Source organism: Centroberyx gerrardi, chromosome 17 (assembly GCF_048128805.1).
Source record: "Centroberyx gerrardi isolate f3 chromosome 17, fCenGer3.hap1.cur.20231027, whole genome shotgun sequence".
NCBI lineage: Eukaryota > Metazoa > Chordata > Actinopteri > Beryciformes > Berycidae > Centroberyx > Centroberyx gerrardi.
Window position 1 is genome coordinate 19,578,737 of NC_136013.1, and position 144,179 is coordinate 19,722,915.

Consider the following 144,179-nt stretch of genomic DNA (forward strand, 5'->3'; position numbering starts at 1 on the left):
TTCAGCCCTGCATGCTGATTGTAAATGACCTTTCATGTGATATGGGGGAAAGTAGGTAATGGGAAAAATATTGGATTTTGTAGAATTCAGGCCACCAAATCCACTGCTGCAATCCTCACTCCTGTTTATTGACCTTTATCAAACCAGCTTATATCATATTCATCTCTTGGTAAGAAACTATTTCACATACACACACACTCCACTCCCTATATACCACAAACCATCACTATGGAGGCTGTTATCATTTCATTCTCAAACACATGAAATTAGTATTGACGTTCACAGAGCCCAGGTCAAAATGGATGCCCAGAATTTGCAATTAATGAAGGATTATGGGCTGTGAGGAGATCAAAACACAGCCAGTCATACTGTTTCTTCATATTTCAGCGGATTAAACGCTTAGCTCGTCGCTGGGGCAACAAGACCTTCACCTAATGTGCAGGGTGTTGGGCTTTTCCCCTTATTTCATTAGCAAACATGTCATCTAGTACATTATAAAAATCACAAAATATTCCTATAGGGATTTACAGCGTCTGAGGTGCTCAATAGTGACCTTATTGTACTTTGTGGTATTTTTAAAAAATCTCCTATGTGATTATTCTAGGATTTTCTGTTGTATAATTATTTGACCTATAGTTTCCACATGCTATTTTGAAGTTTTCCTGTGATATTTGTATAGTATTCTTCAAAAATGTATAGCAATCCTGACCAAAATCAGGCACCAAAATCACTTACAGCACATTTACATTCATTGGTTATTTGGTTATTGGTTATCTATTGGTGACAATCAAAACAACAGAAGGAACAGAGGGATATGAACATGATAATTCATTATTGATGCAGAGGGGCTTGTCATGTTTCAATTATTGATTTTGATAGCGGTCACCTCGTTGCACGCACACACACACACACACACACACACACACAGAGAGAGAGAGAGAGAGAGCAGCACACACACACACACACACACACACACACACACACACACACATTGGGCTGTTACTAGTGGGGTGAATGAAGAGAGAAGAGGTGATGCTGTACTGTACACACACACACACACACACACACACACACACACACACACACACACACACAGTCAGTCTAAGTTGTACTAGATTTTTATTTAGTTTTAGATGCTTTGGCAAGATGTTCAGATGTAACAGGCAGAGAGGTAGAGAGAGAGAGAGAGAGAGAGAGAGAGAGAGAGAGAGAGAGAGAGAGAGAGAGAGAGAGAGAGAGAGAGAGAGAGAGAGAGAGAGAGAGAGAGGGAGAGAGCGGTAGCTTTAAGAGGGGAGGCGTGGTGCTGCTGTTTTGACCGACTTGTCAGTCCCTTCACTCTCCACTATCACTCAGCTGAATGAACGGGCTCGTGCAACCACCAGCACAGGGCATCGCCTCTCTATTTATTTACCCCCCCTGCGCGGCCGCTCTCGCTCATATTTTTCCTGCTGACAGCGTCAAGGGATTATTATTATCGAGCTACAACCGTTTCTCTGCCATGAAGCCAATCGGTAAGTTTACCATTTCGCTGAAAATTCATCTCCATGGAGCGGTGGCTCGTGATGGTGCTCACCCCGGTTTCCCCCGTGGAAGCAGAGGAAGCCATATCGGCTGGGAATTGTTACATTGAAGCTCAGTTAGAGAAAATAGCATTTAGTATGATGAGGGAACGGTTACATTGACACTTGTGGTGAGTCGTTTAGCGTTTTGGGAATACATTTCAATGGAGAGTATGTTTTGCTGTGCTGCTGTATTTTTCTGAACGACATGCCAATTAATATCCAGCACCTGATTTGAAGCCTGGCTGTCCATTGGATGCTAAAATATTAAAGGAGAAAGATTAATTGACGATTAAATGCGTAAACGGTTCAGATTAAATGACGAATGGCGCCTGTCTTCCATCAAAACTAGCTTGTTGACTGTCATTGCTACATTCACATTTGGCTAAATTCAGATGCAGTTTTGTGCCTGAGAATCTACTTCTAATGTTTTCCATATATTGGTTCTTTTTTAACATTTTTTTTTTGACAATGACATTATCGGTCATTGCTGTCAGTTATTGCTGCCGATATGCTTTATAATGATGGAGTGCATGTAACCTGGCCTGGCTCTGCACATGATGCGCAATGCATTTGACCTCGATATTACTGTACGTTCAGTGGGCTAAACGGACAGACATTTTTATTCCCGTGAAAGCCTATAGAGGGCGCTGTATCACCTCAGCTGCCCTGTCATCTCGGCACAGTGGAAATACAGTGACTGCTGTATCCACACTGCAAAAAATGTCCATCTTAATTAGCCAGTTAGTCTAGTATTGAGTCTTAAAATCTAGTTCTTAAAACAAGTGAAAGATTCTGCCAATGGAGTGAGGTCATCCCACTTGTTTCCAGTGCAGTTTCCCTTCAGGATTTTCTTGAAGCAAGTGTCAATATCTTGAAACAAGGCAGAATAGAGTGTCAAGAAATTGACTTGACACAATTTTTGAAACAAGAATCCATTAGAATGGAACAAAGTGGAATTCTATCACCTCACTGGCAGAATTCTTTCTTGTTTTAAGAAAACTAAGACTCAATACCAGGCTAAATGTAGATGTAAACTGGATATTTTTTGCAGTGGGCAGCAGTTATCCTCTTGTGCTAAATTTGGCTGCTGGACCTTTCAGTTTGTGTTTTACATCCAGACACCAGCATGTCAAAATATTTCTTCTCGGAACAAAAAGCAGGTCTCTGGCCTCACACTCCCTGACCAAACATCAGAAATGAGTCGGACAGGGTTGAATTTTTGCTCAGAGGGGTGTCGGTCTGGAAGTAGTCAAGATCTCCCTCATTGGTTTTCTAAATTGTCATTTTGTTCCAAATAACAATTCCCTGCTTTTTTATTCGGGAGAATGAAGTTAAACGCTTGTGCTCTTGGGGGCATTCATACCTCTTAAAGCCCGCGCTGGGTCTTAGTCAGTTTTATAGGATGGGATGGCATCAAGAGCTATTTAATCTAACTGAACATCTGGCAGCGGTGCAGCGTTGGCTCCTCTTTGCCAGTTGTTGAGGCATTACAAGCACAGCGCCATGCTAAGCACACAATCCTTCCCTCCTCCTCACCCACACAGCTTTGCCCAAGGACTACTTAGCATCTGCTACATTCCTCCCACTGGATCCAGATTGTACTTGGGAGGGTCAAGTAAGCCACAGTGATCCTTAACTTGTTTGGAAGAGATTCAGAAAAATAAGAAAAAGAGGAAAAAATGGTGATTATGGGTGAAAGGATTGGAATGGATTATGACATGGAAATCGCATTTTAATCATGCTGACCCATTGGGAGTAAGTGGTTTGCGGGATTTGTCATTGTAAGGCTGTTGAAGGAATTTGTAACAATGTATAATGCCCATACTTTACAGGCATCAAGAGGCCACCCACAAAACCCCATAGCCCTCTGTTGCTGTACAGGTCAACGATGGATGGATTAATTGAAAAGCCCTGCATTGTAGCTGCGCTGTATATCTCTCAGCAGAACTGCGACCTCATGAAATCCACTGAGCTTTTAATACGCTTTAAGCGTTTTGCAGGTTCGGCTTTGAGCATGTAAAAATTTACACAAAAAGCAGGAGTGTTTGCCTATTTACTCTCCAACTGCTGCAGCTGTCCTACCAATTTGGCTGGAGTATTTTTGGTCCGCTGTTTTGATGATGGCTCATAATCCTGGTCCAGCTACCTGCGTGTTTTAAGAAGAGAGGGAGGGAAGAAAAATAGATCCGACGTCCAAGAGTAACAAGGCGACTGGGCTGAGGTGTTCTCCTTCTGGCTCTGCCCCCGACTACTGCGGACTGCTGACAGAGGCTTTCTGCTTGGGAATACAGAGATGTGTGTGTGTGTGTGTGTGTGTGTGTGTGTGTGTGTGTGTGTGTGTGGTTGGAAGGATGACTGGAGGCCTTTGCTCAGCTCAGGGTGCCTGTGTGCGTGCTACCAGGTACTGGGATGCCCACACATGGCTGTGGTGTGTGCCCAGCCCGAGCTCCTCTGCCCCAGCTATAGCTCCAGCCGCGGGGAGGGGAGGGGAGGGGGGGGGTGGCCAGCCAGGGGAAAGACAGGGCCATTGTTCCCTACCAGCCGCTGAGGCAGAGGTTTACTCGCTCCACCAGGGCCAGATGTTATGCTTGGCAATTGCTACTGCCTGTCGCGGCCGTAAGGTGAGAAGCCGGTGCGGCGGGCTGGATGGGGCGGGAGCTGAGGCGGGCCGGAGGCATGAGCTTAGTGCAGGGAGGGGATGCCGCCCACACCGTGGACTTATTTGTCATTTGGTTGCATCTAGCATCCAACCACCCAACAAAAGGGACTGTTAATGAGCCGATATGCCACAATCAAACACAGTGATCATCTGATAGAAAGCACACTGACCCTCCTTGGTGCAGTTCAGCAGTTCATCAATCAGCCTTACAAGTCGATGGCAGTGTCCCAGTCTCGCCTTGTAAAACTTGTGTTGTCTCAAAAAGTTTGCCAGCAGCTGGCCTTTCTTCTTCTTTACCCTTCGCTCGTCGCTAACGTACTGAGCAGCCGCAGCCGTGCACACATAAGGCCCCGTGCCAGTCTGTGTTCCAGCCCATGCTCTTTCCCTTTGTGCGGCGGACAGGCAGGCAGCACGCCGCCTTACTGTATCGGTGCAGAGTTCCTGGCGCAGAGCAAAAGGAGTCTGGGAGTAATTAGCTGTGAGGGTATAATCCTCCACCAGACACACTGTTGCGTCTGTTAAAAGTGCTCCCCCCCTCCCCTCCCCTCCCCTCCCCTCCCCTCCCCTCCCCTCCCCTCCCCTCCCCTCCTCCCAATCCTCAATCAGGACTAGTGGTTATGCCCCCCCCTCCAACCCCCTCCACAACCCCCCCCCCCACCACCCTCCAATCACTTACTTGCACCCACATTTATGAGTGCATATTGAAAAAGTGAAATTGGTGTGGGTATGGTTCATGGGTTTGTTTCTGCGAACTGGAGGCAAGCATATTTTTACACTGGGTATTATACTGCCGTTACATAGCATGCATAGTTTTTTTAGGACCAAGGGTTTAAAATAGGCCTCTTTCTGTAATGTGACACGAACAGTACATTTCTCTCTGGCTGTCAAACTGCCTGAAATCTGCAATGAGGGACAAATTGCACATGTACACAAGCTCCCTAAAAACTGGGTAAGGATATGTTAGAAGAATATCCGATGCCTGCACATGTGAATGCTCAGACAATATGAAATAACTCAGATCATGACCATGATGAATATATATTGGCTGCATTTTGTTATAATGTTACTCATCCAATGGATTTATCCAATGCATGGAAATGTTTGCATGTTGGACACCATTGATGGATGCATACAGATTGGAAAACGTAACCGTAACCTCTGTCAGGATGCTGCCTCTGATAGACTCTTTTACTGGGGATGCATGCTAGATTAAATATGGATTTTGACTCTTATTGGACATGCATGTTAGATTAAATATGGACTTTGTCTAAAAATGGAAAGACGGTAGATGATGAGATTTTCTTACGTTCGTCTTTTACCTCAGGCGGCGGCCTGGTCTGGTCTTGGCCGCGGGGGCTCAGTGTTCAGAGCTTGCTGATGGGTGGCTGGAACAGGCTCTGGTCTGTTTCTCTCATACAGAAGTGGGGCTGTTCTCTGCTGTGAAGCACCTGAGTTGGAGAGGAACTGCAGCGTGGCAGGAATGTCCCTGTATGCCAAAGACCCGTGGCATCCAATCAGAATGGGGCTTGCCCAACCGTGAAGCAATGCTACGATATGATCTTAATGTACATTTTCTGGCACCTTACCCCCCAATAATCTGTATATCTGCAAGATTTGCTTTCTCTTTTGTGTTCCTTTCTTCACACCACTCTTGCTGCTGTTTGCGTCTTCTTTCCAACAAACTGAACTCCAGTATGTGGACCTTATTCTAATTACTGTGGTGTGTATGTAAAGTTATGTAACTATGACCGTACCAATCCTAGGAAAAAGCCACATTCATGGGCTATATTTTATACCTCTTCCTTGGAGGAGGAAATCTCCTTGTCCAATGGGATCTATTAAACAAAACAGTGGAGGACACTTTGCATTCTTCCTCCACCCCTCCTCCTCCTTTTTCCTCCTCCTCAGTCTGTCCCTATAGTCTTAATTTCCTCTCAGTTCCACCACACACACCCACCCACTCCAAAAGAATAAAAATGAGTTATGCAATCATGTGGTTAATTAAAATCTCATAAACCCCAGATACTTAATTATAGAATAGACACCTCAAGTTCTGTTCTTGCAGTTCCTCTTTGCACAATGTGTCATTGTTATCCAGTCTTGTATGCACTAGCACCATTGTGGCGAGGCTGGCCACATCCAACGGTGTGTTGTTGGAAACAGTAGCTTGCTGCCTTGGCTACCTGATTTGGCTTGCATGTTTCCACCACTGGTTTAAATTAGAGGCAATTTCAGTCTTGGTTTTGCCATGAATTGTTCCGAATCTATGGAGAGGGGCTTGTGGCCACAGTGAAGAGGTTTTATTTTGCATTAAGTGTCCATGATGGCTGGATGATGGGTTCTTCAATCATATCGGAGCTAAACACACGGGGAGCAGGTGCTCGCCTAAGATTGCCTCTTTAATGTCTTTAGGAATTATTTCCCCATCACGGGGAATGATTTAGCACTGGGGGTAATAGGGGTTGAGAATATCCTAATATGTCTTCACTTCCTGACAGCTCCCTCCCCCTTCTGTAATCTTCCCCCCCTACCTCTGCCTCCTTGTTCCCAACCTCCCTCCCCCCCTTTACCCTGTACCCTCCCTCACCCCCAGACCACTAACTCAATGAAATGGTTGTTTCGGTCCCCCGTCTCCTTCGCAGTCACAGGCAATTAGCTCCCGTCAAAATAGGCTGCGGGACGGAGGCTGCGACTGGGGCAACTGAACCCCTCGGTCCTGCCCCCTATGCTTGGCTAATATTACCCTGGGCTACCGAGAAAAGGGCCAGAAAGGTTTTGTCGGTATATGGAAGGGAAAGAAGGGGGAGCGAGGGGGTCCACTCGGGACCTGCGCGCGTGCTGCCTCGCTGAGCACAAAGCAGCTCTTTCACTTGGGATCTGGAGCGCATATGGAATCGTTTATCAAACCCCCAGTGCGTCAGCCCCCCCCCCCCGTATTCTCTCCGCTGCAGGTTTCCCCTCACCTCCACATCTCGGATTCACTTTACCTCTGAAATTACCTTGAAAGGCTGCACCTGGAGACGTTCCTCCCTCGTTCCTTCCTCCTCTGTAGTCCTCAAACCCTGAATCCACCATTACCCTACCACCTCCAGGTCTGCTCATTCACTTAACTGGCTTTTGCCCTAACGGAGGGGAAATTTAAGGAGGCTTAATTTCTCTTTAAGGTTCTAATGAGAGGTTCTGGTTAGACCTTACATGATCTGCGCACACCACCCAGTGGACATGACTGACCGGTGTGACGTTGCTTTTTGACACACAACCCCCTGTCAATCACCTCCCAGATTCTTCTGTGCAGGTAGACCATTTCAATGCAATGAATGCTGAGCTGGTATTCACATTGGGCAGATACTCTCATCACGGGGCATTCGGCATTCATTGCATTTGGCGCTTCATGGAACAATTTCAGGTCAGGTTACTTGTATTTGGGCTTAATTCAAGGTCAGCATTCAGTGAAGTTTGCTTACCTTTCCATAAGTGGATTAGTATCCACACAACACTAGAGGAACGCCAGTGCAACAGTAATACAATGCCAGCGTGACATCATCTCCAAGGCCTGGCCTCTAACTGCACAGCTGGGTGTAGATAACAGAGCAGCTTGGATGTTTATTTTTTCTCCTTCTGCATTCCAGCTTCTTATTTATAATAGCTATGATATCCAGCTCGGGGGGTTACTTCTATAAAAGGAAGTTTGAAGACTTTTGCCGACCCGCTCAAAAGGAGGCTTGCATGCCACAGTTTCTCAAGATGTAACCTTTAGATTTCCAGCAGAAGGACATCAATCACGCTGCAAAAGTAATGGTGAGTTTGGCTTGGGTCAACGACAGTGAGATACATGACTGAACACCAGCTGCAAACTCTGCAGAATCTGAAGGTTGCAACCGTAAAGCCACAAACCGTTCTCAGTAGGGTTCTGCTTTTGTATCATCCAGGTGTATCCAGGGATTTAAGTTCTGACATTTTAGGTTTTCTTTGCAACCCTTTGTGCCAGAGGTCACGCTATGTTTTTGTTGAGAATAGACTCCACACACAGTGAACTGTGGTGAAAGGTGACCTTTGACTTTTGACTTTGTCCAATTGCCTGGTTGGCCCTCCAGGAAATGGATTCTGTTTACGGAGAGCTTGTCATTACGTGCTTTTGATTAAATTATCTTGACAGGTCAGGGTGGGTACCTAAAGGCATTCAATACCTTGTTCTGGAGTCATGTGGCTGTGTTTTGTCCAGCCTCTCACAACACCAAAGTTCAACCAGTTCTCCTTTAACCTGAGAATTTCCTCTACTGGAGAACTGAATAGATTTGGTCCAGATTGTCAAATTGTCGACAACTCATTTGGCCTAGATTGTCAGCTCTTGAGGTTTTAACTTGCATTGTCCGTTTCCCAGGATCAAATCCTCCCTAAATTAACCCTAACCCTAAACTCCTCAACACTAACAATCCAGATGTCCTCAGTGGCCTTACACCCCATTTAATGCCTAGCAGATGGTATTTGTAGTGTTGGATTCTGTTGAAACCAGATTACCTTAATGAGGTCATTTACCAATGAACTGTGTGGGTTTGGCCAAATCATCTGGTGGAGGCCTGCCCCACCCCTTTGGGTGTCTGAAATGAACTCAAGGTTACTTACAGGTTAAACATCCTGGAAGCATGCTGACTCCTTGCTTGAACCACTGAAGATGCAAAGTTTCAGGAAGCCTTTGCAGGACAGTATTTGTCCATACAGTGAATTCACTGTGAGGGGCCTCTTGACAAGAGATATGGGGTAGCATGTAGTTAGCCTTTGGGCTGTTATTGTAGCTTTAGCAGTTCCTCCTCCTTCCCTCCCTCCCTCTCTTTGGTGGACAGGGGTCCTTTTCACTGCCCTGCACGGCTCTGTTTGTTTGTTTGATTGTGGGAAAATTTCTGGACTATCCGTGAGAGTCCCCCGCTCTCTGGACTGGCTTTTCCCTTGGGGTCCTTGGAGCCGCACCACATCTCTGAGGTCCTTCTCCTCCCAGCTACCCCTGCTGATAGCAGTGGAGTTTCACTGGTCTCCAGTGTTGTCAAATCCAAGGATCTCTCCTCCTTGTCCTTCCAGTACCAATCCCCTTGGCCAAGCCATTTGCATCACCAGCCCCCTTCCCTTATTGCCACTCTCTCACGCCACGGAAAAGAGACGAGACAACATAATCTCTTCAAAAGGGGGAGATCCTACTGGCTTTTCAACACAGCGATAAAGACGCCTGGCAAAAAAACACTCCCCACCAATAAATCACTTCAGATTGGGGGCCAAGATCGAGACATGGATCTTGACGCGACACAGGGTTTTGAGAAGGGGCCAGACTGTGGTGGGTTTACTTTGGCTACCCTTGCAGAATATGTCCTGGCTCCGTGGCCGGATATTGAACCTGAGATAGGTAGAGTTTATGGGAGTTGGAGGTTGCAATTTTGTTGATGAGAATTGTTCTAGTTCATATATGTGCCATTTGGCTGTGGGAATTAGCCCATTAAACTAATGCTACAGCTCAGTTTAGACTGTGAATTCCAGTTCTGCCTGTGATATAACTGCCTTTTAGTGCATTTTGTTGCCACTGGCATATTGGATTGCTTCCATTTTCATTTTGATGGTTATACACAGTTTTGCTTTCACATCTGTTGCTAAATGGGATTCCCCTAAGATACAGGTTATGTGTCATTGATCCATAGCGCAAAGTGTCACTGAAGAGCCCCAGACTTTGATTCTCATGCTTGAGTGAATGGCCCTATTGCCCAACCGTTAAGTAGTCTGTAATCCCCTACTAAAGATAAGACTGGCCATCTGATTTCCATGCCTCCCACGCCCATCTTCAATTCAATTTAAGTAAATGTAATTCACTTTACTGGTGTAACGAATGTGTTTTATCAAAGTGATGTAAGGCTTGAGGGCTCTTAACAAGGTTTGAGAAGTACTTCCATGCCGTGCACCCATCTTGTTTTCCCTTCTATACCATCATAATATCCTTTATCCTATCCATATCATATCTTCTGTCCTCACCTGCAGTGTTTGGAAATCAAACCCATAAATTTTCAGTTTCAAGAAAAGAAAAGAAAGAAAAAATACTCTAAACATTTCAAAAGAAACTTCCTCGATGACCTCACTTTGTTCAAAACCAAAGGCCATTACTAAACAGTAAAGCATTTTACAAGTTAAGCACCATCATAATTCTTTCTGTGACTTCTGGATTACTAGATTTGGCGTCTGTATCTTCTCATGCATTTCCTTCCAACCCTGTAATGAGTTTATGGTGGAGTTCAAAGCTCTTAAAAAGAATAGAAAGCTGTGACAGGCATTTTTAATGTGTTATACAGGCTCTCTCCCAGGCCCTAATGCATCATCTGAGCTAACTGCCATCTCATTGTGTTTGAGCTTCGAGATGGATGAGCGAAGGCAGTTAAGGATCCAGGAATGATGACAAGCCGTGGTGCCTTTTCGCTATCGAGTAGCTAAACAGACAGCAGCAGCACCACCCAAACGGTGGAGCGGAGCCATAGATCCTTCATCCCCGGCAAGTTCTTTCAAAAACCCCTTTTCGCCAAGTGACAAACCGCGTGGTTGGCAACAACTAAAGCATTCAGTGGCGCTATGAATAGGGGTCTGTCTCTGGAGAGGCCTGTTGAAATGGGGCCTGTTGCTTTCATCCCTCCGGCGAGGCAGCTTGATCTCGCACAGGTTCGCGCTGGCAGCGCACTTCAAATGGGACTGTTGAAAAGCGAGGCGTTTATTTGCGCTGCCTTATAAATTGTGTCCCCTTTCCCAGATTTGGCATCTGTGGGTGTTCTCTTCCATAGTCCACTCCACCTACCCTATAGTTTTGTTATTGTGACATTCACCTAACTGCAACCTCGCCCCCATCCCTCAATATTACCCTGTAGGTGGCCCGGCCTTCTTGACCCGCAGTTGGTGTTTTCCTTATGCGCACCATTATCGTCAAGAGGTCCTCTTCCTCACATCTGCTCTCCTTGATCAATAGCCTACACTGATGTGAAACACAGATTCTCGTGTAGATTCTGTGTCATCTCTCCATTTCAAGTTTTTGCAGATGGAGAGGAGATGGGGGGGGGGGGGGGAGGAAGCCTGCAAAAACTGTTGACATCCTCCTCTGATATACACTCCATCACTCCCTCCTGGTAAATATCACACGCAGACATCAGGTGACCCCTCAGTGTTGTTCCCTTGGTTACTGGGATGTTGACCCCCACCCCCTCCTCGCCCTCCTCCTCCTCCTCCCCCCTCTTCCTTCCCATCTCGCAGCAACACGCTTGGCTGACATTGAGTTCTCTAAGCCGTGCGCTGTTTTTCTTCTCGTTCCACTCGTATAAACCGGGATAATATCTGCCATCGGCATTCAGGAAGTGTGGAGGTAAACAAACGACAGGAGCCAGCAGGGAGACTCGAATGACCCGACTGCATCCTAGCAACCGCAGAGAGCAGGTTATTTTTGGTGGTTTCGGTATCTGTGTTTATGTGGGGTGGTTTCTGTTTGTTTGTGCATCAGGACAAACTCATTCGTGCGCTTGTGAGATTACATAGATTGACAACAGTGAAATGGAGTTCAGCTTCCTCTCATTTTAAGCACCATCACCAATTGTGCCAGATGGCATATGATGCAAATTCTTTCCACTTCTGCTGTTGACTAATTGGTTATTTATAGCATGTTCTCTCCCATTTATGAAGTTCTTTGCTAGCTTGGTTTTGCAGTTGTTCTGAGTATCTGCAATGTGGTGTCGGCAATGGTTGCGGTGACCAGTGTAGCCATTACTGCTGTGCAGTTGACTTCAGCTTTTTTTTAAGGCAATCGCCAAATGGAAGTGTGCATGTGAGAGAAATACAGATGGAGGAAGGCAAAAGCTCCGTACAGTACGTGTGTGTGTGTGTGTGTGTGTGTGCGCGTGTGTGTTGAAAGGTCCATCCTGTCAGCGATGGAGTGATGGAGAGATAACCCATAAGCCACTGCTCTGTGTGCCAAACCATCTGACTGCTTCAGCCACACACTCAATGCAGGAGTTGGACCGCTTCAGTGACTGGAGACTGATATATTATCTCTCTCTCTCTCTCTCTCTCTCTCTCTCTCTCTCTCTCTCTCTCTCTCTCTCTCTCTCTCTCTCTCTCTCTCTCTCTCTCTCTCTCTCTCTCTCTCTCTCTCTCTCTCTCTCTCTCTCTCTCTCTCTCTCTCTCTCTCAGCAGCTTGGCCTGACTAGCCATTTTCATGCAGTATCAGAGCCGTTTGCCTACAATATTTCTTCAGGTGGGGATCCATCTAGAAAATGGCTTTTTTGAAGTCCAGTCTTCCTCCATCATCACATCCCCGCCCCCCTCTGGCCCCCCCACTGTTAGGGTCTTGTCCAGCAGCCATAGGGATTAGCTCTGCCGTGTAGCGTGAGGAGAGCAAGAGACATTGTGATCAACACAGAGAGAGAGAGAGAGGGAAAAAAAAGGGCAGTGCAGTACTGGTGCTACTGGACTGTAACCATGTAACATGCCCTTGACCACATCTATTGGGAGTGATGATAGTGGTGAGGGGGGTGGATTAGAGGTATTAGGCAGACAGACTGGGCCCCTGATGGAGACATTAATGCCTCAATATCGACCCCCACCCAAACCCCCCACCCTGCTGCGCTGACAAACAAATCCCTTAAATGCACAATTAACTGCCAGAGTGATCCGGGCTATTACAGAAGCTGTGACACAAAAGCCTGCTTTAATATGGATGTGAGGCATATGAAGGAATACATTTTTTATGTACTACTGAAAAAGTTAAATGGTCGTGGCATACCAAGGGCTCAGAGCCAGAGAGGAGCAAGGGACATTTTGGCAAAAAAAATTGTTCTACATATGAAATTTAAGTTCTTAATGAAGTGTATATTGCTGGAATTATGATCCAAGTTCAATTAGACAATAAGACAAATAAGAATTTCCATTGGGCTTGAATAAAGTGGGTAAATGTATTTTGGTCAATTAAATGGCAAAGCACTTTTATGTCCCTCTGGGTCTGGTGTTGAATGTGACCATTCTACAATGCAATGAAAGCACACATGGTATACTACACAATAGCCTCTATATCACTGTATACCTGTTTTCTCAAGTTCAAGTAAGTGGGAGCATATTTGATGCATCTTGAAATATCCCATCTCGATCATTATGCTTCTAAAAAAAAAACGTTTTTGTTCTTCTTTTGATCGAGATCCACTTCAAAGCAATAATAATAAGCCTGTCTCTTTAAAACTGCCTCGCCTCTCTCCCTCTCTCTCTATCTCTCACTCTTTTCTTGCTCGGATCACCAACACTCTTGTGCTGGGCCCTGATTCGCCGCCAGGTTGCCTTGGCGACGGGCTGCAGTACATAAACCGGCCGATGTTTGGGGAGCGCTGCGCCGCGAGGCAGGAAATCTCGCGCATTCTTTATCTCTCACCCCTTGGATGGCGCTCCTGCGGTCCTCGGTGGGGAGCAGAAGCCACAGCAAGCTGCTGGAAGTCGTATTTTTCTATCCTGTCCATTTTCCACCTTTCCAGCCAGGGATAAACAGGGTCTTTGAGGTCCGAACAAACCACCTTTCTTCTGCAAGTATGAGGACTGGAAAGAAAATTAAAGAAAGCAAGAGAGGGAGGCTTTGAGAAAAAGCAGAAATAGCAGCAATAAGACTATAGAGATTATTAATCACAGCAATAATACTACAAAATGAGGCTGTAGTTGGAGTATGATATATTAGAAGGAATTTTCTCAACAAATGGGTGATAATATAAGCCTCGGTTCATCACTTGTCTGGTCAGCTCTCTACCAGCACCCCCTTGATGTTATCTCATAGTGCCATGTAACACACACACACACACACTCCCTCCACTTACAGTATGTATGTATGTATGCATACACTCACGTACAGGACGCAGGAAGTAACACACTCACACACACCCTGCCCGTCATCACCCTGCCTTCCTGACATTCCATCCAAGTGCTGAGGAAGAGGAAAGGGAGCTGATGATCAGAGACCTGGAGTGGAGGCCCGCTGGCCTGGCGCTCGACACTGAATAGGGGGAAGAAGCCCTGCTGAGACCCGTTTGTGTGTAGCATTTATTAGAATGCACACACACACACACACACACACACATCTGAGTACAAAGTCGATGTAGTATTAAAGCAGACGCTGATCATAAATCTGTCTTGTGCTTTGGGCTACCGCTCAGTGGTGTGCAGTACATTTCCCAGACCCATCTTCTCTTCCTTTTTTTTTTTTTCAATATAATTCACTTCTAATAACAATCTTCACATTTAGTTGATATATTAATTGTAGGTACTTATGCTGTAGTGTATTTTTAGCTGTGGTATTGCACCTTGGAAGTGTTTTAACAGTCGTAGACATGCACACCTCGCCAGCTTGGCTCGGTTTCCCCGTTTCACCATTGTCTCCGGTGAAACTGGAATACTTGGCCAAAGCTGAGTAAGCCATTTTGGATCCCAGGAGGAGCAGTGCCACTCAAATAGCCGGCTGTTGACACTGGACGAGGATGAGGCTGCTGTCGAGCCTTTTCTATTATTTCTCCCATTGATCAGATCCCTTCCTCCTCTTACCCTTGTGTTAACAATCAGTGCTGTGAATTCTGTCCAGTCTTGGCCACTGTATGAATGTTTGAAAGAAAGAGATGAAGTTGTGAAACAAGGTCATTGAGTTTTGTCTCATGCCACTCCTGCATCTCAGAGGTCAGAAGGGTTAAGAGTCTGCGTGCACCACAATGACCGTTGTGGTCACAATAATGCCAGCACAATAACTAGAGTCCTGCAGTCTTGGAAAAAAATGGCAGACTCATTGTTCTGCGAAGGAAACCAAGATGCAGGGAGAGGAAAAGCTTTGGGGGGGAAAAATGCTGACCCACATTTTTGGTGCAGCGTGCGACGGGACAACAATTCGAGGCCCAACGCTCAACCTGGCCATTTAACTTAAATAGCATGTAATAGGAACAATGTGTGTTGATTGTACGCAGCCAGAGCAGATGTGATTAACCCAGATTTGTACTGCAAGGGTCAAGGCTTTTGTGGAGCAGGTTTTCGGTCCTGCAGAGCCCAGGCGAATGGGACAACCGCTCATTGTGTGACAACTTTGAACTTTTTTTCGCTTATAACCTGCACTCGGATTTCAGCGCAGCTAATATTTCTGCAACACTGTGCATTTTTGAAGCGCGGGTAAGGAAACATCTGCATTGCATTTAAATAAATTTATAGTGATTCACTAAATGATGCCTATAGTTTTGGCTTCGATCGCCCTCGCTGGATGCTACACATGAGTGCAGTTGGAATGTCCCTGAGGATGCACTGCTCATTCACCTCAGTGGAGGTCATGCTATTGAGTGTTCCCTGGCTGGCAACCATGGTCCATTGCAATCACATGTGTGTGTGTGTGTGTGTGTGTCTGTGTGTACTTGTATTTCTATACTTGTGAGGACCAAATGTCCTCACAAGGATAGAAAGATTCTGTGAATCCTCCAAAGTGAGGACATTTTGTTGGTCCTCTCTTTTTCTATTAGGTTTGGGTTAGGATAATGGTTAAGGATAGGTGTATTTGTATTTGTTAAGGTTATGGTTAGGGGGGTTAGAAAATGAATGTACTCACAAGTATAGTAATGCAAACCTGTACATGTGTGTGTTTACTCGTCTGCATGCAATTTATCCATGTACATATGGTGTAATTTCTATAGAGAGTTGTTTTGCCTATCATTTCACTGAGGGTTAAGGAGGACACAACTGCTTTTTTTCCACCACTTGCTTGTGTTTGTCATAGCAGAGCGCAGAGGAGGCCGGATCCAGCTGACAAGCACTAGTGTTGCTTCACCAAGCGTTCATACTCATGAGGGGAGAGTCTTTGTCAGGCCTCAGCTGGCTTGATTTCATCAAGCATTGTGTGTGTTTGTGTACAGTGATGCTGCAAAATGAAGGTGCGCACGCGTGGCCACACTGGCTGTGTGTTTGTGTGGTGGGGTGTCGGTGTGTATGGTTTTGTGGAAAGTGTCATTGAAGCAGCCAGATGGATTTCAGGGGCGCGTGGTGCTCAGCGTGTGTCTGCCGCTCCGGGAGGCTGCCCCGGGCCCAGCTGGCTTTAATCAACACCACCGTTTACCCCACTCAGGGGTAATCCACACATAATGACCCCCTCAGCAACACTGCACCCCCTCCACCACCACCCCCCCAACACCCCTCCACACATACACATACAGTACGGTGTTATATGTACACTCCTCCTCTCTCTACACACACCGGTACATGGTGAGAAGATACAGATGTTTGCTCACACTCTCACACATTTCTCATATATTCCGCTCACGTTTTCTGTCAATGCCCCATTTACGTAAGCTGACACAGTTATGTGGAGTAGCACAGTAGCGTTGCCTTATGAATGTGTATGAGGGGGATTTGGAGGGAGGCTACATTCATCTGCAGCCATAATATTGCTTTCTGCACCGTGGCATAGAGGAGAAAGAATGGAGTGACAACACAAGAGTGGGCTCTTATCAATATAGCTTAGTTGTAATCTGTGCTTGCTTGGTTTGTGTGCGTGTCGCCTATCAGCGAGGTAACGCTGACCCAACCCTGAAACTATGTATTTCAAGGACCCTTCATCTCAATATGTTCCTCTTAACTGCTGAAGGAACGTCTTGACCCAGCGGACAGTAGCGTGATCCTGCTGACTCGGGACAGCTCTCTCCACGTGACTCTCCACTGTAATGTCAGAGGGGGGGGGAGGGGGGTCACCCTGTCCAGGAAGAATGTAAATTCTAGGGAGCTCCCGTCTCAGCTGGGGGACAGGATGCGGCAACCGGGCTGCTTCACTCGAGGTGCTAATAAATCAGCGTAATAGCCTGTCCGACCCTTCCCACTGTATAAGAGGCAGCTGGACTGGACGGACGGACATTAGGACGAACAAACTCTCCGCCGAGTTGGATGGAGCACAAGGCACGTGTGCTTGAATAATGCTGGAAGGTCAAAGGTCGGTTGTGATTTGGTGTAGCAGCTATTCCTATGTTTTAGTTTTTTGTGTGTGTGTGTGCATTGGATTGGATGAGGCTTCATAGATCCACGGGGAGGAAGGTGGCGTGTTTTGGAAATATCTCTGAATTTACATTATTTTTTCCCCATTACTCTTGGGTGCATAATTTCCTATAGAATTAAAACGAGATAGCCGACGGGTTAGTGTAGGGATGGCCAGTGGCTCTGAACAGACTGTTCTGGCCAGAGAGATAAACAGGAAGTGTTTGTTATTATTCTGTCATCCCTGGAGAGTGCATGGGATAGTTGCTGCGCACTGCAGCACCCTGCTAGGTCGTCACTCTGAGCATTCTATCTACCAAGAAACAGAAGGATAAAGAAAAAATGCTAGAAAATGTGTCATTTTTTTCAGCAGTGTAGCTCAGAGTGAACTGTGGGTTCAGCTGGGTTGGGCTGGACCTATTATGGTCAAGACCAGACCAAAGGGAAAAAATCAGCTGGTGAGGGAACAAAACTGGCGGGATATTTTTAGGCAGTCCACCACTTCCTCCGGTTTGTGATAAAAGTCTTTTGAGAGAAGACAGAACAATTTTTTCATACTGGCTTCAAAGGCTTTTATCAGCTGTTGTCTTTGCTGTGACAGGGTTACGCAAAGGCACAGTGGTGCTGCTGTGTTTGGTTTACCTTGTCAGTGTCTGCACATGATGACATTAGCTTATCATCCTAGCGCCTTCACACACAGCCTATCGTTAGCTTATCAACATTTTGAGTGCATGTTTTCTGTTTTGTCGTAAATATGGGCCTGTAATTTCTGCTCTGGTGAACAGCAAATATGCCCCAACATCCACCAAGTCCAAGGTTATGTGTCCTTGGTGGTGGAGTCTGAGCACAGTGGGCTTTTTAGTCTGTGTCCAGTGGGGATGCCGGGTTCAAAGAGTCCCCCACCCATAACAAGGGGTCAAAGGTCAAGGCAAAGGGTCATAAGGTCATGGCCACAGACGCACACCTGTTCACAGGGGGCCTCCTTTAGCAGAACATATGACTCCCAGATGTTTCTATGGGGATACTGTGACAGGCGTGTGTGTGTGTGGGGAGGTTGGGATGGGTGTGTGTGTGTGTTCTACCCCTACAATTGCACTGTTTTGAATTGGACTGGACGTTCCAATCACAAACCTCCCAGACATGCTCTGCCATAGATGGACAAGTGCAATACTTTTGAGGAATGTAAAAGCCTTGATTTACATTGTTTTGAATGGACTTTCTCGCACATGGAAAAGCTCAGATGGAGGACTGTTTCTTGGGTTCACTCACTGGTCAGCAAAGGAACTCCCTCCAGAAAGTCTCCCCCAGAAAGATTGGTACTATTTGAGCGTGTTCATTTTTAGTGGCGGGAAAAGAAATGGCGATAAATTGTAATGTCTGACGTACAGCTGAAGCTGCACTCTGTGGAGAGAGGCCCCACGTTACCAATATAATAGCAACTGGAATATATAAACCTTGCTTTTGAATGGGCGCATCTGGAAAAAGAGCAACGTCCCCCCTTGCCTCTCAATTTTACCATCAGTCTTTCTTTTTTCCATTAGTCTCTCTCTCTCACTCCGTCTCTACCCTTTTTTCACAATACACACACCTGGATGCATTAGTGGTCAAGAAAGGGGCTATGTGCACTGCAATTTCAGAACAAAAGTATGACTGTGAAGATTTCAGCTGTCTTGGCAGAGTTGGGCATCACCATATTTCAACATGGATTGGAGACTTGCACTATGAGAGTGAAATCGTTCCGACTTATTCAAAACCCTGCACTGATGGCCCCCATGAGCAAAGATCAAGGCTTTACATCATTGGCTAAGATGATGAAGCTGTCATGAGTCAGTCAGCGGAAAGCTAGACCATTGTCCAAACATGACAGCATTTAGCTGGCATATGTCCAGGCAGACAGCGAGAGGTATTGTGGGAGCAGGCAGTTGGGTGACCTCTGACCCTGCCCAGTCTGCCTCTGGGACAAAAGAGCCATTCAGATGCCCAGCACTTTGCAAAACATCCAAAAAAGCAATCGGCCAGTGCAAGTGACTGGTAATCTTGTTCAAACACTTGTTTCCTCTTGGTTGAGGTTGGTGAAAGCAGGTGGGTGGTCACTCCACTGGTGACAGAGGAGTAGAATCAGAGTAGGAATGCACTCTAACAGTCTGGTGTAAATAATGCAGAAGTGAAAAATTGCCACCATAGCCTTGTATGACAGGAACATGGTGACTGGAATTAGATTCATGGTTTATAGCTATACTGTCATTAGCTACTATTCTGTAGAGGCTTTTTAAAGATGGATAGTATAGTGCTTGCCACTATAATGATAATGTATAGCTAACATACAATTAGGCCATGTGTAAAAATGTGCCCCCTTGTTTATGCTGTGTCAAGAATTCAGTCTTTGTGCGCCCTTGCCAAGATTTCTGCTCCAGCCCGAGCGCGCGGCAGTATTTTTCTCATTGGCAGTTTATTTATGTGCGGGCACAAAAGTTAATGGTTGTGTGCGAAGTGCTGTCACCAGGAATTCCTTCCTTAAACAAAACAAACTTAAATAGAGAGCCGTCTGGTCAAAAGAAACCCTCAATAATACATTAAGAAACAACACGTCGTAAAACATGACTGTTTGCCGTGATTCAGCTCTGGCAGCTGCTGGTTTGGAGGGGGGGGGGGGGCTCTTGCCACTTCTCTCTGTTTCCATGCAGCTTCAGTGACGACCCTGGAAAGATTGCCTCAGACGCCGGTTTATATAGTTTTCAACACCCCCCGTTTCTTCTCACCTTATCAAGTTTGACTACTCGCGCCTATAAGGAGAGAAGAGGCTCAGTATGGTTTACGGTCCTGTAGAGACCACCCTGGACGACCCAGTTCTTCTTGTCCAATATTCCATCCACCTTTTGTCCAACTCCCCAGAAAGTGCCAAGTTCCTTTTTACTGGCCCCTTCAACTAAATTTAGCTCTTGTTAGCAGGGGCTGAGATCGTTCCTCCACTGTGGCAGCACACTTACTTCTGTGAGGGATGGCTGCATGGCATGCTCAATGGAGTCTTTCATCCGCTACCTCAGTGGGTACAGGATAGCTTTGACAGCAGCTCAGCGAGCTTCTCCCCGCTGACTGACAAGTGACTGGCAGCTTGTCTGGACCTCTGCGTCATTTCACCGCACACAGACCTGCGGAGAGGAAAGGAACCTACCGAAGTGGCAGACTCCTACTACATACTTTTCCAGCTTGTTTGTCAGTCATGACATTTGCCATCCAGTGCGATTAACTGCGGGTAAACGCCACCCTCACTTACGGCCGGCAGAAGCAGTGGCGCAGACTTACCCAGGGAGCAGTGCAAGTTCACCGAAGCAAAGTCCGTAGAGGCCACCATCTGCGGTTGTTCCCCTGGCATACCGAGTGACAATGTGGAGTTGCAGATGAGGGTGTCTACCCTCTCATTTTCTTTTTTACTGCAAAATGCATGCTGTGATAAAGACGAGTCAAAACAAACACGGCCAAAAAAAGAGCATGGAGAACAGATGGAATTATGGATGATGTTTTTCATTTTTTTGTCAAGATGTTTATCGCAAGCCCGCCCGGCACATTCCATTTGCGTCAATTAGCCAATGTAATTTTCCAGGCTGTGATGGATGATACACGGGTGGTCAAAGTGCACTTAGCTACATTGAAGCATGAGCTTAGGTGATTCCTCTGGGTTTCTTCCCTTGATTTGAGTGTGGAGATATTTCCCCAGAGAGGGCAGAAGCGGTGCGAACCCACCTCGCCGCGATGCTGTGAAGGAGGGGAGAGAGGCGGCGGTGGAACCGGACATCATGGAGATAAGTTGGCTTGGCCTGAGAGCCCGGCTAATGGATGTGTCCCCAGAGCTCGCTCAGGAATGCGCGTAGGCATTATCGCCAGCGAGTCGGTGTCATCTGTCTTCTGTCCCTAGAGAAAGATGACAAATGGCGGTATGACTCCCCCTTCCTCCACTCTTAGGTATATCATTGTGTGTGTGTACGGCACAGTTTCAGCAGGAGTGGATGGAAGTCATTGTGCTTGTTTGGGTGCTGCTCTGTCTGTAGGGTGATATGTGGCAGTGTTATGACTGTACATGTTATGACTGTACATTAAGTTTTTCTTTTATGCCTACTTGCATTAGTATTTTCCTCAATTGCACATGTACATTTGCTTCAGGATGTGAGGATCAAACAAGATAAGGGGAAACTTCCATCATAACTATCCTTTGATACCTTAGTTGTTTTAGTGTTTGCCTCCTATGTCTGTGGTAGATTTGGTCTGCAGCTCATTTTATCTGCTCTGTATGGCTGATTCCAATAGGCTAGTATTGATCAGAAATCACCAGACATCTCGTCACCTTGCCTAACCTCTGAGGCAGACATCTAGTCTAGAAGCAAGATAAGATCCCTCGGTATGAAATCAATTCACATTTGACCCTTGTCTTCAAAGCACTGGACTGTAAAGCTAAGAGTCCATGGCATCCTGGAATGTTCTACTGATCAGTCAGCTTCGGGTTCAAAGGTCGTCAATGATGTCCGAAGGTCTATCTGCTTGACATATGGAGGTTCTTCCAGTGACGCTGATTGCGCGAACATTCTGGGTCAAAAGTGAAATGGTAATGCTGATGCAAAGATTCAACTCCTTACCTCTCCTAGCATAGCTGATGCTGTTTGAATACATTATTAACTTTGTCCTTAACCTTGGCAACCTGATGCTGTGACATTTCAGACTAGATGTGATGAGTTCAGCAGTGCAACACTTAAATATCTTCAAGAGATCCTTATTTGACTCTGTTAACTTACTGATTAGACGGCACAGACAGATGCAGTGGGAGTCTTGAGTATCTGGCACTTTGCACTCTCCAAACGCTCTTATTATCACAGTAAGATAATTGGAACTCCACTCCACTGAGCCTTATGGTGTGACCCCCCCCCCCCCCCCGACACACACACATTACATGTGGGTGAGCTAATGGTGTGAACTTCACAAGACTGACGGAGCTTTGTACAATCGAGCATTCCTGCGAGTCTCACCTTCTTCTTTGTGGAAGCAGTGATTGGACCTCTGGGAATACCTTTTCCTGCTTGTTGCTAGTGGTATTTCCTAATTGAGAAAGCCAGACTCTGCGTGACTTTGTGTGGGTGTGAATGGGCGTGTGTGTGTGTGTACTGGCATTGAGGTGACGGGACAGGAAAAGGGGTTTCCTTGTGGGCGTTGTGTGTGATACCCCCCCATCCATAGCCTTTCTTTTCCGCTTGGATAGGGAATGCATTGGGTGGGGATTGCTGGGGTGGAGGAGGTGGCGGGGGGGTTTAGTAGGAAGCGCCGGGTCATTTCCTTTCATCTCGCCCTCTCCCTTGGCCTCACCCAGCATGCACACGCACACATACACACACATGCTGTACATACATACATATATACTATATGCAGACGGTCCACCACTTTCTCACTGACATGCATGCTGTCATATGCTGGAGCTGGAATCTGGAGAGGGAGGGGTGGGGGGTGAGTGAGCTAGAGACAGATAGAGAGAGAGCGAAATAGAGAGAGAGAGGGAGGGGGGAGGGAGCGGGGACAATGTCAACAGCTCAGCTCCCAGCACAGTCAGCTGAAATCCAGAGCTCGGCTCGCTAGCTCAGAGAGAGGAAGCAGCAACAAACGCAGCCTCGTCCGGGAAACCATCGTCAAACTCGGCAATGCCGCGAAGTTCTACCACGAAGCACGACCTCCAAATGGCGAGAGGACCGAAATAAATAAAAGCCAGAGGACACAGGAATGCTCTAAACTTCAGAACTTTGCTTTGCTGGAAGGGACTCAGGTTTTTTTTTGTTGTTTTGCGACTGCGTGTGACGCGACACTGGGACAATTCATCTCCCAGGGCAGCCTGTCTGAAGTGGGTAAGTAGGAGATACTTGATCTTGACACTGATACCCGTAACCCTCCCCGGTCACTGGGAGTAGTAGCTACACTGTAGTGCTGTTCACCCGGTAGGAGATCGCACGCACAACGGGTCACAGATGTTTGAGTGTAAACCCAGTTTGTCGATGCACTCCAATCCCGCTGCTCGATCCAGTCAGGAATCATAGACTGCTGGTGCCAATAAAATAAACATCAGTCAGTAGGATCAGTAGAAAGCTGAGCATGGAAGGAGCTGGTGGGCAAGGACAGCTACAACTCCCACTAAGATGGTAACGTTTCCACATATTTGTCTTGTTGTGATTGGAGGGAAGGGCAAACGGGTTGTGATTCTAAGACTTTTACAGTATATTTTTTACTACGGTGGCTTTATAGGTCATAAACAGTAGCAGAAGCTGGGTTGTGAAACGTGTGTGTGTTGAAGTTTGTGCTCTTCCTCCCCTGGCGTTGACAGCACGCCTTCCCTTGCCCCATGTGTGGCGGTGCGTTATACGAGTACGGCTCTTGGCATATTGGTTGAAGCTTGGGATTCAGTTTCAACAGGGCTTGTTTGTAGATCCATTTCCCTTTGAAAAGGTGGCATGAAATGTGTTCAAGAACGTGTGTCAAGGAAGGATCGGGGATCGGAATTGGTGAGGGCTGGAGGACTGACTTTAAAGAGATTGATGTCCATGTTTTGTTTAAAAAGAAAACAAAAGTTGTCTTGTGGTGTCTGGGACCCACATAAAGGTCAGGGAAATGTTTGGAATTTCAGGAATTAGGGGAGGATGGGACAGTGTCATATGTAATGGGTACAGGCCTATTTTTGGTCCAAGACGTGGGTTGATCAGTTCATCAATCACAGCCCTGTGGTGTGAGTAATGGCCTGGCAGCCAGACATTCCTTATGCTGTACATCTCCTCCCAGCAACAACTCAACCCTATATGGAACATTTGTATTATCTGTCCTATGACTGAATAGCAGAGCAGACTTCCATTTACCTCTAAATGCAGCCTGCTCTCTAGGGATGTTGGCATCACTTTTTTTCAGAGATTTTTTATAGACTATCCTTCCCAGTGCCACATTTCCCTTGGGGGAAACCAATACTTCTATGGCAGCTCAGACCAACATAAACCCCCTTTCCTAATCTCCCAAGGTTACTCATTTGAAGAAATAGTGAAGCCTCTCTATGCCTCTTTCCCCCAGTGGAAGCGTCTCCTATCCTGGTTGAGAGGACTTCATCTTAGCCGTAAATCCCTCCAGCGCGTCGAAAGCACAGTGATGAAAGTTCATGCACCAGCCCTCCAAATTTCCACCTGTGAAATCGGTTAGAGATGCCTACTTGGGGTTTGCCCAAGCCAGATGGTTTATGGATGGAAAACATTCCAAGAGGATGCCTCAGTGTTTGTGAACATTTTACTAGAGGCGGGGCTTTCAAATGGCTGATGTGGGCGATAGAGGCAATACGGAAGTAATAAGGCGAGCATTGTTCCCGCACCATGACAATCCGAAATAATTCCTCCTTTCAGTGGATTGCTTTTGATGGTTGATGATCCTGAGGCACAACTCTTTTTACACAGTCATGGGGGCATGCATGTCTTCTTTGATGTTGTCTTTTTGCATTGTGAACAAGATAGTATCCATTTCCACCACATTAAAGGCTTACGCTTGAGTCTGCTGGAAATCCTCATACGCTCACGTGAGCCGGGGGGGGCTAGCGGAGCGACACTGCTAAAAGATTCAGTGTGTTGGGAGGGCATTAACGAAAGATGAGGACTCACACATACACACGCAGACACACACATACCCACCCTCTGCTGCAGTCAGCGCTCTCAGAGCTTTTCATATTTTATCGTCCATTACGGATACATGAACTACTCTCAGGATTAGAGGGAGTGCGAGGGAGAGTTAGTGAGCGACGAACTGCTTTTTATCGCTCCGACCCTGCCGCTGACTGGCAGCTCAACGGCCTCCTCATTAGAAAAAGGGAGAGAGAGAATAGAGTTATTTTAGATAAAGCTGCTTAAATCCAAGTATCTGATCTCTCTGTGAGGGATTATTACCGTATTGTATTTACAGTACACTGGTTACAGTTTCTGTGGGGCCAAACTCTGCACAGTCAGGAGGGAGAATAATGGGGAATCGCTGCTGTTCCTCCTTTTCCTTCAGTGGAAGTCCCCACAGTGAGTGTGTGTGTGTCAAAAGGCAGCCATTGTATTTGTGCCAGTGACACACTTTCAGGGGCTTATGATGTGTAAGCATATCTCCTCTTTACAGTGCTTCAATTCAGCGCACAGCATTACTGCAGGCTATTTTAGAAAATGCTGGTCACTTCAGAGGGCTGCCCCTATCTGCGCCGCTATAACTGTCCCAGATGAGCATTCCAGACATTACCCACAAGCCCTCTGTCCTCTATGCTGCAGCTGTTGACCTCTGACCCAGCCAAGATGTGTCACAGATTAACAATGCACAATATAGAGTGTCCCCAATCCATTGATAGACATCAGCAAAGACTATGCCCACTGCCAAAGCTTTGCAAAAAGGACGGAAAGTCTGTTGATGGTTTATGAACCTGTCAGGACAAGCTGACAGACGACATCCACCAAGAATTGCTGAGCTAACCAGTGAGTGTTGTCGTTGGCATTAGTGTGTATGGAAATGTAATTGGTGAATAGCTGTTGAGTCTATGTTTTTGTTTCATTTGAAAGTTCATAGGTTGCTCCTTTCACCGCCCAGAGGAGCTGGATGTTCTCAAGCATCTGTGTCTTTTTGATGACGGCACCGGTGGAAATGACTTATTCCCTCAAAGCAGCGGCGAGACGAGACTCTGGGGTGTTCGCAGAACATCGAGTCTCTGGGAAGTCCAGTGTCCCGTCCCTCTTGAGAGTCATGGTAACCGGCTCCGTGGTTGTGCTCGTGCCAAAAAATGCGTCTTTTTTTTTCCTCCGCGCATATAATAACATGTCTTTAGTTAGACTCGGGGCTCGTGACTCCGGCGCGTTCCTCCCATATGAAATAAGAAAACGATTTGACACGGCAGGGTAGCGCTTTGGGGTCGGACGGAAAGGGATGCCAAGTATCGGGTTTCATGCCGAGCCCTGTTAATATGTGGGAATGTTGGGGCCGTTGGAATGTGGCGTGGCCGACTTTCTTCTCATTCCCAGTATTAATAGCATAGATATCCCAGCGATCTGGTCCGCTTGGTGGAGATGGGACAAGTCGGCCGGTGGAGAAGTGGGTCAACAGTGAGACCTCAGTACTTGTGATGCTGCCGCTCCCCCTTGATACAACCTGCCTCCCAGCCAACATTAACATCTGCATTGTTGGAGTCCCACGCAGCAACTGGTGGACTTTCCCTGCGCAACATGTGGATGAACTTCTAAATACAGCTACTACTGCACACGCTGACATTTAGCAAGGAAAGGCTTGTAGTTGAGCATGGTGGAACAGGCAGGCGCTCGTGCATAAAACATTCAGAAGTTGTCTCACAAAAAAGAGCTTTGTACCCTGGAAGCAAACCAAACAGTTTGTGTCTGCAAACTCTGGCACATCAGTAGTTAACGTAAATCGAGTCGTCTGCTCTCGCACGGTTTCTTATTTCAGCTTTTGTTCATCCAACTCGTGTGTGTGGTTAGTGGCTTCTATGAAGGGGTTTAACATGTTTATAATAATTTGCTTCAAAACGCAACTGTGCAGGGCGGCGTCCCTTGGCCCCCTGCACTACTGCATTTGTTGTGATCAAAGGACGTCGCCATGTTAAAAAGGCAATCCAAAAGGCACAGAGTCGTAACAAAAGCCCTGGCACCTCATGTGGTCTGCGCCGTTATGAATGTTCCTCACATCAGGAAATGGCTTCTTTTTTTTTTTTTTATGAATCAAACTAAATGAAATGGCTATTAATGACATCCCTGGAGGATTGGAAACCCTTCCCTCCCTGTTTTTTCCAGTGGTTTAGTTGAAGTATTTCCTCTTTATGGGTGAGGTGGGTTAGTGTGCCTCACGGCCCCATTTAAACCAACATTGCTTATATGTTTGTTTTGAATGAGGCTAGAAGCCAATAAGGCCTTTGAGAATTCTCAGATGTTGGCTGTGAAGGAGACGGAGAGTTTAAGAGTTTGTCATGTGATACTGAAAGACTGCCACGTATGGATGTTGGAGCTGTGGCTTCTCAGTGTTATTCTAACAAAATGGATTGATCGGTAGGAACGACTAATCAAGATGTGAACATTGTAGTACAGTATGAACAGCCAGCCTGGAATTAACAGTAGTTATGTCCTCAGTGAGAGAATTTACAGTTGATACTTGACAGATGGGAAAAGCATTCAACAAGAATATGCCATTTTTTTTCCTAAGGGCAAACCTGTGAGCTCACTGTGAAGGATCAGCAGGTAAAGCCATTGTGCAAACCTTGGAGTGGCTTGAATATAATTGCACTGCCTCTGTATCGGCTTTCTGCCAAAAGCTGTTTGTAAACACAAGAAAATGAAAAATAGCTCACTCTCCCATTGTGATTGCATTTGCCTTTGGGATAGTCTGGAAGTATTTAAGCGATAGTATTAACCACAAGCTATTAAAGTAATTAATAATAATTGTGGTTGTGGTCAATTTAAATTGAAGTATTTTGACTCATTCATTTCTTCCTTATGTTATGCTTAATACTTGCCCTATGGCAGCTTAATGGAACAGCCTCAACCCCGCCTCCTTAACATTGTTCTGTTGCCATTGTTGATGCTTGTATATACAGTTACTAGAAACTTGAGGCACTTTTTGAAGTTCGCTTGAAGCCCATTGTCGTGTTATTTCAGAAGTATCCATTTCACTCTGAGGTTTCCTGAAGCTTGTTTTGCCTCCGACTCTGAGAACTTGGCCACAGACTTTGACCCGGCGACACGGATGTCGTCTTAAAAGGACGGCTTTGAATCCAACAGCTGAATAGGTTTTCAGCTGCAAAAAAAAAAAAAAAAAAGCAGTCTCATCCTTGCAGCGTCTCTTATCTGATGGCAGGGTGGAGAGGAAGCGATTGAGGGAGAAAGTGAGCAAAGGAATGAGGGATGTTGGGAGGAATGGATGGATAGAGCAGGGGGGGGGGGATGAAGGGTGAAGGGAAGGGCGGGTTTCCGATCTTTAGATCCTGGACTCATCCTGGCTGGCAGATGCACGTACGCACAGACGGCCCTTATCATCAGTCGGCTCCCTCAGGGGGTTTCTGTGGATGGAGGCTAAGTATCATAAGGGTAACTCAGGTTAAGTTAGTCGAAAAATTTGTGTTTCAACTACTGCTCCCGTACGTTACTGACATCTTATAAGCAAACAGTCGGTTTGCATTTCCTTGCAGTCAAAAAGAATAATGAAAAGAAGGCTAATTTTATTTGTGAAATGACTCTCTTCCTGCTCCTGCTCCTTTCGTTTGTTTGCTGTGCCAATCAAAGACGCCAAGAATATTCTAGAGAGAGGCCATGCTGTCACCGCTAAAAATAACTGTCCCACTGCCGATCAGATGCACACCCACTCTAAAGCAGCGGGGAAGAAATTGAATGTTGCACAGGCTGAAAAAAAAACTACCCAGCCCTGCGCTATCTGCAGACCCCATCGGGCCCCACCAGAATTGTCCAACCCAAATCCTCTGGCTCATTGTCCGGGTTCACATGAGAAAGCCACTCTGTATACAAACTCGCATGAAAGCGCTGGCCTTCCAACATGAAATCCCTGGCAGAGTGTGCGCTTTCAGAGCGAGCGCAGGAATGCATCGCATGCAAATGTAGCGTGAAATAATGGCAGCTCCTCCGCTGTGAGCTTTGGTCATTTGTCAGTGGAGGCTGTAACTCGCTACTCGCCACGGAGCCTTGCACTGAAATAGATGGTGATGTCACACCTCAGGAATGTAAGTCACCAGTGTGTGTGTGTGTGTGCGTGCATGTGTTGAACTCGGTGCTATGTGTGTGTGTTTCTAATGTATATTTGTGATGTTTACATTAATGTGACTGTAACTGGATCTTGTCTATTATTCTCCCATCATGTTTATTGGGTTATCGTGCAGTGACTCTAGAGTCATGCATGCTTTGCCAAGTGATAGTAGCTTCTCTGTCATTGACCTAAACTGGATTGTCATAGATGGCTTTTAAAGTCATAGCATATCAATTATCCCATCATTTCCCATCAACAATTCTTCAAATTAATCTTACAACAAATTGGCCACCCATGGTGCTAAACCGCTTTAAATGATGAAGTGATGCATGAATAAAATGATGACCTCATCACTGTGATGGAGGGGTGGGGGTGTCGCCTGCCTGTACGCTACGCTAATGTAACCGATTAGCTCCGCAACGTGGCCTCTGACCCTAACAGGGGAAGAGTGATGTGTGTACAGGGTTTCCCCAAAGGGCCGGACCAGTGACTGTGGGTGGGCCGCACAGAGCCGAGGAGGGGTGGGAGGGTGAGGTGGGGCGGGGTGGGGTGGGGGGGCATGGGAGAATGAGTTTTCAGTGGCCCGATTAGGCCTTGGGTGATTTGGCTGGGAGCCAGTGGCTTTTGGGGGAGAAAAAAAAGAACTGGAGGGTAGGTCCATTAGTCATCGGACAGACAGGCAGACAGTAGGAAGTGGGGGCGGGTCGGGGGGGGAGAGGGCATGTCTGGGGCACCGACATCCAAAGGGTGGCATGGCTCCGACGTGTCCGATGGCTGGCGTGCATAGAGTTATTCCGTGACAAATTAATGACTGTGAGTAGTTCATTTCCAAGTCAAAGGACACACACCTTGGAGCGAGGAAAGAACGTTCACACCCTTCCTTACACACGCTGCACACAGTCGATTATAGATGCAGAATCACTCCTGAAACCCCACACGTCTTCACTAGCTCACTCACTCACTCACACACACTCCCCCCCTCTCACTTGTTCTCACACTCATGCCCACATGTGCCGACACAGCAACATGATGACCTTCATAATACAACCCTTGTTGACCATTAAAGCTGCGCTAGACAACATTTTGGAAGCCAAATGGTAGCGATGGGGAACTGTTTATCAAGAATTTGAACCTCAATACCCAGAAATCAAAGGAAAAAAAAGAGATGACTGCTGTTTAGGAGACAGTTTGGATTTCACTTTAAAGTTTTGATTCGTCACTTCTTGTGGGTGCAGAAGTGTCCATACCTGAAACCAGAATTAATTTGGGCAAATAGGGGGAATCTACAGGATCTCAATTAGTGGGGATGGGATGCTTTTCTCCCCACTTGGCGACTGATGAAGACGGTTATATTTTTACACAAAAATCTTGCCTAGTGCAGCTGTAACATCCAACCGCTGGTGTTCGCTCTCATAGTTGCCCAGATACTCCAACCATGCCAACCCAATGCCAAGTCTTTTAGTCCTGCACTGCATTCGATATCTTGTTCCTGCCTGTGCCAGCGTGGCACTGCTGCTCCATCCCATGGTGCTGGCTGCTTACATAAGCCAGCCTGTACCCTCCTCCTCCTCCTCGGCCCAGCACCCCGGAGGAATGGTCCTCATTTGTGGGACCCAGAAACAATGTGTGTGCAAAAAAAAAAACGTGCGCTGCAGGCTTGCTTCTGATCTTTTATTCAATGCCTCTTTAAAAATCATCTTGCGCTTTTTTTTATTTTTTTTTTTATGTTGCCCTCATCCCTCTTTATTTGTTTTCACCGTTTTCATCGCCGCTCCATGTTTTTACTCTTGCCGTTCCTCTCTTCTTCTCTGCCTTTTTCTTCACTTGTCAGTCAGGCATGCGCACAGACGATGCAAAAAAGAAAGATTCAATTTTTCTTTAATCCATTCATCCGTCCATGTTATTACGAGGAAGAAGGCAAGAGGGGGCACTTCCCTATTATTGCCGGTACAGCACGGGGCAAGTAGAGGTGTAGTCGGGTGTGGAGGAGGATGAAGGAGAAGAGAGTGTGCAGAACACTTTTCATGCACACTGCAGGGGCTGTGGGGCGATGAGAAGGAAGGAGAGAGAGAGAGACAGAGATAGAAATGTGCAGAGGGAGAAAAGAGAGGAGGTGAGAGGCAGCCTGAGAGACAGTGGGCGAGTGATGCAGTCTGTTTTTTTTTTGTTTTTTTTTGCGTATTCAAGAAGGAGAGCAAGTTTGATTTCTATGCGAGTTTTGTGTGTGTGTGTCTGATACTGAGGAAAGCATTGTGTTGTGTGACAGATGTGTTGGAAATGAAAATTATGCAGACACAGATGTTTGAGAGACTGATCTCTGCATAGATATACAACTCTTTTTCTGTCTCTCTCTCTCACTCTCTCTCACATGCACACACACACACACACACACCAGCAGCAGCCCATCTCTCCTCACTGCCGCCCCCGCCTCCTCCTCCTCCTCCACTGACCTACTTCCCTGCGCTGGGGATGAGGCGATGAGGTAGCGGGCTGAATGAGAAGTGGCAGCAGCATCTCCCTCTCCTTCTCTCTCTCTCTCTCTCTCTCTCCCTCTCTCCCTCTCTCTCTCTCTGCTCGGCTGCTCTCCAGAACCCATCAAACATAGAGCAGCCAGCAGGCTCCTCTCTGCTTCGTAGCTCATGGTGTGTAAGTATGCAAGCGTGTTGTATATGTGCATGCTTAGATCTGGAGTCTTGAGTGGGTGTGTCGGTGCGATGTGTGAATGTGTGTGTGTGTGTGTGTTGGGAGGCGGTATCTGAATCTATGCATGTGTTGATGAGTGTTAACGCCACGTGAGACCGTACAGTGTGTGTGTTCCAGCGGCATGTAAGCAGGGAATTCGTCTGGATGTGTTTTCATGCTTCTACAGCCATGTGTGAGTGTGAATGTGTGTGAGTGTGTGTGCAGAATTCCATCTCTGTCATGGCGAGCAGTTAGCAAATGACAAATCTCTGTGTTCCTCTTCCTGCATTCTCCCACTTGGACAAGCCCATCATCACACACACACACACACACACACACACACACACACACACACACAGCCTGTTTTAATTAGCACTAGCCTAGAGAGATCTAGAGTCTTTCACTAGTTCGGTGCTTACTGTAGCTCTCTTTCCCCTGTGACTTAAAATGGCACTGTACATGCATCTGTGTCCCAGTGACTGGCAGGAGGATGTGTGTGTGTGTGTGTGTGTGTGTGTGTGTGTGTGTGTGTGTGTGTGTGTGTGTGTGTGTGTGTGTGTGTGTGTGTGTAAGTGATTCTTCCAGTCATGAGTGTCGGATGTGTGACAAGTCACTGACACGAAAAACACGGAGAGACAGTGACAGGAAAGAAGAGCGGGGATGAAAAACGACACGCGGAGAGAAGTGACGAGAACAAATGCCTACTAAAGAAAGGTGGTAAAATGGAGAAATGAGAAAATGGGGAACGAAAACGGTAGGAGGAGACGTGAGAAGTGGCGAGGAAAAGATGACAGAAGTTATGGACAGAAGGAGGTGAAGGAGAGAAATGTCACTCTGTTCGCTCCTAAAGTGGGAAGTGACAGGAATAATGGGAGATGACAGCGACCTAGAGAGGGAGGGAGGGAGGCAGGGAGAGGGGGATGAAGTGAAAAGCTGGAAAGATAAGAGGGGCTCTCAGGAGGCATATGGTGATGGACGTACTCAATTTGGATTGTGTGTGTGTGTTTGTGTGTGTGTGTGTGTGCGTGTGTGTCACGCCACCATACTGAGAATATTAAAGGTAAACTCCTAGAGCAGAAATGAATGATGCTCTCTCTCTTTTTTCACACGTGCACACACAGCCTTCAGTGTTCTTCCTTCATCGCAGGGCTACAGCTGAGATGTGTATGTATACAGTAGAGTGCGTGTGTGTGTGTGTGTGTGTGTTTGGATCCCTTGGCCTACTTTTCCTGGGCATGGGCTGGAAGCCGGCCAGCAGGACTGGTGTTGAGTGAGGGCCGGCCGCACGTGGGGCTCTGTGGGAGAGTGGAGATAGAAGCCGACACACACACACACACACACACACACACACACACACACACACACTGGACACTGGGACAAGAGGTTTGGGATGTTTTTTTGCTGAATGGATTCAAACCCCTGTAGAGCGGCCTCCTTTTCCATTAGGCTCCACCAGCTGTCCACAGCAACAATAACTTAACTCGCCACCGTAAAGATTTGGCTCTTACTGTATCTTGTAGTCATAAAAACGATGAAAAGCAGAAGCTGTTAACCAACCAGCACCAAGACAGCCTTTTCAAATGTAAAAGTATGAAAAAAAAATTGATGATTTACCTCCCTGAAGTGTGTTTTTTTGATGCTATCAGCCTTGTAGTGCTTCCTTTTTTTTTCCACTGACAACCACATTACACTGCAAGGCGAGCCATAATAGCCAAAGAATGTTTGAATCCTCATCTATTGCCTATACGTCTATACAGTCAACATGCAAGGCCTAGCCACATCTGGTTTGATATAAGTAAAGGCAGCAACTTGTTGAGCACAAAATCCCCTATTCACATCTGACAGTTGTGTTGGATTATTAGCGCTGTGCCTCTGTTGGAAAAAATGTGGATATTGGCTTGAGGTTGATGCTTTATTTTTTGACTGTGCAATGTCAAGCCTGCCGGTACAGACGAGACTCGCTAGGTCGTTTCTATAGGGACAGAGATTATGGGACGCTGTCATACCCTCTGTGCCAGCCTTCAGGGATTGTCACCACGGGTTGTATTTGTACTGCTAACACACACACAGGTGCAGGATCAAATGCAAGCACACACACACACACACAATGCCACCCATGCTATAATCGTCACACAGCACACTGATTCAATAATTTGCAGACAGTCAACACACGGTAATCATGCTGTATTATTTATAGCACCGTATAGAAATGTAGTACAAAAGCATCCCGATGCTCGTACAAGCTTTTTTCAAGTTCAATAAGGCAAGGGAAAAAAAAAAAAACACTCTGGTAGCTTTCCATTTAAAGTAAAGTAGCCTTAAGTTCATTTCCACTAGACACACGGCTCCACTGCCTTGAGAGGGATGGCAGGTTCAAGGAGGCGGAAAAAGCAAATGAGCAAGAAGACGAAGGGGCAAAATGGAAATATGCTGTTTTCTCCTTTCATTTTTTCCCCTTTCAGCTTCTGTCGAGGGCCCAGCGCATTCATAAAGAATTTACCGTCCGTCTATTTTTAGCCGGCGCAGTGAGAACTCCTACGCCGAACCCAATGTGTGAGAGGGCGCGATGGCGGAGAGTCGCACTCCGTCAAGATGTAGTAGATTGTGGCTTCTCGTGGAAACTGGAGCCGTAAACTTTCACCGCCATACTAAACAAACAGGTGCATAGCTTTTCTCAAGGCTTGTCTCGTTTGCAAGGTTATTGGGGTGTGTGTGTCCTCATAAATCTCAATGATGGTTTAAAATTTGAGACTTGGAGGAAGACAGTCTGTTGTATGTCTGTATGTGTGTGTGTGTTTTTTTTCATCTATGCTGTTTTCAGTTCTTTGTTCTTCTTGGCAGCTCCAAGGATTTTTCATGGGAGTTTACATAAATAGCTTCATAATTGATTTCTTGCTCAAATATTTTGGCCTGGTTCGGGTGTCCCTGCTATTAGCATAATGCATTTACGCAGCCGCAAGGGCCATTCATTCACAAATGCAGTAAACTGTTCGCATAAAGAAGACTGGCAACTGTGTGTGTGTGTGTGAGCGGCTGTGGGTGTGTGCCCACATCGTGTACGTGTGTGTGTGCCTGAAAGGACATAATATGGTGTTAAGAGTGTATTATTCATATAGTAGAGACCACCCATATCCCTTTCTCAGCATTGAGGAAGTCCTCCAGGGTGTCTCGGCCCCATTCAATCCTCTGCTCCTGTTGTAGTGGGTGTCATTCACTACTGTCCATACACACACACACACACACACACACATATACACATTGTGTTAGTGCCGCTCCATTGAAGGAGTGAGTGCAGCACCGGGGCAGCTCTCAGTGCAAGTCTACACAGACAATACACATTGCACAGGCACCATTGTACCTCACAGACAAGAGGTTTCTTTGTCAAGGAGCAGCAAATGCCAAGATGAGGATATGATGCCAGTCCCTGCTGCCTCTCTGTCCTCTTGCCCCGCAACACCAACACCAACCAGGCACATGTTCATATGGACGTCCTGAAGGGAATAAACAAGGCTTGGAAAGAGGAAAGACGGACAGAAGGCTGTTGGAAGCAAGTCTAGCACTTGCTGCTTTTGTGAAATGTTGGAGAATGGCTTGAAGTGGTAATCCTCGAGTTCCGCTTTTTTGATTTTGATGACATCTTTGCTGCTAAGCGCTCATTGCTGTGGTGGTTCTTCCCAGAGATCACCTGTCAATCAAACAGTGTGTCCAGTACTGTGACATGACTTGGATTTTCTGTTGATGCAGTTTGAGTTTCTGTAGGTGGCGCTCTTTTCTTTGTCTGTTCAGCCATGGTGGCTGTCACTGCTCATGCTAACGACCCAGTTCAGTTGCATTTTTCCCAGGAAAGAGCTACCAGACACCGGGTGTTTAGAACAGCAAATATAAAAGCTTTCATGAACTGGGTATAGGTTGAATCACTATTGTGTTATATCAGTCAGTGATAGAGAGTAACAAAACATCATTTATGTGTAAATGTTGTGGATTATTCCTTTAAATATGCTATTTTTAGTCACCATAGTCACCATATTGTTAACATGGATTGCATTTCAAATCAGTCTTGCTAGCATTAGGGGGGGAAAAACCAAGGTAGACCACCTACTGCACTGCCTTGAATTTGTCAAATCCTCCTTGTAACCATTTCTCTGTCTCTCATCTCTTCCAGATCATGCCCCCTAGATAGCAGCCTCGTCCTCCTCTCCACTCCCCCCCCTGCCCCTTGGCCCCCACCCCCTCTACCCTCCTGGCCCTAGCACCACTGCTGCCTCCCGTGCCACCGCAGTCACCATGCCCCCCAGGAAGAGGACGCGGCCAGGCCTGGGCTTCCTGTGCTGCTTCGGCAGCAGTGAGCCCCCGGAGATCAACCTGAAGGACAGCGTGCCGCTGCAGCTGCTGGAGTTCAGCGCCCCCATGCCCCCCGCCGAGGAGCTGCACGCACGCTTCTCCGAGCTGGTGGTGAGTACAGATGGGATGTAAGATGTAGGATTGGTGAGATCTCAGTAGCGAAGCAAGCAAATCGTGTATTTTCTTACAACCTTGTGCCAGGCTGAAGCATTCGCCTAATGAGTCGAATCAGTTACTGTATGTCTAGACTTGGGCACAGGTCTTAACACAAACCACTGTTTGACTGCTTGTGTGGTAAAGTGTGTTTGTGTGTCGTTTGGAATCATCACCCCTTCCACTGTTTCAGTGGGGCAGCAGTGTTGCACCCACTTCTCAAGTAGGCGATCTGTGTTTGCTGACTGTGACTGCAATAAAGACCAAGCGTGCTCCCATACTGCATAATGCATAACTTGGTCTTATGTGTCCCACGTGAGCCAACAGCCTGCTAGATTTTTTTCTTTATAGCAGCCAATAATGTAATGCCTTGTTTCTAAAATGAGTGAATAGAAATACACTGAATTCATCAATACCTGATTTCTTTAAGATTAGTGCTTCTATCAACGCATTGTCATTATAGTAAATAAGTGTGGAAAAAGTAGCTGGATGGCCTGCATATCTACCTGTTGCCATCCATTGTAAGTCCTATGAACCTGTTCAACTTGAAATCTGTGCCGTTATGAAATCTGTGCCGTTACGCATGCCACTCCAAGGACCAAGTAAAAACATAAGCTAAATGTATGGAGCGGGCTCAGAACAATACAGTGGTACAATATAAATACAGTGGTACAATATAAATCCAGGAATTTTCCTTTTTCCTAATGGGGAGCAGCCCGAGTCTTTTCCTTTGCATGGCGTTCATTATCCCGGCCCTAAATGGGATTAGGGATAGGAATTGGAAGGGATTTGATCCTGTGGAGGGTGTCTTGATGGTTGGATGAGCCAAACCCCCCCGCCCCCCCGCCCCTCCATCCCACTGACCCTGCCACCCACCCTCTCCACTACACCCGGCCTCACCCTTGCCCTGCTCATCCCATCTCGTGCCCAGATCACGCTTGTTGGCGGAGGTTGCAGGGCCTCCACCAGCGCCAGCCTGGCATGGCTTGGCGCGTACCCACGGTGTGGAGAGGGCTCAGGACACAGCCGTCAGAACGGAGAAGTCTGCTGAAGTCGGGTTTCAGCTGGCATGCAAACCAGTTATGGCTTTGCTGGAAGAACAGGGCTTTGCTGTTTCTGCCTCTCTCCGTTTGTCTGAGTTCCTGTCTTTCGGTCTGTTTCGGTCCTGTCTGTCTCCATCTCTCTGCCTCTGTCGCTCTCCCCCCCCCCCCAACCTCAGATTTCCTGCTTTTCTCTCTCCGTCTCTCTGCTTCTCTCCCTTCCTCCCTCCCTACATTGTGTCCAATAGCATGGCTGCAGGACTGTCTCTCTGGCGCTGTCTAGTCTTAGGGAATGCTAAACTTCACCGCCTGCAGGATATATCACTCTTCCAACTGTCAAAATCAATTTGGGAGATTAAGTGAAATTCCATTTGCGATAGGAAACTTTTCATTGTTATCAAGGCAGATGTTTTCCCAGTGGTTGAGATTTTTCCCAATTTTTCCAGCTAATTGACCTGAATTGACCCCAACTTCGCTGTCTACGGTTCTTTATAATCACTGGCAGTGCACAGACCATTAAACTCCAGTAGCTCCACTGCACTTATTGGCTTGATTAGGGAAAACTAAAAGTTAGCATGATGGTAATCAAGACACTGATTGCAGTATCTCTATACTGAAATGACCTAATGCTCTTTCACCAGTATGTTAGCTGCAGCCTAGTTTAGAAAGACCACTAGGTTGGTATTTGACACACTTAATGGCCTGTGTGGCCTGGAAATGCTTACATGATGCAGGTTGCTGCATATAAAAAGGTTACACGAACGCGAGCGGAGCCGTGTGTTGCCGGGATAAAACAAAAACATGCCCGGCATATGGGAGTGCTTAGCCAAATCACGGCAGCCCTCACGGTTGAGAAGACTGCATGACCCACAGCTTATTTAGGGTAAATATCTGAGCTTAAGATGAAGCTGACACAGATGCAGGGGCTGGGGAAGAAGCAGAGCAGAAGGGATCCTTCCCTGATTTTCAAAAACCTCTTAGCATACAGCTCGTCGAGTCGGGGCGAAGCGAGGATTTGACATTTTCTGATTGGAACGCGGCCTAGGGACTAGATTCTTCTCGAGACGGTTATTGGACGGCTCACATCTGATGGTCTGGTACACAAGCTCAGATGTTGGGTCTTCTGGGTAATGTCAGTTCTCCTCTATGACTGATCTGGTCTTCGCTTTGCTGCGGCTTCCCAGCAGCGAGTTTCTTTCCAAGACACAGACCCCAACTGAACACTTGAAGGTGAAAATCTAGTGCGAGAAAGTTTGGGAGGAAAAATGACACTCTCGCTCGCCATTTCCAGTTAGCTGATCACTCAACCGGTGACAGTTTGACTCATGTCTGCTTTGATTGGAAGAGCGATGCGCAAACCGCTCCTGCCTGACGCTGGTCATCTGGCCAAGCCATCGGCGAGCTGACGTCCCGCCACATCTGCTTTGCTCGTCCTGCGGCCGGCATGCTGACACGTTTGACCGCTCGTCCAAGAATCTGTTCGACCGGACCTCCAGCAGTCACACAGTCTGGACACACCGACCGCTTGTAACGCCGACACCGAGAGTCGATGCAGGGAGGAGAGGAGCTCTGCTACGGGGGGGGGGAGTAAAGAAAAAGGAGAATAACATAACATGGAGTGTTTCCGTGGCAACGGGAGCCAGGGATTATTGTTATGAAAGCCTTTCCTGAGGAGGAGAATGAGACTCAGCGGAGCCTCTAGAGTGGGAGTGACAGATCTGGGCCAAACGGAGGAGTAAACCACCTCCACGTGTCTTCACCTTCATAATGGGGTCTTCCACTGTGTTTAGAGACTGCGCAGTGTCCACTCAGATCTACAGCTAGCTGTGAAGGGGCAGAAAACATTTTCTTAACCGTATTATATGAAGAATGGTTAGCTAGATAATCTGTACAGTAGTGGTATCTTCTCCGTTGCTTCATGCCTGATGCTCGGAACATCAAATGAAATGCATGCAAGTGATGTAACTCTCCCTTGTGCTATTTTGGGAGATCACCTCTGTAGAAACCTAGCTTGGATGTTGGAGGAGGAAAGGTGAGAGCAGGTACACTAGCAGTCAAAAGTTTGGACACACCTGATTGAATGTACTATGTTTTTCATTCTCTTAAAGCCATTTTGATCTAAAGGCTTATGCTTAAATGCTTGAAATTTGTTTTTCAGATAAATATAAATAGTGAAGTTGATGCCTATGTATGAATTTCTTTCCAAAGCCTTTTCCGTTCCATCAAGGCAAAGGGTGGCAATCTAAAATATAAGATTTCATAGTTTTGATTTCTTTACTATTATTCTAAAATGTGAAAAACAGTAAAATTAAAGAAAAATGTGTGTTTCCATTTTTGACTGGTAGTGTCACTGGAGTTATCAAGTGGAAACCTCTCATCACAGATGTTTGGCCCATGACAGCTCCCAAAGGCTCAACAGTAAGTTCTGGTGTCCCAGAACCAGCCCCCTCCACGCCCGCTGTCAACATGAAACAGAATTATAGTCACCTACACTAACTAACTACACATTTGAAGCGCTGTCAAACGTATAACCTGTACAGCAGCTGTAACGTCTCCGTTGCTCCGTGACTGATGCCCAGAACTTCAAAGTTTGGTGTTTGGTGTCGTAGATGAAGAGATTTAGGTTCCAAAAGAGAGAGAGAGAGAGGGACACCATTTGAAAAAAGCTGGAAAAGTGGCACGTAAAACTATTAGAATAGAAAAGATATTTTGGAATAAAAACCTTGTCTGCCAGCCCTGCCTCTTCTATATAAACACTGCTACTCCTCATCCAAGTTTACAACAGCTCATCCTATCACAAGTACTTCAAACAAAAGTCTGGAGGAAAAACCTGCTCCGACGTCTGCCATAAAGCCTTTCACAGCACCCATATGAAAGTCTCCCCCGCCGATAACGAACTCTACAAAACCCATCCAAACGAACCTGGAAGCAATCGCCACTGATTTGGACACGTTGAGCGCAGACCACATCAGAGACGCTAATGGATCGCACCAATCAAAATACACATTCGCAGCTGGTGGCGGAGTTTCCTGATAGCGAACGTGCAACAGTCCTGCGTTGTGTCCTTCTTGGATCTGGGTGCATTTTCAATGGTTTCTTTCCACCAGTGAAGTTTCGAGGCTCGCACGCACAGATGATCTATGGGCCACGTGTGAAAGCTGGCAGTGCCTCGAGAGCTTTATTTTTGTTTAGCGGCCAATTCCCTCGTGAGTGATAACATTTTATCATCGAATGTGAAATTGCTCTCACATTTATGTAATTAAAAATGGGTTGCCCCTCAATCACGTGGGCGCTTGGGTGCTTTTTCTCACTGGTGGCAGCTTGGTAAACAGTCTAAGCGCGAGTTTGTTTGGGGACAGCTAGACTGGCATTTTCAGCTGATAGCGACTGCTTTTACTTTGGAAAGGTCTGCATGTGGCCGCCATGTGTTTACGGCAACACTGCATCTTCGCAACGGTTTGTACCCAGACACTGCCACTGAACACCGCAGACTCAAACAGAGGGAGAGAGAGAGAGAGATAGGGAAAGAGAAGGAAATGTTGCAGATTTGGAGGCACCCAGAGGGTGAGAGAGAGAATGTGCCGTGTATTGGAATTGAATGAAAACTGCTTAGTTTCGAGGGTAGTTCTGCAGAGAGAAAGATGCCAAGTCTGACTCGACGTCTGCATGTGTCATCATGTACATGCAGGCTGCAAATAGATCCTCGACCTCAAACTGTTAAAATCACAGTTTCTATGTGTGAGAAAAGCCCTTTTGAATAGTTTTGATCATATTGGAGACTGTGACTGAGATGTTATGAGATGACTTCATCTGGAATAAAAGTAAATTGGTCCCATTAAAAGATTATAATTGTAGATGGTGGTTGTGGTTTGAGATAAGAGGGGATGTATCAGGTCTAGCTAGGCCAACATCTGGCACATACTGTACTGGCAGACATCAGATTAGTCTGCGTTCTCTCTCCGTTTTACTCCGTCCTGCCCTCTTTCTCTATCTGCTTTTGTCTGCCCCTTACTCTCTCCCTCTCTGGGCGCCTCATTCCTTTCTCTCTCTCTTGCTCTGTCTCGCGATTTGGGACAGTTTTAATTCCCCCGCTCTGGGCAGTCGTCCAGCAGCCCAGTGTCACAGCTCAGCCGTTGCCTCTGCGCGCCACAACCTTTATGGCGTCCACCCCGTTTGACTCTCTGTGACTGTTTTTAGTATCACATAAATTCTGTTCTCAAAGCGATGCCGGTATAATTAGCCTTTCTCATTTGTAGCCTCGACAAGTCGCGTTTTCCAAGAAAACCGGACTCTTCAAAACATAAATCCCCTCCTAATGTTCCCTCCGGCGCGCTGAATGGGCTTTTCGGGCCGGACGCGAATCAAAAATGCGTTGCGTAACGACGGCGAATGGAAACGTTCTCCACCCTCCGAGCCTTTGGGAGCGAGTTTCCTCCCCCCCCTTGTGTATGCCCCGGGATGCACCCTCCTTCCTCTCCAGTCTTTCCTCTCTGTTTCCCCTTTCTCCTTCCCTGCCGTTTGTCTGTCCAACTGGCTTCCCATTCCTCATTTTCTCTTCCTCCCCGCGCTTTTCCGGCCAACTCCTGTCCCGAGCCAACCTTAGCGTGAGCTCGGTCCAGGCTTGTTTGGACGAGGGGAGAAGCGGTAGGCTAGAGCAACGGCTAGCTGCTGTGACTCATCTAAAAGGGGGGATACTGTGACTCATCTGAACGCTGCGAAGCGGTGCGAGGGCAGTGTGTGTGATCTGCTGGTTGGCGAGGAGGAGGAGACGGCGCTAAATCGATTTTCACCAAAGCTTAAGAGCAAGAAGTTGATCTCTGACCTTTCCCTGGTTGTGGTAAATGAATCAGTCTTCGCCTTGTGTGAGGAGCTCCAGGACTAGCTGGGAGGTGTAACACACACACACACACACGCACACACAGAGTCTCGTTTGGGTCACTAACAGCTTCCTGTGGGTCCCCTCGAGGCCTCATATGACTTCCTGCCATCTTGCCTGTCTTTCCTCTGCCTTCCTGTCCCCACCCTGAGAGTGTGTGTGTGTGTGTGTCGCACCAGGCCTAGCCAAGTCTCTGATCCTCAGACCTTTGAATTCGCTCAAATGCCACTTCATAGACACACACACACACACACACACACACACACCAGACAGAATGTCATGCTTGGACCACACACTCATTTCCCATTTTAGGTGGAGTCTCGCACACTCTCAATCACTCGTCACAGCGACACACCCACACCCACTCGCCCACTCCCACGCCGGTTCCTCACACACACTCACTCACCCGTCACTCTTCCTGTACAGTTTCCCTCACGTATCTGCCTCACATTTCCTCGCATCCACCTCACACACACGCATGAAAACACACATTCATGCAGAAACCACTATCCCCCTCCTCCTCTCACCTCTTCACCTCGCTCTCTTCTTCACCTTCCCCTCCTATTTTCTCTCCCTCCGCCGCTCCATCTCTCTCTCCATGCACTTATCCAGTCAGCTCCAGCAGTGGATGCGCAGTCTAAACAACAGTAGCAGGTATTTAGGTTTTCCCACACCGCTGATAAGAGTTTACTCCCATGTATCATTTTGACTCACTCTGTCCAGATCTAGGTCTAGATAAATATTTAACGCCTCTCATAGACAAGTCGCATCATCTGAGTTATGTTTTGTTGCAGTAATGCATTTTTGTGGCCGTGTGAGCTGTTGTTGGTTACAAATGTACAATATTAGATTAGAGTCATACACTATGACTATAACATCATACGTCAATTTTTTTATTTTTTTTTTGTTATTTGGTGCATATTAGCCATATGCTACAAGAAATTAGTTTCACTACCCTATGAAATCTCCACTATTTTGGGTAAAGGTGACATCTACTCTGATGAAATAATTCCATTGATAATGGAAACACATTACATTAATGTGTTAATGCATTAACAGTGTAATTAGCTATTTCAAGTCCTTCACATACAAAATGGCATCATTTCTGTATTATTGAAGCATTGAGTGATGAAATCGGGTGAGTTTTTTTTTTTTTTCTTAAAATGGATATATAGTGTTTGGAATGAAAACCCTTCAAATCTTCTTTATCAAGAACACTTTTTTTTTATTAAAGGTGTTTTAAGTTGCAGTCTCTCCACAATATCTGCCGTATCATCATGAGAAGCAGGAAATTGAATGACGGGGCAGTAAGTCAGTCCGTCTGCTGCGGACAGCGCAGGCAAAGCTCACCACCCCCGACACCCTTTTTTAATTTGTAACATTATTCCAAAGGCCCTTCGGGTTGGAGATATGAAAGAATGGGTTCAGAGGGATAAGGTATGTATTTTTTTTTTTCCCCCTCCGGAGCAGCAGGTGGGACAATATTAGCTTTGGTTTATGCGAATTCCCCGACTGGAGCGTTGCTGAGTAGAGACGTGGTTCGGTTCTGTTCTGGAGGATTTGAGCAGAAAGGTGTGTGTTTGGGTCGGGGGAGGAGGAGGAGGAGGAGGAGGAGGAGGAGGAGGAAGAAGAGGAGGAGGAGGAGGTGTCATGAGGAGAGCCATGTGATGCGGATGTGGTACTGGAGCACGTTTTGGAGTTGAGGAGGAGGAGGAGGAAGGTGGCATATTGCATAACTGGAAAATGAAAAGTCCTTCGGCTGGCATGACCTGAACATTCCTCCTCCCACCCTATGTCCTCATCCTCAACCTCAGCTCTCTCTCTCTCTCTCTCTCTCTCTCTCTCTCTCTCTCTATTTCAGACAACTAAATGAAACATGCAAACCCCTATTTGAAATCTCAGCCCTACCCCTCCTTTCCTTTCAGCCTCTCGCCACTATAGCTTCCCCTGCCTTTGCCATTATCCTATTCACACACCGAAGTCTTACGTAAAAGCCTTATGTAATCATATACCCATTCCTAATTGGGATTTCCTCAAAAGTCTTCCTGGGGTAGCTTACCTGTTCCCCTAAACTTGCAACACTCACACACCTACCTGCTCATTTTCGTACCTCCTGCTCTCGCACAACTCCTTTTCCTCTCTGTATGAAGTGGGTCTTAAATCGCAAGAGAACGCATGAAGGAGCAGGGAGATCAGCTGCCGGGCTCGGCTCCCATCTGGTCCGAGTCCAGGGGTCTTTTTCTCACCGATCCCCCCCCTCCTCAGCTCCCCATATCAGCCCCTCCAAACAGCAGCGGCTTGGACAGCAGGGCTTTGACCCAGCGACCAGGCGACGGGCCAGAGACTTAGTTGGCTTCTCGGCCTCCATGTCTGAAGTGTGTGTGTGTGTGTGGGGGGGAGAGGATCCAAAGCGGTCCAAAGCCAAAGCTGAAATCTGTAAAGATTGAAGGACAGAGAGTTAGAGGCTAGATACTAAGCTCCAGTACCAGATGGCTAGTTTTATGCCTTAATAGTTAAGAGTGTGTGGGGTCGCGAACAACAGCGGCGCGCTTTTATTGTGGCGGGTCGTTCATGATGTGAGGCACAAATGAATCAGGGAAATCAAGGTGTTGAGACTAAAAATGTTCACATGGAAGATTTTAAACCGAGTCTGCGGTTTGCAAGGGCATGAGATGAGGTGTTTGGTGTGTGTGTGTGTGTGTGTGTGTGTGTGTGTGTGTGTGTGTGTGACCCCCTGAATTTCTCACCCTTCAGATTCTACAATAATGCTGCTGGTTATCCCATTGAAAGGCCTGGGTGAGAGATGATGTCATTCCTCCTACTGTCGGATACTTGGAATGCAAGCCGCCCCCCCCCCCCCCCAGTTGAATGGATGAAAACAAACCCTGTGAATCCGACGGGCCGGCTTTAAGGGGCCCCACCTCTGGCACTGGTAGCCATCTTGACTCTGGGGGGCCGGGGGGCCCGGCAGTGCTGGTTGACGTCATGGTAGCAAAACCATTATGATGAGATTAGTGAGAGCTTGAACACAAAGCCATGGTGCTATAGCATCTCATCCTCTCCTCCTTTCTATTTTTCTCTGCCTATCCATCTCCAAAACCCCCAATACTCCCTCTCTCTCTCCCTCTTTTTCTATCATAGCATCTCTCTCTCTCTCTCTCTCTCTCTCTCTCGCTCTCTAACTCCTTCTCCCCTTCCCATACCTCATCTCCTTCTCCCATCTCTCTCCTTCTGCCCCCCTCCAACCCCCCCATTTATCCATTTCTCTTTCTTCTCCTGTCCAGGAGATCTTTTTCCAGGACTTTACTTTTCCTCCTTGGCACACAGAGGCTCATTTCCTGGGCTCATATGCATTTCAAAAGCTCCGGGAGGCTCCTTGTACCAAGCTGTAGAATTGAGCAGAGCAGCAGGGTGAATACTAACAACTCCTCTGTAGTCTGTGGAGACCGCTTCGCCGTCTCAGTCAGACAATGGGAAGGTTGGGCAGACGATCAAATGTTTGAGTGCAGACTGCACTCATCCAGCGATCTGCAGCGAGTGCTAAAATGCTACGTTGTGTATTGTTATTAGGGATACCAACAGGGATTGTGGGATTGTGTCCTGAGGGCGGGGCTTGATATGCATTCACCTGGCACAACAATTTCCCATATTAGGACACTTTCTCTTTGTCATTATTTATAGCGTTGTTTGTTTCTCATTGTTTCCCATTTGGCTAAACATACAACAAATTTCTATTCTTGACAGACTATAAAGGGATCGTATCTAATCCAATATGTATTTAATGAACTCTACACTAGGTTCATGAATTATAATTTTGATAATTGATTCATTGCTTTAGTCATTTATCTACTAAAAATACCAAACATTTGCTGGTTCCAGCTTCACAAATGCTAAGATTTGCTTGTTTTTCTCTGGTTCATATCACTATAAAATGAATACTTTGGGTTTTTTGGCTGCTGGTCAGACTAAGTAAGCAAATTTAAGAATCTTTGGGCTCTTGTAACTTGTTATGGGCATTTGTCATTATTTTTGACATTCTGTAGACTAAATGATTAATTGAAAAAAGAATCAAGAGATGAATCAATAATGAAAATGTTTAGTTGCAGGCCTAGTGTCATGGTTTATTTGAAATGAATGGTGTGTGACAGCAGATAAATCGTCCTCCTCTGTCGTTACAGGATGAGCTGGACCTGACCGACAAGAACAGGGAGGCCATGTTCGCTCTGCCCGACGAGAAGAAATGGCAGATCTACTGCAGCAAGAAGAAGGTGAGTGTGTGGGACTCTGCTGCGCTTTACTGCACCTCCGCTCCGCTCTCTGGCTGAACCCCAGCTGACCGGCCGCTGGAACCCACAGTTTAGAGCGAAACTGTCAGCGATGTTTTTGAAGGGCAGCTGCCAACCAGAACCCGTTCTGAATCGACTCGGCCGCAAAGCTATCCCCCGTTTCCAGCTACCCATTTTCTGCAGCGACATAAACATATACTCGCTGTACTCCACACACATACTGCGTAATATTTTCGGCGGGCCCCTGGCACATGGATGAGTTTACACACATGACCATAGACAACACACATAAAGAACACGGCACACACACACACACACGCTCTCCCAGCCCTTGCTTCAAGAACCTCAATCTCCAAATCTCTCTCCCTGCGTTGGACAAGCGATTTCCTTGTGCTGCTTAAGAATGATCAACATACCATCAGAGCCCGAGAACAGTCTGGTTAGCCCTCTCTTTCACCCCTGTCTCTCGCCAAAACATCCCTCCTTCTCTTCATCCCTCCAGCCCGACTCTCCACAACAACTCTGCTCTCAGTTTGTGGTCAAATATCCACCAGGAAATGACATTCTGCTAAGAGAAAACGGGGAATTCAGCCCCAGCCACCACCGAATCCACCCCCCCCCCCCCCCCCGCCCTCCTCCCCCTCCTCCTCCTCCGCAATAGCAAATTGAATAAATAGTCATAAACCCTCCCCTGTGTCTCTTTGCTAATTTGTTTTTTGGCTGAGGCTGTTGTGTTGGAAGCGGGACGAGAATCCCTCCCTCTTTCCGAGGCATGCGGGCCGGGCCGGGCCGGGGCGGGCCGGGCTGATGTGATCGCCTCTGACAGCCTTTTTAAAAAAGGGAGTAAACACACACCGCCTTGTGCGTGCGCGCACCTGCGTGTGTGAAAGTTCGTACACAGGATAATTTGCCCTCTAGAAGGATTGAGTTACTAGGAAAAAGAAGCGAACAGAGGGATTCTGGTGTGTTTAGAGGGATGTCAAGGCGAGGATGGAAGCTGGAGCGCTACAAGAGTTTGGAATGAAATGGAATACGGTTAAAGACAATAAAAGAGGAAGATATAATCTTACATCTAATACATTGTGATAACCATACGACTTGCAATGTCCTATGCCTCTTGAATATATTGCGTAGTATCAAAGGATATTAAATTATTGGCCGAATCTGCATTTGCACATGTGAACCCACATGAAAAGCTTAAGTGCAATACTACTACAATATCAGTTATTGAATATCTCATTGAAGTGACCACAGACATTTATGAGGACTCTTTGTACCCTAATATAAGGTAGTGGAAACAATATCTTGGCAACAGCCTGGGCGCGTTGGAACAGAGAGAGTTCGCAGTGCTCAACCAAGCCGGGTTCAGAGGTAGGATATATTAGTTTGTCGTTCCTCCCCCGTCTCCCCTAGTCAGAAATCATTTCCTCCGCGAGGCTAAGGTGAAAAAAAGCAGCCGCGCGTCCGAGCCAGGAAACGGAGAGCAAAACCGGGGTAACAAGGCACAGCGGAAAGCCGGAGGAGAAACCAAACAAAACCCCCCATTCATGGACGGAGGCGGCGTAATGGAGAATGGCAAAAAAACAACTGGCGCGCGACATCGGATAATAACCTGCGTGTCTCTGTGTGAATGCGAATACGCAGACAGGCACGCACGCTTACTGTACTCACATGCGCAGACATACAGACACATGCATAGGGGAAAGGCGCTCTTACAGGTAATTCAGACACACACACACCACACAGTAGCGCCCTGTGTTCCTCAGAATTACAGCATGACAGTGATTTGGATGGAGAGCAGAGGACAGGCAGAGTTTCCCTCAGCCGTTCCTGTCAGCGACAAACACTGCTCCCCTTGTTCCCTCCGGCCAGGCAACAGCTCCAGTTGTTGTGGTTAGATAACACTTGGAGAGCCGCTGAGTGCGCCGCGAAGGGACAAACTAACTTTGTCCACCTGCAAAACAAACCGTCCAGCACATGGAATGAATGGAAAAGACGCCCGCCCACTGTTGCGTATCCTTCGCTTTTATTTGCATCATTTTCACCGCAACGCCAAAACACAAATGTAGTGGTTTTGTTTCAGTACAGCGGTTTCAGTTTGTTTATCAGACAGTGGCTCTCTTCCGGTCTGTCGCTGATAGCGGTCGGCGGTGATGTAAGGGACTTAGTCTAAATATGGCTGGTTCTCGATGTACCATGACTAACTAGAACATCTTGTTGAGGCCTTCAGGCTTTACATAAGCCAGCCATATCAGGACCTCTGATCTCAGCCACCCAGTCAGCCACAGTGAGGGGTGTTGGGTATCTATCTGTGTGTGTGTGTGTGTGTGATTTTGTCTGTAAGAGAGACAGAATGAGAGCGAAACTGCGTGTGTGTATGAGAGGATGGTTGTATACGTGTTCAGTGTGTGCGTGTGAGTGAATCAGAGATCGCATGACTACATGTCCGTGTGAGTGCAATGCATTCCTGTCTGAATGAGAGTGAGTGTGTGTGTGTGTGTGTGTGTGTACATGCGTGTGTACTTGTTTTTGCCAGCATATTTACTGGTACCCAGCAGCCTGCAGGTAGAGAACCAGATGCAGCATCTAATGGCTCCTAATAACTGTTGGGTGCCTGGGGCCAAACAGGGTCTCCTGACTCCCATTAGCCTGGGCACACTGACACACGCTGCGTTGTCAACCCGTGATCACACAATATGGCCCTTCATCGGTGTCAAAGCACTGACAGGACTAGCATTGATCCGTGACCCACTGTCCTTAATTTCCCCCCAAAAAAGAGGATTTTCTGTCATAAGAATATTCGCCTCGCTGTCTAAATCATCCAAGCAGAAATTCATTGATTTTGAAATGCTGCAAACGAAATTTCCATGCACCCACACAGCCCTCTCCTGAAGTGGCAGCAGCTTATGTGTTCACCAATTATTAGCCATATGCAGTGTATCCCCATCATTTTAAATAAAGACCCCCCAGGCAAAGTTTCATGCTCGGGTGTGCGTTAAAACTTGTGTAACGCCGGCTACCTGCGAGAGGCGAGGCGGCGAGCGTTACATAATCTCCCCGAATTCAATATCCTGTCCATTTCCTGCCTCTCTGGGTGAGACTTCATATCCCGGCTTCCATAAATAAATATTCCCCGCGGAGGGATCGGCCCGTAGGAATGCCGGACAATCCCCCCCGGTCGCGCGGACAGAGGCCATATTGTGGTGACAGCCGGAGCGGAGAACAAGGAGAAAATGTTGACTTTTCCCCATCCTGAAATGACAGATAACGCATCCGTCTTGCTGTAACAAAGTGCTTCTGTAGTGTAGCTGTGGGGCTGCCCATGTGCTACTTTCTCCACTTACTGTGCTATATAGGAAGATGGAGATGGGCACATTGCTGTTTCAGGGATCGAACTTGTGAACTTCCAGTGACAGGTGCTCAAACCGCCAGGCAAACCATCTGGTTGATTACTGTCTTCCTGGACATCACATGTTTGACATTGCCCAATTTCCCCAAAGGGATCATTAAAGTTTAATCTAATCTAATTCAGATCCTGTGTGTTGGTAAAGGTTAGTTATCTGTATCAAAGCTATTTGTATCTGAAGTTGCCAGCAGCATACATCATTGGTTTTGTTTTAATTTCCCAACCAAAAAACCCACAGAAGACTTTGTTTTCAGATCTATCTAAAGTCAAATTCCCCATGCGTGTTTTGTTTCTTGCCAAATACAAATACTCCTAATTAGGTTTTCGTCTTTTCAAACGGGATCTTTTAGAGTTCTCTTTTAGAGTTTAAGAAGTGGTCTCGGAGTATGCGGTATTCCCTTTGGTATTGTGTTGGTTCCCGTCGCTGTCATGGTTTTGGACGGCTCGCGTCTCCAGAGACGCCCCAGAGTTCAGCCAGGGTCCCCCAGGGCCTCTCTGAGCACATGGGAACAGAGTGCGAGGAGCCCGACCAGCGCTCCGATCGCCAGAGAAACCGGAGACCGGGGAGAAACACGTTAGCCAGCCGCTGAGAGCCAAGGCATGGATTGTGGCCCATTTGAGACCCAGAACAATTGGACTACAGTTGAACGAGTGATTGGGCCAAAGCCCGAAGATTTGGAAAACATGAAAGTGAAAACGTGCCGTCCTCAGATCTGCGTTACACGCTTTGTTCTGCGGAACACGTTGTGACTTAATAATGTGTGTGTGTAATGGGGTCATGACCGAGCATATGTTGAAGTTGCCAGAGACCAACCTGAACAGCAGCCTCAAGTCCAGCATTATTTCTTTCCTCTTTCATCCCAGTTACTTCCTCATTGTTAAAAAAACGGTTGAGAACGACTTTTAGAATCAAACAAACAGTAGAAACTCCCATTTAACCGTGGCCAATAGAGTATTTGGTCTTACACCCTCTATTGCTCCTGAAATTTTAACTGATTTGAAAGCTCATGATTGTGCATAGCATTATGGCAATGCATTTGCAAACTGCACATAGGACACAATTTATCAGTGAAACCTTTTTGGAGCTTTGAAACCTTTGTGACGCCTCGTTGGATGACAGCAAGAAGCTGAAATATGTAATTTCATCTACTCTTTCAACAGGTGTCTGCAAACCCAATAGCCTGCCAAATGCACAGTGAAATGAACTTGACCTCTAGCTTCAGTCAGGTACTTGGGTCTTGGGCGAAACAATATATCCCTCAACAGATGGTTGTAACAAGAGGAAGACCTTACGCAAATATACCTGATACACTGTCGGGAATTCCTGTGCTCCCATTGCTGCAGCCCAGGTTGTAAATCATATTTAATGTCGCCAGACAAGGGGAATGTACAGTGCAGAATAAGTGTGTAATTGCTGTAATAGAATGATAGGGTTGAGACCTTTACATACCTGACCTTAGACTGCTGCAGCGGAGCACGCGACTGGAATATTTCCACCAGAGAAGAAGAGGACCATAGGCAGAAGAAGACGCACAAATATGTATACAGTGTGTGCATACACGTGCACACATATGGACACACACATGAACTCTCTCCATACTTATCTAAAGCCTACCGTTTGCAGTTTTCATTCATAATACCCCCCACTCCATGGAGTCTGTCTCTTATCACTAGATTTTAATACCAGTCATCAACTGTGATTGACTCCCAGCAAGAAAGCAGCACACACTGCTAAACTTATCATCACTCCGCCTTCCAGAATCATTATTTAAAGGGCAAATATTCAGGCAGTGTATGGGCCTTTATCACCAGGACCCCCAAAACGAACCCCATCTCATAATCACCTCTCGTTTAACCCAAAACAAGACGAAAATTACAGTACTTTACTCCGGCTCGTGAAACTGCCAGAGTAAATGTTGCGTTGGGCTCGACGTGTTTTCGAGGGCGTATCGGCGGCTGAAGGGCCGAGAGAAGCAGTTAAGTTGTTAATCTTAGCGTCAGGATCTGTCTGGCAACGCGTCCAGAGCGTGTCGGCAGAATAGTGGAAACACAAACTGAGTAGTACAGTGAGTTCTATTGTTTTTGTTTTATTTTAGTACTGCAGACCAGAAACAATGGCCGTTGCAAGCACTGAAATCCACATCGACCCGAAACTCCAACGCAAAAGACTGCAGTGTAGTTGCGTTGTCCTGCATAAATTTACAGATTATCTCATTCATCATTCAGATGTCGGTGAATGTTCTGCCATGATTTCGCAGCCCATTTTTGTGTCCAACGCTGTAGGTCAATGGGTTACCAGAGATCATAAGAGGATTTTGTCTCTGGTGACAAACAATTCAGGCTTGTGCCAGAGATGGGTTTTGTCTGGCTTTATCATCAGAAAAGGTCCTTTGTTGTGCTAGGTGTGTATAGTGCTACCACGGAAACACTGTTGATTTTAGAAATGAAGGTATTAGGTGGCATGAAATACCGATTTCCCATATCAGGGAGTGACCACAGAGAGAACTGATAAGCCCTTGCTGCAGCATGAATGCAGTAAGTGAACTTGTCATAGCACTTGAATACAGTTTTGTAAGATATCGGAAAGATTATTTTGGCCCTGACATCTTCCATCAACAAGTTGATTCTCCATGCATCATATAATTGGCTTTCCAAACTGATCTGTTAGGGGAGCCTCATTGAAAGCAAATGTACTGCCATGGATTGTTTGTTTGATTGTTCCATGTTGTTATATTACCATGGTATTTGGTACAGTACAGTGTTCTCCGCTTATCTGTGTCCACACTGCACTTTTCAATCGATTGATCCAACTAACTTTGCATGAAACCTCAGTAAACTGCTCTTAAAGCTTTATGTGGGCTTCGAGAGGCTTTATGAAGGAGGGAAATTTGAACCTCTGAAATGTCAGTAATGTTTATGACATGGCTTTAGTACTGAATAAATGAAGCATTCCCGGAGGAAAACTGGATCTCTGGAGCCCTGAGACTAGAAAGTAGCTCTTTGTCTGCGATGGTCCTGCCCTCCCGCTGCATTTACATCTCTGGGTTTCCTCTCGGTTCATTTTGCGTCAAAAGAGTGAGATGTGAAATGCATTTGAAGCTTCTGCAGATAACTATGATTTCGTCTTTCTTATCTTACAAAACTACATGATGCTGCCCTTAAAGTGCCGCTCCTCTGACAATTCGCTGTTTTCCACCTCTCCCCGAGTTTCCAGCTCTCATTGACGTGCGCGCAGTAACAACAACAACAACAACGTTCCACCAGCGCTCCAAGCCCCAGCTAAACAATACCAGATGTGAACGAGCAGCATCGTCTCCATATTCCCCTGTGCCTTGGTTTGCTCGTGGCATCGCGCTCCCTCCGATTGGCCAGGACAAATTGGTTTCAGACAGAGCTATCGAAAGCTATTGTGAAGTGCACTCCGTTCCTCCAGGCGGTGTTTCTCTCTCTCTTTCTCTCTCTCTCTCTCTCTCTCTCTCTCTCTCTCTCTCTCTCTCTCTCTCTCTCTCTCTCTCTCTCTCTCTCTCTCTCTCTCTCCCCCCCCCCCCCCCCCATGTAATAAATGCTAAGACAAGTGAATAGTCTGAGCTGTTGTGACCCAGTTATTATGGACTGGCCTGCCTGATCCGTTTATAGTCTGTTCATGTGGTTGTTGAGGTATGGAGCTGAGGCAAAAGTCTTGGGATGAAGGGGTTGGGAGAGCAAAATGTAGAAATATATCTTACTGTTGGAAAAATATAAATATGTAATAAATGTATATAGACTGTTGACAGGCAAACTTTAAATATGCAAACTGTGGGTTCCCAACTTCCCAACTAAGCCAACAGAGCTATGCTTTATCATTTTCTGTTAGTCTCAAGCTTTGCATCTTTGTGTCCATGCACAGGAGCAAGAGGACCCCAACAAGCTGGCCACCAGCTGGCCCGACTACTACATCGACCGCATCAACTCCATGGCTGCCGTAAGTGAAACTCATCCTCCCGTCTCCTCTGTCTGAATGTCCGTCTGTCTCCCTCTGTCGAAATTCCCACACAAGTGAGCATTCCTGGCCGACTGTAATCGCACCATTACAGTACGCTCCGCTAGATTTCGGCCTCTTGCCTCCATTACGAAGAGGTCACCGTTCCCTCGGTCGCTCTTTCTCCAACTTCTGTCTTGGCTCGCTTTTTTTAATCATTTCCCCGCTGACTGCACTCTGCTACATTCACAGGGCCGCATTCCTTCCCTGCGACCCCGGCGTTCACACACACACACACACACACATACACACAGAGCGATGACAAACAGGCTATTTAGCCACTCAGCAGTTCAGTCAGTGGGAATGCCTGTCGGAGAAGCTGAGAGAAGCCAGGATGACAATATTCATTATTTTTAGCCTATATGGCTGCCAATAAAAACAGCGTGATCTCATCAGAAAGCGGTGTACATACATAAACGGAGCATTATTTCAGACATCTCTGCGGTTATCTGATTATCATTTGGTTGTGTGAGTAAAAAACCACGTGCAAGAATCTTGAATACCTGCTCTGGTGTGGAGAACAAGCTTGTTTTTGACAAAGCAGGTGTAAGTGCCAGGGTGGATACGACACAGATATGTCAGCCGTGAACGTTTGAACATCATAAAACCTGAAATTTTAGGGCTAACTCTTCAAGAATGACACATAAGCATGAAGTTTGAAGAGACAAATCACTTTATAGTATTTAGGACAAAGTCTTGCAACTCCAGCAAGAGCTCCCATGTCGGTAATGAACTTTTTTTTTTTTTTTTTTCTGTGTCATACCTGGCCAAAACCGCCCACCAATTTGGATATTTTACAAGTCTTTTCCAGGCCAAGGAGTACACAAACTGTTCAACCGTAATTCACGCAGATCACCGCGAACACAGGGCCAAAAAAGTAATGGCTTTTAATATCTGTTTATTGCCATGTTGTTTGTTTTTCTGGCAAACACGCCTGTAGCAACAAGCCATGTTTAGTTTGCTATTTTTACAGCTGTTTTTGTTTATTGGCACCGACTTTTGGGGACGAAAAATGAGCCATTTTTGAAACCGGTACCTGAGCTCAGCGTCGACGTCTGGAGAAACAATTTTACTGTCATTCTCTTAAAGGCTCCGGCAGCTCGCACACACACACACACACACACACACACACACACATACATTTAAAGTGCCGTCAGGAGAAAGTGCTGATTTGTGAGTTGCCAAGAATTTTAAATCCATCAGGGCCATAGCGGTGCCTCTCTGCTATTAGGTGTCGTACACGCTGTCAGACTTATGTGTCAGCCTCTTTTTTTCTTTTTTACTATCTCCACTGCAAAAAAAATCTCCATCGTAGCAAATCACTCGTTCTCATATTCATTCTTAAAATCTTATTTTTCTTAAAAACAAGTGAAAAATGTGCCACTGCGATGAGATAATTCCACTTTCCAATGCAGTTTTGGGAATTTTGTAGAAAGAAGTGTCAATATCAGGCAGATCACTGCAGCATCAATAAAATGACACTTCAAGAAAATTCTCAATTGATTTGCATTGGAAACAAGTGAATTATCGTACACCAGTGGCTGATTTCTTTCTACTTGTTTTAAGAAAAATAAGATTTTAAGTGACTTGTTAAGATGGATATTTTTTGCAGTCTCTACCTCCTTTTTTTTTTTTATTACACAAACAAGCACTCTCTTGTTCAATCCCCACGTCAGCCAAGTCTGTCTTATTCACCATAGCTCCGACCAATTTCCTCCCCTTCCTGCCTCCTATTTCCACTCCGACTATCAGTCTTCCATTTTCTCCACCGCGGAGCTCCAGACAGCATCTTGACAGGAGCGCATTTTAAAGTTTGGAGGTGCTCCGCTCCGCCGTGACTTCATGTCTTGGCTCCCGGGCCAGCTCACCGGGGACAGCCCTTCCACAGTAGCTGACTTATTGGATGAGCTCATTTTCGCCTTGCCGCCCGGAGAGATTACAACCAGCTCCTTGATGTTCATTCATAAAACCCTGTCAGAGCTTGAGGTTTTTTTTTCGTTGGCCACAGAGCGATAAGTCAAACATGAGCCCCCGTGATTCTGACAAAAGTTTCTGTAACCCTGCTGTGTCCAAGCTAGCACACTAGCTTTTGAATTCCCACTAGGACAGAGGTTTCTGAAGAAAAAGATAGAGAGTACAGAGTGACAGAGAACAGAGTGGAGTTTCAACCCAGAGGCGAGGAGCCATTGGCAGTAATGTGAAGAAGCCTCCTTTCTGTCACCGCTGACTCAATCTGCCATCGCTTATTTGGAGCTTCAATGAAATGTGTAACATAACACAAGTGTTGTTGACATTAATCTTCTTCTGTTGTCAGAAGACTGCACAACCATAAATAGTGACTTGATTCACGGTCGACAAAATGCTTACAAGCTAGGAATTACGTGGCTTAGTTGCGATGTCAAAAGAAAACATGATAGCTAACAAGCTATCAACAATAGGATAGTAGGAGTTTTGTCAGCTTTTTAGTTTGCGCATTGGTGTCTAACTTTGCACGAGCATTTTGGTTAAAATAGTGCTGTTTGCTTTGATTTATATTAAGTAAAAGCATAAACATTTGTCTTGTCTCATCACTGACACACCTGGTCCAAGTTAAGGTTTTGATGAGCAGCAAGTTGAGTTATGTCTCACTCAATTAACACACTGACGACTAGCTTGAAGGCAGAATTGTAGTTCTGGTAGGGAACTTCCCATCTCAGGTGGTAGGGAAGTACCTTCTGCTGGTTTACCAACTGGCTATAATAGTATCCTTATGTGCATCTTGGCTACAGGTTAGCATGAGCATACAAACAACAGATGTAGAGAGGAGCCATTTGGCTAGACTCATTGACACGGTGAACTGGCTCACAGCACGACCAAATCATTCACTCTCCCTGACACTTGTTGTGTCCAACTTCCCATTGACTATGAACATATTCATTTAGAGAAACGGGAGCCAGGGCCTTTACTTCTTGGCAAAGGGTCTCGGAACCATCTGGACTTGAAGCTAAGTCGACACGATGGATGTTTTGACTGCACTGTTTCTAGGTTAAACACTCTCACACACCGGACAGCGCAGAGTTGTTGTTAGGCAGTCAAACATGGGGTTGCTATAACTTCTCTCGTTAACTATGTGGGTGCTATTGCTTTTCTCAAACGCTTTACCACCATGGAATATTTGCACCCAACTTTGCCCTTTATATCTTTTTAAGGGGTGCTTGAGGGTTTAGAGGGTTGGAAAACGGGGTCACTTTCAATCAAATTTATCTTATAGGCAAATTAATGGGCAGCCACTGTGACTAGCTTTTTACTACGTTGCTAAAACACACAGTGGTTGAACCTTAGCACTTGGCAGTGAGCTGCCATGGAAAACGCCTGGAGAGGCTAAACAGAAGCCCAGCGCCCCCGACTAATGGGAGCACAACCGCCCTTTGATGTTGTTGAGGGAGCCTTTAAGTGACGCAAAAATCCATTAACACTAGCACTGGTGTACGTTTTTTCTAATGATCTGCCCCATTTGTTTTAGCATTTGTTGCAGGCTTGATTGGAGCTAATTGCCTGCAGGACTGCATGTTGTATAGCTTCAAACAGCTCTTTAATAGGAAAATGGCATTGAAAGGAAAAAAGACGTGATCTGTTTGATTTGTGGTGCCTGAAACATAAGCATGCTAATTAGGTTCTGATTATCTGTGCTGCTAGGAACAATTTAACAAACACATTCGCTTGTAAAGGGGAGGAAATATAGTGTGTTACTGGTCTATACTAGTAACTGCTGCCAAGTTAAGATTAGCATTCTTGTGTTGAATCGCATGTTGTCCCAGTAGACACAACTATTTGAAAGAACTCTTAATTAAAAGTGAAAAATACAGTATTCATGCCAGCAGTTAACTTGTCCATTGGCGCCTCACTAAGCCAAATTCCACTGATATCAATCAATTGTTTTTCCATTCAATTACATCCTCATTTTTCCCCAAATTCTCCAGATGCAGACCCTGTTTGCCTTCGATGAGGAGGAGATGGAAATGAGGAACAAGGTGGTGGAGGATCTGAAAACGGCACTTCGGACTCAACCAATGAGGTGAGCGAATCTCTCGGTCCAGCTAAACCTTGACCTGTCCTGCGTAGCAGACGGTGCACAGCTTTGCATTTGCCGCCTCTTGAAACATCTGTTTCCGTCATGCATTCCTGCTGTTTGACTTATTGAGGTAATGTTACACTTATTAACTTGTAATGCTACATGCTACAGTAAAGAATTACTCTCCGTGAAGTCTGTCTCTTGTCACGGTAGGATCACAGTAAAAGGAGCCCTTTTAATTACTCCAAATTGAAATAAGACCGCTTGACTCGAGTCACATCAAGACCTACAGTCCTCCCTTTTCTTCTCCTGACATGGTCGCCAGCAGCTGTAAGGCGTCACTCATCAACCACAAAGAAACATTCAAGGGCATTGGACAGCCCGCTAATACAAAACTGCCCCCTCTTTTCCCCCCATTAGCGGCTCCTTTGGTGCTGTCCATCAGCCGGTGCCAGTTGTACGATACAGTGGTCTGGACCGAAGCGGGGGTGTTGAGTTTTCTCTTGGGGTGCAATGAAGTGACAGACCTTATGTGTGGAGTGACAAAAGCCCAAGAGGGCCCAAGTGTCTGGGTCATGTCTGGGTTGTGCGCATGTGTTTGTGTGTAAGTATATGGATGAAATTGTGTGTGTGTGCGTACTTGCGTATGCGTCTGTGCATGTATGAGTATCTAGACCACCATTACTTAGAACAAGGCATGGTATGCAGCTTCCAGAGTCTAAGGAGAAGCATGGGAAAAAGTCTAGCATTCCCGGTATTCCCAGTACTTTGATTTTTGTTAAGCAAACGGATGACAAGAACACTGGACTTCAACACCAAGTAAAAAGTTCTATTAATTTTGAAGTGAGTAGCGAGTAATGAGTAATTTATCTTCTTTTAGTAACAAGCCCAATAGAGAGATAGAGAGATTTCTTCAGTCCTCTCTCACTCGCTCCCTCCTTGCATTTCATTCACAAGTGTCCTTAATTTACCTCATTAAAGGTCACTGTAATGACTCAATCAACACTTCTCACTAATGCACCTGCCGCCACACTGTTACCAGAGCGAGCGATAGTTATTGCCCATTAACTCACAGATGGGTTTTGTAAAGCACTGTAGCAGGTGTGTCCCAGAGAATATGGGTTTGAGGGGACAGTGTTTTTAATGTCCCCCTCTAGTCTCGTCTTCATGACAAATGGGTGACTAAAGAAAAAAGGGGGACCATGTGGCTTTGTGCTTGAGGCCGCCTGTGCAGAGTGACTTATGGGTTGCTTCCCTAGACTTTCCTTTTGAAAACGCCTGTCATTTCTACTGTACGCCTTTTATGCCATCGTTTTCTGAGACAAGCCCGTTTCTTTCCCCTATTCGGCTGTGATTCCCGATTTGCTTTTGGAGGACGGCCTGAAATGGCCTCCCTCCCTCGCTCCCGCTGGCATTTCAAAGAGACAGCTGGGCTCCGGAGTAAAGAGGTGCCCTTGTGCCCTCGGCCCCCTCTGGAGGGCCACAGCACCCAACCACATGGTGGGCATGCAGGGTGCCAGGCAGAGCGCACAAAAGCAGCACATTGTCAGCAAGCCACCCACTGTTGTCGCTTTTCCTCATACGCTGATTATAAGGCATTGAAGCGGCAAGTGCTACATGTTCTGGTGTGTTATATGTGATATGAACATCAACCACTCATTTCCTTATCATGCCCCCCCGTCTCATTGGTCCCTCAAGTCGATGAAGAAAACTTTCTGCTTAGTCTTTATTGCAGACTTTCCAGAGATGTGTTGGCTCTCAGCAGCAAGGGCCTGATGTCTACGTGATGTTCATTTAATCAATGCTTGTATTCACCTCCCATAGTGAGAAAGCACAGCAGGCAGACAGGATGATTATGAATGTCAGTTGATACGGTAGCTTGTTTGCTGCTTACCAAAAAGCATTTTTTTATAGCTGTAAGAGGAAAATCAAATTAATGGCCTGGATGTCTTGTTATTTCAAATACAAATGTGATTCATTATACGCAGTTATAAACAAAGGAGCCATTTTGAAAATTGGCTGAACTTTCCCTTTAGGTGATTTTACAGCTTATCTCATTTTCTCTGCCAACAGTTATTGCTTTGTTTACCAGTTGTCAAATGGAGCTTGAACCGTCGTGTTGAGGCTGTGTGTTGACTCGCATACGTGCAGCAGGATCCCGTCTCAAGTGGGCCCCCACGTACAAACATAAACTGCTAGAGCAATACTCAAATTAAAAATGCAAACACAAGTGGTACATTCAGTTTAGCTTCCAAATATTTAAATATTTACAGTCTCTTGTAGGCACCCAGCCGCGTTTTAACCACACCATTAAGTGTGCTTACACAAGCTGTGTTGACCTATTTAGTCATTTACGCATCCGGATTATAGATTATGGTTGGAAATTGTCAGAGCATCTTGCACTTGAAAAGCTCTGCAGTACGTACCCATGCTTTATAGTGATGTGTCAGTTCATGTGCATTTATGTATGCTTGTTTTTAAGAAGCGACACCCCTCAGTCACTGTCATTTCCGCTGTGTCGTTGGAAAGAAAATAAGAAGAGGAGGACAGGAACTGGAGCTTTCCTGCAGGTCACCGAGGCCACACTGGCCCAGAATGCACTGCGGTCCCAGGTCCATGTCAGTAGAGCATCACAAGTCTTCCCGGGACGGGTCTTTGGACGTTGCTTCTGCAAAGCCATTCCAGCAAGAATATTGACTCGAGTCGACTGCAGCCGCTCCCCGGCTCCTCAGGAGAGCGCTTGTGTCAACAGCCCTTTGGAAGGTCCTGATTCCTACCACCATATGCAAATATTATCCTTCAAAACATTTTGCCGCCGGATGTCTCAAAGGTTCCGCTCAACAGAGAGTGAACTTTATATCTGTTTTCACATATTACCGAATACATTAGTTGGGGGAACTAAGGGTGGGGTGGGGGGGATATCGCACCTTTAAAGAGTCTTGGATGGAACAATGTTTTCGCTTTTTAAGAGTGCCGATGTCTCACTCCCGACTAGACCGTGGTACTTAGCATGTGAGGGGGAAATGGAGAAAAGTGAGGGAGAGGAGGGCAGGCAGAAGGCTGGAGGAGAGGCTCGGGTTGTCGGAGAGGGAGGTTTGTGTTGGAACGGCGATAAAAGGATGGCGAGAGGGAGCGAGAGAGAGGCGGAGTGGAGCAGGGGGGTTATGTGCTCCCACCCTACTCTGATCCCCCATGCGTTGGGCTTCCGATGTAATTACATACACACACATCCTCCTTGGCCCTGCTTACAGCCACACACACACACACACACACAGACACACACACACAGACACACAAACCACATACTTACATGGGTCTGATGGTGCAAAGTAATATAAAGTTTGTATTTAATTGCATTTAGGTCTGCTGTTTCTGAAAGTTTGTGTCCCCGAGTGTCTGATTATTGCCCAATTAGTAAGAATAATGACTAGGTTTATGTACGTGTGTGTGTGTGTGTGTGTGTGTGTGTTTCTGTCTTCAACCACAAGGCACAGGAGCCATTATAGACACAGGACACACCTGGGACCAACTTAGTCACACACATTCACGCACCGACCGCTCCCTGTGGATTTGGCTGTAAACCCAGGACTATATAAGCCATTCCCTCCATGCTATGATATACTATACACGCCGCAGATGAGGTACATGTGCAGCTCGGCCAGGGATTCGATTGTGATCTGCGTTTGCGAGTGTAGCCCTTTGTGCGACCTTTAGTTCAGAAACAGCGGGCCTCACATCGCGGAAAATTTATTTGAGTGAGAGCCGTGGCAATATCGTATGACTTCTCCTCCAAGTGCCGCAGACACCTCGGTTAAATGGTTTTAAGCAGCACCTCTGAAAGAACCTCCTGGGCCCTTGTCCGCTGTCTGGCCCTTTTTATAGTAGAGCAAGAAGTATATGTGTGTGTCTTTATGCCTGGGGGTAGGTGTGTGGCTGTTTGAGGGAGATGCAAGTGTGTATGTGGTGATTGGACGAAGGAGGGAAGAGGGAAAGTGTGTGTGTGTGCGTGTGTGTGTGTGCACGTGTTACACTTAGATCAGTTTGCGTGGTTAAGCTTTGAGGCAAGGGCGAACTCCAAACCAACCGCCTGCCATACAGGGGGTCATCCACAGTTCAAAGAAAGCAGAATGGTGCAGCGAAAACTTCTGAAAATCCAACTAGTTGGAAGAGTTTTGAAAGATATTTTGTGCATCTGGATTAGTTTTCCACACTGCCCATCTTATTTAGAACATGGACTGCCTCTGGTTTAGGGGTTTTACGCTGTTTAGATAAATGGAAATAAGTCTCTGAACAAATTATGTGATCCTCAATGATTTTACAATGGCTCCTGACCTTCAGCATTGACAATTTCTTAGTAATTGTCAGAAAATATAGTGAAAATCTGGTTTAATTTCTACCTGCAGCTAACCTGACATTACCTCTGACCATATTTGGCCCTGACTCGACGCACGCCGCCATCATTTTTCGCTCCACTGTTGTTTAGTCTCGTCCCGCTCAAAGTTCTATTCCTCTCTTCTTTCTTTTGTCTGTCTGAAGAACTGTGTGTGTTTGGTCGGGGTGTGGGGGGGTTTGGCTGGGCCTCGGTATTGTTCAGCTCTGCCTGAGCTCATATTGTATGCAGCGGTCGTCTAGCTCTCGCTGTCTTGAACGCAACCCCGGCGGGTTTTCAAGTATGCAGCGGTCGATCCAAAAAAAAAAAAAAAAAAAAAAGGAAAGAAAAAATCCTGCAAGCCACTCGGCTGAGCGTGAATGTCAGTGGGAAGGGGAAGACGAGAGGAGACTCCTAAGTCGGAGGAGATGGGATCCATTGATCCAAGCGCTCATCAGAGACAGGGAGAGAGAGAGAGAGGATGAGGGAAGGAGGAAGGAAGGAAAAGAGAGAGAGAGAGAAATGGGGAGGAAAGGGGACAGGAGAGAGGGAATAGCTGGATGTCAGCTTACTAGCAGGTTTTGTTTACAGTACAGAGGATTAGTTGACGTTGAATGTCCTTTGAGGAGCTATGCATGCGTGTGTTTTCGTGCACACATACGCATTCCCGCTCCCCACATAAAGCGCGTGCATGTGCCTCCTGTAGACAGGGGCGTGCGCGCTCTTCTGCGTGTGTGTGTGTATGAGTTTTTACCGAGCTGTCGGCGAACCAACGGAGCGTGACATCCAGGCAGCGAGCGAAGCCTTGAATCCCATCCACCCTTTTGAACCCGGACTCCAAGAACAACATCCCTCGCCCCTCCGCTTTCCATACATTAATCACCGGGATGTTCAGCTTAATTTCTCTTCCAGTATGAAATCTCTCTCTGAGGTGGCCCGCGCTTCACGGACAGGCGTATCGCTATACAGCTGCTCCGCCGGCCAAAGACTTGTCACCGATATAAGATGTGCAACTTCAACACTTGGATCAGATCTGCCTCGCTCCAGTTCCAGTGTCTGCCTTACATCTGAATCAAGTCACATCTAATATATTGGATTTATTTTGAACTATCTTAGTGATGAGTGGAGACCGCAACTGCGATGTTCCAAAGAGTCGTGACTACGCTAAAACAAGAAGCACATTGCCTGTTAAGAGCTTGTGTGTGTGTGAGCGTGTGTGTTCTCTATGATTTCACCATATTGCATTGTCGAGGAAGGTGGACTCAACATGTGTGTGTGTGTCTGAGTGTGTGTACATGCAGACGTACAGTATGATCTCTGTGATCTCATCCAGGCGCTGCTGGAGATCAGAGGATTATATGTCTTTGGGAGATTTACCGGCTATGCCAGGTGAATTGTGTGTGTGTGTGTGTAAGAGAGCGTGCGTACGTGTGCATGTGCGTCTGCTGGAAATCTGGGATTGATCGTGTGTGAGCAGGAGGGGGGGGAAGGAGCCCTGGCCTGAGATGTATAGGATAATAATTGGATGATTTACATATTTTCAAGGCCGGCCCGTGTGTTTTTTCCACGCCTGCCCGAGCCAAGACAGCGGTGGGAGGGGATGGAACTTGGCCTGTACCCCTCTGACAGTGTCAAAACAATGTATCTGTTACGATGAGCAGCAATAAATCTCGCTTCACTGCCCCCTCTTCCCATTTTTTTCCTTCCCTCTCTTTTTCAGACTTTGCTCTCTCTTTTCTCGGTCCCTCTCACTTTCTGACTCTTTCATTTCCTCCCTTTCTCTCTCTCTTTTCCTCCCCACCCCGTCTCTCTCTCTCTCTCCGTCTTACAAGCTCACATTTGTTTGAAATAATTTATGAGCCCTATCAGGAATCTTCGTGAGTGGGAAGATCATTTACAAAACCCCACTGTGTGCCCTCTAGATGTCACATCCCTCAATATTTACATGTCCTGCCAGTCATTCAATAGGTTCGAGTCTCTCCCAGAGGTTAATCACTTGCCGCTCTGTAATTAGTCCAGCTAATGAAGGTTATCATTAGGATAATGCATGAATTTGGAGTGGGTGGTGACGGTGTAAAGTTTAATGTACAATGAAGCTATTCATGTTTGGTGGTGCTTTGATGGTTGTTCTGTAGACAGTGATGAGTTGAGTTAGTAGTGTCTGTCTATAATACATTGTAGATCAATTTACTTAGGTTGACTGAATACTTAAATTAGCAATTACTTATGAGTGAAATTGGGGCAGCAGCATGGTCCAGCAGTTAGAGAAGACCATTCAAGCCCCTGTATCAGCAAGCATCTGCCCTGCTCAAGTGTCCTTGAGCAAGACACTGAATCCCTACCAGCTCCACAGGTGCCATTCTGTAGCGTCCCTGACCTTTGACCTCCCTGGAGAGGGGAAAGTGAAAAGAGAATTTCCCTATGGGGATCAATAAAGAATCACATTAAAACATGTATGTTTGCTTATGTGTTTTTCAAAAAGCCAGTTTGTGAAAAAAAAATGGCTTGCAGACATTGTAACAGCACATAAAAGTGCTTTATGGTGTCCATGGCCAAACACCGGTGGCATTTGCCTTCTGACAGAGAGTTTGAATGTTGCACAATGTTCTCCAACTGCAACAATGCTGGCCATTCTGGACTCATTTTTGGATCCTTCCAGCTACTGTATACTCTGTGCCATATTCCACACGGCTGAATCTGTACTTCTTTCTCTCCCCACCTCCTCCAGGTTCGTCACGCGCTTCATCGAGCTGGACGGCCTCACCTGCCTCCTCAACTTCCTGCGCAGCATGGACTACGAGACGTCGGAGAGCCGCGTCCACACCTCCGTTATCGGCTGCATCAAGGCCCTGATGAACAACTCGCAGGGGCGCGCCCACGTCCTGGCCCACCCGCAGAGCATCAACACCATCTCGCAGAGCCTGCGGACGGAGAACATCAAGACCAAGGTGGCGGTGCTGGAGATCCTCGGGGCGGTGTGCCTGGTGCCCGACGGACACAAGAAGGTGCTGCAGGCCATGGCGCACTACCAGAAGTACGCCGCCGAGAGGACTCGCTTCCAGGTGAGAGAGGGAATCGAGCCTACTTGATGGATAGAGTGTCGGTTGGTCTTTATCGTAAGTGTTAGAGGTGCAAACAGATCCATATTTGGAGCAGTTATTGTATTTGAACTGTTTCTGAGCACTTACATACTTGCCATTGCTGAGGACATGAGGCATCTAGAGTTTAGGGGAAAGGGCAGGCGAAATATTTGAGGGTGATACTCTGGCAAAGAGAGGATGAATCATGCTGTGGTCATTTTGATTAGTTGGAGACTCGCGCTGTAGCAGCTCATACTTACACTCTCGTAGCTGAGGTTAAGTCAACACATCGGCCGTATTAAAGGCACGTGAGGACATCCAGAGTTATGGAGTATGCAGGCGGGACTGTAGGGGGGTACGTGAGTGTGCGGTGGTGCCGTAGTGACTAGCAGGACTGTGTCAACAAGCCGGGTCTCACAAGTCCCCAGGGTGTGTGGTAAATCACGCCACCTCAGGCTAAGCTAACAACACAGGAGCTGAGTGATTCAGATGTTATGGGCCTTTTAATGTTGGTTTGTATTATGCTTAAGGTGTGAAAATGTGTTGGGGGTCAGTGGAACAGGGAGGGAATGAAGGGAATGAGCAGTTGGCATGGTTACCTCTGTGTGACCTGGTTTGCTTCACTCAGAATCTAACCACTTTCGGCACTAATATATTTTTCTTATCAAAGACAAACTTGCTGATTAACTCTCCTGTCTGTCCTGACCGTCTAGACGCTGCTGAACGAGTTGGACAGGAGTACGGGCCGCTACAGAGACGAGGTCAACCTGAAGACGGCCATCATGTCCTTCATCAATGCTGTGCTCAACGCTGGAGCTGGGGAGGTCAGACTGAACAACCACAGGCCTTTTAGATTACACAGTCAAACAAACCTTGGGGAAGCTTAGTTGAACACATTTTCAATATTTGGCAGGAAAAAAAGTCATGCGACTCGTTTGATTGTTTCAATTTTTTGGGATCGTTTTTGATTTTGATTGGGAATCGGATATAAAAATGCATTTCAATTTCAATGCAAAGGTTTAAAAATATACTGAACACTTGATTTTTTTCATGGTGGGTTCATTATGTCAACTTTTCACTTCTGTCATTCGCTCTCCTTGCATTTCTAGGACAACCTGGAGTTCCGCCTCCACCTTAGGTACGAGTTCCTGATGTTGGGCATCCAGCCGGTCATCGACAAGCTCCGAGAGCACGATAACGCCACTCTGGATAGGTGAGGCTGGGACCTAATGACCAATTAACCAATAAAAGTATATCCACTTCATTGATTTTCCTGGAGTGGAAAACTGGCATCCAACATTTCAGACTTAAATTAAGGTGCAGTAAGTCGTTCAATCTCATCAGTCCGTATTCTCCTTCTTCAGGCATTTGGACTTCTTTGAGATGGTGCGGAACGAGGATGACTCGGAACTGGCCAAACGGTTTGATATGGTGAGTAGTTGATCCACCATTCCCTTAGACAACAATCCATTTTGCTGTCAAGTTGCTATCGGGGACTGTACTACTTTGGCTCTCCGGTTCAATTCATCCTAAGTCACACAAAACAATCATCAAACTTATAGTTTAAGAGTCACTGGGGACTGATTATCTCTCACTTTCTTCAACAGTCCCATGTAGACACCAAGAGTGCCGGTGCCATGTTTGAGCTGATCAAGAAGAAGCTGAACCACACAGAGGCCTACCCATACCTCCTCTCCATCCTCCAGCACTGCCTGCAGATGCCATGTGAGTAGCCTGATAACAAGGATTTTATTTGACTCACTGATACTGATCAAATTCACGAGGATGCTTCCAGGACAGGTAAACTGTTTATAGACTCTGTATGCCTCAAAGGCTGGTGAAAGGTTACGATGGCCTCCGAGGCAGCAAGTATATCGATCGCATTTATGATGTTGCATTCTAGTAATAGCATGCACATGAAAATTGAGCATTATAACAGCACGTTTGCTGTTTTTATGTATCTGTGGTCCGGGAGGAACCTCCATCATATCGGTGGTGGACGACATTTGCCAATATATGATATTTAATAAAAGGCCAACATAGTTAAACCAATATATCAGTCTAACCCTAGTACTTCTGTCTCTCCATACCCAGATAAGCGCGGAGGCGGCAGCCTGCAGCACTGGCAGCTCCTAGACAGGATACTCCAGCAGATAGTCCTACAGGACGACAAGGGCGAGGACCCCGACGCCGCCCCCCTGGACAACTTCAGCGTCAAGAACATCATCCGCATGTAAGTGGCAGCACATCTTTATTCATGATCAGAGCAGAAAAGTACCTAGAATGTCCACTCAGAGCAGTCGTACAGTGTTTTCAATCAGTATCTAAATAACACAAAACACTAGAGTCTATATCAGATATTTATCAATCATCTTAAGATAATAAGTGATGATCTAGGAGAAGTAGTTCCTTTCAGACCATGATGAGAGAGTTAAGTGCACTCCGATTCCAACACAGACTCCATGTCTTTTTAAAATCTTCTCCTCACCCTCAGAGGCTGTAAACAGGCTCTCATTTCTGGAAAAATCCCAGTGGTTAATGCATCCTCTCAGCATCACTTCTCACTAAGATCAAAGACAAGACTGATGTCAACAGCGTGTGCTTTTATGTCGGAATAAGCGAGGCGTGGCTGCGAGGCAGAGAAGCGCTGGAATATCATGACTTGTGCATCCAAGCTTTGGTGTACGCATCAACAAGGGAAACCATTTACAGTAAACCAGTAACCACATATATAATTAAACCTGTTTAAACAGCCTGTCTCAGCCTGGCTATCGCCATATTTGAGCTATTTCACAAGCAGCGCGAGCGGAGAATGTGATTGGATAGGACGGTGAGGTGAGGCAGCAGCAGGGGGTCGTGGGCAGAGTTGGAGGAAGCCACGCTCCGACGGTGAATTGGCATGAAAGCGGAAGCCCGAGATCAAAAGGAAAATCGCTCTAATCGCATTAGGCAGGCAAGCCGGCCAAGCCAGCCGTGTTCAGGTGCGGCCAAGCAGTCAGTGGGTTTGATGGGGAAGACGGCGGGGAGAAATGAGCGTTTCATAAAGGAAAACCACCTGTTTGACTTGGAAAATGGTTGTTTTCTGTATGTCACCAGCGGTGCCGTTTACGTTGTTGCTTAGAGAGATTGTTTTTCAAATGGTCATTGACATTCGCTGGGTTTTGAGGTCTGGGTTTCAGTGAATTTTGAAACAAATCTGGACTAGTGTTCGCAAGCCAAGGTCTGCGGTGTGTGCTGAGTGTAGGCAGCGTTAAAAGATGGCATTCAGGGCTTTGTCCATACAATCCATGTTCTACTCCTCTCTCTCTCCTCTCTCTCTCTCTCTCTCTCTCTCTCTCTTTCTCTCTCTGTGGGTGTGGATTTCTCTTTACCAGTTTGCTGCAGTTTCCCTCTTTCTGACTTGCTGTCATTCTTTTCTCTCACCCTTTCTCATCTTTCTCCCGTATCGGTCTCCACATTTCTGTCATTTCTAAACCAAGCTTCAGATCAGTGATTAATGTGTTTAGTCTCAGTGATGAAAGCACCATAAAGCATGTAGCGTGGTAAACCTTGGCCCGTGCCGGCCGCGACTCTATGGACTAATTCAGCCTCCATTGTTTGTGCAATCAGCACACTTGAATGTAATTCTTTCCAGTAGCACATAGAGAGCGAGTTTGGACGCGGCGTCTAAGCCTACTGTCAATTGCAGATCCATTACAGCGGTCAAAACCTATCCCTCTCTTTACGTTGATGCCAAAGTCTTGTTGTGTTTCCATAAACTCTCCGAGAGTAAATTATGCCTGGAAAAAGCGTACATAAACTGAGATTTCCTCATTCTTTGGCTGCGCGCCGGAGGCCCTGACGGTTAGCGGGTGAAACGTTTGTCTCGTGCCGTGGCGGCTCGGGGGGGGGGGACGGGGGGTCAGTGCTGTTAAAACAAATGGGGGACGGAGTCGTTAATCATCCGCGGTCTGCATGACGACGACTCCGACCACTGACTCGCGCGCCTGACCCCAAATTAACACTCTTCTCCAAATCACATTTTTTCCCCAGCTATGTAAAGGTATTTATTTCAGAGTAGCGGACAATAAAGGGATTGTGTCTTTTTATTTTTTTTAATGATGGGATCCATGAAACGTTGCTTGAGCTGTAATTAAAGGAGGATTGACTTTGTAATCAAGTTCAGGCGGTTCTGTTCGCTAAGTAACACAGGCAATTAGAAGACCTCAAACTGATTAATTCGCCCTTAAATTGCCTTGTGGGCTTTCTCTTGAGAATTGATTACAAGCACTTAAGCGTGAATCATTACCACAGTGAAGTTATTTTATTCTTGCTGTCAGTTGTACCTCAAAACTAGGCTCCTGTCCTGTACTTTACTCTCTTGCTCTTTCACTTTCGTTGTTGGTTTGTATTTGGTGTTAAAATTGTCACTGAAACATTTCTATTCTCTCATCTCTAGCCATGGCTACCACCGATGCTCCAGGTTTCACTTTTCCAATCTCTCTTCCTCTCATTTCATGTCTCATAACTTTCCATCTCATGATCTTTTCATTTCTCCTTAATTCAGTATTTCAACTTTTACCTCCTATTTGTTTCCTTTATACCTGTGTGCAGTCTCCCTGACTGCCTCTACTTTACCATGAACACCCACCTATCACATTACTGGAACTCAATTTCATATCATAACTACAGTATAACCCAGTTTAACCTTAAGCCTCCAGCTGAACTGACTGCCAACAGTCATAACCCTGAATATAATGAATTCCAACCTTGCAGTATTGATTTTAGCATTAACGTTGTGTTATGCAGCTTAACAAGGTAAAATGCATCTCAACCCAGTCAATTCTGGCAATAAATCCGAATTCCATTCACAAATAGGAAGTGGACAATGATTGTCAATGAGGAGACTTTCCAATCCATGTATTCACAATTTCTTGGATTGACTAGGTTGGACTGCAATTGACTCCTACCTGCAAGCTTTGTGTTTATAAATGGACTTGATAAATGGACTGTTTATGTGTCTGACTTTGTGTTGATCCATCCCTCTGTCTGTCTGTTCTCACAGGTTGGTCAATGAGAACGAAGTGAAACAGTGGCGAGAACAGGCAGAGAAGTTCAGGAAAGGTAAGACTTGTTTGACACACTGCGCTCTGCAGGTTGAAAGAGAAAATGCATCACATTTCAGCTAGTAAAAAACAGGGGCCAATTAAGTGCATTTGTGTCATTTATTGTGTCCTCTCTGTCAATCTGTTTATATGTCTGTCTGCAAAAATCACCGACTGTCTGCTTCTCTATGTCTCTACCTCTGTCTATTTGTACTTTGCCATCTGCGTGCACACCATGTTAATAATCCTCTCCCCTCTTCCTCCTCCTAGATCATGCAGAGCTGCTAGCCAAGCTGGAGAGGAAGGAGCGGGAGTGTGAGACCAAGACCCAGGAAAAGGAGGACATGATGAAGACTTTAAACAAGATGAAGGACAAGCTCCAGCGTGAGGGTGTGGAGCTGCGCTCGGCCAGGGAACAAGTCCTGGACCTGTCCACACGCATCCACGACATAGCTGTGAGCAGGGCCGTTTATTATACTGTGTGATAATGCATCATATAATTTGTCACTGCACTGTAATCATGTAGTTAATGGCTAAGTGCAAATTTGTATCTATTTAATGGATCATGATAGAAAATCAAGTCAGTTTTTCCACTTTTCTGCAATTCTCCCGGATGAAGCTCCCCGATGAACAATATTAACAATCGATTATTTTTCTTCAAAACACATCTTAACTTATCTCTCATTTCCTCTGCTTCCACTAACAGGGCGGCAGTGTGTCTTTCCCGCCCCCTCCTCCGCCCCCTGGTGGCCCCATGGCCCCACCTCCACCACCTATGACCGGCGGCTTCCCTCCGCCTCCACCTCCGCTACCGTTCAGCTGCCCGCCTCCTCCCCCGCCTCCTCCTCCGCCCGGAGCCCCGCCTCCTCCGCCGGGAGCCCCGCCCATGTTTGGAGCTCCGCCTCCTCCGGCGCCTCCCTCCTTCAGCACAGGGAACACCCTGCGCTCCAAGTCCATCCCGCAGCCCTCTCATCCCCTCAAGTCCTTCAACTGGGCCAAGCTAGGAGAGGTGAGAGAACAGCGCCCTTTTTCACAATATCGTCAAACATCTTCCTTCCTGTACGAAAACATTGTATTTGACCCTTTTACATTTTTTCCTGCAGTTGAAACCCTATACTCATGAAATCCATTGTTGTCCCAAATGCATGATCATCTGAAAAAAACCTGTTCATATAAATCCTGAGACTGTTTTCAAATTCAAGGTTTTCATCTTACTGCAGCGTTAAGGCTCTATAAATCCTATGACATCATATCGTGAGCATGACTTAATATCCATAATATAAAAATATGGTAGATTCATAATCAGATAGGATGAAATGCGGAGTAAAGTATGAGTCATTCCATAAATGCCATCTTGCTGGTCATATAGCGAGCGGCTAATGTCATTGCATAACAAATTCAACACATTCGTTCATCCTTAATCTCATGTATAAGCACAGCAGCACTTGGTAGTAGCACCTTCATTTATCCCTGCATGATCCATGAGCTACAGAGTATTAATCTCAACTGTATCTCACTCCGTGTCACCTCTTATGTCCCCCTGCCTCTTCTCAGAATAAGATCACCGGCACCATCTGGCATGACATCGATGACCTGAGAGCTTTCAAGACCCTCGACCTCAAGGACATAGAGAAGATGTTCTCGGCCTATCAGAGACAGCAGGTTCGCTTTTGGTTGTTAGGGATTGGGATACACACTATTTTGGAATGCAGTTTGTTTTTTGGTATACATTGCTGAGTGTGTATATGTGTGTTTGTGTCAGGAGGGTGGGTACAGAAACAGACATCTATAGTATGCCTGCTGTTGTCGTAACTGTTTGATTTGCCATTGAAGTGATGAATTATGCCATGAGGATCGAATCGGTGTGTATTTGTGTGTGCTGGGGTGAGCTGCTGGATGTTTGAAGAGGAGTCTGAGAGCGCCAAAGGGTCCGGCTCCTGGTCTAACCTTAGCAGCTGTTCACTCCTGAATGGCTTATTGTAGAGACGCCACAGAGCTCAAGCTTGCCCTCGTATCTTCAGAGCGTTTGTTTGGGGGCTGTGGGGAGCTGGCCGGGTCTTCATGGGCTCATGCATTAGGGCAACACACAAAGGAAACAGTCAGCGCCATCAAAGTCACAAGGAGTCACGATACAGCAAAGTAATATTGAGGTTAGCATATTAAAATAAAGCGGCAATTGATTGAACGGAGTTGAACCGTGAACCGACTATTAGGATAATTGCAGTGTGCACGCCTATATCTACACTTTGGGAAGCTAGCATACAGTACATAGCAATTAGTTCATCCTGTGCTACCATAGTTAAACTAATTACATACCACTTATCATGTGATAATATTGGGTGCAGTGGCATACTATTAACAGATTTAACTGCCTCAAATAGGTTTAAGTGGAAGGTTAATTAATCCTTAATTAGTTTCTAGTAATCATGGTTTAAAACAAGGTCTTAAAGGCTTAATGGGAGAGCAATAGATAGTCTCTATAGAGGCATTACCATTGTTGGATGCCTTTTCAATGCATTTTACTGCCATAGTTAAAAGCCTTTTGACAGCTAAATGCAGAACTTTTCTTTGTTGATTTTATTAAAGAGTAATGGGTCATTTGAGGTTGTTGCTGACAGTGATTTATTAGTGATATTTATTTATACAGTGAGAGTTTTTATTGGCACAAGCCAGCGGTTAAATGTAGATCTCTATGGATTTAGCCACATAAAACCCAAGGTCTCTCTGACTATGACAACTCCGTTCCATTTGGCAAGTGAAATATTCGACTGGACAGTATTCCAATGTTTATATATGGCATAATTGCTTTTATAAGCTTTTCATTGGTCATTCTTTCGAAAAAGGCTTTTGTTTATATTGACCCTCTGTAGGATTAGTTACCACGTTCATTTTTCATTTTCCTCTTTTTCCATTTCAAGACAGATGTAGATGCAATCAAAAGAGTGCACTTGAACAATCATGGCCTCTTTAAGAATACAAGCAAAATAGAACAGAGTTTAAATGTCTTTTCACCGATGCGGCACGGAGCTATTCCAACCACCAATATAAATTTCATGAGCCCCTGACTGAAGAAGTAGGTGACATTCCTGTCTCGCAGAGGCTTCCCAACTTCTGCTTGTAGTGCGCAGTTGTAGCTCTCTGCTCCAGCCACCACTGTAGTTCTGCCACCTTTTGCTGCTTGAAGTGCTAATCTTTGCATGTGTTTTCAATTTTTTGGTCTCTCTCTGCACTCTCCGACTGCCTGGGCAGGAGCTGCTCACTAACCAATCCTTCAAACAGGTGAGTCAAGGGTCTTCCAGCTTCTATACCACCTACTTCCATTGCTCTGTGCCCTTTCTTCTGCTATGCAGCAGGCAGCAAACGAGGAGAGTTATATGTATCCTCAAGGGTCTTTGGTTAATGTTACTTGTTGCTGGTTATGGAATATATTTACTGTCTACTTGTATTTTGTTTTCTATAAAGAACCTTGGGATTTATGAACCTCAATCTAGGACATATTTTGCTCTGAAATAACACTGTTTTCACCACTGTATGAAATAACAGGCATATATGAAGCACCTGAATAAAGATGATGTATAGCTGGTTGGCTCCTTACTGTTTTACAGTTTCCTTGGGTTGAGGTTCAGAAAGCCCAAATGTAAATGCAGCATTAATCTTCATTGCCATTGCCATATTCATCCTGAACATCCTCATTGTCTTGTTTATCCTGACTATCCCCAGTGATTACTGTCATTACTGTAATCATCTTTCATTGCCTTAATTCATTATAATCACCTGAGCGGGAAAAGCGTGAATTGGAGCGAGACCGCGTACATATTGATAAAGCCCTCGAAATAATGTTGCCTCGCACACAAAAAAAATCAAACACCTCACCACATTTCAATCACCGCCACTTAATAGTTATTATAAAAGATCATCATCAGAGGGAAAAAAGCGGCACCAGTCTCCAGTTGCACTTTGGTTGAATGCTCATATATAAACATCAAGCTGGCATGGACGCCTTGAGCGCGTGGGTAGAGAGGGCTTTGGCAGGCCCGGTGAATGGGAGTTGTCCCCCTCACCCCGTGCCAACGCTAGTCTGCTGCCAGTCACCGTAGGTCAACGCGGGCGCGGAAAAAAGACACTTTCTTTACAAGCCGCATCTGTTTGACATAACGTCATGCCCTGTAACCGCAGAAAGGACGTTTTCTGGCAGGCGGGAAAACCAGCTCGGACCATAAATAGAATGCGTTTAACATTCGGCCCCGACGGGTTTTTCAGACATGTGTTCTTTCCCCTTGTGGATTTTTAATACTACATTTGTGTGAAGCTTACAAAAATATCTGACAGGCCTGGACCGAGTTTTGAACAGTGTTTCCTGTTCCTCTGAGAGGTTTATAGGACCGCTTGCGTTGTGTTTTCAGTGGTGACTCACCAAAAAAAAACCCTCTTCTCCCAAGACCTGCTTTAGATTTTCTGCTCGCACCAACGTGAATTCGCAGCGCTCAGTTTTTCATGGCTTTTCTCGATCTGTTTTCGTACGCCCTCCACGCCTCCATTCAGAGTTCGCATTACGGCCCCTCAGAAATGATGCATGACACCTGACATAAGCAGTTAGCGACATTTGCAAACCTTTTCCACTCGCTGCTGCAAAAGCAGGTCAGGGAAATTAACCTCTGGCCAACATTTTCTGAAGCATTTGGCCAGAGTGCAACACTTTGGTCTGAGCTTGATCATGGTGTTGATGAAACAGCAACAACTGGCGATGGTTAAGTTTATTGAAAAGCTCTGAATCATCAGTTCCAAATGAACACATTGTCGTTTGCTTAGAAGGGGTCATGTCATTTCTGAACAAGAGAATGATACATATGTGGCAGACAGATGTGTGGGACAGGCATCTGATCCTGCAGATGTCGCATTTTACAATAACATTCTCATTAAAGTAGCTATGTAGGAACTGGATAATATAGTTTTTTCCAAAACTAACCCATATCTCTGTCTTAATCTGTCTTTCTGCAGAAAGAGACAGGCTCTATGGACGACCTGTACGTCAGCACGCGGAAGGTCAAAGAGCTGTCCGTCATCGACGGCCGTCGTGCACAGAACTGTGTCATCCTGCTTTCAAAGTACGGGTCCCAGCCAGAATGCTGAATTATGTCGCATTATAACATCAGTAAACAACTGGTCATGATCCATTTATTGGATTAGAATAATGAAAAGATGCCCTCAGCAGACTCAAGCACATGGAAAGTGAAGTTAAAGCACACAGGCCTTTGGGTCAAGGGTTAGAGCAGTAACTCATTCGAGAGCTGTTTCAAGCAGGTGCTTCTTATGTTTGGTACAGGAAATGTGTTTTTAATGGACTCGCAAGGACATCTGTTAGCGTAATTGAATTACCGTCCATGTATTCAGTCTGGAAGAAAGAGCAGGCTTAGCTATATGACAGAAAAACATTGTCCAGGTAAGGATGCATCCAAGGAGGGGTAATTTGAAACAAGCTAGGCTTTTCAGATGACTTTCTTTAAAAATACAAGGATTGTCAATCCCTATATAATTTCTCTACATAAAATTGACTCCCTTCCCAAGGGGCATTCAGTCACATTATATCTAAACCGGAATCAATTAGGCTCATTTAAGTCCCACCCTGCAATATGGTTGCCATTTGTATCCCTCCTAACAGCAAAGATCTGAGGCCCTTTAGAGACTTTGAATCCTGACACCGCTGACAGATCAATAAACAGGCTTCCTGAACCTCCTTCCCTCCAACAAAACGTCAGCATGGTCCCTGAACTCAGTTTCCTGTCAATAGCAAATGACCCAAGGGCACAAACTAGACCCAAATGGGGTCAGCAATTGGTCGATAGGGCTTTGTTGCACAGCCTAACAATACTGTTATTGATCACAACTCTAGCACACTAAACATTGATCAGGTGCTGACAGCAGCTGGCAGAGACTGAGGTTGAAACTGGTCCAGGACAGACTATTAGTCACAGTGAGGCTGGGCCTGTTATGTGTGCATTGTGTTTGTAACTGGGCCAGTTTATCATTAAAACAGCTATCCAATGAGACATGTGTTTAAGTGTAGGTGTGAACGGACTTCCATGAATGATGACACCATCCAATATGCAACTGTTATGTAACTTTCCCTTTGAATAACTGCTGTAATTATTGAACTTCTTCATTGTATGAGCACTGATCCAAAACACTGTGCATTGATCAAAAACACTGTTTTTTTTCTGTGCCTCTACATGATATATGGAACATACGTGGTGTTATTGCTAAAACACAAAACGTCAAATTGTTCCCTTTGCAGGTTAAAAATGAGCAATGAGGAGATCAAGAGGGCAATCCTAGAGATGGACGAGAGGGAAGAGCTAGCCAAAGACATGCTGGAGCAGGTAAGGTTGAATACATAAAGTCATGTACATGTAACAGAGCAGTACAGTAAGAGATTTACTGCATTAAGTCTATTGTTATTATTGTTGTTATGTTGTTGTAGTTGTTATCATTATTATCAGCTGCTGCAAACAGATAGATAGATAGATAGATAGATAGATAGATAGATACTTTTATTTGTCCCCGTGGGGAAATTGGTTTGCAGCAAAATCACAAGGCATTTCATCACAACATCACAAAATCACCAGTAGACATACTTGAACATACCCATATCATAATAGTCACAAATAGACATACAAAGTCATCAGTAGACTACTCGTAGACATAATAGACATACTCGTACATATACCCATACACATACCAGGAGGAGGGGGACAGGCCAGACCAGCTGGACATCTTTTGTGACCAGGAAGGAGTGGCCAAAATGCATGGGGGATACGGTGCTGGTGAATTACCTGTTTAAAAATGTAATGGCATGTGGAACAAATGAAAACAGTGCATATTGATTTGATTGGCTGGGGAAAGAAAATAGATATTGTTTTGTCTCAAAACAAGTAATATCCATTAGCTGGGGCTCCACTGATTGATGGGGCTTTTAGCCTCAGTGGAGTTTTGGATCTACTTTGCCCAATCAGCATTAGGCCTAGAACAAAACAGCAAGTGATGGTGGTTGATTTCAGTTATTACTGGCAAGGAAGTAGAAAGTAGACCACCTGAGATTTTTAAGTGGCCTGAAACTTGTATCAGAAGCTATTTTACAAAATTGATTTTAGTCTCAATTTGTCTTGATGAAGTTTCAGAGATTAACCTAAGAACAATAAAACTAAATTAAAAAAACAAATGTGTATAATTTTTGGTAGATTTTCTTTGCACCAGGCCCACTCCAGATTCAGTTCCAGTAGGTGTAGCAGTTCAAGAATGACTCATATGTGGATATTTATGGACAGTTGCACTGCAGTTGGCATTTGTCTTGCTGCTGGAGCAGTTTTCCAGCTGTGTTGGGCCACCACAGCTAAATGAATGTAAAGGAAATACTGGCATATGTATCTGAATATCTTTAATGTTAGCACTAACATTTTAATGAAGCTTTGAGATCAAGGCTTAACGTTCCCCTTGCATCTTTGCAGTTGCTGAAGTTTGTCCCGGAGAAAAGTGACATTGACCTCCTGGAGGAGCACAAACATGAGCTGGAGCGCATGGCCCGGGCCGACCGCTTCCTCTATGAGATGAGCAGGTACACAGCCCTATTGTCTAATGCTCTGCTTCAAAGAGTGGGTATTTGATTTCTGTTGGTTGTCTAATAAAGGATACTTTAAAAAATGCAGCCAAACAAACAAAGCATAGAAAGGTGCAGATTAGACTGGTTAGAATGTTTTTTATGGTGTTCCAGTTGTAGCAGGTCAAGGCGTGATGCAAAACATATTGAGTGTTTTAATAGCTGGCCAGCTGCGTGTGTTTATCAATTACCCATGAAGTCAGGCTTCACGTTTGTGACAGTTGTGACACGTTTGCACAGCATCGTGCCAGACAGTCGATGGCGTTCAGTTGAAATGAAAGCTTTCAGAGAGCGAACAAACTGCAGAGTTTGGGCCGAATGAAGGCATCAGCCACTCGGCTCCAAATAGGTGCTAAAATATTGAAAAGCACAATGGCTCTTCAAAGAGAATGAGCTTGTTAAGCAGTGAGGGGAGGCAGGGATAGAATACAAGCTCAGACCGTGGGGCGAGTCATCATTTAGCTGAGAGAAGATGTCAAGGAGGCTCTTTGAGGATTCGGATCACGTCAGGGAGCAGAGTTTTAAATCAGTGGCGAGCGTTACTTTTGAGCTCCATCTCAACTCGGAGTGTGCCCCTTTCACTGTTTGTTCTTGATAATTAAACCTTTTCATTTCCTTTTGTGAAATATTAGCCTGTTCAGTTTCTCTCCTTTTGACCGCATCCCCTTTGGTCTGAGGAGTACTCCTGGGATTTGGTTATTTTCTTTTTTTGCCATTCAATATCCCCGGTCCCTCTTTGAAATCGCCGCTCCCCCGCCTCAGTGAACCTTTGGGCAAGTTTAACATGCCCCCGTGTCAACTCTCCAACTTGACGGAAGCCTATTAGACGATAGAAGGCCAGTGGAAAACAAGGAGGAGGGAGTTTTGGACGATTGGGGGGTTTCTAGCTTTGAAATGACGCTCCCCGGAGACGACACTAACTCACTCTCTCTTTTTTTCTTTTGGCTTTTCACCTCCATCTGCCGCTTTCATCCCTTCATCAGGATTGACCACTACCAGCAGAGACTCCAGGCGCTGTTCTTTAAGAAGAAGTTTGCAGAGCGTCTAGCAGAAACCAAGCCGAAGGTGGAAGGTAAGGACAAACAGCTTGGGGGCCACAAAAAGGCGGAGGAAGGAGAACTGGAGACAACATCCAGTAATTAGTCATTTAAGAGGCTGAAATATCCATTAGCTGAAATAGTCATTAGCCTGCTTTTGTGATCAAAACAGCTCAAAGCTTTTAAGGCATAGCTCTTGATATGATTGTAAATGGTAAAACGCCCAAAGAGAGACAAAAAAAGTGTCAGAGACTAAAAATGTCAGTGGGTTCGAACACTGAGCAATGCTTTTCACAACGTCTTGTGAAAGGTTTTCTGTGTGTGAGAGTGTGTGGTGTGTGCATGTGTGTGTGCATGGTGTGTGAGGGTGGCTAACTGCATGTTACAGTTTTTCCCTCCAGCCAGCTTAAATAAAGAGCAAGGTTACCAGGGAGGCTGTTTTGGAAAGCTGGCACATGTTGAGAGGGAAGAGTCTCTCTCGTAAACACTGCAGCTCGCTTCGAAAAAGCAAGGGAAAGGCTTCCAATGAAGGACATAGAGCTGTGTGTGTGTGTGTGTGTGTATGTGTGTGTGTGTGTGTGTGTGTGTGTGTGTGCGTGTGCGTGCGGGTGTGTTATGACCAAGCTGTCATGGTGTCTATTTGAGCCAGAGCTACTTAAGACACTTCTCTCCAGGCCTAAATGCCTTTCTGGTCTTTGATGATCAAATCACCCTTAATACTTCTTTTGTCATTTGTGCCAACAGTGTTTCATTTGTATGGAGTGCTCACTGACAGTTCAGCCCTGTTGCACTTGCTTACTGTAACTCATTTTTGCCAGATAGTCTATTTTATCCTAATTTATCCTCCTGCATACGTTATTGGCCACTAGCAATGGAAAGAAAAGTACGAAGGAAGCTTTTAAGAGTAAGAGCAGAGACGTAATCCTGTGAGTTCCAATATTGATACAAGCCTCCAGAATCTTTGGTGTGGGAGCCAAATGTTCCCAAACCACACTGTTCATCAATTCCCATAATAAAGTTCTCATCCCCTTTTTATTATTGATGTTACATTGTCATTTACTCTAGATGAGACTATATTTCCCCAGACCACCCAGCATGTTCAATAGAGCTGCTTCAGAACAAGCAACAGTGCAGCCAGGCTTTTCAGCATTCAGCAAAACACTGACGGTCGAGCCAGAGGAACGGTTCCCATGCCGTATCACAGCAGACAGCGCCGTAACAATAACAATATGGATTTTGTTAATGATTTTCACATTCACACTGAGGTTTCCTCTGCGGAGACGGGGAACCACCTGCACTTTGCCAGAGAAGTCCGTTCCCAGGGGGAAAGAGATGGACACTGGACAGCATGTTGTGTTTCAAATATTCCCTTCACCCCGCTGTTTTATGGATAGATGGAAGGACTTGATGGGTTTCCCCACTGAGTTGCCCAGTTGTTGTGTGCAATATTGATCAACGATCATGAGCGCTTGGGCCATGCGTGGCTGAGGCTTTAGTTTGCGTGTGTGTCCATAGGGGCCAAGTGGAAAAACAGAATGGAAGGGAATGGAAAAAGTCAAGTTCCTTATGTAATGTAAAGTGGTGCATTACATAAAGTACACATGCACTCACATCAGTCACTAACTATTGGATCTCTGCCGCTGCTTCTCTCTCTCCCAACTCCCTCTCCCCCTCCAGCCATCCTGAATGCGTCCAGGGAAGTGGTCCGGAGCAAGCGGCTGACCCAGATCCTGGAGGTGGTGCTAGCCTTCGGCAACTTCATGAACAAGGGCCAGCGGGGCAACGCCTACGGCTTCAAGGTGTCCAGCCTCAACAAGATCGCCGACACCAAGTCCAGCATAGACAGGTGGGCCAGCGGTGACCGCAGCAAGTGGGGTCAGAGGTCGAATAAAGGAGGAGTGTTCCAGATGGTCCTTGTTGTAGCACTTCCTAGATTGACTTTAGACTTAGACTTACAATATGAAAGACCAACGGCTACAGTATTTTGTGTGTGGTTTTCTTGTTGGTGCATATATCCTTACCTACTTGTCTGTTATGATTCAACAGGAGCATCACCATGTTGCACTACCTGATCATGATCTTCGAGAAGAACTACGCCGACACGCTCCACATCCAGCAGGACCTCAGCAGTATACCTGAGGCTGCCAAAGTCAAGTGAGCACACTCTTAGTACATTTCACTTGGCCAGTTAGGGCTCTATATTGGGAAGATGAGCTGTTTTCACCATGCTGCTGCAACCTCTTCACAGCAGATAAGGGCACTCTCTAAAGTTATGTGTGATTCAAAGCATTACACTTGTGCTGAGAGCTGTACCTTGGGGAAAAAAATAACTCAGAGGTGATTCCTACCGATTAGAATAGAGTCCATTACACCCCCAGAAAAGTCATTGAGACTTTAAAAGTGGAAATTGGGACACAACAACAGTTTTGAGACTAATACAGTAGAAAACAATGAAGCCTAACAAAGATTCTCTCTGTGCGTGTCTATTTTTTCTCTCTCTAGTCTGGCAGAGTTGGAAAAGGAGGTGCACAATATCAAGAGTGGACTGAAGGCTCTAGAGGCGGTGAGTTGTTGTGTGTTTGTGTCACATATTCCCTCCCACTGGTTCTTCTCATGTCTGTAATTATGTTTCAAGCGGGGCAGAGGTGGGCAGCAGGGTGAGGTGTTTAAGTGCTGGTAATGTTCCACTGCGCCTTGGAGCGCCAAGAGTCAAATTTGCCATCACACGCGCATAAACGAGGGCACACACGCGTGTGCACGCACACACACACATGCACACACGCTCCTTCCACACTTCACGGAAAGCTGAGGCCTTTTTTTCCACGACGGAGAAGCCTTAAAATCATCACCATCGATCAGACGTTCTTCCCTCCCACAGAGCAGCTTCAGATCTGGACAGATAAACAGTCATTACAGATGGTGTAAGCCAACGCAGAGAGCTGTTAGGCCGCTAACTACAACCCGCCGCACAGACGCAGGCACGCCATGCAAAGCTTCCAAAGAAAGAAACACTGCTGTCGATGCTGTTTGTCCTGCGTGGATGCGCTGGAGTTAGGCAGCAGGCCTTTTTTGTGAAACAGAATTTTGCGTGTTGGCTTTTTTAGAAGAAAATCAAGCACTGACCGCGCCGGTCTCGCCTCCCTGCCCAGTGTTATGAAGCATGCGTCTGACTTAAAAGATGACCACTTTTGCTGTTTGAAAGTCTCAAGCCTCTCGTCTCTTCCGCCTCCCCGCAGGAGCTGCAGTACCAGCAGAGCAGGACGAGGGAACGGGGCGATAAGTTTGTGGCCGTGATCGGCGACTTTATCACCGTGGCCGGCTTCAGCTTCTCTGAACTGGAGGACCAGCTCGGCGAAGCCAAGGACAAGGTAGCTATCTGCTCAACCACTCTGCAATATGGTATTTAAATGTGTGTGTGTGTGTGTGTGTGTGTGTGTGTGTGTGTGTAGAGGGGGTGGACAGTGATAAGTGTGTATGTGTAGGAGAGGAGATTATGAGTGTATGAAAGCGCCGATGTCCGTGGATTCCTGCATGTGTGTGGCTTTAATCCATCTTTTACCAGAAGTCCCTGCCAAGCCTTCATGTCAGAGAGAGAGAGAGAGAGGGAGTGAGAGAGAGGGAATGATGGCAGCAGGGGGAGGGGGAAAAGTAGTGAAGGCAACAACCTTTGTGCATCTCTCTCAGTCCAGTGTGATGACTTCAGCAGCCCGGGGAAACCCGCCGCTGAAAGATTATCCCGGTTTCCCCCCTCATCTTTTCCTTTGCGTTTGTCACACACGTCCCTTTGAATTAGTGTTTTAAATCTGCACTCTCTATCCATGTACAACTGGGACGAACAGCCTTTTGGACCCTGCCGACTTATGGATTGATGTATGGTAGGAAGTATGTAAGCTGAAGATCATCATTGGGACTTTGGGAATTCCATAGGCTGTAAAGGGGGAAGCAAGATGGGGATGATGCATTGGAAAAGTGCATTCAACAGTTTGATTGGATATTAGATTATGCTTTGTCAGATTCCTTCCTGTTTTGCAAACGTCTTGACATAATTACACTAAGTGCCCAAATTGCCAACAATTTGTGAGAAATTTGGAGAGAAAGAAAGAGGGAATGGCCCTTGGGTCCAATGCAGAGCCAAGTGTGTATGTTTTCCTCCTCGCTCGCCGTAATTATTTGTTTGAGGAGGTGGGTAAAAAAATATGGAGGGAAAATGGGTCAGTTGGGACGTCACGGGAAAAGAACGGGAGGGTCGGGGCACCGGTTACTGTTAGAAAACAAAAGAACCTGTGTTCACCGGCCCAGACTCTTAACACACACACTCCCTAGCATGTGCGGTGTGTGTGTGTGTGTGTGTGTGTGTGTGTGTGTGGTGGGAAGTGGGGAGTCTGACGCATTTACTCACTCGCCTGTCGATGTTCTTTGACGCTCCGTTAGGTTTCCAGTGGAATACAAATATGGAGGTGTGGGTGTGCTCTTGGCGTTTATGTCTTAAGGAGGTAGAGACGGATGACTCAACCCACTGAGGCCCATAAAGCTCCATAGCAACAAACATGTGTGTGTATGTGTGTCTGAGAGCGATCACCAGACACTACTACATACATTACAAAGGATTACAGTTGTCCGAGGTCATGTGGGTTATTGGGACAGAGGTTGCCAGAGGAGGGAAGGGATTTTTCTCTTATCCAGAGAGATTGGTTGGGTTTATGCTTGACACACATTCACACACCCACACAGACACGTTGTGAGACAATACAAGATTCAACCTCTATCCAGGAATACAACAGCACCATTTTAAGGTCCATGGTTAGATTTTCAAAGCAACAGAACATCTGATTTCTAACCATATGACCCAGATATGGTGTCCGTTTCTCCATGTTAAGATCAAACTATAGGTTTCACAGTTAAAAATCCGATGTAGAGAGGTGCATCCAACCAAAGTTATGCAGAAACTGACTTCATTGCAATGTCCCTCTGCAGGATACAAAATGTACATTGTTCACATTTGATGGGGGGAAAAAAATAAACCCTTATTTCTCACTTTAGCATAACATACTAGGCTTGAACCTGCCACCTCACAGCCCTTTAATTCTTTAGCTATTACACCATTAGTCAACTTTTTCTCCCTGCACTTCATAAGATGGCACAGCACAGCTGGCAGGCCGGCTTGCCAGGGGGGAAAGAGCGAGGAGACAAGTGTTTGACAAGCTGTCGGAATGAATGCCGGCTTAGCGCGGCGGGGGGAATCCGTTCCGGGACGCTAGCCACTGACTGAGGAGCTATTGTAGGGCAAGCTTGGCTCACGTCTTCGGTTCTTCACTGCATTAGTGTCCTTGGAGGGATGGGATAAGATCAGAGGTAGCAGTAGAGACTCGAGGAGACAGCAGAAGAGAGGAGAGAGATGGAAGGAGGATGGGAGCAATGCACAGGGACGGCAACTCCTATTTGGGTTTTTCCACAAGTTCAAGTCTGTGATTGGTGCTTAGCCTAAGAGATGCAATGGTCCTGAGGAATATAACGGTAAAACAGGCGGTAGCAGAAGAGCAGCCAAAGGGCAACATGGCCTACAAGCTGTACATTTTTAATAGGGTACAAGAATAATTATCATATGCAAATGTGGTTTCGTTAATTAGGTATTTTCTTGAGTGAATTTGAAGAGCAAGTTCTCACATGCAGAGTAGTCACAATACCTCTGCCTAATTGGTGGGATTTAAGCAGTTGTTTAGGGGACGGTGCCAAATCCAGTCATGATGTGTTAACCGGAGCTAATCTGAAACAGCCTGTAAAAAACATGAATGGATTTTTGAACATGCGGTAACTTCAAATCTATGTGCTTAGGCAAAATCCTTTGACAATGTCTTCATTCAGCATCCTTGATAGATCATTATAGTTAAGTTCAAACTCCAACAGTAGAGCCCCTTTAAGACTCTATCAAGAATACAAAGAGGTAATTAGCCTCCCGCAGTGTGTGTGTATTTGTGTGTGATCAGTCACGTCTGTTTGCCTCCATATTCTCCATTTCAGAGTGTGTGTGTATGTGTTTACTCATTTAGCTCAGACCCAGATTTGACCAGACACATAATTACAGAAGAGGGAGGGATGATGGTGGGGGTTGCCATGGTGACCAGTCCATAATGACAGGACGGGCGTGCATCCTCAGAAAAGGAGAGCCCCAACTCCTTCATATCACAACACTGGGACCACATACAGTAGTCTCCTATAAACTGTCAAGTTTTTATGTGTTTTGTTACGAGCCTCCTGCATCATGTGTGAAAATACTGTAAACAAGAATAGAATAGAACAGAAGAGCAGAATATGCCTGCCACATATTCTGCAGTATAAATGGGAAAGCAATGCTTAGTTACATTCTAGCTACCTAGCTGCACATACTGCTTTCGGGCATCAAAAAAGCAGCACATTTTTCATTCTTATTATTGTTAAAGATGTTGGCTGATACTGGGTGCTGCTGTGTGCATGCTGCAGTATTAAGCTGTGTGTATAGGAATCTGGATGGTGGGTTTGGCTGGAGGCATCGTCCTGGCACAGACCACTGGACAGCTGGAGGAGAGAGGGGTGGACATATGGTGGTCAAATCATGCAGAGTCATTTCCCACTTTCTGTGTGTGTGTGTGTGTGTGTGTGTGTGTGTGTGTGTGTGTGTGTGTGTGTGTGTGTGTGTGTGCAGTTTTTGAGAACATCAAGCATGCGTACGAGCAAATGAACTTGCACATAGACATGCGTATGCTGGCTCACGTGGTTGCACTTGCACTACATGAACATACTATGAGAGATCTGGGTCACAGTTGCTAATATACAGAGAGAATACATAGCAAAAAGCATTTGTGTACGAATCCTCTGCAGCTATGAACCATGTCCACGTTTATACACCAGGCGCTGTGTACACAGGCCAGCTTCTCATTCACTCCCTACTAAAATCTAAAAATTATAAACATTTCTCTCTCTCTCTCTCTCTCCCTCTCTCTCTCTCTCTCTCTCTCTCTCTCTCTCTCTCTCTCTCTCTGTGTCCAGTTTGCCAAGTCTCTGAAGCACTTTGGGGAGGAGCAGGGGAGGATGCAGCCCGACGAGTTCTTCGGGATCTTCGACACCTTCCTGCAGTCGTTCAGTGAAGCACGGCAAGACCTGGAGAACATGCAGCGACGCAAGGACGAGGAGGAGAGGAGGGCGCGGATGGAGGCCATGGTGAGACGCTCATTTAATAGACGTACACTCGAGCCACGGCAAAGAGAGATTTGGAAGTAATTCTTAGTCTGTATTATCTTGTTCGGAGAGTCGGACAAGATGGACGCCTTCGTTATATCATGCTTTGTTTCAAACCCCCCTCTTCTTTCTCCATCTCTCTCACCCATTCCAGCTCAAGGAGCAGAGGGAGCGCGAGCGCCGGGCCAAGAAGGGCGGAGCCTCCGACGAGGTCGGCGGGGAGTTTGACGACCTGGTGTCGGCGCTGCGCTCGGGCGAGGTCTTCGACAAGGACCTGAACAAGTTCAAGCGCAACCGCAAGCGCTCCGTCAACCAGCTGGTGGAGAGCGGCGGCCGCGAGCGCGCCGTCACCAAGGTCAACTACTAGGTCGGGGGGGGGAAAAGGAAAGGAAAAGAAAAGACACCTGAATTCTGCCATAGGTGTAAATTTCTTCACACCTACAGTTACAACTTTTAGTCCAGGCCCTCGATCTGTGTGACCAGGCGGTCAGTGACATTGGAGAGGATATAAAGAGCGGCTCTGGACTGGACATGTGTTGACAGCCACGCCGTTTTGAAGGATGCGACACTCTTCTCCGATTGCTCTTGTAAAGCTCTTCCCCACCCCAGTTTTTCCTGGACATGGTAACGCACTATGATCTCCTGAGTCGGACGAAGGGCACTTGGGATGGATGGATGGACAGACCACTGTGACACATTATCCCACGTTTTTTGACCACGTTCTTTTAACACTGTGCTCCGTTTCTCTATCTCTCTGTTTTTCACTGCTCTTTTTGTTTCTTTTTCACGAACATTTCGCTGTTCCTCAGTAACTTCTTTAGTGCTGGGTCAGCCGTGTCTTTTTTGCCATCCGGCTCTGAAACACATAGGATATTGGGATCAACCAGTCAAAACCGTACATAGAGGCGAGGCCAAGAGGAAGGATTGGAGGAAGGACTCTCAAGCTACTCCGGGGCAGATTTGAAGATCCACAGTCGAGCTTCAGTTCAGGTGTTCTTCAGACCAAAAGAGTCTGCAGTGATTCCTTAAGCGGGGGTTCTTTTCACAGTTTCCCTGATGCAGTGCTGGCTGATGGTAACTGTTGATCCTGCAGCGACAGAATGGACGGATAAGAGCCAACTTCCATCGCTGCAAAGAAGGGAACGGGGTCAACAACTCCCGCAGTGCTTCGTAGTCGGGCGTCGGGCTTCTGAAGAAGTGAGGAAGGATACAGCTGGTGTGGGGGGGGGGGGGGGGGGGCATCGGTTCAAAACACTGGGGTCACATTGGGATTCGTCTCTCTTCCCGAGCGCCTCCTGCAGCAGCACACGGCATTCCCAGGCAGGATGCATTTTCCCCAGCTGGCATTTCAGAGGATCCAACTCAAGGAAAACCATCTTCTCAGCTCACCCTTGATCCACCCTAACAAAACGTAGACTGTGCCATAAAAGGGTCAAGCGTCACTTAACACTCTGTTTCTTCCAATGGTTTCAAGATGAGAAGGCTTGTTTTGGCATTAACCAGTGCCAAAGCGATGAGAAAAAACAAATGTATATGTATTAATACAAAACATACTGCAATTAGGCGTTTATATATATTTATATTTAGATGCAGACAAGCTAATTGCAAAGATGTAGAGGTTTTTTTTATGTTTTCATGGCATTTTCTGGTCTTTGTACACGCAATGCATTATTTGTTGGTGTTTGAAGTTCACATTGCAAAAATGATTGCTGTTGAAGTGAATTTCTTTACATTTTGCGCTTTATGCAAAGAAAGATAGCTTGTCCTTTTCACACCTCCATGTCTTGTTTGCACTGTACCTTTTCTGAGAAACTTTACACTCTTTAGTCTGTAACCCCACATCCCGACCACAGTGTTCTCTGAAAAAAACAAAACTGATCTTCAATTACGAGCAAAATGTAACAAGAATTATGAAGTAATGCCATTTCTGAAAATATGGTTTAGCCCCTTTTCTGTCTGGCAACTCAGTGAATCTCATCTTTAATCTCTAGACGCGTTTTGAGATTGGATCTGTTCTAATGGTGCTAACATAAAACATGGGACACATTCAGGAGCTTTCCTCAATGGCCATGAAGGCTTTATCAAGGCTTTACCAAGATTGAGGCTCACGTGGCACATGTGCACATTTCTCTCTTCATTTCTGTCGGCATTGTAATATCGGACCCTGCCATCCAACGTGTACGTTATTGCAATGTGAGGGGACAACGCAGCACTTAAAGGGTGTACAATTTCTTAGAGAGGCTTTGATGCAAATATTTATAGTACTATGAATAGTGTACAATGACGGGACGTTAACAGGGAGAAAAACAGCTTTCGGCACCAGAGGGCACGGTAGAAAAGAATCTTTCTTTTTCTCCTTCCTTCCACCATCTCTCCAGATTTATGTTTATGTGTGGCTTGACGCTATTCCTATCAGCAACCCTTCACCAAGACGACTCTGTGGACTAACGAGACTCAAGCCCCACGTACAGCAGCCCACTTAGGTCCTTTTCTTTACAGTTTTGAATTATCCCAAGTATTATGTTGTTATATATAAACCCTTAGCAGTAGGGAAGACAAAGGCTGGAATGTATGTGGACGTTTTTGGAAAGTCCTGGGGTCTGCCTTGGTACGACATTGAGATCTTCTGAAGGGTTATTTTAGAGATGGAGAGAGGAAGCTGGGGGGTGGGGGCTGGGGCTGGAAGTCGACCCACAGAGAGCGCTCTAACCCTGGGGTGAGGCCTCCGCTGTGGGCGGCGTGGCTCCCAGGCCCAGCGGTTAGGGAGATAAGGAAGCCGGTGGGTTCGCAATCCAGTCCGGGACATCAAATGAAAGGGTTGATCCATTTCAAATCAGGATGTAAACATGCTACTGGAGACGGCAACACGCACGTTTCTCCACTCGGACACATGTACAGTTTGAAAGGACAGTCGGAGGCGAATTCCTTTTCACTAAAATGAAAGGAAATATCCTGAAGGAGATACGAGAGCAAGGGGTGAAAAGCCGGGTTAACCCCCCCCTCACCGGCCCACTGAAGCTCGTCAGATCACAGAGGACCGGAGCACAATGTAAACAAACATGGCTGCCCCCAGTTATTGCATTACACCCCGCCTACTGTGCACACACAATGGGGGGGGGGAGGAAGGTTTTTTTCTCGAGATGCAACATTTACAGTTGATATCAAAAACGTGTTCCGTGCCTGAAGAATGTGCCGTTGAGTTAAACACAGTCCAGAGAGTAGAAATATATTTGTTCACATAATTTCATCATTCATCTTGTTCTTTGGTGGCCCGTTGTAGTCATTCCATCCGAGTGCATGGCTACTGTAGTACAGTAAAGGGCCATATGTGAGCCGCCCAGGGGCACAGTAAGAGGATTGGACTTCTGGCTCTTTCGGGGCAAACTGAAAAACGGACACATCCTGCGTTAATCTCCTCTGTTTGTGCATGCATGTGTGCGCCCTAATAATCCAGAGACAGATAAGGGAAGTGAGTGTTAAGAGCAGGACACTACCCATGGCTTTTTTTATGACAGTCATATAGGCTCGTTACCTTTTTAGACCAATTGAGCTTGACAAGCCAGAAGGATTTGCACAACAGCCCCTGGTTCAGTTTCAAAACTAAAAAGCAGTTTTCTCCCATTCACAGTCACACTGAACCCTGTGGCACTTCCTTTGCCTTTGCCCATTTGACTGATGAGAACATAAACATCGGGGGAAACGTAAGGGAGATGGCAGAGTTTAAGCAAATATGATATAAGTCTCAAAAGAGATGGAAATTTTCCCACAGCACTTGGCTCAATAAGCACTTGGTATATAATTTTATAAAACACAAGGCAGAATAGGACGTTTCCAAGGTTGGGTCTGGTGATTATGTTGTGGGATCCAGATACAGTGACAGAGGAAGAAAGAGCTGAATGGAACATGAGTGTTTCTGAACATTACCATGTTTCTGAATGAACTGAACTCCTCCCCAACACTGTATGTACTGAAGATCTATAGGCATGGTAATCCAGATTTGGCTTTGTTTTTTCCATTCTGCCAACTTTTCTCTTCTTGCGCATTTTAATTTTCACCTTTAAGTGCCTCTGACCCCGTTCTCACACATGCACCATTCCTATTGTAGTTGTTTTCTAGTGCTAGTGGCTTTCTAAATATCTATATGGTGTTAAAATGGAACTGACAGTAAATCAAAGAGTTGCAACCGAGTTGAGATTAGACTCGCTGGCACCATCTTGAGGTGTCGGACGTGAGGTATTGTGTCGACGACCAGTGTAACGGTTCAGGTTGTGTTCTCCATGCTATTAACTTCTGTGGTGCTTGATGTGGGACTCGACCCCAGCTGTAGGTACAGTAACTCACCACTGTCTCCTAAATGAGTTCAAAAAGTGACGTGTCATCTGGGAAGTTCACCCAATTTCCTGTGTAGGGACAATCCCACGCCCCCCTTTTTCCCCCCCAAAGCTTTAATTTATCCATAATCACTTATTTTAAGCCAGAGGTTTTATTCCTCAAGTCTTTTCACAAAGAGTTTAATCTCTCTGTGGGTTTTAAGCAGAGAGACGCTGCTGTGAGGTTCAGAAGGTTAAGAGACGCGGTGCGGAGAGGACCTCTGTGTTCGCTCACCCCACACTTTACAGATGTTTATTGTTATACCAAATAGATTCTGACTTTTAGACACTTTGAAATACCTACCCACCCTCCCCCCCCCCCCCATGCCATTATGACCATATGATTGCCCTTTCTCCACCCAGCATCTCTCATGTATATTTGAGCTTTTCTATTTTCTATCCTCTGCTCCGTTTGTCTTTAGAGTTACTCTTAAGAAGTTTAGTTACAGACTTTGACAGTCCCTCTAAAAATCTTAATCCAGAGCTTTAATCCATATTGTAGTGCGGACTATTTACCAAGGGGTATTGCGACATTGTCAGTATTATTACATGTTTGTATCGTTACATGTTTGGATGTGTGTATTTGGCCATTGACTGGCTGATTGGGGTGTAAAGATGGAAATCAGAGGAATGAAAATAGTAGCTTGTTCAATGCACTTTTTATTATGGGACATTTCCATTCACAGCGCCATTGTGGGCCTACGTAGACCCCCCCCCCCCCAAAAAAAAAAAAAAAAAAAAGAGGAGGGTGCAACTTGTAATGATGAAAGAGTGGTGCCTAGCCTGTGACGCGATGGAGAAAGAAAGAAACACAGCAAGTGAGTTTGGGTACTCCGGCCGGGCCGCTGGAAACACATAGGCCTAGCAGTCAGTCTAGTGGATTACAGAGATGGGATGTGTGGGGACAGAGACTTTAAGGGGTTTGGGGCTTCACAAGAGTGCATTGAGTTTTAAGGCCTCACTCGTCCCGTCTGTGTCACTTGCTTCGGTGTGTAAAAAGGGGGAACGTTTGCCGACACTACCACCGTCTCTGTGGAATCGTGCACTTGGCGTCGACCTGCATGCCTAGAGAAGGGTGCACAAAGTGTGATGTGTTGACTTTAACCTTTAACATGAAGTTGCTTGCAATATGGGAAAACACCCGTTACACGACAATTTGTACTGCCTGAGTAAAAGTTGCACCCGATTTTAGAGGTTGTATAATTGTGAGGAGTCAGTATTTTTATGGTTAATCCTCCACCGAACGATGTACAGTTGGAAAAGCATTTTGTACACCATTCTTGATGTTTGAGATACAGTAAGATTAAAAAAAAAAAAAAAAAGATTAAAACGTTGAGGAATGTTCCATTTTCCTGTAAATTGTACCTCTATTTATTTGCCTTATTTAGTTTGCTATATTTTGTATGTATACACAGCATTACAATAAAATGTTATATTAAAAATATGAATATGAATAATTATACTGTGGTCCGTGTATGTTGGATAGTTTTCAGACTTGTATAAGAATGAGAATCTTTTTTTTTTTTTTTTCATTTCTATAATTTTATTTTTGTTTTGTATTTTTTTGCTCGCCCTGTGTCTTTTGTAGGGTTACAATAAACTTTTGTCCCTGACAAGCGATTGCTTATTCTTTTCTGATCAATCATTTATTTCTTACTGTCATGACATATGTTTCATTTACGACCCATCAGCCCAGGAGTTGCATAGGGTGCATTGACAAGGAATGGACTCTAGGTGGCATGCTCACACAGGAAGAGATGACAACGGTTTCTAAATGCTTACTCTTAGTTTTGAGAAAAGAAAGGACACATCCCAATTCTCCAAAGTTAGATACTATGGAATTGATTATGGAAGTAGAATATACTGTCCTCTCTGTGTAGTTGATCAGTGAGAAAAAAGCTAACAGTTAACATGCTGTAGTTCATATTACCATGATGTACTGTATGTAACAACTGCTGTAGACTTCTGGTATTTTGGCACAAACACAGCAGAGTAAGATCACATAGAATTATCATCATCATATCTGATATTATTTCTGACAAATGTGTAAAAATGTACTGTGAACTTTTAAAGGGTGTAATGGGCATGAGGCATCATCAATCAGCCCCATAAGACGCCGTCTCCATGAATACGCTCTTTGAGTAAAATCTATAGTTTATGGTGAGGATTTTGGGATACAAGCTGGATGTTGGACCAGGTCAGAGTGTAACTCCAGCAGGTCTTTCCTCCACAACATATCCAAAGGAAGACTTTTATTCAAAGCTTGATGTAAATGTGTATGAAAAGTGGACTTTTAGAGCCCCTCTTCGTGAGAAACAGCTAAAGAAATGATGATGCCTATAAGTTTTAGGAGTGCTTTAAGAGTAAATGCTCCTAGGAGATCAAAAATGGCTGTCATATCGGCACAATCAATATCTTGGAATCAATGCCAAAGTCTTATCAAATGGGTCTATTGTATATCCTCAGTATTTGGGGTCCTTCATCCCTGTGCTAGAGTTTATCCATGTGATTAGGAGGCGTAGCGTGAAGGAGGAGTAACACATTTTGATGTGGAACAGCTACCATCCAGTCTACTCTGATGTAGAGCTAAGAGATTTAGCCTGAGAGGAGAAAGCATAACACATAGACAATCTTTGATTTAACTGTGAGCTTTTGGTTTTCCTAATGGATTTGACTGCTGGCTGCAGTTTAATCCAAAGCCAGCAGAGGGAGACAGAATACAGAATACATACGGCCGCTATCTTTGACACCAGAGGGAATCAAAATGTTGGTATCCTTAGTGTTATGCCTTCAAACTCGTGGGTACATTTTCCAAAAAAAGCAAATATACCTTTTATAGGTGTTTAATATTTCACATGAAGTATTGTTGTCTGTGCTCAAAAGAGCTTTAGATTAGGGCCTTTTGAAAAGCAAAAGACTGAAGAGGTTTTCTGTGTTCTTCAAGGCTGCTGGTGAGATGTTTCCACTCTACCTGCTGATGTCCGTCTCTGATGAGGTGTTTCACAATCTTACACCAGGTGCAGCTCGGACGCTCTGAGCTCTGTAAAGTCCATTATTCAAGTCTTGCATGAATTCACTAACTGAGACCTAGTAAGACAAAAAAGGATCGATTCATGAATAAGTGGTGTGATGCTGACCTGGACAAGTTGTGGGTCCAAAACTTTCTGTCATCTCATTGAACTGCCATACTTTGTGCAATGAGGCTGTCAGACCTGCAGCAGAGACAACAGATGATGTGACAGCAGCTGGCAACTACAGTGACTTAGAGAAATGACATCTGTAGATCTACAAGCTTGTGACCATATGGAGTTTTCTGTATTTATCATAGCAATGTGGCCTTATGTTCATTATTCAATCAGTTAAAAAGAAGTTGTTTTTATGAGTCATTCTAGATTAACGTTTGCAAGCTAAATAGGTCTAAGTGGCCTATGTTTGCTGATGTTCTTTTTGAACAACATCGTAGGCTACTCTCACACAGTGACATAACCACATTGTAAACAGCTCCACTGTAGGCGGAAATTATTGTTACCATTTCCTCCCCCGCATCCTGTCTTCTCACAGACATATTTTGGGCCCCAAGCCATCCTTTGAAAAACCCTGAGTTGAGGGAGGGATGATTGACTGATTAGGCTAACTACCAGACAGGACTAGGAAACCAGCAGGACTCGAGACCACTGGTCTGCACTATAACTGGCCAGTAGGCTGTATCTGATTACAAATCAACACAATGGACTCTGACTGTACGGTCAGCGCCCCATTGAATGGGCCTATTCAACAAAGCGGTGTAATTAAAGTAAATAACATGCAGCTGGATCTGTGTAAGTTATTGGGCTATATATAAAAGGGAGTCAGTAATTGCGAATAGTCAAGAATTAGCCATACATGTTTAGCTTATAACAGCTCTCATAACTAGGTCGGCTCCACCTACATGTTATTTACTGACTCCCATTGCCTCTATATAACAACTCACACTCTGTGGACAACATGTCAGGAACTCCTCCCAGCCACAAAGTAATCAGGAAGAGCAAAAGAATTTCAGGAAGAGCAAATTAATTTTATTCACAGCAACAGGGAAAACAAAGATATGAGGCTGAGACTTGTATGTGGGTATGTATATGTATGCATGGATGTGAAAGAGACTGCAATGAGGGTTAGAAAATGGGTTTGAGTGTAATGCAGGTTCCTCCCCTCAGTATACTATACTGTACTAGATAAATGAGCCTCAAGCCTTGTCTTAAACGTTGAGTCAGCTATTACTTTAACATGGTATTATACACACATCTAAGAAATCTGTTTCCAGGTGAGAGAGAGGTGACACCTAAGAACATGATCCACACACTGGTTTAAAACTGTAAAGTTGGTGAGGCGCAAAACATTGCATTTTCAAAACAGCAGCTTACAGCAAATATCACATCACTTTTACCCAGTGGTTTAAGAAGTATTCAGATCTTTGACTTAAGTAAAAGTAACAATACCACAGTGTAAAAATACTTTGTTACAAGTAAAAGTCCTGCATTCAAAATCTTGCAAAGTACAAAAGTATTAGCATCAAAATGTACTTAAAGTAGCAAAAGTAAAAGTAGTCATTATGCAGAATGGCCCATTTCAGAATCATATATATCATGTTATTGGACTATAATTATTGATGCATTAATGTGTTCATCACTTTAATGTTGCAGCTGGTAAAGGTGGAGCTAATTTTAATTACTTTATATACTGCTGGGTAGCTTAACCTATAAAAATACAGTATATCATAATTTATTAGTTGATTTATAATTTGAATTAATAATCTAAATCTACAAAGTAACTAGTAACTAAAGCTGTCAAATAAATGTAGTGGAGTAAAAAGTACACTATTTCTCTCTGAAATGTAGTGGAGTAGAAGTATAAAGTAGCATGAAATGGAAATACTCAAGTAAAGTACAAGTACCTCTAAACTGTACTAAAATGTATCCAAATCAATCCTAGTTTCTCTTTCTCAGTTTCTCTTTCTCTTTCGCTTGACAATTTCAAGTATCTCTTGATACTCCTCAGAATCTCTGTCATGATACCCGTGATTTTCCACATATTCAGTGAGATCTCTTAATTCTTCTGACTTGATGATGCCCATCTCAAAGTAACGCTTGAGCAGTTGCAGGAAGGCTTTTCTGTAAATTTCCATCGTTCTGTCCTTTGAAAAAAAAACCTTCCTTTTGGGGGTTTTGTTGCCCATTTCTGTAACAAATTACAAAGTATATATTTGTGAAGGAGAGTTCATATGCATAAACTACTTAAACCGAATATAAAACACAACAGGTCAGACACAGTGATATCCATCTTGTATACACATAAATGTCAGAAAAATGTCAGCTTACAAACCTGCATCATCTCTTATTTGCTGGGAAACATAAGGATGAGCGATGATAAAAGCCTGTTTCAGCATTTTCTTCACTTCTCCTCTAGCAATTCTGCGTGCAAGCAGAAGCCTGAGAACACAACAAAACAATCAGAACAGTTAGCAAGTGTCAAATCAAACCACATGCACACATACAGTATACAGTACATTACATATGCAGTACTGTGAATGCAAGAACACCAACCTGCATTCTGTAGATACGTCACTGGCACCAGTAGACAGAGCGTCTCTGTGATGATGTGTGAGCACCTGAACGGTGAGCAGGTTCCTTCCGTATGGGTCATCCCTCAAGCTCCTCACCATGTTATAAAGACTTGGATTTATGCGTCGGAGCGAAGGAAACTCAGGCTGGTTTCTTGCCTCCCTCAGAGACTGCAGTGGTGGGATGTGATCCGCTTCAACATAGCCTTTATCCCCGTCTTTACCACGGGAAAAAGGCCTTTTATTATCTAAAATACTAAAAAGTAGAAGACTGGATTAGTACATTATAAGAAATACCCCTAAAAGTTGTAGCTGTAACATACATGTATTTTGTTTTAAAAAAGTAACTCCAGACTGAGTTGATCACATGAACCCCTTACTGTACTTACATAACACCAAACATTCATACTTTAAAAATGAAAATGGGAGAAAAAGAGGTTTGTGGAAAAAAACAGAATTTTCCTATAAAACTATCTACTTATTCTTGTTTATGTTAATCCTACAAATATTATACAGTGCCTTGCAAAAGCATTCAAAGCTGTCCTATGATGGCTCATTCATTTTGTCCAAATTAATTAACGTTTGCCAGAGTAAAAGTGTTTGAGTACTTAATGCTCATATTTTTTACCTTGAGTATATGTCAACAGCTCCAACGTTGAGGTAGTCAGCCACTTCAGATGAATCTTTATCTCCATCCTGCTGCTGCTGCTGGACTGGCTTCCTCCTTTTTCCACCAGAATGATCTCCATATGTTCTATAATAAACTCGCGTATCCGGTTTAAACAACTTGTATGCAAGAAAACCTGCAACAATTACACATCCAGCAACAGGAACAACTGCACCAAATGCTTTAGCGGCTACTACAGCTCCAGCACCACATTCCATTATGAGTTCTTCAGCTGCTACAACCTGACAGACAGAAGGACAAAACGTCAAGGTACTGATATTAAACTCTATCTGTTTTGTCCAAGGTACTGATATTAAACTCTATCTGTTTTGTCCAAGGTACTGATATTAAACTCTATCTGTTTTGTCCAAGGTACTGATATTAAACTCTATCTGTTTTGTCCAAGGTACTGATTTTAAACTCTATCAGAGTCTGTCCCTCTCCTTCCTGCTCTCGCTCAAAGGAAAACAGGAGGAGACCTTCCTTTTATGCCGTCTGCCTTGAGAAAGCCCAGTAGACTGTGACCAATGAAAATGTCCGGCTGGGAGGAACAGGGAATCTAAACCAATAGATGTTTACCCTGTTTCCTAATATGGAGGCTGCTGTGGTCTTGTGACTGCTATACTGATATCTGGAAAGCACACCATTTCTGAGAAATGCAGATAGGAGGGGTTTATTACAGGGAGTTGCTCTGTTTTATCTCAGCTCTCTCACTCACTCCCTTTACCTGTCTGAGAACTCTGCACTGTCTGTGGTCCAGAAGATATTTTTACTACTCTACCTTTGTTTATTACCAGTAAAATGCTTGTGTGTTTATAGTTTTGGTGTGGTCCTAGTTCATACTGTGAACTAGGACCACACCAACTTGACTAAAGCCACACATCTAGACCACACAGACCAAGGTAATGAACATGCTGTGTTGCCTCCATGTAAAGATAGTATTGCTTGTAGCCATTATCATTCTGCTGTACCTGTGGATTGCAGTCATGGGATTGAAGTGCACCGGATCAAAGGTGGGTCCACCTCAGAACATTTGGCCATCATCTAAATTATAACCTTGTAATTACATTACAATGTTTACAGATAGAATACAACACATGCCAGTCCCTGCCCCCAGGTGAAAGACAGACCAGAACATTAAGAGAGGGAAAGGTGAGATCTGTATTTGAAAGACCATACTGAATACTGTCAAATAATCATTTACCAATACACAGGATGTGATCTGATTTGATGCCTTATGCTATAGGCATAAATAAAAAAACAATAGACAATCACCATCGGGGCTTATTTTACGATAACGACCGGACTACTCTCACACAATTCACACATTGTAAACAGCTCCACTGTAGGCGGAAATTATTGTTACAATTTCCTCCACTGCATCCTGTCTTCTCACAGACATATTTTGGGCCCCAAACCATCCTTTGAAAAACCCTGAGTCAGGGATGATGCTACCTGAGGACGGGTGCACATGATGGCGGCAGAGGTGCAGGCAAGTTCCCAGTGTCCTCACACCAGTAGGCTACCTGACTTGGCTAGGGCAGAGCTAAAACTTCTCTCTGTTCTGCAAGGTAAAGCCTGAAATAACGAAACACACAAACATCTTTTGGGATCTTGAATCACCGTATCTTACGATAACGACCAGATCACTGTACATTCATCTTGAAACTTTGAAATGAAAAATTCATTATGAAAACGTTTTATTACAAGCTAATTAGTACATTATCATTACACCAGGTGAATGTAATTAACTACCAGGTAAATTAGAAAACCAGCAGGGCTCGAGACCACTGGTCTGCACTATAACGTCTTATTGACACAAGGTGTAGCCAGCCAATCAGTATATCTGATTACAAATCACCACAATGGACTCATTGACTGCGGAGTGGTATGATTAAATGTGAAACGGTGGTCTGATATGTGACACAGCAGAAACAGCGCCCCATTGAATGGGCCTATTCAACAAAGCAGTGTAATTAAAGTAGGCTAAATAATATGCAGATTCATCTGACTTAGTGGTGGGCTGTGCAGTGTTTAAGTCAATCGGCTAAATATAAAAGGCAGTCAGTAGCCTAATTACTAATAGTCAAGAATTAGCCATACATGTTTAGCTTATAACAGTTCACATAACTAGGTCGGATCCACCTACATGTTAATTACTGACTCCCATTGCCTCTACATAACAACTCACACTCTGTGGTGTCAGGAACTCCTCCCAACCACTGAGTTTCTTTCATTTCATTTCTCAAGAGGGTTAAAAATCCCCCTTGAACGTGTTGCCTCCCCTGCATCTGCCTCTCCTCCACAGAGAGGTCAAAGGTCAGGTTGAGCGACAGAACAACACTACTGGAGAGAGAGCTGGTAGGGATTCAGTGTCTTGCTCAACGACACCTCAGCAGGGCAGATGCTTGCTGTCACGGGGGTTGAACCTGGACCCTCCAGTTGCAGGACAGTGTCCCTACAGCTCCCTGCCTCAGACTATCTAAGCTTCTTCCTTTCACATGCCTCAGTACTCCCTCGTCTCAAAGTGGTACACAGTATGAAGTAGGACCACACCAAAACTATGAACACATTAATCCAAATCCATAATACAACATACTGTATATTACATATCTGTAGTCATGGATGGTCTACACTGCAATTAATGTATTTTTAAATCATTTTACTGGTAATACACTTGAAATGTTCTAAGGTAAAGTAGTGAAAATATCTTCTGGACTGCAACCGCTTGTAACAGACACCTTCCGTTTGCATTTCCTGTAAATCATGTGCTTTACAGATATCACTGCAGCCTCCATATTAGGAAACAGTGAGCATCTATTGGTTTAGGTCACTGTCTACTGGGCTTTCTCAAGGCAGATGGCATAAAAAAAAGGTCTCCTCCTGCTTTCCTTTTGAGCGAGAGAGCAGGAAGGAAAGGGACAGTCTCTGATAGAGAGTAATATCAGTAACTTGACATTTTGTCCTCCTGTCTGTTTCACGACACGATTGTAGCAGCTGAAGAACTTATTCATAATGGGACCCCCTTTGGTACCTCTAGTACTCTGTAATGTAATTTTTCCTCTTAGTGTAGGTCTCCTAACTTGTGCTGCATACATTTGGAATTACCGTCGAGGGAATCGTCGTCATGAGCAGTCGGGAAGGAGGAGACCACTCCAGGAACAGCAGGAGGATGGAGATTTAAATTCATCTGATGTGACTAAATACCTCTACCTTGGAGCTGTTGACATATACTCAAAGTAAAAATAGATCTGAATGGGGTCGGGGCATGGTTGATGGGCTGGGGATTTGGATGGATATAATATTCACTTGTATTTACTAATGTATATGTAGGCCTAATCAGTAGAATATGGGGATAATTAATGAACGTTCAGATTTTTCCATAATCCCTGTTTTGTCCCATTTTCATTGTAAAAATATGTATGAAAATGTCCAAGTTTAGTATTATGTTAGTTCAGTAAGTGGCAGGTTAATGTAATCAGGGCAGTAACACTCCTGTCTGGCTGGCCAAAAGGTTTTCCAGTTCAAGCTGCAAATGTGAGAAGTGAATCACTTGTGGCATAAAGAGGCTTTGGATTGTCAATATCTTTTTTATTTTTCTAGCAACATATTACAGTGGGGTCACATACAGAAAGTGATTTGCTCTGATTCTGCTTCTTTTTAAAACAAAATACATGTATGTTAGCTACAACTTTTAGTGGTATTTCATGCTGAAATATAATGTACTAAATTCAGTCTTCTACTTTTTAGTATTGTACGTCATATGAGGCCTTTTTCCTCTGGTGAAGACGGGGATAAAGGCTACGTTGAAGCGGATCACATCCCACCACTGCAGTCTCTGAGGGAGGCAAGAGACCAGCCTGAGTTTCATTCGCTCCGACGCATAAATCCAAATCTTTATGAAATGGTGAGGAGCTTGAGGAATGACCCGCATGGAAGAAACCTGCCCGCTATTCAGGTGCTCAGACATCATCACAGAGACGCTCTGTCTACTGGTGCCAGCAGGGCCTCCAGAGAATGCAGGTTGGTGTTCATGCATTCACATTACTGCATATGTAATGTACTGTATACTGTATGTGTGCATGTGGTTTGATTTGACACTTGCTAACTGTTCTCTGATTGTTTTGTTGTGTTCTCAGGCTTCTGCTTGCACACAAAATTGTTAATGGACAAGTGAAGGAAATGCTGAAACAGGCTTTTATCATCGCTCATCCTTATGTTTCCCAGCAAATAAGAGATGATGCAGGTTTGTACGCTGACATTTTACTTACATTTATGTGTATACAAGATGGATATCACTGTGTCTGACCTGTTGTGTTTGATATTTGGTTAAGTAGGTTATGCATATGAACTCTCCTTCACAAATACATACTTTGTAATTTGTTACAGAAATGGGCAACAAAACCCCCAAAAGGAAAATTAATATTTCAAAGGACAGAACGATGGAAATTTACAGAAAAGCCTTCCTGGAAGTGCTCCAGTATTTCTTTGACAAAGACATCATCAATTCAGAAGAATTAAGAGATCTCATTGAATATGTGGAAAATCACGGCTATCTTGATAGAGATTCTGAGGAGTATCAAGAGATACTTGAAATTGTCAAGCGCTATGGTAAACTGAGAAAGAGAAACTAGGATTGATTAAAAACTTAGAGTTTCTCCATTGTTCTTTTATGTAAGGGACACAGCAATGCAGTTAGCTTTGTATATATATTTGCTTTGTGTATATATCCTATATATACAGTATATATATATAGGCTATATATATATATATATATATACACACTCACCGAGCACTTTATTAGGAACACCTTATACAACACCCACAGTTGTAAAGAGGTTATCTGAGTTACTGAAGCCTTTCTGTCAGCTCCAACCAGTCTGGTCATTCTCCTCTGACCTCTCTCATCAACAAGGCGGGTTTTTTTTCACACCATTCTGTGTAAACTGTAGAGACTGTTGAGCGTGAAAATCCCAGGAGATCAGCAGTTTCAGTAATACTCAAACCAGCCCGTCTGGCACCAACAGCCACGCCACAGTCATTCTGATGCTTGATGTGAACATGAACTGAAGCTGCTGACCTGTATCTGCATGATCTTATGCATTGCACTGCTGCCACATGATTGGCTGAATGGATAATTGCATGAATAAGCAGGTGTACAGGTGTTCCTAATAAAGTGCTCTGTGAGTGTATATACATATAGGATCCAGTCTGTACAAGTCTGTACAAGTGCTATTATTTTGCCAACCAAGGACTTAAGTGAAGTACAACTGTGTGTTTATAAGGGCAGTTGGCACTTTAATGTCACCCCCTTGATATCCTGTATCATCTTGAGTCACAACATGCATTTGTCCATTTTGTATTGTACAAGTAGACAAAATATCCAGTGTTGGTACGAACAGAGGGGAGGAATAAAACAGAAATGAAATAAAATCCAGTAAATGCTCCAGTAAAAAAGTATTTTCTCCATCTGTGTTTTTTCCCCCCAATTAATATCACAGACAATTAATGATGGAAAGAACATTGCTGGGAATCGTTTATACTTCACATATATGGAGCAAAACAGCTGAATTAATGTTAAAACATAATTCTAGAAAAAAAATCATGGAGCTGTTAATTATTCCAGTGCAAATGATTGAGAGCAGCAATCAACAAGACTAGTGTGTTTAGAAACATACACGTGATGTTTCATACCCCACACCCCAATATCTCTAGCCTGCTTCACTTCACTGTACTGCTCAAACTCAAATATATATGACAAGAAACAAACAACCTGTCACAACTCCAGTTCCTGTACCTGTCTGCCTGCCTGCCTGCTTGCTGGAATAAATCAGCATTGTTCACTCCTACTACCTGTCTCCGCTTCTGCTCTTGGGTCCTGGTTGCTTGCCTGACACAACCTGCTGCATGGTGCTCAAGTCAAATCCATCCAATCTGTAGAACATTACTAAATCGAATAAAATATGAACAGAATTGATTCATATTGTGTGGGTCTAGTGTATGCTAACTCTCAGGCAGAGGTTAGCGGTATAGTGTAGATTGTGTTTGATTCAATGTTCATTTAATTCAGTAAGAATAAAGAAAAGCCAGGGTGCAGGCAGGGTGATAGAACGTTAACGTTGTTGAACGTTGGTGCAAAGGGTTTAGTTAGCTTTGGCGGCTTTAGAGAGAAGCCCTCGCTCTTTGACTCTGAGGATTCTGCCTACTGTTCATGTTTTAGATGCTCCAAGATCGGTTCAATATATAGAGTGGAATGAGACTTCTTATGCCATGTGGTGTACATTTCTATGCAAATGAGAGCAGATTTTTTTGGTGCGGTGGCCCCAGTGGGAATCAAACCTCTAACCCTGGTAGTTAGTACCACGCCCAACCCATTCCTTTTAGACACACACACACACACACACACACACACACACACGCACACACACACACCACTTTACCATTAGCCTTGACTAATGGAGTGATTAACTATTAATATCATAATTAGGCTGGACACACCTCTCCCTGTTACCTGGAATCATTGTTTTTCTCATTAATTTTTATTATCAAGTATAAGTGTTATTATTGAAAGACTGGATAATGTACTTCAGTTTGATATCACTTTCTCCTATGTAAAGAAGTGAAATAGGACCTAGCCTCTGTTTGAACTATATAGGCAGACTTACAGTAAGCTGAATTTAGTAAACTCTGTTTTAAAAAACAACAGAAATCAACTTTATATGAGTTTATATGAGATTATATTACAGACATGTTATTTCCTTTTCCTGTGGCTCCTGTTCTCACTATGACATCACATTGCAAATGGAACATGGATGATATCGTTCTGGAAGCAATGGGCATAATCTGACCACTACTACTCAGACACACACTGCCATCTGTTCTCTTGGAGTTATTACTTATTACTCAGTTACTTAGTTATTGCTAGTTTTCCCAAGCGTTACCATGGCTGATCGAGAGCCAAAAAACAACTTGTTTCAGTTCCGGAAGGGGGACAAGAAACGGCACCACAGTCTGCACAGCTCTGATAATGATGCTGATGTAAGTTTGACCTGCTCTTACTAATGTTATGCTCTGACCTTCCTGTTGTTCACATCTCAAAGTCTGCTTTCATAAATGCATAGAGAGCATAGCTGAATGCTCTAAAAACACCACTGGTGTCCTAGAAAAATATTCTCATCTTGTTAGTTTTTGAAATAAACTTGTTCAACTCTGTTATACCATATTATTATGTTTTTTATATTGACATTGTAAGTTATTTCAATAATTGGAAATGGTTTATAACAACTGTAAACAGTGAACAGTCAGCTGAGTCTTAACAGTTTAAACTGAAAAACTGCATGTTGCATTACAGTGGTACATGCAGAGCCACTCAGGACAGGTGTCACCTGACCTCAGTGAGAGGGAGGCTCTGGCTGCCAGAGCAGACCGGATGTGCGCCTGGCAGGACGCGCGCACCAAGGCTGTTCTGGAGAGGGTGGGACGCTCCTTCCAGCCGGAGCGGCCCCCTTCACCTCGACCCTCAGTCCTCAGGAGGATGCAGAACGCTGTTCTGGCCCCCATGAGGAACCTGGTGCAGAAGAAGTGGTTTCACCCCGCTGAGCCCGTCCAGCCTGGGACCAGCAGCGGTGAAGCCCACACCCCTGCTCCTCCTCCCACTGGCTCCATGAAGGACAACCAGAGGAAGAGGAGCGTCAGGACGGCGGCGGGACGAAGGACGTCCAAGACCCAGAATGTCCACAGAAGTCCCGAAAGGGGCGATGAGGACGACTTCTGGTCCGTGATGGAGGACGAGGCCACGCACACTCATCTGAGGCAGGAGGCCTGGAAGGTGGCTGAGCTGATAGCCAGAGACGGGAGGCCCAGCACCGCCAGGTCCACCGGCTCTCTGCGCAGTTTGGACCGTGTGGACACAGAGACTCCCGCTGAGCTGCGGGGCTATCTGCAGGTCAGGAGCCCTGCTGAGGTGTCCCGCTCTCAGCCGGCTCACACTCCCACTCCTCCTGCTGCTGCTCCCACAGCCAGGAGGAAACTGTCCCGTCCCGGGAGGTTCCTGAGGCTGCCAAAGGCTGCCGGTGGAGCAGGTGAGTCCCTCTATGCACATACTGTTGCTGTGGACTTTGCTCACTGAAGGAAGTTTTACTTCGACATAGATGAATGTGATGAATGGGTAAAAAGGTGAGTGATGAGCGTCTTGCCCCTGATCTGAACAGATAAGCAGGCAGCCAGTGGGCCGAGGGTCCAGGTAGAAGATCAGGATCAGGATCAGGATCAGGATCAGGTCCAGCAGGTCCAGGTCAGACTGCAGCCCCTGGCCAACCCTGAACGAAGCCTTGAGCTGAGCTTCAAACTGCTCAGCTCAGACGACTGGTGAGGATTTTATTGTAGAGAGTTAGAGAAAGATTCATGTTTTTTTTTTTTTTTTAACAACTTTATTTACATTTTTACAATGCAAAATATATTCAAGTTGGAATATGGTTACATGTACAGAAAGATTCATGTTTTGATCAACATACTGTAACCTGCCAGGAGCCAGCAGCCTGTTGCACCAGCTGAACCTACAGTACACTCAATCTTCAGTTAGGGTGTAACGTCTACACTAAATGTTCTGTTGAAACCAGTTTGACACTAAAGCTGTGTCTTTGTTTCATTGCACCATGTAAGGTACATCTTCCAGCAGAGCATTAAGAGACCACTAACCAAATCACTGTCATAGACCGTGATGTTTTCACCTTCTGTGGTAGTTTTAGTTTCTCCTGTCCAAATGAACAGCAGTCTAGTTAATGTCAGCTAACTTACAGGGTAGTGAGAGAAAAAGAGGAAATTAACATCACCAAACGTCAACAAATAGGTACCTTTTCTAGTACAAAGAATTAGGATTCATTTTACAAAAGGCTTCACACCTAGTAGGGGGTCGATGTAACTTTTCAGTTGTAACTTAAATCTACATTGGAACCATTTCAGTTGGTGCAACTGTTAAACATTTAGTAACGCGTGAACTCAGACTTAGTGAGCATTTACGTTCAAACAAGCATACGTTTGAACTTGAGTTTAACTGGCAAGGAAATTTGTGTTGTACTTCAAGTAAAGTACAATTCAATAATTCTTGTCACTGAAACACAGGGAGAAGAAAATTGATGGCTTGACATCTGTTCGAGCTTTGGCACAGCACCACTCAGCAACACTGGAGGCCAAACTTCATGAAGTGTGTCAGGCCGTCGTTGAGGAGGTATTGTTGCTGTTTTCCTCTTTCTTTGCCTCTTTGTCTTTGTGGTTCATTTATTTTTCATTTGCATGTGTGTTAGAAGTCTAGCCATCACTGGTGATCTTCATTGTCGCTCTCCAGGTGAAAAACCTGCGCTCTGCAGTGTCCCGTGTTGCCATGGCGACCCTCGGGGACCTGTTCGTTCACCTCCAGAGGGCCATGGACTGTGAGGCAGAGGAGACGGCCCGCATTCTGCTGCTCAAAGTGGGCCAGTCCAACGCCTTCATCCAGCAGCAGGCCAACCTCACCCTGGATGCCTTGGTGCACAACTGCAGCCCCGGCAGAGTCATGATCGCTCTGCTGAACGGAGGGCTGAGGTAGAGAGGAGAGAACAGGCTGCATTCACTTTATCACAATTTATTAAATGAAATGAAACAACACAAGCTTAGTCACCAGCTTCTGTAAATCTCACATCCCCATGTCTTTGTCCCTCCTCAGCCACCGTAGTGCTGCAGTGAGGGGGAGTGCAGCTCAACACCTCCACCAGCTGGCTGACATCCTCGGAGCCGCTCGAGTCCTAACAGGCAGGAAGAACTTCACCGAACGCTTCCTGGTTGCAGTCAGCAAAATGTCTCTGGACTCTGCAGCGGAAGTGAGGTGGGATGACTGAACTGTAAAGTTGTGCATTTAGGTCACGAGGTTCAGAGTTGCATTTTTTTATGGTTTGTGGTTTGGGGCTCCACCGTGAAATCATGTTTGTTTGTTTAACCTTTTAGGAATCTCAGTTCCACTTATCTGTGCATTGTGCTTACACTCTAAAGACAAACAGTAAATGAGAAGTCAATTTCTCCACAGGCACCACGGACGAAACATCCTCCAGAAACTTGCCCTCCATAGCAGCTTCCCAAAACTGTGGGCGAAGACGGTTCCTCAAAAAGACAGAGCTTCCCTGGACACAGTCATCAGGAAGCTGACTGTGAGGTAGAGTGGACTTTCCCTCTAGTCTTTCTAGACTTTCCCCTCGAGTTTTGTGGCTCAAAATGATCACTGTCAGAGTCAACTGGCCAAATTAGTAAGCTTACTATGAAGAACAAAAGGATGCAGCCACTTTCAAAAGCAAAAAACAAGAGGGATTGACAAGAGGAATAAATGAATTGCATCTTTCAACATGTTGACTGACATCTATTCAGCGGATGGGAAACAAGAAGATAAGAATATAACTAATATGAAGTTATCTGTGATCAATTTAAAGCAATGTATTTGAAAATTTGAAAAACACCCCTCTTTTTGTTACAATAAAAAATATTTCCATCTTGAGTTCCATCTTCAATTAATAGAGAACTGTTGTGCACAACTATGAGTCCATCAGTACTTCACCACAGGTGAGTAAATTCCAGTAAGTCATTTGAAGTTTCATGTCAGGAATCTGCACACTGGTGAAGAAAGATCCTTTTCACTGAGGCATCGGAAAAATATATTTTCTAATGATCCATGACCTTCAAAATGTGAAGTGCAGAGTGACAAGTGAATACAAGGTGCGAGTCAAACACACATCACGTCTTCCTCAGTGGCACAATCTAGTCCATCTACCCAACAAAGACATATATATATATATACAGGCTCTACCTAGTCACAGCTGGTGTCCCGTGGCTCAAACTGGGGCTCTGGTCACCAGTACAGGAAATGACATCACACCATGTAGACAGAGGTCATCACAATAATCACTAGAGAAGCCTCCTTCTCCTGGATAGAGAAGATAGCTGCAGATAATATAGAAAGGATGGATTGAAAAGGGTGAAAATCAGGATTCAGGGGGCCCCATCCTTGCCTTCGCCTAAGGCCCCCAAATCACCAAGTCCACCTCTGGCTCCATATAGTGATAGCAAGACAGACGTAGACAGGTTGCCCTGCACACCAACTTCTGTTCTCTCTCTCTCTCTCTCTCTCTCACACACACACACACACCTTTCATTGCTATCATCTGGCAATAACAAGACACTGTAGTGTGGCACAAGGACCAGTTGCATTACAGCTAATTTATTATAACTGGCACCTGTGAGCTCGCTCACTGGCAATGGGGAAGCCTGTGATTCACTACAGAGCCAAGCAAGGCTGGCCATAGTCAGGCCCACAGCACTACAGGATGGCTTCACTTGTGCCATTTTGCATCTCCTGTGAATTAAACCAAACGCTTACCAGGAGGGACACTAAATGGCTGCAGATTAGAGCTGTGACATCAAGAGAAAGTAAATGGCTGTTAGTTAAAACGCCATATGTGAGCTGACAAGTCTGAGCTGTGAAAAGAAACAAGAGGTCATGGTGATATGAGCATTTAATATGTGAAATACAATGTTGTGTCAACGAAGTTAGCTCTTGGATTACTCAGCCCTTGGCTTGTCCCTGCCGTGGTAATCAGGCCAATGTGCGTCTCAGTATGTATGGCACCAGGGAGGTTAACAGCACACACACACACACACCAAGTCTACAGCTGTATTATACATTCCTGCAGGACTTGAAGAAGCACTTATGACTGCTGGAAAAGTTAGGGAACTGGAGGGCACAGCTCATTCCCAGTGCAAACTATCAACACCAGTTCTGGCTCTGGTGGTGACATCATCAGCTACAGACAAGTAATACAGGCTGAGACAGAGGGCTCGGATGACTGGGCAATGCCATTTTAGCCCACAAATTCATAATTCATAAAATGTCTTTGCATATATAGTAACGTCAACATGTTGCTGGGATGGGGGCCAACTCACTTTCAATTCTGTCAGTTCAGGATGGATTTCCTTCAGAGGTCAAATGCCACATTTTCTTTAACCACAAAAAAAAAAAAAAAACTTCAATTGATAACTAATAAAAAACTGAAAATGTAGGCCGTTTGTTGATAAGAGGAAAATCCAGCATTCATTTCACTTTTTGAATTTGATTTAAAGCGAGTTCACTCCTGTCCCAGTCTAATCCTTATGTTGTTGCCCTAGTCTGGAAATGGTTACATTACAGTATGTCTCTGTCTTGTATATGGTTACACACTATACCCAAAATTACATTCATATATAGAGGCAATCCAGCGTCTTAAACAGCTCTTTTTACCTTTGCCCTGCACTGCGTACAGAGGACCTTTATTTACAAAATAAAATCATACAAAAATAGCAATAACATTAATCTATACAACATAAGTAAAGGGAGCCTTTGCCAACTGAGAGTTAGAAGTCTGTTAATGATGGTTTGTGTGTGTGTGTCGGTCTTCAGGAGGGGAGGGGGGCGGGGACTCTGTTGGCGTCCGGAGCGCTGAGAGGAGACTCGGGCTCCAGTTCGAAGCTGACGTTGACGAAGGAGGCTCCGGACACCTCCGGCTGCTCCGTGGCGGGAGGGTGAGGAGGCGCCAGGTTCTCCTGCTCGCTCCTCTGCCGCTCCGCGAACTGAAGCTCCGCCTCCTCAGACAGGCGGTTCTCCTCCTCTTCCTCCTCCTCCTGCGGGAGAATACCCAACATTATAGGTGTGATTTTATTATAAAAACACACAGACAAGAAATGATTAGGGAACAGGACAGAAGGCCAAAGTCGGGAAGTAAAGCCAGTAGACGCCTTATGAACGAGACGGGACGGGAAAATCCTCGTCAGGATTGGGCAGGACGGGACTACACAAAGGTTTACATATGAGGCCCAAGGATGTCTGTGTGTCCGTGTCTCCTACCTCTTTCTTCATGCGGTAGTACTCATCGATAGCGTACTGGTATTTTGGAGTAGTGATGCCGAACAGAGAGGCCATTCTCTCTCCCAGGTAGTCACACACTGCAGGGAAAACACACACACACACACACATTCAACGAGGGGGACTTGAGACATGATGACAAAAAACATTATGAAAACAACAGGGCCACTTAATTGCGGTCCCTACCCAGCTTTGGGAATGTTTTTTCTTTTTTTTAAATCACTGAAGGCCTGACATGAAAGAAGATGAAATCCATTAAATCAGAGTTCCCATCATGGACCTGATGTAAAATTCCATGACTTTTCCATGTCATACCATGACTAAGTCAGAGCATTCCCATGACCTAAAAACTGTATTCCTTCCTGGTTTGTTAATGTTGTTTTTCTAAAGGAGTGAACAGTCTGGTTTCCACTACAGTTGGACTGAAAACGACCATCTAATGCAATGAATGTGTGAAATAAGTTTGAAAATACATATATCCTTACCCATATATTCCTGTGAAATTACCCATTTGTAAAATTCCCTGACTTTCCCTGCCTGGAATACACTGCTCAAAATTCTGTGATATTCCAGGAATCCCATGACCAGTTGCTAGCATGAATGACAGCTGTGACAGTAACCTACTGTACCTGAGACGGTGGAGGTGGCCGCTCTCCACATGTGGAACCAGAAGTATGGACCCCAGGTCAGCTTGGACTGAAACACATCAGAAAGAGACATAATCAGAGCACACATCTACTGTTCGGACTGAAAAAGACAAATTTAACAAACGATGACTACTCTAGCGTCTTGTTAAAGGACTTAAAGGCCTCTTCTACACCAGGTCATCATGTCCACATGTAGCAGCAGGGTAATGTAGTGATAAGGAGACTGTCCTTCAACTGGAGGGCCCTAGTTCAAGCTCCCATGACAGCAAGCATATGCTGAAGTGTCTTTGAGCAAGACACTGAATCCCTACCAGCTCCAGCACTGTTCTGTAGCTGAGCCTGACCTCTGACCTCCCTGAGGAGGAGGAGGGCAAGAGAAAAGACAGATGTCTCTTTGGGGGATCAGCACAGTATCCCATGCAAATGGTTTCTGATCACATGCACAAATAACAGGGTATCTACAGGGTTCACTCACAAAGCCACATTTAAAACTTTTCAAGACCTTTTTATGCTACCTGGAACTTGATTTCAGACTAATTTTAAACCCCAAATAAAGAAACAAAGCTAGCAAGTGTATTTACAGTTGAACATATCTAATGAAAGTTATGAACCTATAAATGGGCAGTGTAAGAAAAAGGACAACAAGAAAGTAATAGCTAAGGGACATGAAGTCCATTTGCATTTGGTAAAGCAGACAGGATGCAAATTGTACTACTAAACCTGTTTTCATTTAAATGTTTTAAATGTATTAATCTCAGAGTGGATGCAGCACAAAGAAATCTGTCATTACATGGTGAAAAAATAAAACCTCTAATAACTGCATTTAAGAGTTAAGACTGATTTATGACTGATTAATTGACTGGCTGACTAGGGAAAATGTATTGCAAGCAAGGAATGGAGAAATTTCAGTAATGGAAGCGGTGCCTCCAAAAAACCCTGGAATCCTGGGGGAAAAAAACATTAAATGTAAAAGCTGACAGCTTCATTCAACCAGCTCGGCTAAACCCAGGATCCTGATGGATCCAGTCGACTGACAGTCAAACAGACAATCAAAAGATGGGCTTTTAAAATAGAGCTAGTTCCTCGTCTAAAAACTGGTGGAATCGATCAGCCTACCGGGTCTACAGTCATGATGTCCTTCTTCACAGGCTCCTCCTCTTCCTCCTCTTCATCAGTGCTGTACTCCTCCATGGTCTCCCCGCTGGCGAAGTAGATGGTCCTCCGGGGCACCCTTACCCTCCCGAGCCCCCCCGCCGGCTCCCCCATCTCCACAGTCTCAAAGTCCATCATCCCCCCCGGGCCCTGACAAGAACAATACAGACAGTACCTGAATATCATCATCATCTCCTTACCATCATCATCACATCATCATATAGGGCTGCACAACTGATTGTGTATAATCAGATATTACTTTATTGGCAATACTGAAACACTTCATTACACTAAACATCACCGTGACCATATATTACACATTAGGTAAACCCTGAAGCCCTCTTTATCATCATCACCATCTTTATACACTAGACAAAGCTGGAATAACACTTCTGTATATGGTAATCAACTGTATCATCATCATCATCATAAAAAACAAAAAACACAAGCACAAGACATCTTTATCATCAGTCATCATCATTGTCACCAGTGTCCTGGTCCAACAACAATAGAACAGAGCCAGTTAACAAAACAACAGACATCTCGTGTGTGGTTTTGAATTTGCTCAAACAACACTGTTGTAGATTATCATGCTGGCAGTGGCAGCCATCGGTTACAGCGCAGCAATGCTAACGCCACGTATTAGTTTGCAAACACTCGTTAGCTCTCTGGCTAACCTGTGATTAGTTCTCTCGTGCGAAAATCTGTCATGTTGCTTTGCTAGTCGGCAAACATACACACCTGGAAGAACACGACTTAAAACCTGTTACGAATAAGGAGGATCCACTTTTCAATTCGGCATACATCCAATCCACGCTTGTTTCTGTAAAAATTGACTTTTAGGACTGTTATTCCCACAATGCTCTTTCACCAAAATACACCGCGGAGATCGGTGGCGAGCAGTATGAACCAATTTTAAAAGTTTATATTTTATTAAAGTACTTGGTGAAATATATATATGCCGATTTTTCCAAAGGAAAATGACGGTACGTAAAAGCCTTTAAGTGATGTTTTACCACATATGTACCTTTGCCGATAAGCAAGGGAACATTACACCGTTAGATTTGAATGGACGTGACGTTCTTTTCTTTCTCCATACGAGAAACGGCACGGATCACTCCTGATCATGTATTGGCACTATGGTGGGATATTTATGGTTTGTATGAAAACAAACGAATAAAAAGTTGTTATCCCTACAATATATAACGAGATAAGTTAGTCAACCCACATTTAACGGCACAATTCTGTTACTTATGGAAGCAAATGTACCTCTTTGTGACTATGGGCGACGGTAACCATGTTTACGTTAGCTCCTGAGCTAAGGAAGTACCTTGCTATTAATTTGACAACTCGTCGTTTTAGCAATAACATAAATAACACGTAGCAAAATTTGTCTCGTAAGAACTAACCTTTTCAGACTCCATAGCTTGCCCCAGTGAAATGTTCACATTAGTGAGATACAGCGACAAATCTGCCATCTCAGTCACTCTCGCACCTCTCCCTGCTGCTCTCCCCACAATAGACTGTAAATATGCTCTCCACTCAGCTAGGATAAACAACAGGACATCCGGTTAAAACTTTCAACATAAAAAAATAAAAGTTAAAGGGATGGTGGATTAAAGGGGAAGAAAACAAAGAATACATTTAAGGAGAATTCTGAAATAAATAAAATAGAATTAATGTCTTTCCAAAAGTCCTTTTCACAGCATACATTCACAGCCATAAAGGACTATGCAAGATGCTATAATATTGGACCTACATAGGCTAAAATGCACAAAGGAATTTCTAAATGCTATACCCAAATTTCTCTCATCTCATTTAAATAGGAATTCACCTCATTCCTGGACACTTTAAAATTAGACAGACTCTTTTTATTGCTATGTAATTTTATACCAACCTTTTTCATTCTTAATGATCTGTCGTTTTTAATTTTTTCTTTTATTTATGTATTGTAATTTTTTAATTTTTTATTTACCAAATCTACCAAGTCATCTTTTTCCTACAGTAAATTTTGAACACTGGCAAGTCTGTGGGGAGGGGAAAGTTTGATATTTTACTTACCGTAATTCAAAATGTGTTGTTTTATGTTGTTTCTTAGGTTTATATGTTGAGTGGTAGTTTTGAATGATTATTAGGGACTGTGGGCATTGGTATGTTGTGTTGTGATGTTATGATGTTTTATAACAGTGTTTGTCAGGCAATGTTGTGTCTTAAGACAGCATGATAATAACTTGTCAGCGCACTTAAATTACAGTTACAATTCACAACTATTACGCTACAGAAAATGCAGCGCTGATTCCCCATAACCTGTTGAAACAACAACATTAGGGCCATCAGCTGGCTTATAAAGGTTGCTATACCACAGGCATTTCATTTCAGACATGGGTAGTTCAAGAAGGACCTAATAAAATGTCTAGAGATCTTAAGCATCCTTGCTACAGACACTTCCTGAGATGTAGAAGATGTGGCTGCTTGCCCTGCTGGCAAGTGTTAAAAACAAAAAAAAAGTACATGCTCTTGTCCGCTAGATGTCACTATTTTGCCCCTATCGTTCAGCAGCTAACTCCACCAGTGACAGCTGCGTCAAGGTAGCCAGACTTAGACCAGAAGTGAATATATTTTGCCTTCAAAATAAAAGCATCGCTATTACTCAATAAACGTTGCACGCCATGATTGTCAATAAGAGTTTTATTTTGAAAGTTTTGACCGGAAGACATATATTTTATACGCGCGGGCTTGACACTCGTATCTGTGAGTGGGATCAGCTTGTCGTGTTTTGGTCCAGTCGACCGAGTGCCGAAAATGACAGCGAGGAAGTCTGGCTCACGACTGGAGACTGAGATAGAGCGTTGCCGCTCAGAGGCGCAATGGGACAAGATACCGGAGTTAGTACGACAGCTCTCGGCCAAACTAATATCAAACGGTAAGACAATTACGCCCGGTTTTCCCTGCTGTTCGTTCATTCAATGCTACGAGGCCTTCTCCCCGGTCTGAATCCTCGGTGCTTCCTGACCGCGGCAAGCCAAGGTTGAGAGATTCCCATCCCAATGTTCTCCCCAAAGCCATTTAGCTAGCAGAGGTCAATAAAGAGAATTGACCTATTTCACAATGGTTGTAGACTCTTTTGGGTTGTTTACTTTGTATGCAGTGAGATACTCTGATTGCTGAGACATTATGGACTCACTTCCTAGCAGTTAGTTCCTGTTATTATCTGACAGTTCCCAAGAGCCATGTCGCCCCTAGCCCTTCTGTTCATGTAGAGAGAACGGCACACCAAACTCCATTCAAAAATCTGTCAATAAAATGTTGCCTTGCTTATCGGTAAACGTACACATTTCTTAGAACATGCCGTCAGTATTCAATTCGGCATACATCAAGCACACCAAGCAGCACTTTTTTCAACAAAATGTCATATTTTAGATTTGGTTCGCCTGATTCCCATTTCCACTAAAATTCACCATAGAGGGCGATGGCGATTGTGAATCAATTTTAAAAGTTGAGATTATACTGAAATAAAGCGCTCCTTGGTGAATCATAAACGATAAACGAGGCATGTTTAAAGTTGATTTCTGAGTGGAGTTTGGCGTGACATTCTCCCCATAGGAGAATGGGGGCTACGGCTAGGTAGTGGTAGCTTGCCTATTTTAGCTGTGGCAACGCTACATGCTAGCTGTCAAACAAGTCATCGTGATGCTGAATACTAAAATAATAATGATAATAAAGTAATAATGAATAGTCATTTCCAAGGCGGAATTTTAACTTAGCAACTAGCCTATTAGCACTACTGCCAATGGTGAAAGTCCTAATGTTGATCTGAATCTGGTCTGTACATGTGAAGTTGTCATCATCATCATGTTGCCTTCACCTTGGTAGGGGTTTTACTTTTTGACGTGTACTGTGAATGTGATACCGTTTTTGATATGAAATGGAGCTGCATGACATGCAAGACACATTTGAGAGCAGTCTGCATTTAAGCAGCACCTCATCCCACCTTGCCATGCCATTCAAATTCACTTATTCTCATACATTTTTTGCATACATAGATTAATTGTGGCCATCCCCATCATAAACAGATATTCCATTTTCTAAATTTTTCTAGGCACCCAAGGAAAAACTGCTGATGGTGTTGTATGCACTTTCACATTACCATAAAGACCTGTATGGTGATTATAATTTCTATCCAAATCCTATTGTTTTCCTACTAAGATACCCATGTGGCAGTGTAATGCAGTTATTTATTGTCAGGGTCAGGACCCCAATGGCAGTTGCTGAAAGATTATTCTGAGATACAAAAGGTAAAACATTGATAGCTGTAGCCTGCCAAACGTCTCCATACATGTAACTTATAGTAGAGTGAAGAAAATACTGTTGTCTTCTAGCTTCATAGTCAAATTGTTCCAAAGGATCCCTTGAGAGAAGGTTTAAAAACTCCTGCCCTTGCTTACCAAATATAACAAACAGCATCAGATGCCTGTGGACTTGCAGTGGAATGATTTCTAACAGTTGTGACATTATGTCCAAGTTCATCTTGTCTTGGTGAGAAAGGCTTGTTCGTATCTGTGGTCAGTACAGTCCAATGTTTCCTCTGTATTCTATCAGCAGTGGTGTGCCACCACAGCCAGAAAATACCACCACTGCAGAAAAAATGTGATTATTATTAATTATAAGAACATAATTTAGCTAAAAGTCCTTCTAAAATCCAAACAAGTGTAGTCCAAATGTTTAGAATAAATGGATTTTTATTTTTTATTTTTTATACTTTGTTTTTATTTAGAAAAGCAACACAATAACAGTGGTTACCAGGGCTGTTACAATCATGGTATACAGATTAAATTATTAAACATTAAGGTTATAAAATGAGTCATACATAGCTCATGAGTACACATACAAGATCCACTTTCCCCAATATTCTACAAATTTGGCATTACATAGTCTTAGCACTTGACTTAACGCTTATGTGATATAGCTTTCTTACTAGCTGCTAAAAAAATCTTAAGAAGGTATGTGTTTTGAACCAGAAGATGATCTGGAACATTGCCCAGATAATTGTAGGAAAATAACAATCAATTTCAGCTCCGATGTTATTTCTTCCTGCCAATACGGCTGGACAACGGGGCAAATCTGTCTGCTGTTTTCCACATTTCCTCCTGCAAAGACCTTGCTTCAGAATACCTGTCTGCAGCTGTTTTAATTTAGGGGTAATAACATATTGCATCAGGTTCCTCCAACAAAACTCCCTCCAGTACCCTGAATTGGTGGAAGTGGTCTGCACAATACACATATTTAACCAGTCTTCCTCAGAAACCTCTAAGCCTGATTCCTTCTCCCATTTTTTAGAATCAGTGTTTTTGTTATGATAAAAGTATCCAAAGAAAAAAGCTTTTTTTTTTCACTCCAAACACCACTCAAACTGTAACTGGGACTAAAGCAAGGGTGATTATGGAACCAAAACCAAAATGACCTGCTATTGTAAATTCTGGATGAATTAAATATTGCAGTCCACCTCTGAAAGTTTCCGTTATGAAACAGTATGATTGTACTCATTTGGCCCATGTGAGTGCACATGGGCCCTACAGGTCAGTCACCAGGATCAGTTTAAAGAGTTTAGTAACAGGATTACTGGTCAGTTCACCATTCGAATCCCTACACACACACACACATGCACACACAAGATTTAGGGGCTTGGTGGTATGGCTATAACTAATCCTGGCTGGTATGTTTGTATGCATAGCATTGTCTTTCCCATACATAGTAGGGATGGGACGATATGCTTTTATCACGATACGATTCGATACGCGATATGGGGTTCACGATTCAATACAACCATGATACAATGTAATAAATAAAAGTTCAGTGACAACAAAGTCTGACTGTGGAGAATTATGTTTATTTCTGAGCCACAAATCTTTCTAGCGATTGCATCGGCTTACTAGAATGTAAACAACAATTTAAAAATGTCATTACATAGTACAAATAATATAATTTAGATGGAGAGCTTGTGAAATTGTGATGGTCAAGCGTCTCATTTGTGATTACTACAGCAGAATAAAATGGAGCTGATATCGGGATTCATTTTTCTGCCGCACGATACGTATTGTCACATTTTTGTATTGTGATGTATTGAAATTCGATATATTGTCCCATCCCTAATACATAGATTTATTTGCTGCAGCCCTGTTAGACAGGCTCACCACCAGCAGATTCCTCAAAACAAACAGTCACATATCACTTGGCTTTTGTTACTCATACAAAGTCCTTTCTGATACTTGATTTTGTATTCTATCTTTTCCAGGCAGCCGCTGCTACAGATAAGCCTATCAGAGTAGTAGAAAGAGGAGAGTTGAGGCCCACTGGGCTTAGGGCCATTATTGCTCTTAACGTGCTATCATTTGTAGCCGCTCAATATGGAGAAGGCGTTGCTTTTTATACCCTTGAAGTGGATTCTGTCTGTTATCCCTCGACCTGCCACTGTTTTCATCTTGTTTGTATGCAACAATGTGGCTGCCAATCAGGCACTCTTGTAACTGACTGACCCAATATCTGATTGCATTAATAGTGTTTATGTCCTTTGTACCTTGTATTTATGTGGACATAAATAAATATTCTAAATGTGTGTGTGTGTGTGTGTGTGTGTGTGTGTGTGTGTCTAGATGACCTAGGGGAGCTGCTGTTGGGGGAGTGTAAGCTCCAGACGTATCTGAAGGAGAATCCCATCAAACAGGGAGCCAGTCCCAGGGGACCACGGCCTAAACTGGTGGAGGTCAGGAAACACCTCACCGCTGCCCTGGACAGGGGAAACCTAAAGGTAACCATGGATGGATGCTAGTTACTTAGTTAGTTAGTTTCTTACCTACTTGGTTACTTAGTTAATTACTGATGTTCTTCCTTACTTAGTTACTTACCAACTTTGTATGGAACATCTAAAACCACCTTTTGGAGCTGATCATGCCAAAAATGTATGCTTTGTGGCGCCCCGGTGGCTCACCGAGTAGAGCACGTACCATATAAGGCTCAGTCCTTCCCGCAGTGCCCCTTTTTCGAATCCGGCCCGCGGTCATTTGCTGCATGTCCTCCCCTCTCTCTCTCCCATACCTTCCTGTCTCTCTCTCACACTATCTCTGTCAATAAAGCATAAAAAATGCCTAAAAATAAATCTTAAAAAAAAATAAAAATGTATGCTTTACGCGAGCTTTTCTAATTCAATACATCATTCTTGCACACTTGGAGGGAAACCCAGCGCAAGAGTTTTCTTTGGAGACTTTGTAGCTATGTGAGCGAGCAGCGTCTTCTCCGTTATAATGACATGTAACAACGTGAGGTGAAATGATTCTCTGGTCCTCCTCTCTGTCCCCCAGGCCGACTACCTCCAGGAGGCCAGTCTGCTGATGGCTAAACTCTGCTATGTGGAGGGAGAGTACAGAGACGCCTTAGGTACCACACACTGCTTTTGTTTGGTTATATTCTCATTTTAATAGCTTCCATTTATACTGTCAATAACAGTAATATTTTAGTGTGAACACTTCAAAGCACCAATGCTTTGTGGTCTGTTTTTAAAATTTGGTTATGTTTTTCATTGTTGTATTTTATTTTTCTGAAAAGTATTGTGAATGGTAATCCCTATATGTTTAAAAGCTAATGTATTGATGGATTTATTGATTGATGATGTGTACTTGATATATTAACAGGTCACTACAGCAGGGTGAATCTGGACGACTTGCAGCTGGTGGGAGCCCCTGTCTATAGGCTGTCAATGATAGCAGAGGCATACGCTACTAAAGGTATACACACACACACACACACACACACACATACATGCACACACACACATCTGCCTATAAGATGTCAATCACAGCAGAGGCATATGCTACTAAAAGTATATTCAGGGCTCCAGATGGTGAATAATTTTAAATTTGTGGAGCCCTAAACTTCTCTAATGTACATGCAAATGGACCCTTGGTTAAAATTTTAAGCTGGAGCCTGCACACATACACACATTCACACACACACACCTATAGATACACCCAGTCGTCCGCTCACCTCACCTGACAATAAATCTGCCTGCATCTCTGCAGTACTGTTTCTCTCCACCTTGTGGCAGTATAGGGCCACTGTTGATCAGCAACAGTGGGGATGACCTGTCATAAGCATACACAGATGAAAGATTTATTTATGTCCACATAAATACAAGCATACAAAGGACATAAACACTATTAATGCAGTCAGATATTGAGTCAGTCAGTTACATAAGTGCCTAATTGACAGCCACATTGTTGCATACACACAGGATGAAAACAGTGGCAGGTCGAAGGACAGCAGACAGGATCCACTTCATGGGTATAAAAAGCAACGCCTCCTCCATATTGAGCGGCTACCAATGATAGCAGATACTGAACAACACCTCGCTAACTGCTTGGCCCTTCTCTTAGGGAGACCAGCCATCAGAAGGCCCCTCACAACTAGCTTGTGCACATGACCCAGGCTGCCAAATATGAAAACTAAAAGTTTACACTTGTAGCCTAGCTGTGAAATGGTCTGCTCCAGCTGTTGATATTTCAGCAACTTGGTTAGAAAGGCTTCCTCTAGGCTGTAGTCAAAAGTACATCCAACCTCTAGAACGAACCCCTCTCTAAGATCTTCATTGACAACAACAACATCTGGGGTGTTAGCTGTAATATTAGAGAACACTTCTGAATCCTCACTACACAGACTGAACATGCTCGACTTCACAGTAGAATGCTTAAAAAGCATTATAGAAGACCTGAAAATAGATGTGATATCTTTTGATATCAAATCCACTATTCTGTCGTGCCTACATATGTAAAGCCCCCTGTATACATGGCAACCATTTAAGATGTGAGACATGGTTTCAGCTATCTGTTCGTGACCATGGTGTTTACAGTACAAACACACACACACACACAGAGCATGCATCTCTGTTTGCCCCTTAACAGTGTATATTTAATTACTATTTTCCTATTCTGCTGTAGTTCAATTCTCCTATAATTTGTTTATGTAACAGAATACGATTTGCTTGGCCTGTGACCATGGCCTCTCCTTTTATTATTGATAAGTTATGAATACATTGATTCTAAATTATTGAATATGTTTTGAATGAACCTAGTGGGCCAGATGACTAGCCGGCTAGAAAACCGGCTACTGATTTTCACAGCAATGAGAGAGAGGTGATAAGAGAAGATGAAACTTAATCATCCCAGTGGGGAAACTGGATATCAACCATCGTAGCTAATCTTGATGTCTGTTTCTCCTCCTGCCCATTCCCCCCTGTCTGCCTCCTCTCTCTCTCTCTCTCTCTCTCTCTCTCTCTCTCCCCTCCACCCCCAGGACTGTGTCTAGAGAAGGTCCCGGCCGCCTCGCCGTCTCTGTCCAACAAGAATGCAGGCTCTCCGTCGTTGTCCAATAGGAGCGCAGGAGAGCGGGACCAGGAAATCATCACCTGCTATGAGAAGTCTGGAGACATCGCTCTGCTCTACCTGCAGGAAGTCGAGAAGGTGTGTGTGCATGTGTATATGTATGTGTGTGTGTGTGTGTGTGTGTGTGTTTGTGTGAGGTATCGCAATTATTTTTAGCCTTCTTCTTCAATTAATGATGGACCAGATCCAGATTGATGTCCACAGCTGCTCTCTACTGCACCCTTCAATAACTAACTCAGTGGTGTTCAAACACTTTTACCAGGGAGCCATTCCCAAAACTGATTTTACCAGTTATTTGTGGGTTAATCTAGAAAAATCTAGCTAGTTTGGGTCTGCTAGCCCATTTGTCACCAAACAGGGGCCCCCAGCAAAATGATAATTTGTTTTATTTCACTATTTCTTCATTCTCTACAAGTCAGAATTCACTAGAAAGATTGTATGACATATTGTATGACTATTCTGAGTAGAGGTTTCATGTTCCTTACTGTTATCTCCTCACATTCAATAGACAGACATTTTATCAAATTGAGGTCTTTGGTCTGAACTGTCTCTACTTGGGGGTCCTTGACATGAAAAGTTTGGGAATCCTTGTACTAACCTAAACATCCTACAGTGATTTATTTACCCTGCCTATTGCAGGGACGTGGGAAGCATGTGGCAACATACAAAACAGTATTTTTGGATTGGAATTTCTTTCGAATAATTTGGAGACCCTTTTTAGGCTCGAAGAAACCGTGAAGTAAAAGACTGCTTTCCCATCTTAAGAAAATAATCTGTTGTCTCTGGTAAAAAATATATAGAGAGTGAATTATTAAATGTTTTTGCTAACCTTTTTCCCCTTTCTTCATAACCACGTCTTTTCCTCTCTCCACTCCGTGTTTATCTGTGTGTTTCCGCAGGCGTTGTCAGCAGGGATTCAGAACCGCAGTCCGAAGCCCGGCCCGGCGGCCCAGGACCAGGAACTGGGCTACTTCCTGGAGACGGGCCTGCAGAGAGCCCATGTCATCCACTTCAAAAACGGGTGAGCGAGACGGAGACAGAGAGAGAGGGTGATGAATGGATGCTGGGCGAGAGAAGAGAGAGTTGGATGTAGGGAGGGGTCAGAAAGGGGAAGAGGAGTGGGAGAGACTGGAGAGATGCATGAAGTCCATGTCAGAGGTGGTCGGTTGAATCTTCAGTTTTTTGTGGCTTTTTCCCAGTACTAGTCTTTCAATTTAAAACATTGTTTTTGCTATGAATCCATTCTAGTGGTTGGGAGTGAAAGGAGGAGGCAGAGAATAAGGGAGGTTAAAGGATGGAATAGACAGCGGTTGTGGGGGAACCTGTGCTTTCGAAGCAACATATTTATGTTCTTCATACATCTGCTCTTTCATAACATATTCTTCTTCTGCACAAACTTGGTCATCTCCCTACTTATTCATATTTTCAAGATATAAACTCAACTCCAACAGATATAAACTTTTCTGCTATTATTTTTCTTTTCAATACTCTAGATGCTTTTTAAGATATTTTTATTGCTTATTTTCACATGCAGACTGTATGAATGGTGGATTATATAGACCTAGAATCTTGTGAGTAGATCCATAGGTCATTTAGAAAACATACTTTGCCTGTTTGATGACCTTTAACACTGTCACTCTTCCTTTTGCAACTAACCCTGCTCCCCAAGGTTCTGCATGTGGGAGGACAGAGAGTACGTACCAGAGTGGACCTAGACTAGCGCTGTGGTAGTAGATAGTAGGCGTGGTAGAGTAGTGCTGGCTAAGACCTAAAAAGCCACAATACCTCTTTAGGCGCTTGGTTTAGTTCTGTAGCGCTGCCTGAGACAATTAAAGCCAAGAAATCTCCCTGCAGACCGGGTGCGTCAGAGTAGTTAAACATTGTAAACAGAAATACAGCAGTCACAGACATAACAGAGCAGTCTTGTAGAGACTGGTGAGGCCAAATACCTTCTTACAGACGAGGTGTAGCTGATTAGCCCCGCATGACCCGCTGTAATCCTAAATATGTCCCTTGGCCAGGAGGGATAATCCTGGGGCTGACCAGCCAGTGATGACAAAGCAATGTTAGAGACAGTATCCATATAAGTCAATATTATAATATTGAAAGTGGGGCCGCAGCAGAGAAGAGCGTCTCATCCCATTAATTGACACGCCCTAGATTCACCTATGTTGTCCAAATGAAATGGTGCTGCTATGGTCACTAGAGGGAAATCAGGAAGTAATGAATTAAAACTTAAGAGCCAAGTACAAACTCCTCCTACACACACAGTGAGTGAGCACAGCATGCAGAGAAAGCTGGACTCACCAACGATGGCGGAATCTCTTCACTTCCTCTTCCCCCACCAGTCACTAAGAAGAACACATTTAGTTTACTGACATCAGCTTTACATCATTTCTGGTTACTGACGTCCTCAAAAAAAGTTACGTCTTGCTGCCATTTTGCACCATCAACATGCAAAATTGCCTAGTGCAGCTTTAAATATCTATATTCACATATTTAGTCAATAGTATAAACATTTCAGCTACTAAAACATCACATTCCTGCGACATCTGAATGATAATGTTTGGGATGTAGTTTACTTTGCCAATTACCAGTTTTAGTTTTGATCCCTCATTCTTTTAAAGTAATACACAGACTTTTTTGGAAAATAAGCTCTTTGATCATCTTATGTGACAACAGAAAGATGGTAGCACATTGGTAGCGGCTTCACCTCTGTCTCCAGGATTTGCTTGGGTTGGTACGGTGCTGGCATAGTTTAGCACACTGTGTGCGTTTAGTGGGTGGAACAACCTAGCTGAGCATCATCTCAAAAGCATTAGGATCATGTAGCACACCACATTCTGGACACAGAGGTGAAACCGCGATCAATCTTCTTTTCACACTCTTAAGTTGAACAAAGAGCTTTTTTTTTTTTACCAGAGTGGGTGTTTTGCTTTAAGCAGCATATAGATCAAGGCTTAGGTATATAAAGCATCTGTTCCCCCATGTAAGGCAGAAATCCTTACATGGACAACTAGACATTCTGTAAGAGTGAGTCATGTCTGTTAGTTAGATACAGCGTTCCCACTAGCCGTGAAATTTCTGGAATATCATGGAGTTTAGAGAGGTGTATTCCATGCAGGGAAAGTCAGAATTTGATATATTCTCTGGTGAAGTCAGGGAATATCAGGGAATTTTACAAATGGGTCACTTTACAGGAATATACCGTAATGTATTTTCCAACTTGTTTCACACATTTATTGCATTAGATGGTGGTTTTCAGCCCAACTGTAGTGGAAACAAGATTGTTCACCCCTTTAGAAAAACAACATGAACAAACCAAGGAGGAATTGAATTTTTAGGTCATGGAAGCGCTCCGACTTAGTTATGAAACGTCATGGAATTTTACATCAGGGCCACAGTGGGAAGACTGCATATTAGTTAATCTGTTAATTTTATTGAGTAGGAGTGTGAGAAAGCTGACAAGGTTTTGGTGCGTTGAAACAACACTTCAGCTGAGCATATGACATCTACTGTTGACATCTACTGTTGACACACAGCCAGAAACTAAGGACAGCTTGGTGTGTGTGTGTGTGTGTGTGTGTGTGTCTCTGTATGTACTGGAGATGTGTGCATATATACATAAACACACATGCATACAGACACACACATGCACTCACTCACACATCCAGCAGCTTAGTTGTTTGTGTGTGTGTGTGTGTGTGTGTGTGTGTGTATGCATACGCGTGTTCACTGCAGGACTAGATCTATCCTTGATGAGACATCTTGTGTTCACACATTCTCACACACACACACACACACACTCCAGTCTCTGACAGTGTCCTCTCCTTGCTGTTTCCTGCCTGCGGTTGCCATAGTAACCTGACACGAGGTGTGGGCCGATTCCGGGAGATTCTCCGGGCCGTCGAGACCAGAACCACCCAGAACCTACGCATGGTGAGGGACGGGTGGGGGTGGGCGGCTGTCTGCATATGCAGGGTGGGGGAGTAACAGATTACATGGAACGGGAGTACAGTAACTGCAACAAAGCTGTAATCATTTACATTACAGAGACTCATATGTTTTAAAATTTTGGATGGTAACAAAAGAATCCAGAGTACATTCTGTATACTGGTATAAATAGTTTATAAGGATTGGACAATATATCAAAATTCAATATATTACAATACAAAAATATGACAATACATATCGTGGGGCAGAAAAATGAATGGTGTTATTAGCTCCATTTTATTCTGCTGTAGTAATCACAAATCAGATGTCTTGCCCATCATAATTTCACAAGCTCTCCATCCAAATTATACTATTTACACTTTGTAATGACATTTTTAAATTGGTGTTTACATTCTAGCAAGACAATGCCATTGATAGAAAGATTAGTGGCTGAGAAATAAACATAATTCTGCACAGTCATGCTTTGTTGTCCAATTACATCGTATCGTGGTTGTATTGAATCGTGAATCCCAGAATAGTCTGTATATATCGGAGGCAAAGTAAGCCGCAAGTAACTGAAAGGAATTAAAACATTATGTGAACAGAATGCTATGTTGGAGTCAAAGTAACTGTGCCAACTGTGTGTGTGTCTGTGTCTATGTGTGTGTGTGTGTGTGTAGACCATAGCCAGGCAGCTAGCAGAGATCTTGCTCAGAGGGATGTGTGAACAGAGTTACTGGTCTCCTCTGGAAGACCCGCCCACCGTGTCCCCATTGGACGATCCCACACGGCAAGGACACACCCTCAGCAAGAACTACAACCTAAGCCGACGCCCACGAGTCTACTCCGGAGAGAAGTATGTGTTGACGTGTGTGTGTTGGTGCCAAACTGGGAATACACAGGGAAATGGCTAACATGGCTCCAAAGAAGCTACAAATTGAACTATCAGTTGCCAATGTACTTTTTTTTTACCTGTGTTTCTCTCTTTCCTCTTTTCTCTTTCCTCGCACTTTCACCTCTCTCCTTCTTTCTCTTTTCTCTTCTCTCCCATCCTTCTCCATCTCCATCTTTTTGTCTCTCTCGATTTCTCTCTCTCTCTCTCTCTCTCTCTCTGTCAGTCTGTTTTGTCCTCAGGAGAATACAGAGGAAGCTTTGCTGTTGCTCCTCATCAGTGAGTCCATGGTAAGACACACAGTGAAAACCATTTTAAAGCAGTGGTTCTTAAACTGGGGTCTGGAGACCTTCAGGGGTCCTTGAGGGCGTTCCAGGGGGTCCCCAGTAAAATGAGGAATAGTTTAATTTCGCTATAATTTGATTCACTAGAAATTATCCCAGTTAGAGGATGTATAAGAATGACTATTGTATTCCTAGGTTTCACTGTCTCCACTATTATCTCCTCACCCATACAGTGTAGACAGTTACAATTAAGTACTAAATCAACAACAAATGTCTTCCCATACGGGTCCCTGGGACAAAATCTTATCAAAAAGGGAATTAATGGCCTAATGTGGGTCTATTTTGGGGTCTGTGACATGAAATTGTTTGTTTGTGAACTGCGAATCAAGAGCAAAGCCAAAGAAACATTTGAAACGAAACAGACTGTCACTAAATAGGTTCAAATAAAGTGTTAGCAGCTATCAACGTTACGTTATATTAACCCTGTGAGCTGCTTTTTATCAGCATACTGGACTTTTGTTGATATGGAAATATTCATTACTTTAATAAGACAGTCCTGCACATAGTACCTTTTAATAAAGTCAAAGTTTTTTCTGTGTCTTTATCTTTGTCTGTGTGTTCCAGGCTAACCGTGACGCTGTGCTGAGCAGGATCCCTGAACACAACAACGATCGCATCATCAGCCTGCAGTCGGCCTCTGTGGTGTACGACCTACTGACCATAGCTCTGGGCAGGAGAGGCCAGTACGAGATGCTGTCTGAGGTCATTAGTGAACACAACTCAGACCCACACACACACACACACAGTCTGCCTCTGGTGTATGACCGTCAGATATTGATTCTGACTATGTATTTACATATTTATTTGTCAATCTGGCTCTCTGCAGATCCTGAAAAAGTATTAAAATCTTTTGAATTTGTTTATTTAAATTCAAGGCCTCAAAAGTCCTTGAATACTGTTAAATGCAGCCTTTAAATCTTCACTTTTAGAGGTCTTAGAAATGTTTCTTGGTGCACTGTTTTTCCAGTGGAAAATCAGCCCAGTCACACACACCTATATTCTGATAGGACTACAATTTTTCATATTCATTTTCACAGTCATTTCAGTGGCAAAATTGGTCTAATATTTCAATCTAACTGGGACTAAAAAGGTCTTAAAACTCTTAAATGCAACGTGATGACACTATTTTCCATTGTCTGCAGTGTTTGGAGAGAGCCATGAAGTTTGCCTTTGAGGAGTTCCACTTGTGGTACCAGCTCGCCCTGTCGCTGATGGCGGCTGGGAAATCGGCTCGGGCCGTCAAGGTTCTCAAGGAGTGTATCCGCCTGAAGCCCGACGACCCCACCATCCCACTGCTGGCTGTCAAACTGTGCATCGGACCCCTGCACTGGGTAAGCACCACCAAACAAATGCTAAGCCCAAAATACAGGGAACTATCCCTAGAACAAGGACAAAGGTCTTTGGTGAGGCTGGTAGACAACTTTCATCTTCTTTGATAACGCAATAACTTTGTTTCCTAATATCTTTTTCTACCCACAACCCCCATCCCTCCCTTCACCTTTCTCTGCCTCTCCCTCCTCTCCCCTCCTCTCTCTTTTTACCTCTCTCTCCCCATCGACCCAGTTGGATGAGGGGGAGTGTTTTGCGAAGATGGTGGTGGACATGGGGGAGAAAGCAGCAGAGTTCAGAGCCAAAGGTTACCTGGCTATAGGCCTGGTCTTCAGCCTCAAGGCTACCGATGGTAAGTCTGTGTGTGTGTGTGTGTGTGTGTGTGTGTGTGTGCGTACACGTGTGTTTGCGTGTGTGTGTGTGTGTGTTCTTGTGCATCCAACTTTCCATCACAAGCACAGAAGACTGGAAGATAATCCTTGAAAGTAAGGACATTGTGTTGTTCCTTACTTTAGCAAATGAATACATTAATAGAATGTTTTTTCTTGTGTATATAAATATGGTCTCTTAAATGACTGTTGTGCCTCTTTCACTGTATCATTGTACCTCATCATATACCTGATTGCTCTCTCTTTTTTCTCTGTCTTTCTCTGTTTCTCATCCCTTCTTCAGCATCATTGCGAGGCACACAGGAGGAGTACCAGAGGAAAGCTTTGGGAGCCTTCCAGAGGTTGGTGCCGAGCCATCCTGCTCTCTCTTCTCCCTTTTTACACCCACACGTCCCTCTAAATTATTTTTCACAACACAAACAGCTTTTTCAGGCTACTGTGTAGGCTGCGCAAACAAAATGAGGACTGACTTTTAGGTTACAACTGCTCTACCAGTCTATTGTATTTTGGCCTGGATCGCTTGAACCACCCTGTGTTGCTTTTCTCATTCATTTTGATCTGTACATTTTTCTGTGTATTCTCTGCATATGAGAACATTTCTTAGGACATGCCTGTATTTCTGTACATATGTTCCCTCCATCCACAAATATGTTATGAGAATGATGGTGGTACTGAGAACAGACAATAATAATAACTCCACTGATGTTATTTTGCACACCCTCATAAGGCTTTAGTCCATACATCTTCTCATACTTTTCATTCATACACTCTACTTAACACGTTCTGGTGTTGTAATTGTCAGTTGTGTTATGTTGAAATACCCTCTCGTTTGCTCTATTCTTATACATGTTCTATTTGTCTTTGCCGTCTTTGCTGCCCATTACTATTTTGCTGCTGCAATGACCCAATTTCCCCACAGGGATCGTTAAAGTTTAATCTAATCTTATTTCATCTTTTATTCAGCGCGTCTGATCGTATAAAAATCTCTCTCTTTCTCTCTGCAGAGCTCAGAGTCTGTCTCCCACTGACCATCTAGCAGCGTTCTACCTCGCTCTGCAGCTGGCTGTGTCCAGACAGGTAACGTGTATATATAGTATTACCAGGGTTAAAACACTATGAATGCATCACATGAACTCTTTCTGTAGGGTTCCCGCTGGTCATGGAATTCCTGGAAAATCATGGAGTTTTGATTGGATTAGATGGCGACTTTCAGCTCGGTTGTAGTGGAAGCCAGACTGTTCACTCCTTAAGAAAAACAACATTAACAAACCAGGAAGGAAGCCCTTTTTTTGGACATGGATATTGAAAGTCATGGATATCAGGGCCACAGTGGGAACCCTGATCTCCACTTTTCTCTTGCCTTGGAAAGAATAATGTTGTGCGTGGCAATGAAAGTGGTTTGACTTTGCTCCGTGTGTGTGTGTGTGTGTGTGTGTGTGTGTAGATCCCCGAGGCGCTGGGCTACGTGCGTCAGGCGTTGCAGCTTCAAGGAGACGATGTCCATTCCCTCCATCTGTTGGCGCTGCTGCTGTCTGCTCAGAAACACTACCATGACGCTCTCAATATTATAGAGATGGCCCTGTCCGAGTATCCTGAGAACTTCAAGTAAGAGAGACACACACACACACACACACAGAAACACTACCACACCGCTCTCAGTATTATAGAGATTGCCTTGTTGGAGTCAGAGAACCAGGATTGACCTTCAACATACCTTCTGTGTGTGTGTGTGTGTGTGTGTCAGTCTGCTATATACCAAGGTGAAGTTGGAGACGCTGTGTAGAGGACCAGAGGAGGCTCTACTCACCTGTAAACACATGCTGCAGATCTGGAAGAGCTTTTACAACCTTACCAACCCCAGGTACACACACACACACACGCACGCACACACACACAACACGTGCACAGATCGATATAGGTTTGGTTCCTTTACTGATGAGTTCATAAGGTTCTGTTGGCCTTAATGAACCGTAAACTGGAAATTTTACTGGAAATAATCACTTTCTTCTCTTGCCTTTTTAGATAACATGATTGCTTAGCAAGTCAAGCAGGGCGAGACTCAGGCATGTTTCTGTGTGTGTGTGTGTGTGTGTGTTACAGTGACTCGGGACGTGGCAGCAGTCTGTTGGACAGAGCCGTAGCAGACAGACGACAACTCAACGCCATGACGCTGCCTGACTTCAGCGACCCTGAGACCGGTAGGCTCACACACACACACACACATAAACTTTTCCTCTGTGACCCTAAAGCCCTATTCAAAGTGGATTAGTTTCACTTGGGAAGGTCCTTAAATTGTAATTATTACCAACAGCATCCATAATTTTAATCTGTCCTGAATCTGCCACGTACGTAATTTTCACTTTTAATTCCAGAAAGTTAAAAAAAAAAAAACAGAGGTCATCTATTAATGGCAGCCTAGTTCAAACTAATTATGTCCATAGCGTAAACATCCGTTACATTTTTGGTGGCTGACATAAATAAGTGTAAGTGTAGATCATGACTTTTCTCATCCAGGCTAAGAGGAATAATTTGAGGGAAGATCCTTTATCCCGTATGAATGGAATTAAACACATGGCATATAAAAATTACATTACAGGACCTTCTCCAGTAAAACCAATCCAATTCAAATAGTGCTCAAGACTTCAGTAAGCACATCAGTAAACACACACATGCACTCTCTCACCCAATAGCGATCCCACTGTCTTCTTTGCATGAGGGAAGCTACTGTCATTGCAGTTTTCTATCATAGAGGGTGATTTTTGCGGGGCAACGAGAGGGAGAGGTTTTTTTATTTTTTTTAAATTTTATTTTCATCCAACCCCTCTTGATAACTACAGATTTTTTTTTTTTTTTCTATATTGTTATGGCAAAATGATTTTGTTTGAGTCTCTATGGTCATTTTGTTCAACGTTATTCAGTGATTTAGATGAATGGTTCTCTGCCTGGTTCTCAGTCCTGAGATGCGCTACTTGCAGGTCAAGTCAAACTCCACGCCTAAATCTGGAAATTTGATGTTGTCTTGTTTATCAGCAAACATACCCACCTCACCGAACATGACTTAAGATATTTTTCTGATTTGTTAGGCTTTACCAGTAAATTCGGCATACATCTGATCCATCAAGCAGCTCTTATATCAATAACATTTCAACTTTTATGACTGGTTCACCTTTTATTCTTGAATTTTCTTGAATTATGTGCTGCCTGGTGGAATTTACCAGTGGACCCATTATCCAGTAGTTATTACATTATCAGTTGCCATTGCAATTGTCACAGAAATGATAAACCTTCCACTATGAAGGCATTTTAGAAACATTGTGTCCAGGTTGAGAACCAGTCACTTTCTTTACTCTGTCATTAATTTCACTCCTTTCTGTTTTATTTCCTTTTTCTTGTTTTAGTCTCAGGTTCCTCCTCCTCTCACTCTGGTTCTGAACCGGTCTCCCCCAACTCCCCCGCCAGCTCCTCCACCTTCTCCTCCTCCACCTTCTCCTCCTTCTCCTCCCCCCTCTCCTCCCCTTCCTCCCCTGTCTTCCCCCTCCTCCCCCCTCCTCTCCCTCCCCCTAAACCGCCCTCCGTCTTCCCCCCTCCTCCTCCTCCTCCTCCTCTTCCTCCCTCTTCTGTCCCTCCTCCCTCCAAGACCAGGAGTCAGTCGTTTTGCGACCACGTCACTCTCCGCCAGCTGTCCACCAATTGTAATCTGCCTCCACATCCAGCCGGCCTGTAGCATGGTGTGGAGAGTGACTTAAAGGATTACCCTGAGTTTTTGGGAAATTGGCTCGTTGGTCAACTTACCCGTTAAGTGATGAACACATAGATACCAAAATCATCCATGTGTCCCCGGTAGATCATTGGCTCCAGTGCTCCATGCTAACACTTGGATGATTTTGGTGTCTATGTTCTCATTACTTAACAAAAAAGTTAACCAACAGGCCAATCTTCCAAAAACCTGGTGCATTTCCTTAATGACCAGTCACAGAGCTTGTTTTGTGTGTTTGACCTCACTAGGATGGAGGACGAGGTGAATCTTGAAGCTGATTGGTTGTGTAGACCTCACTAGCATGGCCAACGAGTCTAGGAAGACTAAACCGACTAACCCTTAAGGAGTATAGTATGTGCTGACACCTACAGTGGATCATAGAGCCCTTTTAATGCATGCATGTTTATGTGTAAAATGGATGCATGAGTGTGAGATCAGACTGCAGTTGTGCCTGAAGGGAATCCTACAGCTGCTTGGGGTTTTGTGACTTGCTCAAAGGCACTTTGGTACCCGGGATCCCCCGCTCGCACAGTGACACACACTCACAGTTGAGACAATAGAGAAGTAGAAATGAATAATTTAATTTGCTCCGAATGCACAGAAAAATGATATTCACTGGTCGCTGCGTCTCTCTCTCCTCAAATCTCTCCCTCCACTTTTCCCCCCACTTTTTTTCTTTCCTTTTGTCACCTTTTTTTTTTGCATGAGGCTTTTTCATACCAGCCAACACTCGTGTTATTGCCAGGTTTCTCTCTTATTTTGCGTTTCCTTATTGCCATTTCTCCCATTAATGTCCAGTATTCATGCTTGTACTGGTGAATAATAAGAGTTAGTTGTTTTAGTAAATCATCTAGCTGCAAGAAAATCACAGTTCATTCCATCTCATTTTGCTCTCAGTTGGATACATTTTGTAAAGATCCAGTACATCATTTTTCTCAGCCGCCCAGAGCAAAAAATTTGTTGCAACTATAACGTTACCTAACAACCTTCCTGGACACGTTCCTGAAAGGCTGCAGAGTCAGATCATTTAACACTGTGAGCATGTGTCCATCAAAGGGACATTAGTAAAGATCACAGTATTTGGGTGTTATTTAGATAATGGTTATCGTGTCTCCTAGCATTTCGAAAATGAGCGAAGAGTCTTTATGCGTGTTTGTATGCGTGGTGAGAGCATAAACAAAGCTGTGTGAGATGTGAATGATTCCGGTTTTTCCAGTTTATAGCTCACTATGTTGAAATGCAAAATAAATGCTGTTTACTCCTCATCGTGGTTAATTTCAAGATTAAATTTGAATATTATATATAAAATATATAAAATTGAATCTAGGTCTGCAAAAGCTCTATATTGGATCTTTAGTTTTGTTGAGTTAGACAGTTGGCTGGTCACTTTGTAAGATGCAAGCTATGCGTCTTATAAACTATAAAGCAGAGAATACGATGAGCTGCTTTCACGTCCCTAAGTGAATAATGATGTTCATCGATGACATTGCCAGTGATATAATTCAGTCCTATAATCCAAATATGAACAAATTCAGTCGAAGTCACTCACAGCTCCCATCTGTGACTGTGTTGTGGATGCCATTTTGCATCCCTCCTGGAAGGCATTCAGCTTAATAGATTTTGGGGCGTGAAAAGGCTCAAGTGGAAGCAACTCCTTTGTTTTACTGTGGCCTGATAGGCTACAGTGAAGAATAAAAAAAACCTTATTGTGCTTTACGATCTCCCTTATTTTCAGGAGCCAAGCATTCCTTTTCTGCCACAATGATTTAGATGTTTTCTCTTAACTCTCTCCTCTTTCTCTCTCTCTTTCTCTCTTCCTCTCTTTTATTCATTAACAATCATGTCTTTCTGTTTTTTCCCATCCCTCCGTTTTTCAAGGCCTCCTTCAGGACGCTAACACTCTTGGTTTATCCTCCATGTTTTCTGTTTGTAAGTAGCCGTCTAACCTCCATCCCTCCTTCCTTCCATCTATCGTTTTTTTCCATCTATAGTCCCCTGGTTGATCCTGCCCTTCCTCTTTAGGCTCAGATATATGTAGTATATGTGTATGAAAACAATATGTACATATATCCTCTGCTTTAACTTGATGTCATAGCTGCCGTCTGCAGCCACTTTTCAGGAGCAATTTTGCGTCCCTTCTTGGTAGCATACAGTTTAAAGGAATACATCAACTTAGAGGCACTCCTCACCAAAAAACAAAGTTTATATATATATAGGTTACACATTATCTCATTAAAGAGGCATGAAATTATTCTGGAAGTGTCCTCTGGGGGACACTGAAGCCCTCTTGTGTTAATTAAAGCTCAACAAATGATGCCACAGTGCAGGATACTGTTGGAAAATGATTGTTCCCAAGTAATTAAAAGTGCGAAGTGTAGCTTTTTAACATCAAAAAAATCATTTCCACATTAATTTTGAGACAGTAGTATAATTACTGTGAACAGTGCAGACCATCGTCAGTCTACTCTGCATTTTACATTGTGTGCCACTGGGTTGGATTTTGTGCGAAATCCGCTGGATTGCTTTACAGCACAAAGGGAGATTGCTTTACGGCACAAAACAGGAAGAGGGTGCTGTTCCTCCAGTGCAAACACAAGTGAAGCTTTCACTCAGAGTTTCTTGCAGATGGTGGAAGGAGTGAAAGGCCGATGGAAAAATCACTTCTAACATGTTTATCCTCTTCAGTAAAGAAAAGAAAAACGTTGACCAGACAAGAAACATCCTCTTTGCAACAGGAAGCAGCAGGGTTTATGGGAAATGTAGTCTTAATTTTGAGAAACACTAGCACTACTAATCGTCTCAACCATTGACTCATTTGTTAACAGTAATTATTCCAAGGTATCACAATTAATTTGACAATGATCTATTGATGTTTAAAAATGCTACACGTAGCACTTTCAAATTGTTTCATATAGTTTAGAAGAATGCAATGTAGGAAATGAAAACAGAACCAAATATCTAATGAGTCATCATGAAAATCTTTACAGGGGCATTTATTACACCTAAGGTGAGGGAGAAATAGTATAGAGGTGAATTATCAATGAGATGCCCCGTTGATCAAATGACTGTTTTGTGGTGAGTAGATTTATATCAGTTTTAGAGATTGAATTGCTTCATTGCTGTCCTTGTTAACACTTAAGCACACTGCACATACTGGATGTACATCCTAGCTTTCATCATCTGATAAGTCAGTGTATTCCTTTAACTTAGTGAGCAACTTCAGTGCATGCGCTGCTGTTGCAAAATGTAAACATTTTAGAGACGAGTCACCACTGGAGGCGTACTCAGCCATCTGTCAGCAAACTTGTAAATGTCACTTGGTGAAAACTTGTTCTCCAATCACAACAAAGAATCTCTTCTCTGGCAGGGTGTTTTTGAGGGTTTATAGTCATATGCAGGTGATGGATTGACTTCTGTTGCATATTGGGAGCACAATATGGCACGAGTGAAATCAATCCATATGAAAATATACAGTTTGTCCAGCTGGTTGACAGACTTGCTTACTGACTTACTGACTGACTGAATCACAGACCGACTGATTAGCTGTGCTGACACACTCTTTTCTCTCTCACTGTCAGTCCCATGCATCTTACTATCTGTATGAGGAGATAACTAGTTCTTTTTGTGTGTGTGTGTGTGTGTGTGTGTGTGTGTGTGTGTGTGTGTAAAGCAGATTGCAGTAGGGGAAAGGGAAATGGAAGGCGGGGGGGGAGTTGGAGCAAGATAAAGGGAGAGACTGATGGAAGGCCTCAAATGAACAGTGAATAGTCTTAGACTAGTCAGTAAGCTGGCAGACAGGGAGGAGAGCTCCACTCTATAGGAAATGCTATCAAATGAAACCTTAACAAATGTCATTTTTCAACACATCTGAAGGAGTTTAGTTTAGGGAACAACACATGTTCCCTAAACTGCTATTTCAACATAACTTTTTTGAATGTGCTGTACTAGGCTGGGCTGCTGCATGCTGGCTCCTAATACACAACTCCTTACAAAGTGCCCTTCAACCACACTAGCCAACTTTTAATTGTGTGTGAGAGAGAGAGACATTGTCCTTTTGTTCATTTTCCTAAATCCACTTAACAGCAGCCTCTCTCTCTCTCTCTCTCTCTCTCTCTCTCTCTCTCTCCCTCTCTCTCTCTCTCTCTCTCTCTCTCTCATATCTCCTCTGTTCATCTTTATCTCACTTATCTCTCACACATGGAGAGTGTATTGATAGGGGAGAGAGTATTTGGGGGGTTTAGACTAAGCCATGGGAGACCAGAATAATAAGAGAAGTCTTTGAGGAAAGGACAGAAAAACTTTTTTTTTTAATTATTAATAGACCTAATAGACCTTTTTCAGCTACCTGCAACTCTCATTTTGTTTAGATTTAGTTATAAAGTGCAAGTTACCCCATCTGTTTAAGAAATGTGTTTCTCAGGGTGTCACATACGTACAAGATTTCAAGATGGCCGCTCCAATAAGCCAGGAAATGTGCTTCATCAAACTTTTCTGTTAACCGCTGTAGGCCTAGCAGTGTAAGATAAGATGAGATGAAACGTTAATGATCACTGTGGAGAAATTGCAGCAAACAGTAATAGAATGAAATATGAATGAAAAATATGTATTATACAACAATATACCAAAAATGTGAAGTATATGTAATGGAAAATAAGTGGAAAAATGAAACAAAAATGTCAAGATTTATGCAATATGTAACACTGTAGAAGGATATGAGAGCATAAAGAAAACAGTATGTCAGTTTACAGCATATACAACATGGAGTCTGTTGCTAATGAGTGGAGTGCAGTGTTTATGATGCAGGAATGGATTTGTTTGAGTGTGGTAAATCCACGGCCATACTGTTGTGTGTTGCTACGTGTGGATTGGCGCTGTCTGTTTATAGGCTGTAGTTCAGGAATCGACAACCGTGTGCGGCGGAGGCCCGAGAGTCCGCAGGTTTTCATTCCAGTCCACACTACAGCAGCTCATTTACCGATGCGTGAAAACCTGCAGACTCTCGGCCCTCTCCTGCTGTAGCAAACACCGCCGTCAGAGACTGTGTATAACTGTTTAACACTCTCTCTCTCCAGGCTCGGTCCATGCTACATCTATAGCAGCCAGCCGCGTGGAGCAGGCGCTGTCCGAAGTGGCCTCCTCCCTGCAGAGCAGCGCCCCCAAACACGGACCGCTGCACCCCTGGATGACGCTGGCTCAGATCTGGCTGCACGCAGGTACACACACGCACGCACACACACGAATGAATGAATGAATGAGTCGTCTTTAATTAAAAATCAGATGTCTGCCAGTCAGTGCCACCCGCCGCCGACCGCAGCTACGTGAAAACCAACATCCTGCTGAAGTCGCACCCCCGTTTTTTTTTTTCTTATCTCTGCGTCACATCCACACACACTTACTCAGTCTCACTCTCTTTCTCTCACACACACACACACATATAGAGGTTGCTTGCGCCCCTGTTTATCTCTGTGGCTGCTTCCTGTGAGAACTGGTCATTTCCTGCCCGGCGACACAGCTAATATAATCATCCAATCACAGAGAGACAGGCAGGCAGACGGGTCAAAGTCTTTTCGCTGTCTCATTCTCTGTTTGTGTCATTCTCTCTTCATCACAAGAATACACAGCATGCATGACACTGACCGTTATATTGAAAATGAGTTTCTTCTTGAAGCCATTTGAAGGTGAAACCCTTGAAAAATTAAGTTAAGCTTTCCCTCCTTTGTCTCTGTCTCTGTGCCTTTCTCTTTTTGCACTCTTTTCATTATGTTATTCTCTCCGTTAATAGGATCTGTTCTGTTGAGTGTCTGCAGGTCCTGGAAAAAGTATTGAGAGTGTCGTAAATCATATTAAATCATAGGTCTTAAAAATATTTTCCAGTAAGAAATCAGCCCAGTCAGGCAGACCTAAACTCTGATGGGACTGCAGTTGTTTTCATCTTCCTCTCTCTCTCTCTCTCTCTCTCTCTCTCTCTCCCTCTCCCTCTCTCTCTCCCTCTCCCTCTCTAGCTGAGGTGTACATCGGCATGTCGAAGCCGGCCGAGGCCACAGCCTGCACCCAGGAGGCGGCCAACCTCTTCCCCACATCCCACAACGTGTTGTACATGAGGGGGCAGATAGCCGAGCTGAGGGGCAACATAGACGAGGCCAAACGCTGGTATGAAGAGGCCCTGTCCATCAGCCCCACGCACGTCAAGACCATGCAGAGACTGGTAAATCACACACACACACACTCACTGCCCTCTCACTGCCCTGCTCTGTCCTTGTGGTTGGTCTCTTGAGAGCTCGACCAATCTTCTCCTATCCTCCTGCAATGTCCATAGCCTCCCAGAGTGTGTGTGTGTGTGTGTGTGTCTTTCTATCCTACAGTAATTACCCATAGTCCTTAGGGACAGTCTTAGACCTGTTGGAAGAGAGTGGATGATGTGTCCCTCACTCTTTCTCTCTTTAACCTTCCTCTGTCTCTCTCAACAAAATACAAAGACACAATTAACCTGTCAACTGTGTCTTCTCTCTCTCTCTCTCTCTCTCTCTCTCTCTCTCTCTCTCTCTCTCTCTCTCTCTCTCTCTCTCTCTCTCTACCTCTCTACTCTCTCCAGGGTCTGATTCTCCACCAGCTGCAGCGCTACAGCCTGTCAGAAAAAGTCCTGAGGGATGCTGTGCAGGTCAACAGGTGTGTGTGTGTGTGTGTGTGTGTGTGTGTGTGTGTGTGTGTGTGTGTTTATAGACTATATCTGCCAGTGTAATGTATCAGATTGTTGTTTTTTGTCGCACTCACTACAACAGATTTCTCTTCTTCTACCCATTCTCCCCTCTCCTCCTCCTCCTCTCCTCTCCTCTCCCCTCCTCCTCTCCTCCTCCTCCTCTCCTCTCCTCTCCTCTCCCCTCCTCCTCTCCTCCTCCTCCTCTCCTCAGTACGGCTCATGATGTATGGAACAGTCTAGGTGAGGTGTTGCAGGCTCAGGGCAACGCTGCCGCCGCCACCGAGTGTTTCCTCACCGCTTTGGAGCTGGAGGCCAGCAGCCCCGTTCTGCCATTCACCATCATACCCAGAGCACTATGAGACGCACACACACACACACACACACACACACACACACACACACACCTACTATTACACGCAAAACACTCTAAAACAGAGAGTGGCACAAATGATGTACCTGCAAACTACACACACCCCGTCACTGTATGGGACACACACATACACACACAGTACACCTGCATGCTACTTATACACACACACACTTACACACTTTTACTGCCACACCCTCAGAAACACACACACACACAAAACACTATACACAATGCAAATAATACATATAAGCACTGCATACACACGGCCCTTTTGCAATGGGACTGTTGCCATACCAACACCGCTGCTCCCCTCCCAGTCCTCCCACAATGCCTTGCTGTGGCCGTGACCTCATGATGACACTGCAGCTGATGAACCAGTGGTCGTCATGGAGATTAACCCTCGGCATGCCTGTCAACGCTACCATTCTGCTCTGTGTGTGTGAGTGTGTTTTTGTTTGGGTTTTTTTTGCCCGTGTATATTTGGATACGTGTGTGTGTGTGTGTGTGCCTGCGTATTGACATGTTACTTGTGTGTATTTGTATGCACTTTACGTGTGTGCCTGTTTCTCTCTGTGCATGTACACCCATGTCTCTGTGTGTGTGTGTGTGTGTGCGCTAACATTTTTCCTGTGCATATTTGTATGCGCTTGTATGTGATTTGTATATACCGTGTGTGTGAGTGTGTGTGTCTACATATACTGTATGTTTGTGGTATGTTATTTTGTCTTGTTGAAAGATGTTTATGAAATTAGAGTTCCTACTCTGTCATTATTACCATTCAAAAGAGTTTACATTTTGTTTACCTGTTATCTAGTCCTGGAAATATTCACACACATCTTTTTCTTAATATTTCTTAATATTTCTCTCTCTCAAACACGCACACACAGAGCGTAATTCTTGCAAATTTGGCAGAGGGAAAATGGGCAAGTAGACGGTTCTCTACATTTTCCTCTAAAAGCCAAACATTTCCGATCATCTCCCTTCATTCCACCTCAAAGTGGCCAATGCACACACACTTTCTCTCATTCTCACTCAAGCACAACACACACACACACATACACACACACTTGTTGCTGTCTATATAGAGAGGACCATAGTTGTAGTTACTGTAAGCGATGGACGGATCTCTGAGAATCCGCCGGAGCACCGACAGACATGATCAACAGATCACTGAGGAATCAAACCATCTGTACAGTCTCAATGCCAAAACACAGGCTGCATTTACACAGGCACAGAAGATCCCATTTCCCAACTGCTAGTGTCTAGGGAATGGCTAATATTGCATTTTTGGGGGGGATTTTGAGTAAATGAAAGCACTTTCATCATGTGAGAGAATTATTTTCTTCTTTTATAGTCTTTGTTTTTTTCTAAATGGAATCTTTACTTCATTTTAAACAGATTTCCTTAATGTAGATCATCTTAGTTTACCCGATTTCCCCCACAGGAATCGTTAAAGTAGGAAAAAGACGCCACAGTCCCGCCCACACTGTTTGATTGACAGGTGATCTCTGGGAAGTGCAGTGCAGAAACACCACAGCAATGTGGCTGAGCAACAAAGATGGAGACTTTTTCACATCTGCTTATATAGTTTTTAAAAAAATCTGATTTTCTGTCGTGTAAATGCAACCACAGTGACTGTTTTGTCATGTGTCCTGTCACATTCATGTTCAACCAGATGAATATAGTTTTTTTTCCCCAACATGACTTGGTTATAAATACAGAGGATTATTATTGTATATTTGATTGTTTCACGTGTATCATTATTGTTATTATTTTAGAAAAAAGTAAATTATAATTCTATTTTCTGGAGAATGACGTTACCGAGATGCTGTCAGAGGAGTGAGAGGACGGGCTGATTCTATTGGTCGATATCGGCTCAGTGGGCGTGTCCTTTGTGCTGTAACCGAGCGACTGAAATTAGGATGATGATGATAATGATGATGAAGATAATAAAAGAGGTTGAAATAAGTGACATGCCTTTGGTTTTATTTGATGTGTTGAAAACTTATACTTATATAATTTATATTAAAGATGGAGTGTGTGTGTGTGTGTGGTGTTTCCCCTGGCTATGACCTTGGGCCCAGTGGGGGTGTGTGTGTCATGGATAGGTGTGTTACTGTGAAGTGTGTGTTGTGTCTGTGTGCCATCATTAGGTATATGTTACAGTTGTCTGTGTGTGTGTGTGTCATCAGAGGATTAGCGCGCCTATCACTACACTGACAGGCTTTGTCCCGGAGTGTCAGGAAGCCGCGGGACACACACACACACACACACACACACAGCCCCCCCACTATGGGTCACACATGCAAAGTTCCCTGGTGGATTCTCTGGTATCAGTAACAGTTCCTCTGAGAGGTCACGACCTCAACACAAATCTACACTGCTTGTCTGTGGAAAACCCTTTTGAATTAATTTTTTTAATTAATTTATTATTATTGTTAGTATTATTATTGTTATCCTGGGATTCAATGTGTTTTAGTGTCCCATATTCTAAATGCTGTTTCAGAGGCTTTTCCACCCCGACAAGAACAACATTATAGAGGAAACTATGTCATTTTTTTTATTTTTCTGACTAATATGGTCAAATTTAAATCTGCACTGGGCACGATTATTATGCAAAAATACATGTGGAGTAGCAATAGAAAAGTGCATCCCATCCCCCCATCTGAGACTGTGGATTCTCCTTATTTGCCCAAATGATATGATTATATTGTCGGTAGTGCCTGTGATGCCATTCAAATCCAGGCAGTTTGAAAATAAAGTTGCCTTCTTAAATTCTGCCTCTTATCTCTCAACTCTCCTCCCTCTGAGGTCAAAGAAAACCTTTAGACACAAATCCCTAATCCATGTGCATCATTCACTAAAGCTTGTTGAATTTTAGAGGGTCTTGTCCCCCGAAGCCTCATCGGCTGATTTCCCCTGAGACCTGGCATCCCACCGGACGCCCGTAATCCCTATTGTCGGTGATTACAATTCAAGTTTAATACTCAAAAAGGCTCTTTATGTAAGCTGAGCTGACAGAGAGGAGAGGGCACAGGAAGTGGTGCTAACTGAAACAGGAAGTCAGTCCATCAGGAGGAATGTGAAGTCTTGCATGACATAATGTGATGATCGAGGCATTGAAGCTTATTCTACTGTTGCACTTAAAAATCAAAGGAATGTACCAAAATAAAAGTGCGGTCATGGTTCTGGTTTGGAGAAAGGACAGCACCCAGTAGCATCCGAGTTTCAAGAGGAAAAGGCATTCATAATAATAATAATGACTGGTTAATATCAGATTTTAATAAAAAATATTGACCCCATATATTGGTTTGTCTAATCCTAACACACACACACACACACACATACACACATACACTCTCTCTCTCTCTCCTGTCAGGTGAAAAACTGAAATATTTATGTGGGTGAAAGCTGGAGCCAAGAGTGGGGGGTTGTGTGTGTGTGTGTGTGTGTGTGTGTGAGTGTATACAGCATGTGAATATAATGTCTTTGTGTGTCTCATAGGATGAAGAGGTATATGTGTGTGTGTGTGAGTGTGTGTGTGATGAAGTATAGGTGTATGTGTGAGAAAGAGAGAGAGAGAGAATCTTCTAGATAGAAAACCCTGTTAATAACTTCGGAGTGGCAGCTCACTAATAGCATAGCAGCAAGATATATTAATACACTCCAGACAGTTACATAACTCCAGATACTGACTAACTGTGTGTGTGTGTGTGTGTGTGTGTGTGTGTGTGTTTTAGAGAGGGAGGGATCTGCAATGTAGAGAAAATAAGCTAAAATTGTGTGACAACAGAAAGGAAAGATTTCATGAGTTTTAAGATGCAGCCTCGATTACCTTTCACTCTCTTCTTTTCATCCATCGCTCTCTTCCTCTCCCACGAGTCCTGGCTTTCTATTATTGTCTTTCAACCTCTTCATCTCTGTCCTCTCCCATCTCCTCAGTCTTACCCTCTCTCTCTCTCTCTCTCTACAATCCACCCATCCCATGCCTGGTTCTGTTGCCTAGCAATGCCTCCTCGTCTGAAGACAGACCTTCTTGAGGATGATGTGAAGCCCTTGTGAAACCTGCCACACACACACACACACACACACACACACACACAATCGTTATATTGTTATACTTGTGAGGACATTTCATTGACTTTCATAGACTAACCCTAACTTGGACTGGAGTCTATCTCTAAATTAAGTCTCATGTCTAAAGCTAAATGGTGAGTAATCTTAGATTACATGCAAAGTCTGAGCTTGGCTTGGTGCTGGGCAATGGGAGACTGTACAGCTAAAAAATCAATGAGCAGCGGATGAATACGTGTTTACTCACATGAAATAGTTCCAAAAATAAACCTGGTTACATCAGCTATATTGAGTTCATATTTCATGTTTTGAATCTATGCCATAAAAATCACTGACAACTCTTTATTACTTTTACTTTGGATAATGCTATCACTCCACATAGTGTATGCTAGAGTGTTAGCATGGAGCACCGGAGCACATAATCTACTGGGGCCGCCTCATTGATAATGGATTGGTAATTGTATTGACAGGACTGCAAAAAAGATGAGTGTAACCATGGTGATGTGAACAGCATGAACTAAGATGTTTTTGTGCAGCCTGGGTCTCTCAATATGACTTTACTGTTGCCATCTTTCTTCTGTCTCTCCTCATCTCTGCTTTCCCATCATTCCTCTACCATGCACAATACTGTATGAGCACTTGCATCATCCCAGCATGGCACAAAGTGAAAGATGCATGTATTCATAGTATTCTGTTCCATCACCACACGGCCATCTTGGTAGAAAAATAACAGGTGATTGTAATAAATTAACAGGTGATTATAGTCAAATGACAGCCACAGCCAATGAACTGTCTATATTGTAAGGCACCATATTGGTGGGAAATGCAGGTGACATCATGGGAATACTATGAATTGGTGTCACACACTGGGAAATAAGTTAGTCTATTGTCATGACCCATTTCCCTCACATAGTTCTTCTGTATATGAGAAAACATGATTCGCCTGCAAGATGTAGATCAGGTAAGCAAACTATTGGGATGGTGATGTTTTGGGAAATAAACACACACATTAAAAAAAAACAGACCAGATAGGAGATCTTAGTTCATGGTGTTTTATTGGAAAAACAAAATGTAAAGACTAGCATGTACAACTTGGAATGCAGATCAACTGAACTGAACAGAACAGTCGGACTGGGCCGGGCCTCGCCGCACCCACACACACATCCACACACTCTCACACACAAACACAAGATAGAAACGCCGCAAAGCACCGACCCCGTCCCCACTAATCTGAAAGTAACGCCCTGACGTCATGATACACGGGCAACATCTGAGGCAACACACCGGAGCTTATTTCCTAA

General features: G+C 44.5%; 4 protein-coding genes and 1 long non-coding RNA gene across 9 annotated transcripts in view; 2 read left to right on the forward strand and 3 right to left on the reverse strand.

The window, feature by feature from the left end:
* The first annotated feature begins 1,387 nt into the window (after window positions 1–1,387).
* Window positions 1,388–89,420, forward strand: daam2 (dishevelled associated activator of morphogenesis 2). Of its 4 annotated transcripts, none has more exons than XM_078289410.1 (26): window positions 1,388–1,511; window positions 35,873–36,162; window positions 46,299–46,388; window positions 53,699–53,773; window positions 57,790–57,884; window positions 64,979–65,312; window positions 66,044–66,154; window positions 66,440–66,543; window positions 66,695–66,761; window positions 66,938–67,055; window positions 67,425–67,563; window positions 70,375–70,433; window positions 70,685–70,869; window positions 71,121–71,423; window positions 71,969–72,076; window positions 73,664–73,693; window positions 75,413–75,519; window positions 76,707–76,791; window positions 77,917–78,023; window positions 79,049–79,137; window positions 80,780–80,948; window positions 81,149–81,256; window positions 81,605–81,665; window positions 82,339–82,470; window positions 86,126–86,296; window positions 86,469–89,420. In XM_078289410.1, exons 2-26 carry the CDS (start codon window positions 35,995–35,997, stop codon window positions 86,679–86,681), a joined length of 3,228 nt encoding a protein of 1,075 aa, XP_078145536.1. In that variant the 5' UTR covers window positions 1,388–1,511; window positions 35,873–35,994; the 3' UTR covers window positions 86,682–89,420. The 4 variants fall into 4 exon arrangements, with proteins under 4 accessions (XP_078145536.1, XP_078145537.1, XP_078145538.1 ...); XM_078289411.1 differs by having other exon boundaries at window positions 35,873–36,159; XM_071905770.2 differs by lacking the exon at window positions 1,388–1,511 and adding an exon at window positions 22,885–23,126.
* A 5,672-nt stretch (window positions 89,421–95,092) lies between these two features.
* On the reverse strand, window positions 95,093–97,394 carry LOC139916791 (uncharacterized). The gene is made up of 4 exons (XR_011784877.2): window positions 96,909–97,394; window positions 96,264–96,536; window positions 96,043–96,149; window positions 95,093–95,898 (listed from the first exon to the last, which is right to left on the reverse strand). It is a non-coding gene; the product is annotated as an uncharacterized LOC139916791 (long non-coding RNA).
* An 11,069-nt stretch (window positions 97,395–108,463) lies between these two features.
* On the reverse strand, window positions 108,464–113,174 carry LOC139916789 (protein FAM177A1-like). Its single transcript, XM_071905788.2, has 5 exons — window positions 113,072–113,174; window positions 111,627–111,812; window positions 110,493–110,559; window positions 109,846–109,943; window positions 108,464–109,622 (listed from the first exon to the last, which is right to left on the reverse strand). The coding sequence occupies exons 1-5, from the start codon at window positions 113,138–113,140 to the stop codon at window positions 109,398–109,400; spliced, it is 645 nt and encodes a 214-aa protein (XP_071761889.1). The 5' UTR covers window positions 113,141–113,174; the 3' UTR covers window positions 108,464–109,397.
* A 1,249-nt stretch (window positions 113,175–114,423) lies between these two features.
* On the forward strand, window positions 114,424–140,774 carry ttc7b (tetratricopeptide repeat domain 7B). Of its 2 annotated transcripts, XM_071905781.2 has the most exons (21): window positions 114,424–114,585; window positions 118,313–118,467; window positions 119,018–119,093; window positions 119,348–119,440; window positions 121,005–121,171; window positions 121,993–122,114; window positions 124,954–125,032; window positions 125,707–125,882; window positions 126,145–126,208; window positions 126,827–126,964; window positions 127,405–127,593; window positions 127,826–127,943; window positions 128,264–128,321; window positions 128,985–129,057; window positions 129,425–129,585; window positions 129,725–129,841; window positions 130,081–130,178; window positions 136,810–136,950; window positions 137,740–137,942; window positions 138,330–138,403; window positions 138,646–140,774. In XM_071905781.2, exons 1-21 carry the CDS (start codon window positions 114,465–114,467, stop codon window positions 138,791–138,793), a joined length of 2,571 nt encoding a protein of 856 aa, XP_071761882.1. In that variant the 5' UTR covers window positions 114,424–114,464; the 3' UTR covers window positions 138,794–140,774. The 2 variants fall into 2 exon arrangements, with proteins under 2 accessions (XP_071761882.1, XP_078145724.1); XM_078289598.1 differs by lacking the exons at window positions 114,424–114,585; window positions 118,313–118,467; window positions 119,018–119,093; ... (1 more) ...; window positions 121,005–121,171; window positions 121,993–122,114 and adding an exon at window positions 122,219–122,251.
* A 3,140-nt stretch (window positions 140,775–143,914) lies between these two features.
* LOC139916776 (calmodulin-1) overlaps window positions 143,915–144,179 on the reverse strand; it is an 8,942-nt gene continuing 8,677 nt past the window's right edge. The window contains exon 6 of the mRNA XM_071905767.2: window positions 143,915–144,179. This exon is cut by the window's right edge and continues 962 nt beyond it. The gene's annotated coding sequence lies outside the window, so the exon portion shown is untranslated.

Coding starts and splice junctions, on each gene's coding strand:
- LOC139916789 (XM_071905788.2), bottom strand. CDS start 113,140: ATGGCAGATTTGTCGCTGTATCTCACTAATGTGAACATTTCACTGGGG. Junction 109,944..110,492: donor GGCCACCTCCACCGTCTCAG/GTACAGTAGGTT, acceptor TTTTCCCTGCAG/TGTGTGACTACCTGGGAGAG. Junction 109,623..109,845: donor ACTACCGCATGAAGAAAGAG/GTAGGAGACACG, acceptor ATTCTCCCGCAG/GAGGAGGAGGAAGAGGAGGA.
- daam2 (XM_078289410.1), top strand. CDS start 35,995: ATGCCCCCCAGGAAGAGGACGCGGCCAGGCCTGGGCTTCCTGTGCTGC. Junction 66,762..66,937: donor TGGCCAAACGGTTTGATATG/GTGAGTAGTTGA, acceptor TTTCTTCAACAG/TCCCATGTAGACACCAAGAG. Junction 81,257..81,604: donor CCTGAGGCTGCCAAAGTCAA/GTGAGCACACTC, acceptor TTCTCTCTCTAG/TCTGGCAGAGTTGGAAAAGG.
- ttc7b (XM_071905781.2), top strand. CDS start 114,465: ATGACAGCGAGGAAGTCTGGCTCACGACTGGAGACTGAGATAGAGCGT. Junction 114,586..118,312: donor GGCCAAACTAATATCAAACG/GTAAGACAATTA, acceptor GTGTGTGTCTAG/ATGACCTAGGGGAGCTGCTG. Junction 129,058..129,424: donor AGCTGGCTGTGTCCAGACAG/GTAACGTGTATA, acceptor GTGTGTGTGTAG/ATCCCCGAGGCGCTGGGCTA.